At 45.4% G+C, this 115,254-nt stretch overlaps 18 protein-coding genes across 18 annotated transcripts; 9 read left to right on the forward strand and 9 right to left on the reverse strand.

Annotated features, from left to right (window-relative positions):
• Window positions 1-2,647: 2,647 nt before the first annotated feature.
• M406DRAFT_68919 (uncharacterized protein) lies at window positions 2,648-3,765 on the forward strand (the record flags this gene model as incomplete). Its single annotated transcript, XM_040925212.1, has 2 exons — window positions 2,648-3,348; window positions 3,510-3,765. The coding sequence occupies 2 exons, from the start codon at window positions 2,648-2,650 to the stop codon at window positions 3,763-3,765; spliced, it is 957 nt and encodes a 318-aa protein (XP_040777565.1).
• A 2,201-nt stretch (window positions 3,766-5,966) lies between these two features.
• M406DRAFT_291095 (NAD(P)-binding protein) lies at window positions 5,967-7,077 on the reverse strand (the record flags this gene model as incomplete). Its single annotated transcript, XM_040918941.1, has 2 exons — window positions 5,967-6,125; window positions 6,204-7,077. 2 exons carry the CDS (start codon window positions 7,075-7,077, stop codon window positions 5,992-5,994), a joined length of 1,008 nt encoding a protein of 335 aa, XP_040777566.1. The 3' UTR covers window positions 5,967-5,991.
• A 1,190-nt stretch (window positions 7,078-8,267) lies between these two features.
• Window positions 8,268-9,344, reverse strand: M406DRAFT_68921 (uncharacterized protein; the record flags this gene model as incomplete). The annotated part of the gene is made up of 3 exons (XM_040925213.1): window positions 8,268-8,530; window positions 8,614-8,890; window positions 8,922-9,344. The coding sequence occupies 3 exons, from the start codon at window positions 9,342-9,344 to the stop codon at window positions 8,268-8,270; spliced, it is 963 nt and encodes a 320-aa protein (XP_040777567.1).
• A 4,909-nt stretch (window positions 9,345-14,253) lies between these two features.
• M406DRAFT_54987 (uncharacterized protein) lies at window positions 14,254-15,825 on the reverse strand (the record flags this gene model as incomplete). The annotated part of the gene is made up of 2 exons (XM_040924547.1): window positions 15,198-15,825; window positions 14,254-14,789 (listed from the first exon to the last, which is right to left on the reverse strand). A coding segment is annotated over exon 1 (292 nt), but the record flags the coding sequence as incomplete, so codon positions are not given.
• Window positions 15,826-18,572: 2,747 nt separating this feature from the next.
• Window positions 18,573-24,107, reverse strand: M406DRAFT_339766 (uncharacterized protein; the record flags this gene model as incomplete). Its single annotated transcript, XM_040921482.1, has 3 exons — window positions 18,573-19,052; window positions 19,958-19,961; window positions 23,938-24,107. 3 exons carry the CDS (start codon window positions 24,105-24,107, stop codon window positions 18,573-18,575), a joined length of 654 nt encoding a protein of 217 aa, XP_040777569.1.
• A 2,450-nt stretch (window positions 24,108-26,557) lies between these two features.
• M406DRAFT_255199 (uncharacterized protein) lies at window positions 26,558-35,772 on the reverse strand (the record flags this gene model as incomplete). The annotated part of the gene is made up of 15 exons (XM_040917017.1): window positions 26,558-27,406; window positions 27,486-27,809; window positions 27,922-29,655; window positions 29,722-29,882; window positions 29,975-31,520; window positions 31,551-31,804; window positions 31,897-33,200; window positions 33,237-33,847; window positions 33,957-34,491; window positions 34,653-34,668; window positions 34,750-35,067; window positions 35,147-35,204; window positions 35,339-35,425; window positions 35,503-35,574; window positions 35,671-35,772. The coding sequence occupies 15 exons, from the start codon at window positions 35,770-35,772 to the stop codon at window positions 26,558-26,560; spliced, it is 7,971 nt and encodes a 2,656-aa protein (XP_040777570.1).
• Window positions 35,773-36,714: 942 nt separating this feature from the next.
• M406DRAFT_38109 (uncharacterized protein) lies at window positions 36,715-44,741 on the forward strand (the record flags this gene model as incomplete). The annotated part of the gene is made up of 4 exons (XM_040924050.1): window positions 36,715-37,338; window positions 37,424-42,157; window positions 42,215-42,880; window positions 42,930-44,741. 4 exons carry the CDS (start codon window positions 36,715-36,717, stop codon window positions 44,739-44,741), a joined length of 7,836 nt encoding a protein of 2,611 aa, XP_040777586.1.
• Window positions 44,742-44,904: 163 nt separating this feature from the next.
• M406DRAFT_339769 (NAD(P)-binding protein) lies at window positions 44,905-46,199 on the reverse strand (the record flags this gene model as incomplete). The annotated part of the gene is made up of 5 exons (XM_040921483.1): window positions 44,905-45,438; window positions 45,498-45,785; window positions 45,980-45,998; window positions 46,057-46,108; window positions 46,172-46,199. 5 exons carry the CDS (start codon window positions 46,197-46,199, stop codon window positions 44,905-44,907), a joined length of 921 nt encoding a protein of 306 aa, XP_040777571.1.
• Window positions 46,200-46,766: 567 nt separating this feature from the next.
• M406DRAFT_37368 (uncharacterized protein) lies at window positions 46,767-48,149 on the reverse strand (the record flags this gene model as incomplete). The annotated part of the gene is made up of 1 exon (XM_040924025.1): window positions 46,767-48,149. The coding sequence occupies one exon, from the start codon at window positions 48,147-48,149 to the stop codon at window positions 46,767-46,769; it is 1,383 nt and encodes a 460-aa protein (XP_040777572.1).
• Window positions 48,150-48,870: 721 nt separating this feature from the next.
• M406DRAFT_339771 (putative salicylate hydroxylase) lies at window positions 48,871-50,270 on the forward strand (the record flags this gene model as incomplete). The annotated part of the gene is made up of 2 exons (XM_040921484.1): window positions 48,871-49,387; window positions 49,498-50,270. 2 exons carry the CDS (start codon window positions 48,871-48,873, stop codon window positions 50,268-50,270), a joined length of 1,290 nt encoding a protein of 429 aa, XP_040777573.1.
• Window positions 50,271-50,817: 547 nt separating this feature from the next.
• On the forward strand, window positions 50,818-52,662 carry M406DRAFT_60905 (uncharacterized protein; the record flags this gene model as incomplete). The annotated part of the gene is made up of 5 exons (XM_040924706.1): window positions 50,818-50,854; window positions 50,897-51,012; window positions 51,087-51,987; window positions 52,052-52,212; window positions 52,279-52,662. 5 exons carry the CDS (start codon window positions 50,818-50,820, stop codon window positions 52,660-52,662), a joined length of 1,599 nt encoding a protein of 532 aa, XP_040777574.1.
• A 727-nt stretch (window positions 52,663-53,389) lies between these two features.
• M406DRAFT_38016 (uncharacterized protein) lies at window positions 53,390-54,536 on the forward strand (the record flags this gene model as incomplete). The annotated part of the gene is made up of 3 exons (XM_040924044.1): window positions 53,390-53,741; window positions 53,851-54,182; window positions 54,240-54,536. The coding sequence occupies 3 exons, from the start codon at window positions 53,390-53,392 to the stop codon at window positions 54,534-54,536; spliced, it is 981 nt and encodes a 326-aa protein (XP_040777575.1).
• A 1,091-nt stretch (window positions 54,537-55,627) lies between these two features.
• M406DRAFT_37614 (uncharacterized protein) lies at window positions 55,628-57,654 on the forward strand (the record flags this gene model as incomplete). The annotated part of the gene is made up of 5 exons (XM_040924032.1): window positions 55,628-55,676; window positions 55,750-56,017; window positions 56,212-56,283; window positions 56,340-56,850; window positions 56,920-57,654. The coding sequence occupies 5 exons, from the start codon at window positions 55,628-55,630 to the stop codon at window positions 57,652-57,654; spliced, it is 1,635 nt and encodes a 544-aa protein (XP_040777576.1).
• A 628-nt stretch (window positions 57,655-58,282) lies between these two features.
• Window positions 58,283-59,503, forward strand: M406DRAFT_68933 (uncharacterized protein; the record flags this gene model as incomplete). Its single annotated transcript, XM_040925214.1, has 4 exons — window positions 58,283-58,570; window positions 58,623-58,966; window positions 59,029-59,093; window positions 59,181-59,503. The coding sequence occupies 4 exons, from the start codon at window positions 58,283-58,285 to the stop codon at window positions 59,501-59,503; spliced, it is 1,020 nt and encodes a 339-aa protein (XP_040777577.1).
• A 1,021-nt stretch (window positions 59,504-60,524) lies between these two features.
• On the reverse strand, window positions 60,525-61,116 carry M406DRAFT_339775 (uncharacterized protein; the record flags this gene model as incomplete). Its single annotated transcript, XM_040921485.1, has 3 exons — window positions 60,525-60,628; window positions 60,724-60,853; window positions 60,907-61,116. The coding sequence occupies 3 exons, from the start codon at window positions 61,114-61,116 to the stop codon at window positions 60,525-60,527; spliced, it is 444 nt and encodes a 147-aa protein (XP_040777578.1).
• Window positions 61,117-63,216: 2,100 nt separating this feature from the next.
• Window positions 63,217-64,507, forward strand: M406DRAFT_330414 (uncharacterized protein; the record flags this gene model as incomplete). Its single annotated transcript, XM_040920516.1, has 4 exons — window positions 63,217-63,270; window positions 63,791-63,821; window positions 63,950-64,132; window positions 64,263-64,507. The coding sequence occupies 4 exons, from the start codon at window positions 63,217-63,219 to the stop codon at window positions 64,505-64,507; spliced, it is 513 nt and encodes a 170-aa protein (XP_040777579.1).
• A 23,734-nt stretch (window positions 64,508-88,241) lies between these two features.
• M406DRAFT_256505 (uncharacterized protein) lies at window positions 88,242-88,433 on the reverse strand (the record flags this gene model as incomplete). The annotated part of the gene is made up of 1 exon (XM_040917106.1): window positions 88,242-88,433. One exon carries the CDS (start codon window positions 88,431-88,433, stop codon window positions 88,242-88,244), a length of 192 nt encoding a protein of 63 aa, XP_040777580.1.
• Window positions 88,434-97,365: 8,932 nt separating this feature from the next.
• M406DRAFT_256727 (uncharacterized protein) lies at window positions 97,366-97,767 on the forward strand (the record flags this gene model as incomplete). The annotated part of the gene is made up of 1 exon (XM_040917118.1): window positions 97,366-97,767. One exon carries the CDS (start codon window positions 97,366-97,368, stop codon window positions 97,765-97,767), a length of 402 nt encoding a protein of 133 aa, XP_040777581.1.
• Window positions 97,768-115,254: the final 17,487 nt, after the last annotated feature.

Genomic DNA, 115,254 nt, shown 5'->3' on the forward strand with positions numbered 1-115,254 from the left:
CGAATTGGAAGAACCGTTATTGACAAAGTATTAGTATTATTCATATTGTGAGATCTCGATAATGAAAATCAGTTGGTATGTTATTGTTTTAGTAGCGAGTTGGCTGAGTGATGGCATTACTCTGCGGACAATTTGTAGGCACGCAGAGAAGATGCGCATCAATGCGAGCAGATAGCCCTAACTCAAGCGGGTGCGGTTTATTATACTGTTGTTGCCGGGTGTTAACCTGTTCCTGGCCCCCTTCTGTTGGGTTTCGTCCGCCGTCTGGACAGCTGCTAGGCTATAGTCGCGTTCAGGCTGAAAAGGGTCCCGGCTGGCCACAGCATAGAAACGCGCGCGCCCTTGTGCCGCTTCAGCGCCAATGCATACGTGGCTACTCCGAGGGGCTCTACTCCTCAGCAGCAGGTGCAGACCTGATCCTACTAGGTCTAATATTGAGGCCTGCGTCGTATCTAGTAGGCCGGCCACGGCGTCCGACGAAAGCACTGGGCGATTCAGGGTCGTCCGCCAGGACAATGCCAGTCGCTCACCTCGTCCATGCTCTCACCACGCGTGACGGATGAGATCAAAGGGTGAACTTGGGGGTTAGCATTGAAGCTGGTCTTCCCGTGGTTGAGTAGCTTGTGGTGCTGCGCTGTGAGCGTGATATCAAACATGTCACAGAATCTAAGCAACTACATGCAAGAGCACAATTATGCCAGTCGGAATCTGCGCGGGGGTCTCTGGTGGCCGTGGCTCTGACGTGAATTTTGTTGCTGAATGAGGCAACCCGGCAACTATGCCTGCTTCTCTACATGTGCTAAGTTATTGATTGGAAATGCTAAGGGCTGTCGGAGAGCCAATACATGTGGTTGTAAAGAACAAGGCTATAGAGTATTGCTGCCCGATTGGTGCCCTTATTTTCTTTTCCTAGCTGATCACTTGTAGTGCTATAAAAGCCATTCATGACCGGTGCTCAGGTAGTAACGTGAATGCCTAGTGTTGCTAAAGCTTATGTAGGCCGAGAGAAGTTCACTAAATATGGCTTTTAATCTAATAGCTGACCAACATTGTACTCATTCTACGTGAAGCAAGGCTTTTCGGCAAAACATTCCTCAGATGTCGAGATTCGGGCCCGGGGACGGGTCCGGCTCGATACTAATAAGGGGTAGCTCTCCAAGGGAAATGTTAACAGGAGCGACTGGATCGAAATAGAAAGCACCTGGATAGATTTAGAGCCGAGCATCTTGATCCAGAGTAGTATCGCCTACTGTACACGCAAGCTTTATGCTCACTTCGGCAAAGCGCAAATTCTCTTTACGATGTCGTGGTTACCCCAGTGGTGTTTTTCTTCGCTAGGGGCTATCCAAAGCCCTGCACCAACCCATGGATAGATATAAATAGAGCTGGCAGTGCACCATATGCCCTGTTGTATAAAGTCAATGTGAGCCAATCTAAGACAATTGATTAAGCGAAAACCATGCTAAGAAATAAATATATCTACACATAGACCTTTATATAAAACATGCGTGTTCAAGTATATTGATACAATAACCAAGAATCTCGCGGCAAGTTTGCCGGCGCGACACTCGGTTCGGTCGGGTAGTTTTTTCAAACCATTTTCAGATGCGTCCAAACTGCCGTCGGTCCATCCCTTAGCGACTATAGAGACGCCAATTAAGCGAGACCAGGGCGTGTAGGCTCTATGGCCAATCAGGTTGAATTTTGAGTGGAGAAAATGGCCGGTGATGGTGGTACTAGTAGATACTAGTACATAACGGTAACTTTGTAAAATATTGTAGCTATATCGTGTCCCTGTTTCTGATGATAGTTGCGTTGGTGTTGTTGACTTCGCCAGGAGGCCGGTTCCCTTCACTGGCATTGCTGTGAAAGTCCCTTCTTTGCAAGCAATGCGGATAGAGTTTCTTACAGTGTAGCCCTCTCGAGGACTGTTGACGCGTCTAGATATTCCGTGTCGCAAGCACCTTTGCGTACCCCGACACAGCATGGGTTGGGTGGAGAAATAGCCTGCAAGGGCCTTGTCACCAGAAGGATGCGGAGGTTGGAGGCATATTCTCCCGTTCATGACGGCGTGCGGAGTTCCGAATACCAGCCGAGGATAACGTAGTATCGTCACTTCGCCTACTCGGCCATGCAGCAGTGTGCCTGCAGAATTGCAGCACACGATCGTGCAGCATTGCAGCGTATTCGGAGCTCTACCTGAGTGAAGGCTGCAGTCCGGTGTAGCATTCGTCATTAATATCTCTAGCTTGCCGCGCAACCCATGCTTAGACATCAGCACCCTGGTCAATCGGCACGAACCCGGCATAGGAGGCATTGTCTCGTTCTGTAATGACCATGTAAGTACTATGCAAATGCTGAATAGTACGGACCCGTATAGCCTTTTTAGCTTTCGTGTTCTTGAGCCCACTGTCACCAAGTCAAGCACAATGTCCAATATATAAGAGCCCGCATACCCTACTCATCAACAAGACAATGATCATAGCCTCATCCCAACACACAGTCTTTTCCTAGCATATTCACTCATTCTTCGAAACTGGCACGTTCTTGAGACGAACACATTCATTCCCCAATACATTTTTCAAATAGCCTCTCGCTTCAAATCTTTCACGGCCTTTTCAGCGCAGCTCGTTTCCAGCAAGAAGTCATGGCTTTCCGCTCCGCCCTTCTCGCCGCTATCTACATGGCCACCAGCGCGTGTGCCGAGACTGTAGACCAGGGGACACTCCTCTACAGTTTTGGCAGCACAACCGACATTGAAAACGCCGTCCTGCGTCCTAACGGCCAAATCCTTATGGTTCCCTTGTCCACTAACACTGTGTACAACCTGGACCCTTCCGCAGCTACTCCATCCCCTGTGGTCGTGGCCACGCTGCCGGGCGTCGACTCTGTGCAGGGGATTGCTTCGATCGGAGACGACAAGTATGCTGTGACCGCCGGTGTCCGTGGTGACATCTACGTCAACGAGACAGTCTTTACGATTGATCTGGCTAACGGCAACGGCACTGTCACGCCCGAGACGATCCTGGTTGTGCCGGAGGCCGAGAACTTCAACGGCTTGGTGTCGCTGCCATCTGACCCCAACGTCTTGCTCGTCGCCGACTCGGTCCTCGGCCTCATTTGGCGTATCGACCTGGAGGCTAAGACAGCTGTGCAGGTCATTTCCGACGAGTTGATGGCGCTATCAACCGACAGCCCCACCGGTGTCGACCTCGGCATCGACGGCCTTAAGCTCTATATCGACGAGGCTACAGGCGAGCTCTATGTCTACTTTACCAATGTGTCGAAGCTTTTTCTTGCGCGCATGCCCATCCTTGCCAATGGTACCGCCGCCACGGGTGCTGCAGAGTACGTATCAACCTATTATCTACTCTATCTTCTCGATCGATTCTAGCAGGCTTTGTGAAATGAGGCTCACCTGTTGGGCCTCCATTTTGCAAACCCACATATTTTGAAACTCTTCTATTTCTAGTTATTCCGAGCAGCTGTTGACATGATACACGTTCTAGGATTGTGGCCAACCAGACTGGTACCGACAACTGGGATGATATGGCTATCGCTCAAAACTCTAGCCTCATCTTCGGAGCTATGAATCCTACATATATCCAGATGGTTAACATCACCAGCGGTGAAGTGGCTATTGTTGCTAACTTCACAACCACTGAGGGACCCACGAGTGTGGTCCTGGCAGACGACGGAGTTCACGGCTACTCTTTCACTCGTGATGGCGATGTTTACGAGGTCACTCTTCCGAACTATGCTTAGACGCCTGGGACGAGGCATTGCAGGTGGTACTGGAACTAGCTTGTGTTATAGATAGGAGGGAATTAGAAAATCCCATATGGTGGTGTACATATAGTGTGGTATCAAAAATAGAGGAGATTAGTTTGGTCTGTTCCCATATTATTTCTCAAAGCTCCATCCGTCTCATTGCTAGTGTGCCTGCAAATATCATAAATAAAATAAAAAAGACGTTCAAGCCTTCAGAAGCAAGAATTAATGCAAGCACCAAAAGTGACAACATCACTCATCATATGTTTCTAATGAAGTGCTTCCCAAAAGATGCAAGGTACTAACTTGCTTGAACTTAAGCGATGTAGGAAAGATCGCAAGATATAATGTTCTCCATATCATTTGTCAAACTAGTCTGCTAAAAGAATTGTATTATTTATTATGTATATATTTAGCAAGATTGAAATGCGCGAGCCAAGCCAGAATAGGGAATAACTTACAATAATTCGTTAAGCAGTTGTATATGTATGAGCTGCTAGGTCTAAGTTATGTGGTATTGATATGCGCCAAGACTATATACTATTCTATTATAAGATATGCGAACTAAGTACGGCAGTGCTTATCACAGCCGGTCTGCATATAGTACAGCATTTCAAGTGATAATCAAAGCCGAGTGCGCTTTCTGCATATTGACTTACTCATCTTCAGGAGGGTATCCGTAGTCAAATTCGTCCCAGTCAAGTTCCTAATGATTAGGTAGTCTTTAAAGAACGCTCAATAAGATGCGTGGCTTTAAGATAAGGCTTCTTATAGTAAGAGGTAAGTACTACATGTGATCTCCTAAGCTGCTGCCATTGCTCTTGAATTTATGAGATTGGCCTCAAGATTGTATGTGAGCTTAGCTGACTGATCGCCGTCAGTTTCTTCAGAACCTGTGCCAGGTGCTTCAAGCAATACGCACCTCCCTAGGTCTTCGTAACTTGTTACCTCCTTGACACGGACAGCGTTCCGAGTCCGGAAGGCAGAAGGCATAAACTACACATAGGCATACCGCCCGTCTGTGCGCGTCAAGGCCGCCTGACACTTGGTTACTGAGTCTGTGCTGGTGAGAAAGTTAAGGACGTAGCGAATAGGGCGTTCCGGTCGTGTGAGCCATGTTCGACTATCTTCGACGCAGCTGGAAGGTGTGTAATTCGCCGTTGCTGCAGCACAGTATCTGACAGCCGGTCAGGGCTAGGGCTACTGAGGCGACATGACGGCCAAAACACAGTCACTGTATCTGACAGGGGGATAAGATTTAGTATTATGGAAGATTGAATAACTCAGTGGCAGCAGGTAATCCTGTGCCGACAATGCTAGACCAATGGAGCCCTAGCCCATACCACCCGATGCCTTGCCCTCGAGGTCATTCCACGTGTCATGCACTCGCAACAGCACATGCGAGCCGGCCATCAGCCACTGGGCCAAGGAGCCGCTCCTCAATTCTCCATCCGCACTGTCTCCTTGTTGTGGGGACAAATTGCTCCGTAGATGCGAGTTACTGGCTACAAGAGACTAATAGTGCTATCCCGGAACCGACCTCAACGACGCCGCCGCAGAAGTTGCAGCCGGTGAGATCTCCTAATGGCAGCAATACGAGACAATCTTGTAATCTGTCGGGCTGAGAGCTCTATGGTACTATCAGAATAAAATGTTTACTTGCACAGAAAAAAAAAAGGGCTCATGTGTGTATTACAGTAAAGTTCTCACCCCAGAATGATATAGCCTAGATAAGGAAGAGAGGGCTTTGGGGGGGGGGGGGGGGGGCAGCCTTAGATTGACTATGAGAGAAGTACACGGCGTGCACGCGGACGAGCACGTGGTCTGGCAATGGCACGATGAGCACGGATATTGTATGCGAGACAGATAGGGTCAGTTCTTCGGAGCGTGTTATGTTGTCGATTCTGGGCAGCAATGCCATCACTCGCTCTTGAGTGATCTTGCCTTGAGGAGGCCGTACGCTGGCTTGGGCGAGGAATGGGTGGTCTGCTGCAAGTGTAATACTTTGATTTAGTTAACATGATTCTGGAAGGTGAACCCTCGCCCCCCCCGCCCCCCCCCCCCCAAAAAAAAAAAACCACCCACTACTAAGCATTAATGCAACTTCTCGGTCTGGGAAGTCGACTCCGGTTGTGCACAAAGGAATATACATAAATACAACATCCACTGTGCATTGTGAAATCCTTATTACATAGTAAATAAAGGGAACATTTATCACCTCTATAGATACTCCTTGACCTGGTCTTCACACCACTCCCAGAACTTGCTGACCCCACCTGTGCCACCTTCAGCCTCAGTCTTGGTTGCCTTGGGAAGATCAGGCCGCAGGGGGTAGAACCGGCCAAATGGGATTACTGGATGAATGACTGTCAGCATTCATGAACAGAATGTTGAAAACAAACAGAGATAAAAGCATTGAGGGGAGAGCGTACTCCACTCTTTGGACCAGTCGGACTCGACGGTCACCTCTGGCGAGAAGGCGGCGAACAGCTCTGTATAAGCCCCATTGATCACAGGATAACAAAGCAGCTCAACAAGAATCTTTATCGCGATGCCCTGGTCCCGAGCCAATTCGGATCGGAGATTACCAGGATTGAGAGGGACGCTGACGATGCCGTCAGAGCGGGAGTGGCGCCGAGCGTACTCGACTCCCAGCGCCCAGGCGCCTGTCTTGCTCAGTCCGTACCGCCGGGTATGGCTCTCAGGCTTTTCGTAGTGAATATTATCCAGGACAACGCCCACGCCTTCGAGCTCCAGGCCAAAGGACGACAGCCAGATAACCCGTACCGTGTTCGGCTGTTGTTCGGCCTGAGCTGTGGCAGCGAGCGTGGGTGTCAGCAGCCGGGTGAACAGGAACGTGGCTACGCAGTTGACGCCCAGGGCGATGTCGTAACCCTGCTTCGTCTTCCGCCATGGGTCACCGGGGCTGCTCAGAACACCTGCATTGTTGAACAAGACGTGAATCTTATCCTCTTTTTTGACGAGGCTCTGTGCCGCGTTTCGAGTCTTGGACAAGTCGCACAGGTCGAGAGGCAGGAATATCAGCTCTCCGCGGGAGTGGGCGGCTTCTTTGTCAGTCCTGATAGCGTCAATAGCTCGGAGGGCCTTTTGCTCAGAGCGACACGCCATGTAGACTCTGGCGTTCTTGAGGTACAAGATGCGGGCCACATCTTTGCCGATGCCCGTGTTGGAACCAGTCACCACGCAGACCTTGCCAGTCAGGTCTGGCACATCCTTATCAGTGAATTTGGGTCTTGGAGGGAAGAAGTGCGTCCAGAAGGTCGAGAAAGAGGTTGCTGGAGTCATCTCGGCGAGTCTCTACCTGATGACCTGGAGCACGGTCCGTATATTGCCTGTGAGAATTAGTTACTCAGGGAAAGAAATATTGAATGGCTCAATTCTCATGTTGGTGTTGTGTATAACGTTGGTGTCCTTTGTGAGGATCAGAATCGTGGCCCGCTCCACCCCAGCGCGGGCCTACCGCCCCAACCCCGCCCCCTCCTCCTTTATCCGAGGTGCTGCAGCCACCATGTATCTGTGTCAGCCGCACTATCATACGGGCCGTTGTAAAGTGCGAGTCACTCGGAGAGAGGTGAGACGGACTGCTGCGTCGTCCTTCCGCGTACTATGTAACTGAGGGCAGGTGGCCAAATCCTAAGAAAAGAGATCAATACTCCGAGAATGTACCAGTACAAATCTCAGTACATGCACTCCATACGGGCTGTCTGTGCACTGAAGTAGCAATCTCACGCCAGTGTTTGGTGCCGAGATAGGCCACCAGGTCGGCAAAGTATTTCCCACCCCAGAGACACTTGGGACTTGCGGACACAAGAAGCGACCTGCGACAGAGACACCAACGGAGACAAGGAGCTCTCACAGGAGGCGTGGGCAGCGTGCAGAAGGCTGCTCCGGGCAACGGTCGGCCATGCCATCGCCAATGCGTTGCCTATGAAATTGTTGGGGATCTGCGGGTCGAGGCGTCGGCGCATGTCCACGCTCAGGCCCATGGACACCGTGGCTCATCACCGCCAAGAGGCTGTACTGATCCAAGATTGGTCATGGCGTGAGTAATGGCGCTCCACGTCGTGACGCAACTCACATCGTTGGACGAAAGTCTGGCTCACATTGGGAGGTGCTTCTGAAGTCGAGCCTTGAATTCCCGGATCACCAGCAAGGCTCGGAAGCTGCGAAACGGTGCCTGACCATCAGACCCCAAGTGTGTGAAAGCGTATGAAGGTACAACCTACACTACAGTACAACGCCAGGAATTATCTAAATTGGAAGAAGACACAACTAATCCGTCCACAAATATGTGTTGCTCAGGTGGCAAAGTCTGAAAATTAATCACTAGAGCTTGTACTGAATACAATATAATAACCACGCGTCGATGATATTGTTGCATTATCTGCTTGAACGATCTTGTGCCATCTCCGACCTAATGAGCCACTAACCGAACCAAGTACGAAGTAAGTAGATAATATGGGCCCCAGGCTGGTCTAATACTGCTGAATGATTTTCGCCTCATCACTCCACAGCTCGAACCTGAGCGAGAAAGCAGGGCTGCCGTCGAAGCCGTGTGGCACGCCAGGGTAGACCTTAGATTGCACCTTGACGTTGTGCGACGACAACCTGGCTGCGAAGGCCACGGATTCGTCGCGGAAGAGGTCTAGGCCCCCAACGCCTAGGTGAGTTGGAGGTAGGCCGTGCAGAGCATCGGCACGAGTGGGGGTGGCCGTGTAGGGGGCCGGAGCTGCGCACCCTAACGGTAGGGTGAGAGAAAGAGAGATCAGTAATAGTTTGTCCGAACAATGTAGGCTGAAGTATGCAAAAGCCTTTGTTTACCTAAGCTCTGCTTCGTTTCGTTGATCTTCCCCAAATACGCCTTCCATACGATCGTGTTACTACTGGGAGACCAAGTCAAGAATGGAAACCGGGGGTTCTGAGGATCCATTGTGGTCCGGTCGTCTAGCATAGGGTAGCGCAGGACCTGGGCGACGAGGGGAGGGTTCAGACCCTCGTCTCTGGCCTTGAGCGCCGCGGCAGCAGTGAGCGCGCCACCCGCGCTCTGGCCGAAGGTGATGATGCGAGCGGGATTGACATTGAAGTCGACCGAATGCGCCTGTAGCCAGGTGATGCAGGTGTAGACGTACGTCGTCCAGAGCCGCCGGGTAGGGGTGCTCTGGCGCCAGGCGGTAGTCGGGCGCGAAGACTTGGGTCGCGATCTGCTCAGCAAAGTTTGCAATTATGCTGTAAGAAACAGCGACGCTGCCCGCAATCAAGCCGCCGCCAAATGCATAGACGACGGCCCTTTGCGGCGGGGCCGTGTGCTGGCTCTGCTGCACGGCGAGCGGTACGAAGCGTGTGATGTTGAACCTGCTACCATCAGACGCTGTGGCGGTGCTCACTGTCGTGGTCATGCCGATCGGGAAAGATAGCGCGTCGGATGCTGCCTTGGTCGCGGCCGTGGTCGTGTTTCTGATGGCGTATAGGTCCGTCTGTGGAGGCGGCGGTGCTGGCGTTTGGCCGCCGAGCAGGTGCCAGTAGTCGGGGTCGACGAAAGCTGGACGAGTCATTGTAAAGAGCGTTACCAGCAGTACATCGTAGCCAGCCCTGGGATATATCTTGGGCTTGTTATATATGCTGTTCTATTTTCTTTTCTGCAGCATGTGAGCAGCCGCTGCTCTATAACAGGCATCCTGATTACATACTCATCTGTGTGGATACTTGCACTAGAGTGTGAAACTCGGGTCACAGCGGTGGCTGGGCTGTGTGTGATTGTGTGACCTCTCGGAGGTTGTCTTGCATTAGGTACTTGACTACTCAAGTAGGGTGTAATGGAATAGAAAAGCAGAGGGACTTTAAGTACTGATAGCAACTTGCCCTTGCGGATCGAGGATATAATTCACCTCGGCTCATCTGTGGGACAAAGAGAACACGAGATGCGTCATCTCATCCTTTTGCTCTTTTCGTTGTGTATATCCATGTCAAATGGCGCCTCTCTCTCTCACTGCGCTGAGTGTTGCTAACTCGTTCCCAGGATCTGAAATAGTCAGAGTGTTAACAACATAGCACGTGGCTTATAAGCATGCACGCAACAGATAGCATCGAGTGAATAGGCAAGTGAGTTCATTCGTCTTGTCTACAACGTGAATGTAAGTGCTCACACCGGACATAGCCGCCCCTGTCTATCTGTAGAAGTTCTCCTTCTATCGATCCTGCAAGCTTCGTGAGTTTTCTTGGATCCGTCTTCCATGCGCTTGAGATCTGAAAGGGAGAAACGATTTTCTTTTTCTAGAGTTTGTGATAGGCCGAAAAACGAAACAAATATTCACACAATTTCGCCGTGGAATTTTTAGAATCTGTCGGAATAAAGGCATTGGTCTCATGTGGGTGAAAGGGCCTTTCAGGCCCCTGACACCAGGGCCCTTTCACTAGATTTCAGGCTAGCCAGCCCTTTGTTGTACTTTTCCTATAGAAACGGGTGCACCAGTACCTCTGGCCCCAGGATAGTTAGAAGGATTAGTACAAGAAATCGATAACCTAGCTTTTCACCCATCCTTCATCCCGATGAGTTCACTGCTCCACATTTGACAGGTTATGAGCCCGGCTTAGCTCAAGCTACACACACGTTTCCTTACACACTATCGCAAGCCTCGCCAGCGCAGCGCCGGGTCCCTGGACAGCATGGATCCAGAGCAGGCTGAGGGTGTAATTACGAGGTCTGCTGCAGCGAAAGCTAAGGCCAGAGCTGAGGCTATGATAAGCTCAGCTATTAAGAATGAAGATGTTAACTGGACTGAGATTCAGCTGAATAAGATTCAGATGTTGATAGCAACGAATTATTGCATCTGGAAGGTTATAGTAGCTAGCATGATGAATCTAGCTAGCATTCTATAAGCTGAGAATGCAGTTCTTATGCTTAAGGCTAATTAGTATCTGGATGTAAGGCTCAGAAAGATAATCTTAACGGATATTCTGAAGCGATTCGCTAATATTACCTCTAGTATAAAGCTTTAGCAGGCCTTGCTGAATATATACAGTATTACAGGCTCTGCTAGCTAGATATTCTGGTTCTACAAGCTGATAAACCTGAAGCTCAAAAACAATCCTATTAAGTATTGCTCAAAGTTTAGAAGCCTCGTTGCTAATATCCATAGAGCAAATATACTGTTTGCAAGCACTCTTGCATGCTTAATATTTGTACAAGGCGTTTCCCAAGCTCGCTCTGAGTGAGCAGCACGCGCCAGAACGACCCTCAGAACAACCCCCTCTACCCCCCTATCAGATCTAATTAGCAATCTTACCAACGAGTTCATAGTATAAGAAGCTGGAAAGGGCGGAGGCAAGGAGGGGAAGAAGGCAATGAACTCTATCTCAAGCTTGAAAATACGAGATAGTTGGAAGAAGAATGTAGAATGCCATAACTGTGGCAAAAAGGGCTATATCAAGAGAGAATGCTGGAAAAAGAATGGAAACGCTTACAATCCAGATAATAGCAATGGTAAGGAAGAGAAGAGAAGGAAAAGCAACTAAAACAAGGAAGAAGAAGCATTCCAGATATTATCTGAACAGAGTGCCCAAACTAGCAACCAGGCTGCATCTCCTTATTCGTTCAATCACTCTATTGAAGGCCTAACAAGCTGTGCTGTAAGTGCATTAATTTCTAAGAGCTCCTAGCAGCGCATCTGCGAAGCTCTGAACTGCTATCTCGAAGCTATCAATAGATCTGCTGAAGGAGATGATATGCCTAGCTCTGAGATAGCAATAGTAGCTCAAATATACAGCAGCAACAGCCTAATGCTTGCTCTGAGGAACTGCTAGCTGTATAATACAGGCTCTAATATCTATATTGTTAATACTAAGCTCTGATACTTTCCAAGCTAATAGACTAAGATTGATAGAAAGGAAGCTATTATGATGAGCAGCAGATCAGTATACTCAATAGCTATAAGCATAGCTTAGCTGCTTCTGAAAACAAGCTACTCAAAGATCAATAAATGAATTATTGAACTAATATACTATATGCTAATCAATAGCTTCCCTATTAATATCTTCAGCAGAGAATGATTATATTTCAGTAAAGAGTATAGCTTGAGAACTAATAGCAAGAATATTCTCTTCAATGGAAAAAGCGGATGAATTACAATGCTTAATATATTAAAATAGAAGTTCTTCATAAATATAATTGGAAATTCGCTACAAGAGCAATGCTTGCACCAAAAACAGATTCAAGCTACAATAGCTATACTAAGCAACGAGAAAAAGAAGCATCTCAAGCTCTAGCACTGCTATCTAGGGCATCTAAGCTCAGAACAGCTTGCAAAGATTATCAAAGCGAATACTGAAATGCAGATTAATCTCAAGAAGATCGAATATCTGCTATATAATATATATAATAAAGCAATAGCTTTACAATACCAGTCCTATAATTCTATAGCTTGAAAAGAAGAAGCTGCTATAAGCATTTATATCAACATTATCATAATAACTTCTATTTCAATCCGAGAATATCAATATGCATATCTAATAATTGATAATGCTATACAATACAAGATTATTGGATTTAGAACCAAGAAGAATAAGATTCTGAATAGCATTAAAGCAACTATCAGAATTCTCAGTATACAAATACAGAGAACAATAAAGTAGATTAAGCTTAATAAAGAGAAGAAATTTATTCCAGCTGCTTTGAGAAAGTTTTATAAAGAAGAAGATATCTAGTACAAGAATACAGCTCCATATAATTCATATCAGAATCCCGTTATAGAACAGGAAATCCTTTTCTTGATAAGCATTGTAACAAAATTCGCTATTCTTACTCAGATTCCACAGATATTTTGATGCTATTTAATGAAATAATCAGTTCTAATCCTAAATGTAATAAGCACCAAAACCCTCGAAAGCAAAATACTATACCAGGCTTTTTGGAACAGCATTAATAAGAAGAGGAATAACAAGCTAAACTTTTCAGCCTTTTATATATCAGGATATAAGATAACAATTCACGTATCTGAGCAGAGAAGAGTGCGCTTAGCAAAGCTGTTAGCCAAAGACATGCTAAGCATTGTCAGGGCTGATTGTGCCAGCAAGGCTCAGGGCTAGCTAAGCCAGCTGGATTACGGATGACTAAGCAATATGCGGCTATAAAGCGGCTTTCTAGCCACGTCAGCACTGCTGAGCAGAACTTAGCTCCTTAGGCCTCAATGTTATTCTGGTTGTATACCCCTGAAAGAGAGAAAGACTTCGCCACATTGCCTTTGCAACCTTTCCACCTGACAGTTTGAGGCCTGGCCCTTTTAAAGGAGGCAATCCGGCGAGGCTTTCTATCTTTTTTTTTCCTAGGAGCAGCGCTAACACTGAGCAGGAGCAGAGCAAACGATCAGACCACTATCCTTTTCGAATCTTTGAGCCTTTGACCTTCGAGCCTTTGACCTTCGAGCCTTTGACCTTCGAGCCTTTAACCTTCGAGCTTTCGATTTTCGAGCTTTCGAGCCTTGAATACAGCGAGCAAGCAGTGTTGAGCAAGCAGTATGCAAGCAGCGTACGAGAAGCGTTCAGAAGAGATTCAGAGCATTCAAGTCGCTAAGCTAGAGCAAACAGCAAGCAAGCAGTATGCAAGCAGCGTGCGAGAAGCGTTCAGAAGAGATTCAGAGCATTCGAGTCGCTAAGCTAGAGCAAACAGCGAGCAAGCAGTATACAAGCAGCATGCGAGAAGCATTCAGAAGAGATTCAGAGCATTCGAGTCGCTAAGCTAGAGCAAACAGCAAGCAAGCAGTATGCAAGCAGCATGCGAGAAGCGTTCAGAAGAGATTCAGAGCATTCGAGTTGCTAAGCTAGAGCATACAGCAAGCAAGCAGTGTTGAGCAAGCAGTATGCAAGCAGCGTGCGAGAAGCATTCAGAAGAGATTCAGAGCATTCAAGTCGCTAAGCTAGAGCAAACAGCAAGCAAGCAGTATGCAAGCAGCATGCAAGAAGCATTCAGAAGAGATTTAGAGCATTCGAGTTGCTAAGCTAGAGCAAATAGCGAGCAAGCAGTATGCAAGCAGCGTGCAAGAAGCGTTCAGAAGAGATTCAGAGCATTCGAGTTGCTAAGCTAGAGCAAATAGCAAGCAAGCAGTATGCAAGCAGCATGCGAGAAGCATTCAGAAGAGATTTAGAGCATTCGAGTTGCTAAGCTAGAATAAAGTATATTCTTCGCTATTCGAGCGAGAGAGCAGAGTGAGCAAGCAGTAGATCTGAGTATCTTCTGTTTTCGAGAGTGTATTCTTCGCTATTCGAGCGAGAGAGCAGAATGAGCAAGCAGTAGATCTGAGTATCTTCTGTTTTCGAGAGTGTATTCTTCGCTATTCGAGCGAGAGAGCAGAGTAAGCAAGCAGTAGATCTGAGTATCTTCTGTTTTCGAGAGTGTGTTCTTTGCTATTCGAGCGAGAGAGCAGAGTAAGCAAGCAGTAGATCTGAGTATCTTCTGTTTTCGAGAGTATGCTCTTCGCTATTTGAGCAAGAGCGCAGAGTTGAAGCGGAGTATCCGCTTGGCAACTGAAGTTGCTTGGGTATTAGATTGCAAACCAATTATCCTTCTATGCCTAGCAGTGGAGCAAAGCATGGCAACAGCTTCAGAGTTGCTAGAGAGCAACTCTCAAGATGGAAAGCTGTAATTATCCGTTATAGCTACAGGGATGCTATCCTGGATGCTGGGCTCCTTGGCTGCAAACCAAGTCCCTGGTAGAAGGCTTGCAACCTACATCAAACAGCTTTAAGTTCTGAAGAGTGCCTGGATAAAGCGCTGAGGGAGCAGCGACTGAGCAGCGTATATAGCGCGGGTATTGCACTCGGAAGACTTACGTCTGGAATGTGATTAAAAAGAGATTTTTTTTTCACAGGCTTCGGGGACGAAGCCAGAAGAGAAGGAGGGAGATGGTTGAGAAGCCTTGAGAGGCCTGAGGCACTGAGAGATCTTGAGAAGCTTTGAGAAGCCTGAGACTCTGAGAGGCTTTGAGAAGCCTGAGGCACTGAGAGACCTTGAGAGACCTTGAGTGGCTTAGAAGCCTGAGGCACTGAGAGATCTTGAGAAGCCTTGAGAGGCTTGAGGCACTGAGAGATCTTGAGAGGCCTTGAGAGGCCTGAGGCACTGAGAGACCTTGAGAGATCTTGAGAAGCCTTGAGAGGCTTGAGGCACTGAGAGACCTTGAGAGATCTTGAGAAGCCTTGAGAGGCTTGAGGCACTGAGAGATCTTGAGAGGCCTTGAGAGGCCTGAGGCACTGAGAGATCTTGAGAGGCCTTGAGAGGCCTGAGGCACTGAGAGATCTTGAGAGACCTTGAGTGGCCTAGAAGCCTGAGGCACTGAGAGATCTTGAGAGGCCTTGAGAGGCCTGAGGCACTGAGAGACCTTGAGAGGCCTTGAGAGGCCTGAGGCACTGAGAGATCTTGAGAGACCTTGAGTGGCCTAGAAGCCTGAGGCACTGAGAGATCTTGAGAGGCCTTGAGAGGCCTGAGGCACTGAGAGACCTTGAGAGGCCTTGAGAGGCCTGAGGCACTGAGAGACCTTGAGAGGCCTTGAGAGGCCTGAAGCACTGAGAGATCTTGAGAGGCTTTGAGAAACCTGAAGCACTGAGAGATCTTGAGAGGCCTGAGGCACTGAGAGATCTTGAGAGGCTTTGAGAAACCTGAGGCACTGAGAGATCTTGAGAAGCTTTGAGAAGCCTGAAGCACTGAGAGATCTTAAGAGCCTGAAGCATTGAGAAAGCGTAGGAGCAGCTAGGAAGCAGCGAAAGCCTGGAAGCAACGGAAGCCTGGGAGCAACGGAAGCCTGGGAGCAACGGAAGCCTGAAAGCAACGAAAGCTCGGAAGCCTCAAAGGCCTTGAGGACAAGGCCTGATAAGGGGGGACAATCTGTCAGGGCTGATTGTGCCAGCAAGGCTCAGGGCTAGCTAAGCCAGCTGGATTACGGATGACTAAGCAATATGCGGCTATAAAGCGGCTTTCTAGCCACGTCAGCACTGCTGAGCAGAACTTAGCTCCTTAGGCCTCAATGTTATTCTGGTTGTATACCCCTGAAAGAGAGAAAGACTTCGCCACATTGCCTTTGCAACCTTTCCACCTGACAAGCATCTTCCTTGCAATAGCTAACGCTCAGAAACAGCTCTCAAGCTTCCACAACTTTCACATTTACTCGTTTATCGAATAACAAGTTCTTCGAACCCCTTATATAACCTTTTACAAGAACTTTAGCAATATTACTGCATAGCAATGCAACTCTAACAAAGAAAACCTCGAGATTCTTCGCTTCTTGCCCCTTTACGCAAAAAGACAGCTAGCGCATCGCTATCCTAAGAAGAAGGGAGTAAAAGAGTAATAGCGGAGAATCCCAAACTTCAATAATATTCCTAATGAAAACGAGAATGCTATAATAACAGTTCAAAACAATAGCGCCCTAGCCTGGTATAAGAACGAGATAATTAATGAGGTATAAGAGTTGCTTGCAGAGGGAGAGTATACTAAAAATTTTGCATTTAGCTACTTACAAGTATTCAATATCCTCGCTTTCAATCCAACTAACTAAACATTCAATAAATTATTCAATTTTGCAATAAAGTTCAAGCTAAATCCAGAAAGCATTAAAGAAGCTATAAGCTACTCTTAGAAGAGAATAGCTTAAAGAAAGGCTGCTTATAAGAAGATCAAGAATCTCATTAGAATAAGCATTATCAAGTTCAGAGAATGCAAGGAAGTATATACTAGCTGCCTGGTTAAAGCGAAGATTATTCCATACTGCAAATGCAATCTGGAAGGAAATATTGCAAAGCTCAAGATAAGAGTTGTAGCGAAGGGATATACTCAGATTAAAAGCATTAATTATAACAAGATCTTTGCATTAATAGCATGCTTAAGTTCGTAGCGGATTCTTATAGTATTAGTAGCAGCAAGAGAATGGAAGATTCTTCAGATCAACTTTGTAGCAGCATATCTATATAGCAATCTCGAATACTGCATTTTCCTCGAATAGTTCAATCTTCTTACTAATTATATATTCGAATATTCTAAAATAGCGAAACAAATAAGATATATAAGAGCTAAAGTGATTAAGCTAATAGCATCTCTATATGGTTTCAAGCAGGCAGGATATAACTGGCAGACCAAAGCAAAGAAGGAACTGAAGATTGAAGGCTTCAAGCTGCTGGTAAGCAATTCAGCTATTTATTTCAATAAGAATACAAAGATGATTGTAGCTTCATTTATTAATAACTTCCTGATTGCTCTACAGCTAAACCAGCAAGTATTGAGCGAATAGCTTATCGAGAAGCTATCCGAAAGGCTCGAAGTTACTAATCTAAGCCTAGCTGAATAGTTTGTAAGCATAAAGATCAATCAACAGCTCAACAGCAATATAATCATCTGCCAGAACGCATATATTGCTAGAATGCTTGCTGAATGAAGCTAGGGCGAATGCAAGCTAGCAATCATCCCTATAGCTATAAGCGCTATAGCTGAGGCTATATGCAACACTAAGAAAGCCTCAACTGAGAACTGTAAACACTATCAACAGATCATTGAATCAGTTATCTACCCATTATGCATCATAAGAATTAATACTGCTTTTGCAGCAAGTATATAGATTAGATTTATATCAAATCCCTTACAAGCTTATAAGAAAGCTATAAAAAGAATTCTGCATTATTATTAAGGAATTAAGAACTGTAATATCTAATACAAAGCTAGCTGCTTAACCCTTAAAAGCTATTGCAACGCCTCATACAACAACAATCAAGATACTAGCAAGTCCACAATCACATTCATCTTTACCCTAGCAGAAGAATCTATCTTGTAAGCCTCCAAGCTAACAATCTTAATCTCTCAATTAACAGCTAAATCTGAATACTATGCTGCGAACGCTGCTATACAGGAAGCAGCATAGCTCTAAGAATTCCTTATCGAAATAGATCAAAGCAATCTAGTAAACCAAGCAATCCCAATCTATACAGATAACCAGGCCACTCTCAAGATCATCGAGAAGTTGGAAACTACAAATAGAACCAAGCATATCAGAGCATGCTACTACTACGTTCGTGAAGAAGTAGCACAAGAGAACGTGAAGTTCCACTATGTGCTCTCTGAGGAGAACATCGCGGATGCCCTTACCAAGCTGCTAAAGCCCGGCCAATACCAGAGGCTCCTCAAAATGGCTGGGATGGAGGACCTTAAAGAGAACAGCAGCCAGCATCACAATAATGCTGGCTGGGAGGGAGTATCGGAATAAAGGCATTGGTCTCATGTGGGTGAAAGGGCCTTTCAGGCTTCTAACACCAGGGCCCTTTCACTAGGTTTCAGGCTAGCCGGCCCTTTGTTATACTTTTCCTATAGAAACGGGTGCACCAGTACCTCTGGCCCCAGGATAGTTAGAAGGATTAGTACAAGAAATCGATGACCTAGCTTTTCACCCATCCTTCACCCCGATGAGTTCACTGCCCCACATTTGACAGAATCATTGTTGGGACCACTCTATCTTCTCTAATCACAAAAGTCTAGGTACCTATGATCCACCAGTGACCGCCCTGTTCCATTGCTCCAGCGCTGTCCGCAACATTGCCCGTATCGGTGACTTTATTCCAGGAAGCAAAAAAGGAGACGAATAAATTGGAGGAAGAAGAAGAAGAAGGAAAAGAGGGCACGAATAAGACAAAGATAGAAGAAGAAGAAACCCCAGAAATCTAGCCATGCTAAGACACGTTGAGAATGACGCCGGCAACAATTATATCGTCCGTCTATGCGACCCCGTCTAACAGAAACCACATCCATCTTATGGTCAGGCGACAACGCCGGTCTTGAGCTCCCCTGTCACAACATTGCTCGCGGCCGCGTTATCCACATCTACGGCCACCTCGCCGTCCTTCTTCTTCCTTTCCTCCTGCTCCAGCTCGTAGTCTGTCTCGAGCTCGGTCCTCAGGGGCACGCGCTGCTCAAATAGGACGATGAGGCAGTTGACGCCCGCGAACCCGATGGAGATCTGCCACAGCAGCTTGAGCGCATCCTGGTAGACGCTGATGACCTGGTCCCGCGTCGCCTCAGAGAACGACCAGACAAAGGAAGCGTACGCATTCTCGTACGCCCGGTTGCCGCCGTGGAAGAGCTCACGCACGGCCGGGTCCTCGATGCGCCCGGCTAGCTGAGCGAAGCGGTTGTTGAAGATGGCGGCGGGGATAGCGACGCCCCAGATGCTGACAAAGGAGCGCACAAAGGCCCAGACCGAGGTCGTTGAGGCCTGGTGGCGCTCTGGCAGCTGGGCCTGGACGGCGGGCAGGAGGGTGTTGAGTGAAGAAGGTGCATTTCCATTAGTACGCACGTTGGTCCGTGCGCGTTTGTTTGTTATTTCGGCCGCCAGGCCTACCAGTCTTTTAGTTTCCTCTTCTCCTCATCTTTCAATCCATCATCTTTACCATCATCAACTTCAACAGGTTATAGGCCCGGTTCATCAAAATTTTGGACTTGGATCATCAATAACACCCCTATTGGTACCAATCGCAAAATTACTCCCCATCAATATCACGAGGAAGAGCGCGCGCGACGCCTGAACGACGCCCCCAGGTAAAGTCGAAGCACCGGGATACAAGTCTGGCATGTATATCAATGCAAACTACTCAACATAGCTGACAACCAAGCTCTTAATCCCTCTAATTCTCCTTCTTTTAATTTCAAGCTGGATCCTTCATCTCTGCTAAAGCTGGATTCCAAGGGCGATAACTTTCTGGACTGGAGAGCTGCTTGGATTAGGGCCTTCCGGTTTGCAGGCCTGGCAGATGTTCTGTTCGGTGAGAAAGTACGCCCAAATGTTGTGAATCAGGCTGGACGAGCTGCCTGGGATCATCAGGATGATCAGGCCTTTGTGATGCTACTCAGCTCTATCCACTCCGATCTGATAATCTTTATTGCTAATTGCAACAGTGCAGCGGATGCATGAATAATACTGGCTAACTGTTTTGATTGTAATATTGGAAACTCTACGATCTACTTATTCCGCTTGTTGACAAACATGAGGTTTGAGAATGGCGATGATCTGCAGTTCCATCTCAACAACTTCAGATAGTTATGAACCAAACTGTATACCAGGACTACTACATCGAACCAGTCTGTGAGCAAGGCTATGATGAGAATCTTCGAATCTGATGATGTTAAGGGATCATTTTTCCTTACTATACTGCCGGACAGTATGAACTATGTTGTTGACAACTTGAGCAGTTAAAATCTTACCAAATTCTCTCAGATTGAATCCAAAATGCTCGATATTGCCAGCTGCAACAAACTCGAAGATGAGGCCGCTTACTATACATCTACGGCTAAAAAGAAGAATACCAAGCGCAGGACACAGAACAAGGATAAGGGCAAGGACAAGGATAAGGCTGGAAAAGAATGTACTTGGTGTTGTGCTCGCAACTACACCTTTGTGAGCTATCTATACACTGATTGTACCAAGCTAGCAGACTATAAGAAGAATAAGGGCAAGAAATGAGATCGTGATACTGCTTGTTATGCAGAAGATGAGGACAACAACGATGATATTGTTGCCTTCTATGCGTTTCACGAGATTATAGCCTTTGCTGTAAACCTGCCACCATAACTGGATGATGCAAGTATCATTCCCTTATTGTGGATTTTCGATTCTAGCGCATCAAAACATATGACAGGATGCATCGAGGATTTCTCCAGTCTCCAGCCTCGGACTAGCACCATCACTGTAGCCAGCAGCATACGGCTTTCCGTTGAGGGCGTTGGCACAGTGGAAATCCTTCTGCGGATATCTGATAGTTCTACTTATAAGTGCTGTTTGTCTAATGTTCTTTATAGTTGCTAACTTAAATCCACTCGATTCTTCAGCTGGATAACTATTCGAAAGAAGTTCAGAATGATCGCTCAAGGCAACAATATCTTCCTTATTCCAAACGGAGACGAATCACAGCTAATAGTGCTATGAGCGAGGTTCTAACATGGGAATTTTGAGATTCAGACTGCTGGCAATGAGTCTGCATTGTTTGCTACATATACACATTTCCATGAGGCTTTTGAGCATAGCAATATCTCGCTAAATCTGGCGTGATGGCTGTACTCTGATAGCGATTCTGTGCCCGTCAAGCTATCAGAATTTGACTGCAAAGCATGCTAATTGTTCAAATCAACGCGCTATAGATCCAAATCTCTTCCAGCACAATACAATTCTATTACTATATTCGACCTTATACACTCCGATTTGTTTGGGAAATTCTTGATCTCATTACTCAGCGGTTCCCTCTACTTCATGATCTTCATCAATGATCATACCCATTACAGCTGGGTATACTTCCTTAAGTTCAAAGCGCAGGCTGTTAGGACTACTGAGGACTTTCTTGCGATGGTGGATATACATTTTCATGCAAAAGTGAAGGCTATTGCATCTGATAATGGGGGTGAATATGTTAACGAGCGGATGACTGAGGTCCTCTGCAAACGAGGCGTAGCCTACCAGCGATCCTCTCCTTACCATTATGAGTTCAATGGCTTAGCTGAGCATTTTAACTGAACTGTTATTACGGATGCGAGGGCTATGCTTTGTAATGATGATTGTTTGTTTTTGTAGCCGGAAGCTGTTGCGTATGCGGTCTACTTATGCAATCGAAAGCCATACCAAAGTCTCCCGTGTCAAATCACGCCTTTCGAGCGCCTTCACGGATACAAACCATTCATCGATCACATCCAGCCTTTCCTTCAGCCCTGTTACCTTCATATTCCTGTGGAGGCCAGAAAGCTAGGGACAAAATTGCTGGATAGGGCTGAAAAAGCTCAGTTCGTGGGATTTGACAATCCTGCTGGCAAGGGAAATTCAGTCTGTCGACTCTACGTTCCCCTGCGCAAAGTTGTCACGACAGCCACCAAGACGCACATTCAATAGGGCTATCACCTATCGCCACCTGTCAAGTGGGCGATGGAGTCTGAGGATGTGGAATCTCCGGTGCCTGTGAAGCTCCCAAGATCATTGTCGTCGGGCTCTCCTCCAGCTCCCTCTTCTTCACTTTCCTCTGAGGACTCTTCTGACTCGTCAAAACGGACAACGCTTAAACAACCCAGCTCATCCAAAATACCAACACTCAGAGCCTTCTCCATGATAACTCGTTCTGGGCAGCAGGTGAAACCCACAGAACAGGCACAGGGACTCACTGCTTACGGATTTGACGAGAGATACGAGTCCAACGATGATATCCACGCAACAGCGCTAGCTGCTGTCGAGAATGACGATATTCCCACAACCTACAACCAAGTAATAGCCAATTCGGAGCGCAATCAGTGGATATCCGCGATCGAGAGCGAATTGTCTGCTCACTCCGCCAACAGCATATGGACAGAGGTGCTACTGCGATGGGACATCCATGTGGTCAACCCTCGTTGAGTATTTGCAAAGAAATACGATGCTGAGAGAGTTTTGCTGCGATATAAGGCGCGTCTGATCACGCATAGCTTCATGCAAATATACAGTATCGACTATGATGATACATACAGCCCCGTTGCGCAGTACGATAGTCTACAGTTGATTATCAGGCTGGCTGCTTTGCGGGAATGGATAGTTTATCAGATGGATGTTGAGACTGCATATCTTCAGAGCGATCTTACCCACGATGTTTACATGCAGCCACCCCCAGGATACAACGCATCCCTTTATACAGTTCTCAAGCTCAAGAAAGCTCTTTACAGCCTGAAGCAGTTGGGCTGCGAATGGTTTGGAATCCTGCGAGACGCCCTCCTTAAGTTTAGCACCTCTACACACTTTGATCCATGCGTATTCACTAGCGAGGATTTTATTATTGCTGTCTACATGGACGACATTCTCATAGCGGGTACCCCCACTGCTGTGGACAACTGCAAAACTCTCCTGAAGGACTATTTCAAATGCAAGGATTTGGGCCTCTGTTGCTACCTTCTCAGCCTCGAGATTTATCAGAACAGTGATGGGATCACGATCTCTTAGCATGGTTATGCTGAGCGCATTCTCAGGCGTTTTGGCATAGCTAACTGCAAACTCCATCAGACTCCAGTTGATCCGGGTTGTTTTTCTCGATGCATTGAGAATGACGATATGTTCACTGATATCAAAACCTACCAGAGCATCACCGGATCCCTCAACTTTCTCGTAACCGGTATATGCGTGGATTTGGCGTTTCTATGCGGGATGCTCGCGACTTTCAACGCGAATCCTACAGAACAACACGCTCACTGTGCCAAACAGGTGCTCAGATATCTTCAAGGCATGCTCGACTACAGGATTACCTTCAGGAAGACAACTGGTAGTCCTCTCACTGCCTACATCTATTCGGATGCTTCATACAATATGGATCCGGACAATTCGAAGTTATTCGCAGGATATATTATGAAGATTGATAATGCTGTTGTTGCCTGGAGCTCAAAACGATAATCTACAGTGGCGAAATCCATCTGTGAGGCCGAATATATGGCATGTTTCAGCGCTGCATCTCACCTCCGGTGGACTATCCAGGCGCTCAAAGATCTGAAATTCAGGATTGCAGAGCTTTCTATTCTGTATTATGATAATGAACCCGCATTATCTCTCATTACTGATTAGAAAATCACTTTGCGGACGAAATACATCGATGTTCACTATTATTTCGTGCAGGAAAGGATTAGCATGGATTACAACGTTGCATATACCAGATCAGAGGATAATTTGGCGGACATTTGCACCAAATCTCTCCCAAGGCCGGTGCTGACGAGGTTGGTCGAGATGCTGGGGCTCATCGGTTGATTTTGGGGTGCGATTCTGCGAGAATTGACCCAGGAGTTTCGCATGCGGTTCAGAATGGGACGGAGTCGAGGACGATTCTGGAGGTATCGTTTTGGCTACATTTTACTACTGAAAATGGGGGGTGTGAAGAAGGTGCATTTCCATTAGTACGCACGTTGGTCCGTGCGCGTTTGTTTGTTATTTCGGCCGCCAGGCCTACCAGTCTTTTAGTTTCCTCTTCTCCTCATCTTTCAATCCATCGTCTTTACCATCATCAACTTCAACATTGAGCACGAAACCGGTGCCGATAGCCTGGATCATCTGGAACATGACCCACTGCGCCGTCGTGGTGTTGCAGTCCAGGAGGGTGAAGCGGCCGTTGCCGATGATGGTGACGGCGAAGCCTCACATGTGCAGAGGCTTGTACTCACCCCAGCGCGCCAGCATCAGGACTGCAACGATGGAGCCGGGCAGGCCAAAGAGGATGGTGGGCAGGATGTGGACGCCCGATTGGGACGCTGACGCGCTGAGCACGGCGTGAAAGTAGACGGGCAGGAAGAAGAGAGTCCAGTACACCATTGTCGAGTTGAGGAAGGTGGCGAGGAAGATGACGACGGTGGTGCGGCTGCTGAACAGATTGGGGGGCACCACTGTCTCCTGAGCCGATGCCCTGAACGGCGCGACCGGCGATAAGCATGCCGCTGTTGGTGGCGCCGCCGCTGATGCCACTGCCGAGTGTGAAGAAGGCAACGATGGCCATGGTGACCCATCTACGGCCGTAGATGTTGGCCAGCTGGCCGAAGAGCTGGAAGGCGGCCCTGTTTGGAACAGGTGGGGAAAGGTCAGCGAGGTTTATCATTCCTGTAAAAAAGGTAGTCTCGGGTGGTTGACACGACACAGCTTGCCAGATACATACCCTGTGAGCAAGAAGACATTGCTGATCCAGACGTAGTTTTCGCCCATCTCAAAGTCGGCGACGATATAAGGCAGGGCTGTGATGACAACGGTGTTTTCCAGAGCGCTAAGGAGGGCGATGACGGCGCAGGTGATGAGGATGGCCCAGAAGCGGGGCGAGGGCTTGAAGTTGGTGACGCCATTGTACTTGTCGTCAGCCTTCTTACTGCTGTTGTTGTTGCTGTTGCTGCTATTGCTATTCTCACTATTATCCCCTGAGGCGATGTTATTATCAGCCTTCTCCTTATCGTCAGCCTCGTCCTTATCATCAGCCTCGTCCTTGGCATCAGCCTTGTCCTTATCGCCAGCCTTCTTGCTGCTGTTGCTATTGCTGTTGCTGCCGTCCACGTCTGGGTTGCGAGCGGGTGCCTGGATTGCCATGGCTGCTAGCCCTGGTCTGAGTGGTGGGAGAGAGTGTCTGGCGATGCCTCAGGCCCTTGGGCTGGCTGAGCTACAACAAGCCAAACCTGTAGGCGGCGGGGAAGCTCGTCGGCAGCAGTTCTCAGTCTGCCGCTAGACGCCTTTTCCTCTACTTCCCGTATGCTTTGCCTTGGTGCGTGACGCGGTCACAGCTGTCTTAACTGAAGTAACCACCTGCACCTACCGTAGTGCCTAGGTAAGCTAGGAAAGATGGAAGCTGGAGCAGGCTAGTAAGAATCAGTAATTTCTAGCTGGGAGCGAGGTTGGTTGGATGCTCCGAACATGCAGCAGCTGACTTGAATCTTTCGAGAAGAAAAACATGCGAGCAGCGCGCAAACAGTTTGTTGTTAATCTTGAGAATTGGAGCCGGAGCAATACGGGCCAATATCGTGCCGCGAGCATTAATTTCACATCGTTTGCATATATCTGCGTGCTTGCCGTCGCTAGCTGAGCGACCAATCAGACACTTTGACTCCTCGCATGCTACCTAGCTGTGGAGTAAAGCCGTCGCCCGTCAGGATATCTTTGGGCGTCAACCTGTAGAAAACCAAGCGCTGCGAACGAACCAACAGGGACGTAAAAAAGGACGTTGCATGGCATGGTACGAGTCCTGCCCTGCAGAAGACTGAGCGCTGCGAACAAACTGCCATAATCCAAACCAACATGCAGGTCACGAAACAGGCCACAGGAACAGTAGACTCAAGAAAGCCAGTTATTAGATCCAAAATCTAACACAGCGCCTATATAACTCAGAGCTAGGATTATAAAAGAAGAATAATCGATAGAGTCAACTAGCGACTCTAGCAACTCATATATCATTAATCAACTAAATCAACTTGTTGCAGCTTAGAAACTCGACTGGTCTTCCCACAATGCCGTACACATACACAGAGCTCGACACGCAGACAACTACCCGGCTGATCCAGGTGATGCCTGAGAAGGTCAACGATTTCATCGCATACACCATTCACACTTTTGACACGCAGCAGCTACAGCAGACTAGCCATAACATCACCTACTTTGCCTATCGTATCGCTGGGGAAATTCAGAATACATAGGGGATATCTAAAGGATATCAGCAAGAGCGAGTGGTATCGACATTCGGTGCATGAGAATTTGTGGCAGTTAATCCAATACTCTTCAGACCTGGATAGCAAGAGAGTGAGAATCAGTAAACATGGGCTGTTCATAACGCAAAGTGTGCGAAGGCCAGTGAGTCACTGGCCCAGGGCCGTGCACGGCCCCTCCAGCCAGCCAACAGCCAGACCTGTTGATAGCCTCAGATAGCTGGCCTCGTGGCGTTTCTCTTCCTTTTCTCTTTTCTCTTCAGCGCTCAGCAATGCAATCTTTTTGCCCACACACACAAAGTGTGTGAGTCCGACCGTTACGCAGCTATATAGGCCACAGCCGTTTCCAGTCAGCTGGGAGTGGTCACTCCTTTTAGCTGTCACATACAAAGTCCTTGGCTCTCAACAACAGCTAATCCTCCCATAAAGACCAGATATTCCCAATTTCAAGGATAATGATCTTCTCATATCCAATAAAATAGCTTGTTGTCCCAGCTGCACCGTGAGAATAGTCATCAATAATGCGTCAGATCCGATGGACTCCGAGTCTTACCTTTCCTGCTCATAGTAGTTCTGTTCATCACGTGCTCAACCATCCCTGGGCCGCAGGGATGCATTCAGATGACGGCTTTTTGACGCAACCAGGCGGCCGAGGACATCGAGTGACGGGTTGTGTAGGATATCAAAGATGGAGATCTCGGCGCCTGCGCGGACAGCCAGGATATTTCTCAGCTCAACGGCCACCAGGGAGTCAACGCCATAGTATGCGAGGCTCTTGCTGGCGTCCACCTCGGCCTCGGGCATCGTGAATATCTCGACAAGCTTCTCGCGAATCCCTCGGACGACGACCTGGGCCGCAGCGTCCAAGCTCGCTGCTTGGGCAATCTTGCTACCCATGTCTCGATCCTCCAGCGCCCTGTCCCCAGAGGAGGCCAGCGTCTGCGCCGAGACGGCCTCGCGGTACCGAAGCGGTGCAAAACGCATGTCCCACCCCATGCTGGTCTTGGTCCACTGCGGACCTGGGCCGGTGTTCAGCCCCAGAATAACCTGTCCACAGTGGGGGTTTACCACGGCAAGCTCCACGACCCGGAGCACGTCGGCCTCTGAGAGGAAGCTGTAGCCCAGACCGCGCAGGAAGTCGATTGTTGTTTTGCTCTCGGAGACAAAGCCGACGGAGCGGACAGGGCCGACGTCGATCGAGGCGCCCACGAGCTCGCGTGCGTTTCGATGCGCGGCCAGGGCATCCTGGAACGTCCCGCCGGCGGTGTAGTGTGCTTGGCCGAGGTTTCCCACGACGGCGGCGCCTGAGGAGAGCAGGATAAAGAAGTCAAGACTTCCAGGAGTCTCGAATGCACGGTGCAGGTTCAGACTGCCTCGCACCTTGGGTGCCGTCACCACCTGGTAGTCTTCCAGGGTCATCCGGTCCAAGAGGGTGTCCTTTTTTTTTTTCCCCGTCCTCTTTCAGCCTCGGGGTTATACATTGGAAGTGAGACGTAGACAAAGGCAAAGAACTTACCCGGAGTACCATGGCACCATGCACAAGCCCACGAATCGGGGGCATATCCTCTCGCCTGCAGCGCAGCACCTCGTCCAGCTCCCGCGCGTCAGCAACATCGCAGCTGCACGCCCTCACCTTGGCCCCTAGGGCAGCTATCTCGTCCTCGAGAGCTGCCACTCTCGCATGAACTGTGCCGGCATTTCGAGACAGGATGAGAATGTTCCTGGCGCCGTGCTGGGCCATCCACCTGCAGACGGACCGCCCAATCCCTCCCAGGCCGCCGACGACCAGATAGGTGGCATCCGGGCGAAGCCTGACAGCGGCCGGCGCACGAGGCTGAACCTGTTTGGTTTTTTATACAGTTATTTTCTCAGTCAGCCTGTCTGGTCTGGACTGTGCAGGTCTGTACCTCGAGAGCCCGCTGGGGATAACAACAAGATTGAGCAACCCTTACCATGACATGTTCGTCGTTCCTCACTGAGGCAACGATCTTTCCGGTGTGCTTACCGGCCTGCATGAGGCGAAACGCCTTGTCGAGGTCAGCTAGAGCGTAGACGATCGGAGGAGCCAGTGCCGACATGTGGCCGTCACAGAAGAGCTGCATGACGGTCTGCATGGTGCGGCGCACGGTGGCGCCCTGGAATAGGCAGAGCTGGAGTACGTCGATGTGGAGGAAGGTGATGCAGCGATCAAAGGCAGCCAGCTCGATGCTGCTGTTGCGCACCAGATCACGCTTGCCGATCTCAATAAAACGGCCAAAGCGGCTCAGACAGCCGAGGCTCTCGTGAAGGAGCAGGCCCGAGAGCGAGTTCAGGACCACATCCACGCCCTGGCCTTGGGTAGCAGTCTGGATGCCAGGCCCAAACGAGGTGTCACGACTGGAGAAGATATGGTCGTCGGGGATCCCATATCGCTCGACTAGCAGAGCTCTCTTCTCAGACGTGCCAACTGTGGCAAAGATGTCAGCGCCGAGAGACCTGGCCAGAATGATGGCAGCCTGGCCAACGCCGCCTGCTGCAGCATGAATAAGAACACGCTCGCCCCTCTGCAGGCCCGCCTTGTCGACCAGGGCGATGATAGCAGTGCAGAAGACGACGGGGAATGAGGCGGCCGTAGTGAAGCTGAGGTGGTCGGGAATGTGCGCGGCGTTGGTGTAAGAGGTGCGCACGCGGCTGGCGTAGCTGCACCCCACCAGGAGCGTCGCGACGCGGTCCCCAGGCGCAAAGCCGCCCTCTGAGGCAGCACGGACGCCAACCCTGGTGACCACACCGGCGCACTCGAAGCCCATGGCGGTGTAAGCGCCTAGCTGGCCCATGGCCACCATGACGTCGCGGAAGTTGACCCCAAAGGCGTGCGGCTCGACCTCAAGGTGGTCGGGATCCATGCTGCCGCCACCGTCGTCCTGGCCAGAGTTGAAGTCGAAGTCGACATCGTCCCTGAACGACATGGTGTCTAGGAGGCCAGGCACACCGACATGAAGGCGCAGCACGCGACCTCGCTGACGAAAGGGCTCCCCGTTCGGCCTTTGTATTAATGATGATGATGAGGAGGAGGAGGAGGAGGAGGAGGAGGAGGAGGAGGAGGAGGAGGAGGAGAGAAAGTGGTTCTTATCGATGTCCTTGAGATAGCGCAAGACATGAATCACGCCATGTCGTTCGCAAAACTCAAAATCTCGGCCTTGCCCCTCGCCCGTCGTCGTCGTCGTCGTCGTCGTCGTCATCGTGGCTGTTGGTTCCGTCGCGACCAGCGTAGCCGTAAGGAACTGGCAGAGGAGCTGGGCCGTGCTCTGCAGCCACGTCTCGGCGGTGCTTGGGTCCAGGTCCAGGCTGAAGAGACCCTTGGCGCCGTATTCCATCCTCGCAGACCGCAGCAGCCCCGTTACCATGGAGGCGCCGCCCAGCAGCTCAGACCCCATGCACGCTCCCCTGGTCACCCAGACCAGACCCCTGGAGAGGGCACAGAGGCGCCTGATGGCATCCAGCTCCGGACCGGTGGGCGCCTCGAGCACGGACCGGCCGGCCAGGTCGCCAACATACACACACAGCTTGTCCTGCGGGTCGGCCGTAGTCAGACCCGCGGTGGTAGGCGCCCTGCGTGTGCTGCAGGCCACCTCGGCGACGAGAGCGTGCATCCAGCTCTCAGGAGGGTTCAGCTCTGCGTCATCAGCCGTCACTATTAGCATGGCTGGCTCTCTTTCAACGTCGCGGCCATTAACCACGTCGTCGCCATCATAGCCGTTCTGCCGAGCCGAGACGGCCGTGACAGTTGTCACTATGGTGCTATATGCGCAAAACTCCTCCTCCACGCAGTCACGGACTTCCAGGTCGGCTCCGCTGAAGCCGGCGTCCTGAAGGATGTGGTCCCACGCGGACCTTGTGAGCAAAGAGACGTCGGGATGGGCGTCTGTGGTATCGACTGTGTAATCTGGATGCGGAATTGATTAATCATGGAGTTTATAAAGCTGAAAGGAGGAGGGAAGTGAGCAAGGAAGTGGGGTAGAAACTCACCTCGCCACCACTCGTCCTGCGACAGCCCCCACACAAAGGACGTGTCAACCTGGTCCCGCGCGGCCTCAAGAAAGAAAACCATACCTCTCGGCCTCAGCAGCCGCCGAACCGTCCTCAGGACGGCTCCAAGGTTTCTAGAGCCTCGCAGAACGTGAGATGCCACCACCAGGTCGTAGGACGCCGCCTCGGGGTGGTCCTCGTGCTCTGTTGTATCCCGCCCCAGGTCGAGCTGTCTGTACTGAACCAGGCTACTCCATGGCCCTAGCTGGCTCCTGAGCGCGTCCAGCTGGGAAGACGACTCCATGTCCTCACTCGAGAGCCCCACGTCATAGCACGCGGCAAGAGGGCCCCATCCAGAGCTGTCAGACCCGATCACGCCGAGCACCTGACGGCTGAGAGCGCCTCGGTCCTGTTGCAGCAGCCCTTGGCTCCCGATATCTAGTATCCTCGCCCTCGGGAACCTGCGCACCGTATGGCTCACCAGGGCGGCGAGCGCCTCACGGGAGCGGTGGGCCTTGACGGCGTCGGCGCGGTAGCGGCTGAGAAGGGCATCTGCCAGCATGAGCTGCTCTGGGGTCTTGTGGCGCCGCAAGATGGAGGCAATCGAAGGCCCCAGCCGGCACACCATCTCGCCGTTGACACTCGAAGCCTTAACCCGGGCCAGGAGCCGTCTGACAGACCTGGGATCATGATCATCCTGGGCCCATGCTGAGCTGTCTGGAGCGAGCTTGTCATCCCGAGCAAGCCCGTCCAGGGTCCTCATCCAGCTGTGGTACCGCTGGAAACGCCGCTCGAGACTAGCCACCTCTGCGTCGGCCAGGGAGCGCAGGGCTTGGCGGACAAAGTATACGCAGACACGACGCAGGCTCACCATGGCCTCTGCCTCCCCCTCGGGCATGGTGTGCTCGAGCTCGTGCTCCAGGCCGCTGCAGAGCGGTGCAGAGGTGATATCTGGCACCCACAAGGCCAGCGACACCTTGTCGTCCCTGTATGCGCCCAGCCCGGTCAAGTCATGCGCAAACGTGCCCCCAAGCGACTGCATGGTGAGCCCCTCGATGCCTACCACGGGTTCTCTGGTGGCCTGGTCGAGGACAGCGACTGAGAACTGGACGTGGTCCGCCGTCCTGTGCGAGACGGAAGCATAGGAATCAAAGGCGTGTCCTGGGCGGCTTGCGAGGCCGCACCTGACCCACAGGGACCTGACCGATGTGGGCACGAGGGCCTGCTCGAGGCCGCCGGCCTGGGACTCGGGAAGCGCACAGTAGGTGCTCTGGATCACCGTGTCCAGGGTCGCCGGGTGGATGACGTGCCTGTGCTGGTGGCCTTGGGGCATGACGGATGCCATGTCAGGGATGGTCAGGGTGGACACAGACGCGAGGGACCGCGCCCGGATGGACCTGAGGTTCTGGAAGCTGGGCCCGTGGAAGATGCCCAGAGTCCGCAGGTTGTTGTACACGTCCTCTGGAAAGATCCTGACGTGGTACGCCTCGTGGTTCTCGGGTTGGCCCCTAAGGACATCACCAGCAGCTGCCCAGGGCGGTTGTTGCTGTTGCTGCTTGTCGCTGGCAGGGTCAACAATCACCCTGACGAGGCCGTGGCAGACTTCTGTCCAGACGTTGTCAGCCGTGACCGACTGGATAACGAATTCGGCCCAGCCGCTGGAATAGATGGCCTTGTCGCTGCACAGACGGAACTCCACCGTCACCTCGATGCCCGTCGGTGTGTCGGGAATGAAGAGCGCCTGTGGGATCTCGACATCACGGAGGTGTATGCCCTCGATGGCATCTTGCCTTGTGCCGCCGTATGCCTGTACGGCTGCCTCGATCACCACTGGAAGAGACAACCAGAGTAATCAGTTATCTCATTCAAATCTCGCTGTGAACCGAAGAGTACGAAAAAGGAAAAAAAGGGGCCTGCCTTACTGCACAGCATGCCGGCACCAGGATACACCATGTTGGACTGGATCGTGTGGTCTCTCACCCATGGTACGTCTGCCTCCCTTATTATGTTGCGCCAGACAGGCCTGCTTGGGTTGCACGCCGGGTCGAGAGAGCCCACAAGGTCATGAGGGGCCTCCCTCCGCCGCTTGTAGGCTCTGCTCTGGCGGGGTTCGTACCAGTAGCGCACCTGGTGGTTCCAGGGATAATGAGGCAGGTCTGTGAGGACCCGTGCTGCACCGCGGCCCATGCTGTGAGGAAAGTTGATGGCGGCCAAGTCGACGTCGCAGCCGTGCCTGAGCAGCTGGCACACAAGGTCGTGCATGGTGGCCGTCGCATCCACGCCACGGACAAGACACGAGCCGTATCCAGGTCTATGTTGTTGTCCTGCTGTATTTTGATTGTTCTTGTTGTCAAGAGCAGAGCCGGCGAGGAGCCATGATGTGATCTCCCGGATCGGCCCTCCCAGGGACGAGTGAGGGCCGATCTCGATAATAAAGTCAACAGCCAGCGGAGACGATGATGATGATGATGATGATGATGATGATGATGGCGACGAAGAAGAGGGCTGCACGTCATCAGGCCTGCACAGGGCAGACAGCGCACCCACGAACTGAACGGGATCTGACAGGCTCCTGGACCAGTGGCCGGCATCCAGCAGCTCCCCGGCCGATGTGATGCGCCGGCCAACCGTGGGCGAGGCAAAGATTAGGGGCAGAGTGGTTGTCTCTCCACCGAGATGCGCTGGCACGCTGAGATCGACGTTGTCGCTGATCCACCTCTGGTACGCTGCCGAGGTGAGGGGCGAGATGTGGTGGGAGTGGTAGGCTGTGCGCACCCGCAGCCGCCTGGAAAACACCCCGTCAGCCTCGAGCAGACGCTGGACCTCGACGACGGCCGGTACGTCACCAGAGAGGGTCGTGCTCGTCGGGCTGTTGATGCACGCCACGACCAGCTTTCCCCTCGACGACACCCTGGCGATGTAATCGCTGCATGCCTCGTGACCGAGCCCGACCGCAATCATACCTCCTTCGGACTCTGGCACGAGCTGGCCCCGCGCATACGCGATCCCGATAGCACTCCTCTTGCTCAGGACGCCTGCTGAAAACGCCGAGGCGATCTCGCCGCTGCTGTGGCTGGTGATGGCCGAGGGCTCGATGCCCCAGGCCGAGAGCAGCTCCACCAGCGCGATCTGGAGCGCCACGCACGCCGGCATGCTCACATCCGGGCTGTCCAGCCTGGACGCCTCGGCAGTGCTCGTCAGCTCGTCTGTAGGACATGTCAGCTCGCTCACCAGGTCACTCGAGAATCAGGAGAAGAGAGACTTGCCCATGAGGGACCAGCTCCACCCAAAGCGTTGCAACATGCCTTCAGACTCGGCCAGGGAGTCCCTGAAGACCGGGTAGATGCCAATCAGCTCTCTGCCCATGGCCCACCACTGGGCACCCTGACCCGTGAAGACGAAGCCCAGCCTCGGCCTCTCAGCTTGCGGCCTGGTCGCCTTCATCCCTGCCGAACCGAGTGCCGCCGTGAGACCTGCGATATCGTGGGCCGGCGTGGCAGAGACGCAGGGGAATCTGCTCCGGCACTGGCCAAGGGTCAGGGCGAGGTCATCTAGCAGCTGCTGTTCTCGGTCCTCCCCGCAGCATCCCTCAGCCGCGTCGGTGAGGTACCTCTTCAGGTTGGCGACCGCCGCCTCGGTGGCCTCTTCGTCCCTGGCGCTGAGCACAAAGACGCGTGGTCTTCTCGTTCTTGTTGCTTTTATTGATGTTGTTGTCACAGGCTGCTCAACCAAGGGCCCAACACCCGTCGAGGCCGAGAAGGAAGAGTAGCTCTCCAGGATGGCATGTGCGTTGGCGCCGCCGTACCCAAAACTATTGATCGAGGCCCGGCGGACACCGTCGACCTCAGGCCAGGGCTCCAGCGCTGTTAGAACCTGTCATGATGGACCTTGTCAGCTGTCTCCTGGCCCATTCACGAAGATCCTCCCTCCCGGCTCGTCCACGCGGCTGTTCTTCCTGCATATGATTAATGATAACACGCACCTTGAGATGCCACGCCTCGAGGTTGATGGCCGGGTTCACGCTGTCATAGTTGATACTAGGGGGAATCATCCCCTTCTCCAGGGCCAGGGAGACCTTGATGACGCTCGCCAGGCCGCTGCACGTCTCTGTATGGCCGATGTTGGTCTTGACCGAGCCGATGCGCAGGGGCACACCACCGCCTGCCCGACGGCCGGTCTCCTGGAACACGGCAGCGATGGAACTAACCTCGATGGGGTCGCCAACCGGCGTCCCGGTCCCGTGGGCCTCGAAATAGGTGGTTCCCAAGGGGTCGAGCCCTGCCCGGCGGTAGCACTCTCGGACCAGCGCCTCCTGCGCCTCGCCGCTGGGTGTCGTGATGGTTCCTGTCCGCCCGTCGCAGTTGGCCGCCGTCCCACGGATGACGCCGCGCACTGGATCACCATCACGCAGAGCGTCGCTTAGCCTCTTCAGCAGCACCGTCGCCGAGCCCTCGCCGCGGCCGTATCCGTTAGCCCGGCTATCAAAAGCGTGAGACTTGCCATCAGGTGACAGGAGGCTGAAAAGTGTTGTCGTTAGCGACAAAAAACAGAAGGACACCCCCCCCCCCCCAGACAAAAAGGAGGGGGGGAAGACAAGGGAAAAAAAGATTGCTCATCAAGTAGAAGTAATAATCAGGCTTGGAAGGAGCGGGATGGGTTATCTATTTGTGCCACGTACGTCAAAGAAGAGAGGACTATCATCGTTGTGGTAATCAGTCAGGATCAGGTTAAGCATAGCAAAGCAGCACAGAGGTTGCCCCGAGGACAAGACATACCAATGAATGCGCCAGGATCCAGGATCAGGTTCGACCCCCCCACCACGGCCATGTCAGATTCTCCCGTCCGCAGGCTCTGGCATGCCTGGTGCAGTGCTATGAGGGTGGTCGAGCACGCCGTGTCTATGGTCATGCTCGGACCCCGGAGGTCAAAGAAGTGGGAGACGCGGTTTGCTGCCAGAGCAGAGCTCGAGCCGAGGGCAGAGTACCGAGGGAGGCTCTCTGGGTCGCGCAGGTGGCTCTCGGCGTAGTCGTGGAAGAATACACCGGCAAACACCGATGTGTTGGACCCGGCAACGTCTCCAAGCCTGAGACCAGCTTTGATGGAGGGTGTCCGGTCAGTCTTCTTCATCCTCTAGTCTGGTTCCAGGCTCTGCTTCTCTGGGTGTCCACTCACCGCTCTCGAGTGCCTCGAATACGGACTCAAGCTGCAGTCGGATCTGAGGATCAATGGCCTGAAGACAACAAGCCAGGTGTCAGCCATATATATATGTACATATACATCTTCCTGCCTTTTAACCCACTTGAACCTCTTGTATCTTCGGCCTGGAGAGAGGGGGGGGGGGGGGCGGGGAGTGAGAGATCTTACCACTGCCATCTCAGACGTCAGGTTGAAGAAGTTGGCATCGAAAAGAGCAGGATCCTCAGACAGGAAATGAGCCCCACGAGCATTGTGCTGATGATAGCTCGGTCATTTATTAGTTGAGCCGCTTGTCATCTTTACAATTGTATGTTTCATCTTGGAACACGTACCGTGTTAACCTTCTGGGGATTTGGGTGGTACGCCGCCGCAGCGTTGAACCTGGACGGCGGAATTTCGCTCCACTGGAGGAAGTCATCACAGCGACTGACATATCAGCGCAAGCCATACTAATCTCACTATCTGCCTTCTTTTTGGATAACATTCAGAGATTTACTTACCGCGCTCCGCCCTTCAGCACACATCCTCCATAATGCTTCTGGCGTATCCACGCCGCCGGCGAACCGGCAAGCCATGCCAATAATAGCAATGGGTTCTGACATGTTTCGTGTGAAGAAAGAGAGAAGAAATAAAATCGAAAACAAACACCCCAGGTCGTTTCTATGTGTGGGTATCGGGATACTATGTTCCTGGGCGTATCTGCGTTGCTTTCCGTGCGAACACACACAAGACCGAAGCTGATGTTGCGCGGAGACTCAGGTGCAAAAGCCTCTGGAGCACCACTGTCGTCAAAGAGCAAGCAAACATGGATGGTAGCGCGAGACGCTACCATAGCTCAACTATCGTAGAGTAACCAGTCCAGAGGGAGGTAACCACTAGATGATGCCGAGGTCACATGAACAAACTTATACTTGCTTGTTCCTGTGGTGTCACCGGTAAGGGGAGTGGTTATTAGCAACTATGGTAAGAATTTACAAAGTTCAATCAAGTAAAGCCCAGAAGGAATTTCTGCGGTACCCAACAGACGTGATCAGCATTTCGTAATGTACTTCTACAATCGGGCATCTCAGCACGTCTGTTATGCATTCGTGCTGCGCTCAAGGGAGGAATGCGACCTTGGCTAGGCCGGCCCCCAACAACTTCATTACGGAATATAAACGGCGTGGTCGCAAGTCCGATATCAACTCCACCCGCAACTCCGGTGAAGAGGAAAAAAAGGGGGGAGGGGGGGGTTGGGGGCGGTATTAACCTGGTCAAGTTCTTCTGCCAGGCTCCTTTGCCGATGTAACGGTCCTCGAGATAACGACCAGCTTCGACCTCTCCTCTGACAGAGTGTGAGGAACAGCCGTGGTAAAGATGTCGAGAAAATATGGTTCTCAAGCCCTGGCTGAAGTATTTTTGGATCCTACGCTCTTCCCCCCAGTTACTCTGATGTTGAACAAGAGTTGCCAAGAAACCGGGAAAACGCCACCAGCACAATCTACTGGCCCACGACAAGACGGCTGTCTCTTGCATTGAGTAGTATTTTGCCAAGACTCATCGCGATGGAGAGGAACGCAACTCCAGCTGGTTCAGAAGGAACTTTATATGTGTTTGGTCCGCAGGCACTGTCGCTCCACAGAGGCTACTTCAGCAGGGTGCGGTCCCACGTCAAGACCGACCCAGAGGCACGATGGGTGCTCGACGCTGTGCAGGACTGTCTCGACAGCTGGGATGCCCTCGAAGATGCCATTCCCGACCTGCGGCAGATCCAGGGAAGAGCACAGCTGGAAACATTGTTGGGCTGGCTCCAGAACGAGATCCCAGACCTGGCAGGCCCGTCAACGCCTCATCTCTCCAACACTATACTGGGCCCTCTGGTCATCATATCGCATCTCTGGGAATATGAGCAATTTCAACAAGGACGGCTGGACGGGCCCAGGGGAGAAAATGAAGTAGCGCTGGGCTTCTGCCTTGGGATTCTTAGCTCGGTTGTAGTTACCTACAGCCTCAGCCGACCTGAGTTTCAAAGGAATGGCGCAGCAGCACTCCGCCTGGCCATGGCTGTCGGGGCGATTGTCGACGCCCAGAATGTTGGTCCGGGCACCTCGTCCTCTCTTGCGGCAGCATGGAACTCAATCGGTAGAGGGGACCTAGAGATGGCAAAGATCTTGGTGGAATTCCCAGATGTGAGTCCCTCTCATTCTGGTGAAGAAAATGAAAAGTAAAAGAAGAACGAGTTTGGCATGGCTAACAAGCTTGATAACCTACCAGGCGTACCTGGCAGTGTCCTACGACCGCAACCGAGCAACCTTGACGGCCTCTAGAGCCTCGATCATGAGCTTGAGGGGGAGGCTTGACACAGCTAGAATCACCACGTCGGAGTTAGGCCTTCACGGCCGATTCCATAACCCAGTCCATCAAGAGAACCTAAAGTCCCTGCTCCGATTCTGCAGCCAACAACAGGGGTTTCGATTTCCAAACGCCTCGAGCCCAGCTATGCCGCTGCAGATGACTTCGACAGACCGGACGACAGTGCATGCGTTCTCCATGTCAGCAGCCCCTCATGAGGAGGCACTGCGGGCAATACTGCTAGACCATTCGAACTGGATCGGGACATTCTCCAGGGCGCTAGAGACTACACGGCGCTCGTCATCAAGTACGACTGTGCGGGTCGTGTCATTTGGACCTGAGCGGTGCGTTCCCCCGTCCATCTTTCAGGAGCACCACACCCATGTCACGCACTTTGGCGAACTTGATGGCCAACATGAAGATGCCGAGATACGCGACGACGACATTGCCGTCACCGGGATGGCATGCAACGTAGCCGGCGCAGAGGACCTCGAGAGCTTCTGGGAGATCCTCCTGGCGGGCAAGTCCCAGCACAGAAAAGTCGCAACAGACCGATTCGTCTTCAACACCGTCTTCCGACCCGACCATGATCCAGGACGAGACTGGTTCGGAAACTTCATCGAGGATGCTCAGGCCTTTGACCACCACTTCTTCGGCATCAGTCCCCGCGAGGCCGTCTCTATGGATCCCCAGCAGAGACTGCTCCTACAGAATGCGTACCAGACGGTCTCGCAGTCGGGCTATCTCCAGGACCCTCCTCACCAGCGGGACCAGAGCGTGGGCTGTTATATCGGTGTCTGCGCCACGGACTACGAGGGAAACGTCGCGCACCACGCCCCTACCTCCTTCTCAGCCACGGGCAACCTACGAAGCTTCATCTCCGGAAAGGTTAGCCATTATTTCGGCTGGACCGGGCCTGGGCTTACTATTGATACAGCCTGCTCATCATCTGCCGTTGCTATTCACCAGGCCTGTCGGGCCATACTAAACGACGAGTGCAGGGCGGCTTTGGCCGGGGGAACAAACTTCATCAGCTCTCCGCTGTGGTACCAAAACCTAGCCGCAGCTTCTTTTCTCAGCCCGTCTGGGCAGTGCCGGCCCTTCGACGCCAGGGCTGATGGATATTGCAGGGGGGAGGCCATCGCCACTGTGTTCCTCAAGAGGTTGTCACGGGCGGTTGCCGATGGTGACCCGATCTTGGGCGTCATCTCTGCTACTGCCGTGATCCAGAACGACAACAGCACGCCCATCTTTGTGCCCAACAGGAGCTCGCTCTCCGCGCTGTTTAGGGACGTCTCTCTCAAGTCACAGACACCCGCGAGCCAGATATCGTACGTTGAGGCCCACGGCACAGGAACGCCGGTCGGTGATCCCATAGAGTTCGACAGCATCCAGTCCTTCCTGGGCTCGGGGTCTCGGGGCCTGGACAGCCCACCTGGCCCGGCACAACTGGGCTCTGTGAAAGGGCTCGTTGGGCACACGGAAGGGAGCTCCGGTGTCGTGTCTCTCATCAAGGTCCTGCTGATGATGCACCATGGCCTGATTGTCCCGCAGGCCAGTTTCGACAGCACGAACCCGTCCATCAAGATCTCGCCAGGGGTGTTGGAAATCTCCAGACAAGCCGCACTGTGGCGCACAGGGCCGCAGATTGCCCTGATCAATAACTACGGAGCATCTGGATCAAACGCGTCCATGATTGTGAAGCAGGTGCCCGGGCTGTGGCGCCGAGATCGTCATCGTCTACGCCATGTCCCTGTACACCGCGACGAGGTGCCGTTTTGCATCAGTGGGCGCCACGATGGGAGCGTGCGAGCTTATGCAAAAAGGCTGTGCCGCTTCATTCTCCGGAGCAGGGACATCAATGCGAAAGACATGAGCCTGGCAGACTTTTCTTTCAACCTGGCCCGGCAGTCCGACTGGTCACTACAGACAGCCGCCATCTTCACCAGCAGCACGCTCGAGGAGCTGGGCCAGACCCTGGCCGGCATAGAAGAGGGCAGGATCTTGCCTGTTCGACTGCCGGAGCCGCAACCCGTTATTTTTTGTTTTGGTGGTCAGATCTCGACCTTTGTAGGGCTGGACCGGGCGGTCTACGAGTCCTGCAAGATATTGAGGGTTCACCTCGACCGCTGCGATCGGGTCTGTCAGAACCTCGGAGCAACCAGCATCTTTCCTGGCATCTTCCAGCTCGAACCAATCTCGGACCCTTCTGAGCTACAGCCCATCTTGTTCTCGATGCAGTACGCATGTGCTATGGCCTGGATAGAGAGCGGCCTCCAGCCGGCTGCCCTCGTCGGGCAGTCCTTTGGCGAACTTGGCGCCCTCTGTGTGTCGGGCAGCCTGAGCCTATACGACGCGCTCCGGATGGTCCTCGGGCGATCAAGAATCATCAGAGACTCGTGGGGCCCTGAGAAGGGGGCCATGATAGCCATCCAGGGCGAGCTGCAGGATGTGGAGGCCCTGCTGGCTGCTGTAGGCGGGGGGGCCTCTATCGCATGCTTCAACGGCCCTCGCAGCTTCACGGTCGCCTCGACGACACGCATTGCTGATGCCCTCGAGTCGGTACTACGCAGCCGCAAGGACGGACTTGCTGTTATCCGGTACAAACGGCTCAACGTTACTCATGCCTTCCACTCGGGCCTGGTTGACCCTCTCAAGGACAAGCTACAGGAATTGGGTCGAGGTCTCAGCTTTGCAGAGCCGACGATCCCACTGCAGCGGGCAACCGAGCTCCCATGTAACGAGCTACCCATGGCAGGCTACGTCTGGGAGCATATGCGACAACCCGTACACTTCTCTCACGCAGTCCAGCGACTACAGCAGAGATATCCTTCAGCCGTGTGGGTCGAGGCTGGGTCGAACTCGAGCATCACAAACATGGCTGGCAGGGCCCTGTCCGACCTCAAGAGCCATGTTTTGCTGCCGGTGAACATCACCAGTGGGCACCCACTGCAGCAGCTCACAGAGGCCACCATGAGCCTTTGGGAGGCGGGAATACGAGCCAAGCACTGGGCGCATCACAAGTCACAATCCAGGGAATACAACTTCATCTGCCTGCCTCCTTACCAGTTCGACAAGCAGCATCACTGGCTTACCTTCAAGGAGCCACCCCGAGATTCACCGCGCCCAGAGGGCGACACACAGATCGAGGAGACCCAGGACCTGCACACGTTTTTGGCCTACAGAGACAGCAACGAAAAATGCGCCAGATTCCGAGTGAACACGAAAACACAAAGATATAGAGATATCGTGTCTGGACACATCATTGCGAGGACGGCACCCATCTGCCCGGCAACCCTCGAGGTCGAAATTGCCGTCCAGGCCATACTCAGCATTCGTGGCGTGTCTTCTCAGACAAGGTCTAGACCGCAGATCCGAGACGTGCACAACCTGGCGCCCGTCTGCGATGGACCCGGTAGGACTGTCTACTTAGAAGCTCAGCCAATCAGCACAGCACCTGATGCGTGGGCGTTCAAGATCTTTAGTAGCGAGCCAGACACGGCCAACAAGACGGTCTTGACGTACGTCACCGGAGAGGTCCAGTTCCTCGAGACGGAAGATCCAAAGTTGCGCGCGGGACTCGGCCGTCTGGAACGGCTGGTCAGCCACCAGCGGTGTTTGGAACTCCTACAAAGGCAAAATGCGGACAATATACTCCAGGGGCAGGCCATCTATAGGCTCTTTTCGGATGTGGTCGATTATGGTCCAGCATTTCGCGGCCTGCAAAAGCTCGTGGGCCACGGACATGAGGTGGCCGGCCGAGTCGTGCGCCAGCAGAGCTCCGAGCCCTGGGCCCTTGACCCGTTCCAGGCAGACTGCTTCAGCCAGGTCGGGGGAATCTGGATCAACTGCTTCGCCAATGACAATCCTGATGACATGTTCATCGCTTGTGGGTTCGAAGAATGGACCAAGAATCCGGTGGCCGCTCTTGACCCCGAGCCGAAACACTCGGATGGCCACAAGGCGTGGAACATCTTTGCCGTAAACAGCCCGGACCAAGCTGGCAGGAACTTTTTGACAGACATTTTCGTCTTTGAGGAGAGATCTGGGCTGCTCGCCGAGGTAATCCTGGGCATCAGATATTCCAGGGTGACCAAGGCCTCCATGTCGAGATTGCTGACCCGCCTCAGCTCTGGACCACCACCGCCGGCCACAGGCGGCGAACTTACCCTGCCCAAAGCAGAGTACCTAGGCAAGGAGCCAGAATCCAGAAAGGGGCCGCCCATTGCACCCATGGATGTGTCTCTGGGGCCAGGATGCGCGACTCGTCAGGAGAACGGCGGGACGAGTCTCTCGTGGAAACTCAAGACTGTCCTTGCCGATCTGAGCGGGATAGATGCCAGTGAGATCAAGGACGCCGTCCAGCTGGCAGACATGGGGATCGATTCGCTCATGAGCATAGAGCTGGGTCGAGACATCCAGTCAAGCTTTGGTTGCAGCCTACCAGCCCACGAGCTGATGCACATCGCTGACTTCCCAGGCCTCCTGGCCTGTCTCGAGAAAGCAATGGGCATATATCAACAACCCGTCGCCGACGCCCAGAACCTGGAGACTACCAGCAGCAGCAGTAGAAGAAGCCCTACTCAAGATGAATCGACCGAGAGTTCAGTAAGCAGCGGCGTCAGTGTTGCCTCAGCATCCATGCATACGCCAGCTGTGCTGGGCAGCGACGACGCCGAAACCACAGCCTTACAATGCTCTGAGTGGGTGGAGACTCACACTATTCTTCAAATATTCAAAGACTGCAGGATACTGACGGAGAAAGCTGTCCAGAAACATCGGTGTTTGGGATATGTGAAGGACGTCCTGCCGAGGCAGGACAACCTCTGCGCTGTTCTTACCGTGGAGGCTTTCAGAACCCTAGGATGTAACCTGGTCACGGCTGAGCCTGGAGAAGAGCTGGTCCGGATCCCCCACGCGCCACAGCATGGGCGCCTATCGGATTACCTCTACAGGCTTTTGGAGGACGCAGAGCTCGTCAAGATCGTCGACGGCCACATCACCCGTACGGATACCGCAGTGCCATCGTCAGGCAGCAGAGAAATGCTGCAGGATCTGATGCGAGACTGTCCTGACCACCACTTCGCAAACCAGCTGGCATACTGGACAGGCTCCAGGCTCGCAGACGTTGTTCGTGGTAAGGTTGACGGCCTACAGCTGATCTTTGGCAGTGAGAGGGGGCGCCAGCTGGTCGCAGGCTTATACGGAGACTCGTTCCTGAACAGGCTATCTTATAGCCTGATGTCAGACTTTCTCAGCAGGCTTTTGAGACAGGTCTATGGGCTACATCGGAGTGGCGGCCCCATCAATATTCTCGAGCTGGGGGGAGGGACTGGCGGCACCACCAAGGCGAGTAATCTGACCATGGGATTAATAATAGTCATTACTCCACATCATCTTGGTTGATTATACTAATTGATCTGCACAGTGGCTACTCCCGATGCTGGCCCAGCTGGGGCTCCCAATTCGGTATACATTCACAGACATCTCACCCTCCCTGGTCTCGGCAGCACGCAAGGCACTCAAAGGGTACCCCTTTGTGAAGTTCTGCGTGCAGGATATCGAGAAGCCGCCGTCCCATCCGGAGCTCCTAGGATCCCAGCACATCATCATAGCAACTAATGTCATACACGCAACGCACTCGCTGGTAGGCTCGGCCAGGAATATACGCCGCCTCTTGCGGGCAGACGGGTTCCTCCTGATGCTCGAGATGACTAACAGGCTGCACTGGGTAGACATGATCTTTGGCGTCCTGGAGGGCTGGTGGCTTTTTGACGACGGGAGAGAACATGCCATCGTGGACCAAGACTCCTGGAAGAGAGCCCTACAGGACGGGGGCTTCGCCCATGTGGATTGGACAGATGGCGCGACCCCGGAGGCCAGCATCCAGAGAATCTTTCTTGCCACAGCCTCGAGCCCAGCACGCGAGGCGCCACCTCACCTCTCGTCCTCCGAACAAGAACCGGTACGTGGCCCAGGTAGAAGGAGGTCCTGCTCCCGGGAAGATGAAGTCAACGGTTACGTGTCAGCCTTTTCGGAGGGATTCAGCATACCCATACCCAGCGCCACGCGATTCGACAAGACCGAGGCCCCTTCAAGCAGAACAAGATCAGTACTCGTGACGGGCGCGACCGGGAGTTTGGGCTGTCACTTGGTCGCATACCTTGCCAATCTCGACGAGGTTCAAACCGTGTACTGTTTGAACAGGCGCGGCGGTGGCGATCCGCTGGCACGACAGACCGCGTCGCTGCAGTCAAAGCAGCTCGCCCTCGACGCCACGGCGCAGTCCAAGGTGAAGGTGTTCGAGGGCGATGCAGCGCAACCTCTGCTGGGCCTGCCTCCTGACGTGCACGATGAGCTGGTGGACAATGTCACCCATATCATTCATAATGCATGGCCCATGAGCGGCAGGAGACCTGTGCAAGGGTTCGAACCACAGTTCAGGGCGATGCGCCACCTCGTTGACCTCGCCTCATCGATCGTGGTGCGTCGTAATATAACCCTGCAGCACAAGATCACGTTCCAGTTTATCTCGTCCATCGCCACAGTCGCTTATCATCCGTTGGTCAGTGGATGCGCCGACGTGCCTGAAGAGCGCATGGACTATGCCTCGGTCCTGGCAAACGGCTATGGGGAGGCCAAGTTTATCTGCGAGCGGATACTCGACGAGACGCTTCACAGATATCCCGAGCGCTTTCGCCCAATGGTCGTGCGGCTTGGGCAGGTGGCTGGGTCGAATGTGACCGGGTACTGGAACTCGCTCGAACATTTCCCATTTATCGTCAGATCAGCGCAGACGCTTGGCACTTTCCCCGATCTCCAGGGGCCTGTGTCCTGGACTCCGGTCAACGAGGTGGCTGCTGTGTGCACAGATCTCTTGTTGAATCATGAGGAGCCGTGTTATCCGGTCTACCACATCGACAGGCGGCTGCAGATGGGCTGGAGAGAGATGATCCCCATCTTTGTCAAGACGTTACTCATGCAAAAAGAGGACATCATCCCTTTTGGAGACTGGCTGCGGCGCGTGAGGAACTTCCAGGGGCAGGAACGAGATAATCCCGCAGTCAGGTTGATGGACTTCCTTGAGCAGGACTTTGAGCGCATGTCCTGCGGTGGCGTCCTCCTTGGCACGAGGCACACCCACGAGCACTCGGAAACCTTCAGGCAGGCCAAGAGTCTCGACAGCAATGCCGTGGTGAGGTATATACGCGCATGGAGGGACACTGGATTTTTAAACTAACGAGAAGTATGATTTCATTGAGACCTAGTCAGAAAGACCTGAATGCAATCACGCTGTTGTTGCTGATGAATGAAACATACGGGCTCTGATCAGGTCTACCTGCGGTGTTGGCCTCGGGACAATCTGGATTGGATTATCTAAACTATTTTGTGAACTTTCAACCTCAAGAATTTCTCCCGGCACTGGTCCTTTGTCCTACTTCGAGAAAAGAGCGGACAGAATCTCCCACGCATGTCTCCAGATCCCTATACTCCATCCCAAGGATCTTATAGGACTTTGTATTATCAAACCCGTAGACGTCGTGAGGCATGTCGTCTGCCACATCGATCGGCGGCATTTGTGATGCCATTCCAGGATATAGCCTTCGTATAAGATCTGCAATACGCTTGTTGGAGAAATAACCACTGACCACAAGAAAGCGCTGCCCACCTGCTCCAGGCGTACTCAGCGCCCGCACATGCGCCGCGGCAACGTCTCGCACATCGCAGAACAGATACACCGGGCCTGTCGGGGCAAGCATGTCTCGGAACTTGCCCTGAAGCATATCTCTTATTCTTTGATTAGAGGTGTTCAGGTTCTGAAGGGAATCAAGGTGTGGTGCGGCAGGCCCGAATACCAAAGGCGGATTGAGGACCACGAGATCGAAGGCAGGCTTGTGTTTTTCAACAAAGTCGAACGCCGCGCGCTCCGCATAGATCTGACTAATTCAGTCTTTGCACATCCCGTCGGACGATGGCCAGAGGAGGAGATGCGTACCTTCGCTGCACGATAACATAGCTTGGGAGAGACTGCTTCCTCGGGCGTTGTGGTTCCGAAGACTGTTTCGTCGTAGACTTTGGAGTGCCGGGAAGGGTTCAAGATAGTCGCAGACGATGAGAGAAGTACAAACCTCCTGACACTCGGGCAAACATCGATGACGGACTGAAGAATGCCCAGCGTTCCCTTCACAGCTGGGTCAATGAAATCGGCCACCGGATCGACTATATCGAAGTGGTAGGGGGTAGCTGCGTGGATAACGTATCGAAAGGGTCTCGAGCGAAGAACCTAAAAGATTTTTTTCCTGCCCTTTCAGCACGTTGTTCTTACATGGCCATTCGGTCGTTACATTCTGAGACAAGCCTTACGTCTTCAAATGCATGTTCTTCGGTGATACACGGCACAGTTACATAATGCAAGGTCCCAGGCTCGATATTCGGATAGCTTGACAGAACACAACGACCTTTTTCTTCAGATCTCACCGTCACCGTCACCAAGAATCTATGTTCACGTGTTAGTACTCTTGACAGCCAGCTGCAGCAATTACAGCCTCACTTACTTGCTCTCTAAAAGTGCCTTCCCAATATAGAACGCTATAAAGCCGTTGCCTCCTGTCTAAAAATCAACAGCTCGATCGCTTCTCACGCTGAGAGCCTGGCAATCCTTAGTCTTACCTGTCAAGAGAACATGGCACCTCGCCATTCTTCCTGGAGATCTCAAGTTCTCCTCAAAGACTTTAGGCCGTCATTGAATTTTCATACGATAAATTGCGAAACTGAAATAGTTTTGAGAGGCAGATGATTGAAAATGTCTCCAATTTTTGTATCTCCTCTCCGGGTCTTGCAACCTCCCAATCCCGGAGTTTCCGAGCGACAAGTCCGGTGCTGTTGCTGGGGGCCTCCGGGAGTGCCCCCGAGACTTTGCTAACAAATACATTTTCTGCCGGGCCCTTGTGAGCATGGCCTTTGTTAGTCTAGACGGTATCTGGGCATGGACGACGAGTTGTGTCGTCCGAGGGCGCCCTGTTTGGCCCCTATTTGGCCCTCATCGCTCGTGCAAGAAGTGTACTACTACCCAGCAACAGCACACAATTCCATAACGCCCGCACAGATGAACTCTTTTAGCCTGTAATATTCTTCTCGGAAAACGCTATCTCGTTGAATAGAAGAAAATGGAAAGGGTGGACGAAATACGGACTGCAGGGATTGGCGCAAGTTATTATAGGTAGTCCTTTGAGGGCTGCTGAGACGCTTCTGTTACCTTACTCCTTCACCCGATGAACTCAGCGTAGTGATTCCACTCTGGGTCCGCCCTTAAGCCCGTCAGATCTGGTTCATTCAGGCATACCAGCACAGGCAATTGGGCTGACTCTGTATCAGGCGGGAAGAAATACAGCATGCTTGGGACGGGTGTCAGGTCGGGTCGCCGTACCAATGCTGGTTTCCCCAAGATGCCAAAGTGACCAGATGCCGTGGATCGATGTGTCATAGCTGAGCTGCCCACGTCCAGGTTCAGATCCAGCCCCCCGCCATAGAGCAATTGCGACTTATCGGGAACACCCGCCAAAAAAGTGGCGTAGCTTCGTACCGCCCACTCGTTGTTGGACTCATTTAGGTCCACCCGCATGCGTGATGCCAGTGCTGACAGCGAAAGGTCTTCATCATCAACAAGCTCTCCAAACGTGAAAGACGTTGCCGCGTGGTAAATCATCTGACCCATGTAGCCTTGTGGCTGACCGACTGCTGACCGGGCGTCTATTGCCCGTAAGAATTTTGACGTCGAGTGTCGGCTCGCGCTCCCGTTCGAGAGGCGGATGGCAGCCAATCGTTTCCAATAAAAGGCACAGAGTGCGTCGTTGGTTGAGATATGCGAGATAGCAGGATCAAAATCCAGTGGGTCTGAAGCGGCTGCTTCGATCTCGGCAGCCGAGCGCTGGGATATACGGAATAAGCACCATTTTGCTGAAGATGATAAGGGTTGGTTTTGCTGTGAAGAAGCGATCTTTTTGAAATAGTGGCTGTGATCTCGGACAGGCTGCCCAGGATCCAGCAGTGGAATTACCCTAGATCGATCTATCATTGCCTGGCTGATAAGGTGTTCGGGGATGCCATCAGGCGACATGGCAGTAGCCAGTAGTGTGGCGAACGCAAACACGCCCGTAGCATCCATCAGATTGTGCTGGTTGGAAAGACACAAGATCAAGCCTCCCTTGATAAGGCTTGCCTGGACAGCAACAACCGGAGCAGGGCCGATTTTTTCTTCATCATAACTCAGTGGGAAGCCTGGAAATGGACACAAGATGTTGCCGTCGAGTAGTGATACTGGCCCACCCGCTCGAGATATGGTTTCGAACGACGCACAAGCGTCTTTGAGGTCCTTCACGTATAGCTGTTTGGCGCCCCGAACATTTTCTGCCCATGGAACTGTGTTGAATGTTGCAGAAGATATGGTATCAAGAACGTGCCCGACGACTCTCTCTGAAAGCCAGGGAACAGCTGCAACGACCCTCGCCAGGGCCGTTCTCAACTCATCCACTACGGACTCCTCTGAAATGCCGTCATTCAGTGGGAATATCATCAGACCATGATTGTATGTCTTCAGCTGTGGAAACTGACCAACAACGTCCTGCCAACGATTCGAGGTGAGGTCCATTGGCGTAATTAACAGATTCTCGAGATCAGCTTAAGATGAGGGGGCATTGCTCTGATGAGGTGAGGTGAGGCAATATGATAGCATACAATTCGACTTATAATATCGAAAGAAATTTCTTTTGATGTGCTAGGGTGAGGCAAGGAGTTTATTGCTGGACTCCGAGCTACGAAATTGCTCCACACTTCCGGACCTACTGCTATGCTGCTCATGACGGCGTTTTGTATAAGGGAGTTTTTATTAAGATGGGCTTCATATAAGAAATGGTCGTCAACACCGATAAAACAGTGTTGCCTGGGGCATAATTTCGGTACAAGATTTTTAATCCATAGCAATATCTGCCAAGCAATCATACGTTTTTTTATGAAATAATTCCATGTCTTTTTCTGCGTAAGAAAAGCTGCGTGTGTATTTAGTTGAATGGGCAGCAGAATGCCAGTATTGGTAACATGAAAAGCATAGATCGTGTTAGAGTATTGTATTCATGTTCAGTAAGCGAGACGAAGCCCGAACCCGTCTCAGTACTCCGAACTCCGTAGACAGGCACCTTTCAGTAGCGCCGGAGTGTTTTGAGTACCGCCCCCAAAAGTTTCAATCGACAAGGCAAAAGATGCTGATACTCGCATTGACTTCAGATATCCGCCCTCAAGCAATAAGCTCTGCAACAACGTATGCCGCGTCTCAAGTGTAACTTTTCATTTGAGACCATACAATCCAAGGCACAATGACGAGCGATGCTACGTCGAGAAACAAAACACAGCTCACGGTAGCTATAGTCGGGGGTGGCATTACCGGCCTTAGCCTCGCTGTTGGCTTACTATACCGTAATGTCAACGTCACCATCTATGAACGAGCTTCTGGGATTAGAGAGATAGGCGCAGGCATCGGATTCACACCCAATGCTGAGCGTGCCATGAAGATACTTGAGCCGAGGGTACTCCAACACTTTCGGCAAATAGCAGTTCAGAATGGCGATGACTGGTTTCGTTATGTTAACGGGCTGTCATCAGGTAATGGAGAAGGAAGCAGACAGCATCAAGATGTCATGTTCAAAATACACCTCGGGGAGAGAGGGTTCGAGGGGTGTCGGAGATCTGACTTCGTCAAAGGCCTTGTCGACATGCTCCCGCCTGAAATGATCAAGTTCGGGAGAGATTTAGCGTCCCTGAAGGATGAACCTGTCGGTGCTGGCAAAGTCAGACTGTGTTTCCGGGACGGATCAGTTGCAGATGCAGACGTCGGTGAGTGCTGAAGCCTTTACCAAGCGCGCACCCACAGTCCTGTCACTAACGCGACAAAGTTGTTGGCTGTGACGGCATCAGGTCATGTGTACGAAAGTGCATGTTCGGAGGCCAATATGAGGCCTCATATACTCACAAGTTTGCCTTCCGTGGCCTAGTACCGATGGATATTGCACGAGCCACACTGGGAGAAGACAAGACGACAACACGCATCATGTATCTTGGGCCAGATGCGCATACACTCACGTTTCCGGTGGCCGATGGCAAAATCTTGAATGTGGTCAGCTTCGTCACAGATCCTGAGCCGTGGGATTCTGGAGCCGATGGAGAAAGATTCGTCAAGCCGGCGCACAGAGATGAGGCCATCCAAGCATTTTCCGGGTTTACTTCAGACGTAAGGAATCTTATGTCTCTGCTGCCCAAGGACTTGGAGAAGTGGGCCATATTTGATATGTACGAGAATCCTGTGCCGACGTACTCAACAGGTCATGTTTGCCTCGCCGGGGACGCGGCCCACGCCTCCTCACCTCACCATGGAGCAGGTGCTGGTTGCGGTATCGAGGATGCCCTTTTGCTAGCAGAGATCTTGGCAATGAGCGCCAGCCGATCCGTGGGGAGGGATTCCACATCTGGAGGCATCGTTGGGGCGCTTGCCGTGTACAATGATGCACGATACCAGCGTTCCCAGTGGATAGTACAGACTAGCCGCCAGGTCGGCGAGATGTATGAGTGGCAACACCCAGAAATCGGGAGAGACAAGGAAAAGTTTGGCAAGGATTTCGAGTGGCGCTGTCGTACAATCTGGAACTTCGACATCGATAGAATGGTAGCCAGCGCGCTGGAGATGCTTGACAACAAGCTTGAGAGACTCTCCATCTCATGAACATATACATCTGTAAAGCACACTCGCTTCGACTCCTTGTGGTTGTGACCGAGCCCGATATGACTACTTTGCTCTTGAATATGCACACGAGTCTCATGTTAGGTATTTTTGGTTGTCTACAAGTATACAGGAGCATCAATGATGGACAATGTGAGCCCTGAAGGCAGTTCCAACACAGCAAGAGAAATGTTGTTTCAAAAAACGTGGACAATAACTGATACCGGGTGTCTGGGTCAGGCAGGAGGGAAGTCAATGGAAAAAGAATACATGTCATTTAGTGCTGATTATTACATACTAGCGAGGTAACTCTTAGTTTTCTGCCACACCAAGCGGAATGCAATAATCGAATATTTCACTTCTGCATATAATGGTGTATTGAGTTTTCAGCTTCAATGCTCGCATCCGCTCACCTACTTATTTGGCCCCTACCCGGCTCCTTGATATTTAATTCCTAAACTTTTAAGAAAAGATTCAGTCTCCAACTCCGCACCTGAGTCTTCTTCCTTCCTTGAGAGTATTCACCAAGAACGGCCCGCGTTATATTAAAATGGACGCAGAAAATACAATTCTTGAAAAAGATGACAGTACACAAGAGACCGTGGAGAAGACCGAAACTCTTCAAGCAGATGGTCCAGAGCCCGACGAACAAGAATATATCAATGGCCTCAACCTGGTGTTGATCCTCGGCGCCTTGACACTGGTTTTTTTCCTTGTTATGCTTGATAATACGATCTTAGCAACTGTTCGTACCCTCAAGGCTCCCCGAAACGCAAATCACATTTTGAAACGAGCTGACAGGCCTCTGCTTAACGTCAGGCTATTCCATATATCACGGACGAGTTTAACTCCCTGCTAGATATAGGCTGGTATGGCAGCGCCTATCAACTCGCCTGCGCAGCTCTGTTACCGACCACAGGAAAGGTCTATGCTCGCCTGAACTCAAAATGGTTCTTCCTTGGGTGTCTGGTCTTGTTTGAAGTCGGTTCAGCCATATGCGGTGCAGCGCAATCGTCGAAAATGTTCATTGTGGGGCGTGCAGTCGCCGGTATGGGAGGATCGGGGCTTCTCAACGGGGCATTGATCATAGCCAACTCGTGCGTTCCTCCTCACAAACAGCCTGTCCTGCTTGGCATCCTCATGAGCCTCGGGCAGTTGGGCATTGCGGCTGGTCCACTTCTTGGCGGTGCATTCACGCAATACGTGACCTGGCGCTGGTGCTTCTATATGAATCTGCCTCTCGGAGCTGTTGTCCTCGGACTGGCCTTCATACGTGTCCCGGACCATCTATCGAAACCAAGCTTCCGAGACGCGTTCCAGAACGCGGTCGAGGAATTCGACCTCCTTGGTGTCGCTCTCTTTGCCCCAGCCGCGATCATGTTCTTCCTTGCACTCGAGTACAGTGGCAGCCAGTACTCGTGGGGAAGCCCTCATATGGTCGGACTCTTTGTCGGGGCGGGAGTGACCTTCCTCCTGTGGCTCGGTTGGAACTGGCGTGCTGGCGACAAAGGGATGGCGCCTTTCTCGATACTAACACAACGTATTGTCTGGACCTCCACAATCTGCGCCACGTTCCTGTCCGGCACCATTTTTGTGACGGGATACTACCTGCCGATATACTTCCAAGCAATCCTCGCGCGGACTCCCTTTACCAGCGGCGTTGACGTTCTGGCCAACATCCTTGCACAAATGGCGCTTGGGGTGATTGGTGGCGCCGGAAGTAAGTCCTAGATGAAGCAAAAAGGGTTTAGGATGCCTACTGACTCTGTGTCCGCCGACATCAGTCCAAGTTCTGGGCTATTATACCCCATTTATGGTATCTGGCGCCATGCTCAACAGTCTCGGGTGCGGGCTGCTTGGACTGCTTGCCGTGCACACCCCAACCGCCAGATGGGTCGGGTATCAAATCATCTTCGGGGCCGGCCGTGGCCTTGCCAGTGCAGTGGTGAGTTGCTAGTGAAATGAATCTCTATATGTGATACGGTCAAGACGCTGACCATCTGACGACTAGCCAATCATCGCAATCCAGAGCAGCCTGCCAAAAGATCAAATCCCAGAAGCAATGTCCATCTTGACGTTTTTGCAAAACCTGAGTGCCGCAATCATGATTACGGTGTCACAAACCATCTTCACAAATGGCCTTGTGCGGCTGATCCCTCGGTATACTCCCGCTGTCAGCGCCTCAACGGTGATAGACATCGGATCGACGAGATTCAGGTCCGTGGTACCTGCAGAATCACTCGGCGGTGTTCTTCAGGCTTATGCGGAGAGCCTGCAACGGGTCTGGTACTTCTCTGGGGCCATCGCCGTTCCATCCTTTGTGTTTGCATTGTTCATGGGCTGGCAGGACATCAGGAAAAAGCCAAAGGAAATCTCTCAAAGGGCCAGCTCATGACGGACCGTACTATTACTGGGTACGCTCCTTGCACTTTTCATCAATATGCGAGCACTATAAATGTAGCCATTCCCAATTCAGACTCGAATCATTCTCATCATCTATGCCTCAAGTCGCTGGGTGTCTCCCACCCTTTGCTCTTTCGTGTCTCTTCGTCCATTGATATTCTCCTATTTAATTACATGAGTAGCCACGAGCGTCACATACAAACGGATCAAAGGCAAGCTGCCTGCCTAGTGAAAGCTGTAGCTGAACAGGCTGTGGCAGGACAGGTGGCCAGTGGCTTGCGAGACGACAGTCAACGCAGCAGTTCCATTAATCATGAATTACTCGAAACTTGCTGTAGCCTGCCGCTCTTCCTTGTTTGGAGCGCCTATCCTGACAATATCACGAGCAAGAAACAGACCTCGCTTCCAGCTGCAGTTTCGGACTAGCCTGGGAATGTGCATGACATTACTTTGCGCCCCCTCTGCCTCACATGGCGGCCGGACTTCATCTACCGCAACTCCTATTGGACGCCGGAGTGTGTACGGAGTTTTGGTCTCAGCCCCCAAAAAGCCTACCTCTCCGGTGCTTACGTCACAGACGGCCCAACATTCTCATCCGCTCTGGAGATAACACCACTCCTGCATCTCGCATCTTCCTTCATCTCATCTACCCTCTGCGCATGCTATCTCATCCCGACCCTTTGCCACGGTCGCCCAAACTTTTGTTCATAAGCGCTATCATGGTGGGCCTGGAGCAGATCAAAGCCTCCAACGCCGGCATCTCGACGACATATCCCGAGGGTCTCGTGGCTGTGTTTGCTGGTGCGACCTCGGGAATCGGGGAAACGTCGCTTCGCGAGTTCACTCGCCACACCGTCAAGCCTCGCATATATGTCATTGGGCGATCCAAGGAGGCGTGTGACCGACTTGATGCTGAACTGAAGGAGCTTAATCCAAGTGGGACGTACAGCTTCCTCCGGACCGATACAAGTCTGCTACGCAATGTCGATGATGTCTGCGCCCAGATAAAAGAGAGAGAGACGGCTGTCAACGTCTTGTTCATGAGCCAGGGCACGGCCAACTGGTACAAGGGTAACCAAAGCCTCGTTCCTTGTCTCCCTTTCCCCGCCCTCGCCCCCACCCCTCTGCAAGACCGAGGCGACCAAGCCTGGCAAGCTGCTAATCATTTACCATCATCCAGTCACCGATGAGGGTTTGAACTACCTTGCCGGTGTGTGCTACTTTGGCCGCATCCGCATGATCGCCAACCTGCTTCCATTGATGCAGCAGGCAGCAGGCTTGCGCCGCGTCGTGTCCTCCTGGACGGCTGGTAATGAAGGGCCTGTATACGACGACAATTGGGTAGTAGGCAATACGAAAATCAAGGTCCCCTTGACGGCTGCTCGCGGCCACGGAACGTCAATGATGACCATGGCCCTCCAGCATCTCGCCAAGACAGCACCTACAGTCTCGTTTATACACAACTTTCCAGGTGCAGTGAGGACCAACCTAATCCGATCCGATGACGGTCTCGTGCTGCAATTTTCCAAGTATTTCTTCAGGGTGATCAATTATTTCAGATTTCTCAAGGAAACCCCCGTCCTAGAGTGCGGCGAGAGACATGCCTTCTATTGCACTAGTGCCAAATATCCCCCTGGCCGAGGGGAAGGCGCCTTAGGGGTCGCGCTGCCGGAAGGCGTAGGCGTTGCGAGGGGTATTGATGGCCAGGACGGCACCGGCGTTTACTCGCTTACAGAAGAAGGAGAGAGTGCCGACCTCAAAGTGGACGAGCTGCTGGCCAAGTATGCACGGGATGGTACGGCAGAGAAGCTTTGGACCTACACGCAAGGCGAGTTCACGAGGGTCAGGGGTAATTCATCCATCTGAGCTGCTGGAAGTCATGCGTTCATGACGGCCGAGAGTCCGCAGTGTCAGCTACACCACGTTGTATAAACCACCCTAGGGGTCCCTATAGTGTACCTTTGTACTGATTAGGGCCGTATCAATTATGATTAATCTCCAGCTTCAGTCTATCAGACATGTCCATTTGTAAAATGCATGCATGCGAGGAGCCTAGGACTAACGTCCAGATCTCTCTTACGAAGGCTGTGCACAATCATCCGCGATGTTTTCCTCCGCAGCTGCCAGTGGAGCAACCACTGGCGCCTTAGATGTCGCTGATGACAAGGTGGCGTGATGAGTTGATAGACTGCTGCTGCTGGCTACTACCTGCCTCAACGGGTGCTATTTATTTTCACATTGCTGACGCACAATCCTCATTCATGGCCGGGTCGAGGACGCCACAGTGTGCCGGATTTCCGGGAGAAAGAGCGTCAAGCGAGCTTCGCCATCGCCATCGCCCCCAGACCTAACAGGGCTGCATGTGAGGGTCCGGTCCAGGCAACCGGACTGCGTTACCCAAGCAGAACTTGAGTTGCCTTCAGCCAATGAGAAATTCATCACGCCTCCACACCTGGTGCTAGAAAATCGTTGGTTCAGGCAGATGAGCCGGGGCGATCCCTAATCCAGCTCCATGCCCGAGACCGCAGGCCAACAAAAAGCATTTATCAACCATCATTTGCTCGATTCATTGTTGTCCGAAATTCCTATACATCACAGCGCAGTGCGCGTATGAGAAGGTGGTATGTAAGAACCGAGGCACTGAAATTTGCCTGCATGGCCCCCAACAATAACTAAATCCTTCTCTGCCACCAAGTCCTGGAAATCGGCGCTGACTGCGTTCGAGCACAAGGGACGGCATGCAGCACCCTGAGATGGAGGCATATTGTCTGTCTGGTGTGCATGAGGAAACAGCCCGGCCCCCACTTCCAGATAGGCAGTCATGCTGTTAATCAAGACAGAGAGCTCTCGATGTTAGCGTAGATTGGGTCGATAAGGAGAATTTGAGCGTCTCGTCTGTACTGAAAGACAACAGCGCCCATGATCTGGTGAGAGCCCCGTTCCGTGCCAGCGACATCATGTCTGCCCGTACTGAGTCCCGCCAACAACCCGGTTTTGCTTGCGAAGGTGACGTGAACCCCTCTTCGTATCCCCTTCACGTCTTGGGCACTGTGAGTCCTGATATGAGATCTACTATCAGAATGCCGCAAGAAAAAGCTGCGATGTGACAGGCAGAGGCCACAGTGCGGGGCATGCACCAACGCCGGTGTCATTTGCCAGGTGAACGATCGCCGTCTGCCTCGGCCTCGAAAGACAGGGACAGTCGAAGCCCTCAGAGGGCGTATTAAGGAGCTCGAGTCTCATCTTGCGACTCTACAATCTTCTCCCAGCACCGCTGTTGCAGGCCATGATCCATTGCTTGACCTTGAGGATCTTGAATGTATAGCCCCGATAATCATTTCGAACTCGTGATGGCCTCGCGCAATCTGGGAGCAATCAGATACTGATTTGGTATAGTTCTGGACTGGGATCCTCCGGATCAAGTTCTCTCTGGTACTGCGTACAGCTCAGGCACAGGCGGAAGTACAACAAGAGAGACAGAGAGCTGCGTTGGATCTCCAAAATCCACAGACTATACCACAGGAATGAGTTCCGTGCTAAGCCAAAAGTCGCCAGCAGACAATTATGCAGGGACCGCTGATGTGGAGATCACTGACCTTATGAAGGCTGACTTGTAAGGGAATCAAAATTAAGATTAAGACGAACTTGTCATGCTAATAGAAGATACAGGACACAAATATATTTCGAGCGAGCGCACCCGGTAGCACCTATGCTCAACCAGAGCCGTTTTATGAAGCTGGCCCAGAAACCTCAGAGCCATGAGCGTCAATGTCTCCAATACGCCATGTGGACGCTATCAATCACGTTTTCCAGTCAATTCGGAAACATCAGGGACAGTATGTACTCTAAAACACGTGCAATGCTCGAGGATCTCAACTGCAATGGCTCGAATATGACAACCTGTCACGTCGAGGAAATCCAAGCGCGCATTCTCCTGACGCTTTACGAGCTGTCCAAATGCACCTATCGACAGGCATGGTTGAGCAGTGGACATGTCTTTCGCCTAGTCCAGCTAGCACGGTTTTACGAATTAGACAAGGAGCAATCAAAAAAGGGAAAGAGAAGCTCTGCTGAAGCTATGCAACACGAAGAGAAGCGGCGCACATTTTGGGTTGCCTTTTGTCTGGACCGCTTCCTCAGTATTGGCAATAACACGCCCGTGACGTTTACCGAACAAAGGGTAAGCATCCTCATGAGGGTCAGTCGGTGGTACCTGTGCGGGACCTGTTCTGATCAGGAGATACTTTAGATCCTTACCCGCCTCCCCTGCTCCGATTACGAGTTCAGTAATGGGTCTTTGACCGAGTGGCCTTTCCTCTTCGAGGTGATGGCCACTGGAAACGCGCGGGGGTTTGCTCCGCTGGCCGATTGCAGCATCCTAATGACTATTTGTGAGCGGGCCCTTGACTGCAAAAACGATGCATCCAGTGAAGCCTCTTATGACGACTTGCCTATGGAGTTGAAGTTTCAAAACGACTGGCTCAACTCGTTGCTCACCACACGTCTCAATAGCATTGAGCTTCACTACCGCGCAGCACCCCGAGCAGGCGATCCCATGACCATATTCATACACTTGATGGCGCGCACAGCAAATATGCATGTATCTCAAGCCATGGGTGATTCACTATCTCTTGAGACTACGGACTCTTCTATGTCTTCTTTTCCATCCTGGAACATGCAGGACAGAAGCGTGTGGGCTGCACAGGAGATCCCCCGCCTCGCACAGGAGCTTGAGCATCTTGGACACTTTCGGGCTCATACTTTCACAGCTCTCCCAATCTATCTGAGCGCAATCAGGCTTGGCCGCTATGTAGGACGACAGAAGGTTTTGGAGCTTTCTCCATTGCAGACAGCGACTTTACACGAGGTAGAGTCCTCTTTGCGAGCCTGCTTAGAAGCGTTGAGAAAGCTGCAGGCAATGAATATGTTGGCAGCCTACTACCTGCAGCTCTTTCAAATGGAGAACTCGGGACTTTGTGATTAATGAAATTCTCAGAACATGGAATCCAAGAGTGTTCACAAGCGTTCCCAGTTCATTTTTCTTTGAAAATATATCTGCTTGGCCTGACCCAGCGTGTTCCATACCTCTTGGGAAACTTTCGGAACGACTGGCTACGGTTTTCGCGCACGCAATATCAGATAATACTGACAGACATGAATACAGCTTGACTCTCTAACGAAACGACTGCTGTCAGAAGAAAGCTATGCCTGACTAACATTCAAACCGCTACTGAGCGCACAGGGGTGGGGAGCCAGGCAATATTTACAGAACGGGAGTAAATAGTCTAGGCTGTGCATCATCCAACACACCATCTTACATTAGTCGAGAATCAAGTTGCATTGTGGTAAGGCGTGTACACGTGCTGGGCTGACGTTTCAGCCGAGATTCTTTCTGTTTCTGACCCCCTTTAGCCCCTTGAGGTGTCACGTACAATACCCCAGCCAAGGCGATTTTCTGCCCCCATTTTCGCAGGAGATCCTTTTCCCACAGTGTTACTTGATGGTTCCTAGCTTATATATGCTTTAAGCTACCCACTCGAAACTATTACTTCTCCAGCTGCTCGCTGATACCCGTTCAGGCTCATATCATCTCATCTACACGCACCACGAGTATGGCTCAGGCACGGCATCCAGACCGAATCAATTCTATTTATGTCATCACCGATGTCGTCTCATCGGTATTTACGTTTCTCGCAACCATCTGCGTCTTGCTCCGCTTCATTCAACGCCGTTTGCAGCGGGATATAACATTGGGTTGGGATGATTGGACTATCCTAGCTGCTTTCTTTTTTGCATTCTGTGTTTTCATATGTGACATTCTACTCGCCTTGCCCAATGTGGGTGCTGGGGGCTACAACACAGCAGAGTTCACGCCATCACAACTTCGTACTTACCGAATAGTAAGTAGAGATTGACTTTCTTAACACACAAGGACTTGAACTGACTGGACAGCTTTCGGACCTTGGCGATAGCTTCTATACTACCAGCGTTGCGCTTTCCAAAACATCAGTCTTGCTATTTTACCGCAGAATATTTTCTGTTGACAAAGTATTCCTGATTCTGATGCGGGTCATACTATTCATTATCTTTGTTGCCTGGTTTGTCGTCGTCTTTTTCATCGCCTACTACCCTTCTGCGGGTGTCCGCGGGCTTTCTGGGGGCATATTAGCTGCTATTATTGGCTCCATCTTGGTGGATTTGGCCATTTTTACGATGCTACAATTCAAGGTCTGGCTGCTACAGCTCAGCATGCGACGCAAGGTCCTGTTATCTCTACTTATTGTATTGGGTCTTTTGTATGTATTGTTCGTCCCTATCTTCGTCTTGCTTCTATTAACTCAACTTGCTATGCACAAAGTTCCATCGTCGCCAGTCTTCTTCGGCTCCTTACTCTGGCACGTCTTAAGGCGGATAACTACGACTGTAAGTCCCTATCGTGGCTCTCAAGTACCGCCTGAACTTACTCGAAACAAGATACTCGTGGAGAGTTCACTAATCTTTTGTGTCTAGATGGCCTTGGGGAGGTTTACCTGTGGGCCAACGTGGAAATGTTTCTATACATTATATGCGCCTGCCTGCCCGTTCTCTACAACCTCGTACGAGTACAAGTCAAAAAGCGAACGCGAAGATTTTCAAAGCCAAGGTTAACAGAAGAGGAGGGCCTTGTAACAATCGGTCGCATATCTACAAAGGCTGGCTGGACCAAATACAGCGACCAAAGTTCACGGCAGGTTTTGAACAGCAGTTTTCCGGGGACAAAATACAAGCTGCCAAATGACAGCGAAACCTTGGAGTTGAACGCCTTGGAGCTGGCGCATCTTCGCGGCGAGTAGGACAGACCGGACTTCCTAAATAGGGCAGGAGAATTCTCATCTGAGTAGTGGGAACGGAGTAGACAAAGATTATACTATACTGTCATAGTAGTAGATCGTATAAAGACTCTATTGCTGAAGACTTGGCGGCCAACTGATGGAATTTGCTTCCTTAGTGGACGGTTGACTGGGACAACACGGCTAGCGATAATATGAACGACCGTCTGAGCATCGGTACGGCCAACGGGGTGACCAAAGCAGTTGCTATGCTGCAGTAGGGCATCGCGTCGAGCTGCTACTGTTCATTGTGCGGCGGATCCATAAGACTGGATACTTCGACACTACTGAGGCCCATCGCCAGGCGCAGGCATCTAGCAGAGTTCAATCTGTCAAATCGATCTCAAACTATAGAACAACAACTCTCCGCATACCGATGCTCACCTCAACTATAACAGGCTCCTTTTTGTCGACGTGGACGGCAACCTCGTTGGCAGACGAACATGCAGTGTCATATAAAAGGTAGAAAACCTTGAGTCCCAGGTGCGCATTGTGATTGATGAGGACGGCAACGTGGTAGATATGTACATGGACAGTGGTGACGCCGGCTTGTAGTCCGCCGAGAAAGGCGCTTGAGAGCCCAGTGACGTCCATCTCTGAGCTCAGCACCACTACAGCCAAAGTCAAGGATCAAGAAATCACTTCCAAAGATTGGTGAAAATTGAAAAGTTCTTCATCACAGGCATGAATCCCAGCTATTCTAAACTTATATCCTTCTCCTTATTTTGGGCGGACGGAAAGCCAAACGAATTAACAAACCGGCAAGGTAATATATTGTTTCCCGTCCGACTTCTTTCCAACCGTCCAGCGACTACCGCAGAAATATCCTCAAAGTGTCTGGATCGAGGCTGGATCAAGCTCCAGTATCAACAAGCATACTCTATCCGACCCCAAGAACCACATATCGCTGCCGGTCGACATCACCTGTAGGCCTTAAGAAGTACCCTGGCTGTCCTGGCCGTCTTTTATCTTCATACCCTTCCGCTTATGCTCTTCCCCAGATCATGCCTAGGCGCTGAAGGAACGAGAACAGGGAACCCGCCGGGATATAGCCAGCGTACGTGCTCTCCCACCATGCGGCAAACGATCCTATCAAGTTAGCAGGTTTATATCACTGACTGAGACTGGCTAATGCTCAAGACAGCTAGGTAGCATATTTCCAACAGGAGCAAGCTCTGCAAAACCCAAGGCTACGACAATCGTCGGAGCAAGCAGGACTAGAACGCCAACCGCTATGATAGTCAGGAGTCCTGCGGTTGCTAACGGATGGTCCTTGGCGAACTGGAACAGCTCATTCGCGTCGTGGGAAGCCTCCTCATAAGCCATAGCCATCGCGGCCCCATCTTCTCCCGACCTTCCTTCAAGACTGTCTCGATGCCAGCAAGCACCTTCTCTGCTACCCATTCTGTCCAACCCTCCGTATCCAGAGTTTCATCGAGCTGTTGGATCAATACGACGCCGCGCTCTTCCACAGAGCGCAAGATGAAGACGACTTTGGCCGCAATGGCGTCTGGCGAGCGTTTGGACGTGGCAGCGAATGGACGAGGGATCGGCCTTGATCTCTCTTCATTGATCATTGACTTCTGAAGGAGGGGCTCGCCGAGGGTATTGTCGTCCTCGGTGCTGCTAAGGCAGGACATAATCCACGTTGGCGCAGCGATTTCGGTAGTATGTAAAGTACGGCGATAAGAAGAACATTCTTGTTAATAGAGAAATGGGCGTCGTAAAAACGGGTTCAGAGCTATCTTACTTGCTATAAAGTTGATGACAGCTCGAGGATGTGGTAGTGCGTGTGGCAGACTGACGCTACAAGGGCTGGGGTTTAATCTGGCCACTCTTCTTGAAGTTGAGACACACCGTGTGTGTGTGTATCATACCATTTGTGTATCCCCCCGATTTACTCATTCGAGTCCTAAAGGTCAGCGTCTTTGCTTGCCGCAGCAACAGCAGTTTTGTGAATCAAGGCAGAGATTAGTGTAAGGCCAGAGCTCTCTTGGCTTAAGATGTCTCACTTAAAAATCGAGACATTGCAGTATGAATTGGCGTACTCCGCCCCATGTCACTCGCGGCTGGAACAGCCTTAAGTATTATGACTGAGACTTAGTCCGATGCGACCCAGAGTTTATCAGACATGGAACTTGGCGATCGCAATGTCGACTTGTGCCCACACGGAAAGAGCTGGAATGCTGACTATCTCGTACCAGGCAAGGCAATCTTCAATAATACTCCAGAAGAAAGTCGAATTACAGGAGACGCGCCTCTTATATGAGCTCGGGACGTGCTCGAGGTGGCGAGTGGCTGATTGCTATTTGATAGTATGCTAAATTACCCAGGCTTGATCCTGGGGTTGACTCACTATCCGGGCCTTGTCTCTGGAACCCATGTTCTATAGCTAAGAGTAAATCTGAGATACGTCATTGGATACTATTGAGTCCTTCGATGCTCCCCTTTTGCTTAAAGAACTTCTTCAGAGAGCGTATCCCTCTGTCGTTGTTATACATATTGTATGCCTGCGTCGAGCTAGTTAGAGAGCGACTATGGTAGAAGGCGATATAACTAATATTACTACTGACGACTCTTGACGAGGATCTAGCTTATAGCCTCGCGGACGCTGGTTTAGAGTGTATAAAATAGCAATTTAAACCCTACCGAGGTCGTCGCTATTTCGCGCCCGGTCCACTGTGTTTGTAGAAGAGGTCGAGCTTGCTGTCATGCCAACTCCTGTCGACCAGTTTCATCAAAGTCATATAAGTCATCTGATCATCAACGCGTCAAGGTCTTTTCTTGCCCGGTATTCATCATACATTGCGCCGCTCGTTCCTAGGGACAATGTTCACCATCGGTCTCGTAATTAAGTGAAAGAGATAATCTATTGGTTCGGCTCGGATATCGGAACGACTTCCAGGAAATCAGAGTCTACTTGCACCCAATCCTCGTACCCCACGTCTCATACCCCATACAGAAAATATTCGGCAGATGCTTTCGGATGCCATTTCTTCAGCCGGTACCTCGGAGACATCCAAGCAAGGGAAAGGCTCTGTAGCCAATCAGGTCATATTTCAAGCCCACAAATCTCGTAGCACTTCTGTTGAGCCGGAGTTTAGAGCGTAATAGAAGTACCAACGGGATATCAGAGTTAATGTAATAGTTGCGTCAGAGGACAGACACCTTACCCAGGGGCTTCCTTATAAAAAAGTTTTTAAAATGTAAGCCTAGTCATATTATTCATGTTCGTTCCTAGGAGATAGATTTTGTACATAGCTCTTCAGTCGTCAATCTAAGTATTGTTCTACTCCTAGCACGATAGCCCCAAAGGCTGTGACATTGCAACGAACTCTTTTAACGTTCGGTATATAGGGGATTACACTTCGACACCGCTTTTGTTATCATAAACCTCTTGTGTACTTAGTTATCTTTAGATTACTGCAGTGCTCATTACACAGCATGAATTCCGGCAATCACGCGCTTGTGGGTCTGAAGTCGAGTGTATAGAACTGTTCCCACAGCTGCGCGGTTCAGGGCTTATATTTCGGATATAGAACTGATCGAACTCGCTTTTAGCCACTCAGGCCATTTATGTCATAGGAGGCACTTTCGGGTACAATCTGTAGCTATATAGCACTATGATATAATAATGGACTGGCTTGTTAATACTGTTGTGAAAAGCTAGCGTATCCATGCAGCTGGGAACTTTCGGCCTGAGAGCGTACATGGGATATATATGGTGGGGTGTAAGTGAGAAAGAAAAGAAAGATGTTCACAAGACCGTCTGGGAAGCACCCTTTTGTAGAAACGGGTGCCGGACACGGTCCAGCGGCTTCCGGCTGACCGCCTTCAGCATTCACAGTACCGGAGATAGTACCACCCCTCTCTATAACGAGGAAAATTGCTGTAATACGGAACAAACAGATTTAGATCCATAATAGCCAGGTTGAATGCACATTGATTGGGAATTATATGAGTATCAGTAACAAATATCGTGTTTGCTATTGATCATTTTATCCGCCGCTGCTTTCGGACTCCTTCCCTTGAAGCTATCAAGGGCTGAGAGACATCTACTAGTAACCGCTTCCTTTTTCAAGGCAGGGCTACTAGATCATCTTCCTCAGACCTTAGTTTCCGAGGGGGTTGGGGCGCCTTGGAAAAGGGGATGCTTTCTAACCGGTTGGCGATCCGCGCACTACGACGGAGAGGCGCTTGGGTTTCGGCTGCCCGGTGCAGTCGTTGCTGCGTACTACTATGCAATAGTAGGAGCTGTTGCAAGACCCAGGGCAGCTCCTTGGTATGCGTGTCGGCGAGCATTTCCCAGTAGGATCCGTGCGCCCTACTTTCCACAGTCTCTTCCAGAAACTCGTCAACCGCGCTCAGCCTGGCTCTGACCCACTCAAGCTTTACCTTGACCTCTTCTAGCTGCAGACAGGCTGCAAGGGAACCAGCTGCTTCGGCAGACCTCATATCACCCTCCAAACCCGATTCGATCTTCCTATACGCAGTCTGCAGAACATCATCCCCGATCTGCCGCGTCTCCCTCTCTGAAGGCGTCAATACTTCGAATCCGGACAGTTTGGCTCATGCCTTGTCGTACTGCTCCTGGTACGTCGTAACTCTCAACTTGCAATAACGGGATAACCAGTATTTATATATAAGATATTCCAACCATGTTGATAGCTCGTTCTGTTGCAAAGGATTTGCTATGGGATGGAATGTATATTCCAAGTGATAGTAGTTGAGAACAGTGCGCTGTTCAGCCTCAGCGTAAGAGGCAAGAGTGTTATCCGCTCGGATCTGATTGAAGGCTTTGAGAGCCTGCAAGCACTCCTGCGAGAGAAGAGCGCGATCCTGAGCGCGACTCTGAGCATAACTGCAGCTGTAGCCACGACGTATCCTTCTCACAGCATCCTGCTATCCGCGGAAGATATCCCATCTGCCAACCTGCTTTGTAAAAACGATTGGGCAATCCCAGTCTGATGGTATTGTGAGGAAGGGCAGCAGAAGGTTGCAATGCTTTGTCGGATTGCGAAACACATCATCCACCAGGTCAACAGGATAACCTGGCTAGCCACCTAGGCGAACAAGCTCCTCGTACTGCTCCCGTTCTCTGTTTTCGATGGGGGATAGGGAACGAGTGCGGGAGCAGGAGATGGGTTGCTCCTCTGAGGGGGTAGGCTCTTGTATCGTTGCGAGGAGTCGAGTGTTTACTTTATCAAGGTTGATAGCGGGAGCTTCTTTCAGCCGTCGTACGCGATCTCTTCTCCCATGTCAGAAGGCTTCAGCTTGAGCTTGGGAAGCCGAGTAATGCAGCTTACCTCAGTCGCTCGATGAAGGTTTCCGGTAGCTGATCGGGGTCTTCAACTGTACTGTCTGACCCCCCCTCGCCGGACACCCGTACCCGCCGGACACTAAAATGCGAAATGCCCCACACAAAAGCTATATACTCAAACACACAGAAGTAATTCAATTCAAATTGTATAATAATAATAAATATATCATCGAAATGATCTAAACTTCCTCATTCCAAATATCTATTTGGCATACGGCTAGCCCGTCCAGAAGATGTGCGAATTGGTGGTGAATCCTCACGTAGAATGTCTGCATTATCGTCCTCAGAGTCCTCCTCGTCAACCTCGTCTTGAACCTCCACAACATCCTCAACAGGCAAATCCTCCTCTTCCTGGGCTAGATTGGCCTCTTCTCCAGCCGCAAGTGCCTCTGAGATAGTCATAAAGCGCTTGTTGGGATTGGGGATCTTCTTGCGCTTCCGGGTCTTCGAGATGGCCTCGTTCTGGGCCTTGAGGGAAGCATTTTGCTGTCGGAGCAAGATAACCTCAGCCTGAAGGTCTTCAAGGTGATTTGCAACCCTCCTCAGCTTGCTGCGTTCGTTATAGCTTCGATCTCGGCCTATAGCAGTGATAAACCCATGGGAAATAGGCTCATACTCCTCATCCTCCTCTAACTCGTCTGCTCCTCGTTTCTGCTTGTCCTCCTGGATTTCCTCATGAGATAAGGCTTTATGGCGATTAATTGGATAGTTGCCACTATGTCTCCATCCTTCTTTTACTACTCTAGGAGTAATTGCTGCTCTGGCTGTAATGAGATACTGTAGAAAGTTGATCTTGTTAACAGGGGCTGAGTCTGTAAGATCTTGCAACTTTTGAAGTTCTTTCCGATAGGCTGCTTTCAATACAGCAAATATGCCGTTATCTAGTGGCTGGAGGCTGTGGGAGGTATGTGCAGGGAGAAAGCAAAGGAAAACGTTATTCAAGTAGCAAGAAGCTATAAACTCTGGCTGTTTTATATCAGCACGTTATCCTCGAGGTTCACTACCTTGAGCTTCACAAGGCTTAACTTACTGAAGTATGGCTATTATGGCCATCTAGGATGAGGAGAATAGCTCGAGATATATCATTCTCACGGAGGATGTTCATCTGAGGAAGAAAAACATCCTCAAGCCACGCCACCGCGATTTCATTGCTTGTCCAGCCGTTTTGACTTGTGATCACACGCCAGGTTGGCACAGACTGCTCCATATCTTCAGAAAACCACTGTTTTTGAAGATCTTTGCCCTTGAAGATGATTCCTGGGTCCAGAAGCTGGCCTGTAGCTGTACAGCTTTCAATGAGGGTAACCCAGCTTCTGTCCTGGCTACTTTTGAGGAATGCCTTCTTTTTTTCAGAAGAACCAAGGACCAGCGAGTTCAGGCCTAGCAAAAGCATCAGTTTAGAGGCTCTGAGATGAGGATTCCATAGAAATTCACCATATCCAGTCATAATGCCATCCTCATTCACATTCACTGTAAGCTGTGGCTCGATCCACCCATATTCCTTCTCGCGAATGTCGAAATACTAGTTGACGGCTTTCGGGGTGAAGGCATCGTATCTGGTAGCTTCCTGGCGAGTGCCTATTTTATGGCGAATTTGAGGATTTCTCTTCTTGAAGCCCTCTATCCATTTGCGGCCGAGAGCCTTCAGATCTCCCTTCTGCTTGAGGAGGGCTGCTACAACGCCACGAACAGCAGAAGCTGATGGAGCATATCCTAGGCTTTCCTGCTTGATGATCCATCTCGATATATTCTCTTCCTCGGTCGTAGAAAGGCGTTGTTGAGGTTGTTTTACCTCTTGGACTGAAGACCCTCCACGCAGCCGATCTGACAGCGTTTGGGGGGGGATTCCGTGTTTCTTGGCTGATTTCCGCAAAGATAAATGGTTATCTATGATATCGAAGAGGGCATCAGCCATATTCTCCTCATTCCAGGCGTGAGAAGGCATCGTGGCTGGCTTGAGGTAGAAGAGTGTTGAAGGAAAAAGATCACAGTTATCAAGACAGGAAGGAACAGACCTTAGCTTCCGATATCACTACAATTGCGTCATAAGGCGTCTGACTACAAATATAATTATATCAATAGATTCGTCATCTAGAGGACTATCTATCTATCAAAATACTATTTAAATAGCTTCAATATTGAGGGAAGTGTATGTGTGTGAGGATATTGATATTTGTATGGCGCTGTCGAAAATTAGGTGTCCGGCGGGTACGGGTGTCCGGCGAGGGGGGGTCAGACAGTAATCACACAGTTGTTCTCCTCGAGATATCGATCCAGCTCCGCATCATTGAGAGCAGCGACTTCACGAGCGGAGGGTTTCCGTGCAGATGTCGCCTTGAACCTGTCCATGCTGTAATCTGACGATTCTCATGATCGGTTTGGCTGTTATGATGGGGAGGATTGTGACTTGGTGGGGAGGATTATGTCTCCCTGAAGTGTCCCGGCAGGCTCTAGATTACCCGTGGGCGTTATGTAAGCCTCTTTCTCCGCCCATGGCTATAGCGATTAGGAGAAATCAACCCCTCCCCCCCGCCCCCATAGCACTATGCTGGATTTAGCAGGATTTTGCGTACAGAGCGCACACTGTAATCAATAACAGAGATATTATAAACTATGCATACAGCCTAATCACAAGCATACTGCATATGCTCACATATATTTGGTAAGAACGTGTAGTATAAGTCGAGGGGGGGGGGGGGGGGGGGTTTGGGCCGGGGTAGTTTTGAGCCACCCTGGCCACCCTCATCAAATACACACACCCATATATATATATACTGTTTATCTATTCTATTCACTCACCACGATGCAATCCTCCTCATCAGTAGTAATTCGATATTGATCTCTTCATTCAGACTATTCTCATGGCGATTGACTGCGTTTTGAGCTCTCTGTATATCCTCAATCCCTGCAAACTTCGAATTCGGGTTCATATCAACCTTTCTTCTTTTGCTAGGCCTCAGAGCTTCAATCTGCTTTTTCAATGCTTTATTTTCCTCCAATGCTTTAGCAAACTCGAGATCCCTCTCCTTCTGAGCCTTTTTTATCTTCCTGAATAGCATACAGCGGCTTGGTTCTGTTCGAAGTTGTTGCTGATTCTCTAGCAGCTAATAGTACAGCTTTTTAGCTTTTCAAGGAATTAAAAAGAGGACTATCTAGCTTGAGGAAGCTTTTGGGGAAATATGAGGTGCTGTTGACTGTGCTGAGCTTGAATTGGATTGGATCTGACAGCTTGGTTGACTGTTCTCGAGGAGAAGAGAGCTTAGAAGGGATTTTAAGAGTCTGAAAGGCTACAGACCAGTTGCTTTTCATCCAGATCTGATATTCTGGCTTGAAAAGCCTTCCAGTCGAGCCAGATGATAGTTCCTAAGGAATGACCGCTTGCCTGCAATAGTGAATCCCCTCATTAGCTCATATTGCTAACTTCCTTTACTTCCTTTCTGTATGCCTGTTTGAGAGATGAAAAGACTCCTAGATCGAGGGGTTGAAGTATGTAAGAAGTATGAGGAAGCAAGTAGATTAACAGGATGTTTGTCAGGGCTTGTATGCGCACAAACGAAATAGGTGGCCCTTGCGACCCCTGGTGGCGGTCCAGAGCTGCTGCGAGGGCTCCGCTCCGAAGCAGCGCTCTCGTACGATGCCGCGTAGCCATCAGGCCACTATTATTTTAGCCAGCCCAGGCCGATTATGTACATAAGGAGAAGGGAAACAAGAGGTTGAGGAAAAAAGGAGGAAGGAAGTAGGTTCAGTAGTTCTCTCGAATAGAAGAGCCGACAGAGCGGCTTGGGAGCAGCTCACACCCCTTCACCTCACTTGTGTGCCCTTTTTACCCTGACAATGTTGTTTTGATAAACATTCCACATAAACTCGTCAGTTTTATAGCTGTTGTAGCCATTCAGAACTAATAGTTTGGTTTCTGAGGGATCCGCTGGTAGGCTGCTTGGGATGAAGATCTTTTCTAGCTATTCAAGTGCTATTTTATCATTAGTCCATCCGTTTGAGTAGCTGTGAACTGCCAGCCCTCAAAAGGCTTCAAATCAAGAAGAAACCATTGTTGTTATACCGTTTGAACCTTGAAAATCACCAGAGGGAAGAGGTAAGCACCTGTAGCAGAGATACACTCGAGAAAAGAGATTCAAGCTTTTCAACCAGAGTCTTTTTTTGAATTGAATGTGAAGAGGAACCTCCGAGAACTAATCCATTCGTTCCCTAGCTCTTCATAAGGCTAGCTTCGTTCATATTTCATCTATTAGCTAGCTTGATAGCTTGGATGTGAGAAAGATTGAAAAGATGAAACCAAAGCTGTATGTGCAAGAGCCATGCACAGCCTCTCCAGCGAGCCAACAGCCAAACCTGTTAATAGCCTTAACATATGAAAGTCTTGGGGGAGCCCGTACTCATACAACCATAGCGTCCGTAGTCAGCAAAAGCGGGCTGCTGACTCTTATACCGGCTCATACGACTCACTTAGCTAACTTATACAACCCATTTAGCCGACTCACACGCAGTGGCCTGTGCGCTTCTTAAACTAGCTGGATTAAGAGCGCCTAAAGGAATGAGTATAGCTGTTAAATATTCCAGCTTTACTATATTCTTCCAGCTTAACTGTACCCGTGGGCCCTAGCCTAGCCACCTGGCCCACTACCTCCGTTCCTCCCGTAGTGGGTGCTGTAATTGGTTGCCGGCCAAAAAGGTATCCATTTTGGAAGAATTTTTTTACTATGGGAATGCCACCAAAATCCGGTGCTTAAGCCATGACTGATAGTTGAATTGAACACTTGCAACACCACGATGTCGCAAGTCAACAAAAACTTAGTATTTCTATTCACAAACCTCGAGGAATAGGTGGTGAGGAACTTATATCCTCATCACTGTACCAGGCCTCAGCATTGTGCAACGCCATATGAAGGTCTCTTGTAGCTTGCAACGAGGCTATATCTATATCTTGAAGAGGGTGCTCGAGGCCTTGCTTTAGACCAGATATCTCTGCATCGCTTGAAACGGGTATAAAGTTCTTATTATCGATCTCAACCTCGTCAAGAATCTTGACATCGTCAAGGATCTCGACATCATCAAGGATCTCGATATCGTCAAGCTGTTGTATATCCGCAGGTAATAGTTGCTGTGATGGCGTTCGATATTCCTCTTGAGTTGCCAGCTGAGCTTCAGAGCAATGAATCGTTAGCTAATCTCTGAAGAGGATTGGCTGGCCTTGATATCTCTGATGAGCTTCCTTTCATGCTGTTTGCTGCTCTTTTCGTATTATTGCTTTTCTCTTTGCCTCATTCTTTCTCGCCTTAGCTTCTTCACGCTTTCTGATATGAGCAATCCTTTGTATTTCAGCTTGACAATCTTTCTCCTCGATCTGAATATTCCGACGCCGTACATCGCGAACAGTAAAGCTATTCCCTACCTCGCTATCTAGCCTAATCTGAGTCTTTGTAAGCTTGCTCTGGTATTCTCTCAGCCTGCTCTGGTACTCTCTTCCATCATCTTCTAGCCTGCTTTTGAGGAGAACTGATTCTGTAGCTATTAAGCTTAATATGCTTAAGCCTCTGCGAATGCCTGAGGATAATAGCTCAGCGTAATAATTCAGAAGCCTAGCAGCGGTGCGTAAGCCTTGTGCATCAGTCTCAGCTAAGAGAGAAGGAAGGAGATTAGAATGCTTAGAGCGCTTCGTCTTCTTTTGCTTATTAGTTAGATCTGAAAGGATGAGATAATGATCGATAAGCCAGAAGCTTATTCTCTCGAAGCCGCTTATTATATGCATTGCTGTAAATGCATAGTTAATCATTAGCTAAATAAGATTAGCAGTAAAAGAGAAAACAGAATAAGAATTATACTTATAAGGCTTGTAATACAAAATCGTTTCTTGTAAAGCTGAGATTGCTACAACGAACATTTTCCAAGAGAATTTGATAATATCTTGTTTTTAGCTACTGAAAAACATCTACATCCATTAGCTATAACAAATGTATAAAATAAGAAGATAAAAAGATTATGATAATATCAAAGCGAAAGCAGTAATTCAGAATTTCAATGCTGTAATGCTCTAAAAAGCTATCGAGAATTAGATAGCAATATATCTAATAATATTGAGCACATTAGTCTAAAGCTATTGCCTCAGGATTTTGTTCCTAGTGCTAGTTGAACTTTATAGTACTATCAATACCAAACTACTCCTTAAGCATATATCCAAGCCTTTTCAGATCTGCATAATGAATATAGGAATGTTTGTTGAAGTGCTGAACCCAGTTAAGCATAATACGAGCATTTGAAAAGCTTGTATCAAACTTAGCAAAGCATATATCTTCATCAAGATCATCTAATGCTCAGCTTGAATGAAATCACTGCTTGAAAATACAGTACGCAGGAATAGCATCGCCAGCAGCGCTGCTATAGCTGATGAGGGTTATCGATTCTCTGTTGTTGAAGTTGTAAACCTTCCTCTTCGTCTTCTGTTGTATAGCAACAACGATGCATTGAATGCAATCAGATAGCATGCTGATACAGTTGCCACACTCATCAGCATTCCAGATAGCTGAGGGTATCAGCCTGTACGAGGCTATAGCGGCTTTATATTTGTCGAAAAAGCTCTTCAAATTGGCTGTTGCAAGCTCGAAGCCTTGATAATCTGCTTCAACGAACTTCATATGATTTGGATTAAGCTCAGAATGCTTATTCAGCTATCGCTGTACGAAATAAGAACTAACTGGCTCTTTCTAACGCGTTGCATGCATAGAATTAGCAGCAGCAACAAGCATTGGCCTGAGCGAGGGAAAGTTGCTTGAATCAAGCTGCATCACATATCTGACGAGGGCTTCATCTTCCCAGAGCTCGAGGTGTGAGTGGCCTGAAGGCTTCGATGTGAGGGCAGGCAAGCCGTTTCGCTGTATCTTGAGGATATGCTTTGTAATGCCAGTTCTGCTGTATGGCGTACGATCAGCAAAAGAGCGAAGAGAGGTTCTTGAGGGCCTGGAGGATTCTCAGGGCCAGGGATAGACGCCATCGCAATAGTTGTTGAGGAAAGGGAGGGTGTGTTGGTGAGGAAAAAATACGTTGAAAATGAACACCTTTTTGGCCGGCAACCAATTACGGCACCCACTACGGGAGGAACGGAGGTAGTGGGCCAGGTGGCTAGGCTAGGGCTCACGGGTATTCACATCTTCAGATCTTTTTTTCAATTCTACAGAATTCTTAGTCAGCAACTAGCAGCTGTAACCCACTTAGTCAACTCATACAACTCACTTAGCCAACTCACATGCGATAAAAACCCCAACCCCAGATTCAGCCCCAGATTCAGCCCAAACCCCAACCTCACATTCAGCCTCAATGTTATGACTCATCTAACATGCAGGTCACGAAACAGGTCACGAGTAACAAGGACCAGGTGTTAAGAACTCAACGTTTTAACTAAGCATTGATTATATAGCTCAGGGTTAGGAATACAACAGAGATGGATCACTGAATCATTAGATGATTCAGTAAGCTCGGATTACCTGAATCAGTAGTAAGCCAAGATAAGCTATACTGAAGAGCTGAATATATAATCATATGCTCATTATTATTAGATAAATTAAGTATATAGCTCTTCAGTTATTAATCTAAGTATCAGATTACTCTTTTATTCTAATAGCTTTAAAAGCAGTAAATACTTATATAGTTACTCAGTTGTATTTCCGTATTTAAGACTTATACTTAGTACTGCTCTTATTAGCATAAATCTCTTATATACTTTGGAATCTTCGGATTGCTGTAATACTTATTATATTTTGATAACTCTTATTCAAGAATAGTTCAGTATTATTGTAATAAGCACTGCAGCAATCCGAAGATTCCAAAGTACACAAGGAGTTTATGCTAACAAGAGCAGTGCTGTAATGAGCACTGCAGCAATCCGAAGATTCCTAAGTACACGAAGGAGTTTATGCTGACAAGAGCGGTATCAAAGTGTCAAGTCCTTGAATACGGAACCGTACAAGTCCTAATAAGCGATGCAAGTGTTCACTGCCTTTGAGGCTACTCAGTGTATAAAACTGAATACTTAGATTGACAACTGAAGAACTATCTGAAGGAAATCTATCTAACAGTAGGAAATGTAAACCTTTATATACTTGGTTCTTCAGTCCGGATAGATAGGATCGATGTTGACTCCATTGATTTCTTCATTAACAGGATAAACGTTGACTGTATCTATCCGCTAATAATCCTAACTCTGGGTTATGTAATTGATGCTTTGTTAGAACGTTGAATCCTTGATACCTGGTTCCTATTATTTGTGATCTATTCTGTGATCTGCATGTTGGATAAATCATAACATCATCTCCCTCCTATCAATCATTATTCTCAACGATCTTTTGTAAGTATTCTAGCAAATCTTTCATCCGTAATTTTGCCTTCCTAATCGAGATATCGAATAGAGTCAGTTCTCGTTGTATTGCTAGGCTTTATTCTCGTTCTTCGCAGAAATCGTTCCTTCTTTCTGCTATAGCTATCTTCAGTTCTCTTTTGTTCATGCTTTGCTCATACTGCGAAGATTATAATCTTTCGGCTGAGTGCAAGGTTGCTGAGTCTGAATCTTCCTGCTGTTAGATCTGTGTGCGTCTGAGTTTGTTGAATTGCGATGTTCGTGGCCTGATGCCTGTACAATTGAATTGTGTAACTGCTTAATACTATTGCCTGGAAGTAGAGATGGAGGCAATCGAAGAGGAGGCTGCTGAGCTGAATGCTAAACTCCTTAGGCTGCGTAAGCAGAAAAGGATATGGTATGAAAAGATGATGCGCGCTGTTCGTTGGGAAATTGATAATGTGAAGGAGTTGGAAAGAATGGAGGCGGAGAAGCGAGCTTGCATTGCTGCTGAAGTTCATTCTGTGGTTGCAAAGGAATCTGCTGTAATTGCTGGAGATTCTTCTTTTGAGAGTTTTAACTGGAATTCCGTAGATATAGGGAATGCAGTAGTGGATTAGTTGGATTTCTTGGAGAGCAAGATTTCTGAGATTTCTGAGCCTTGGTTTGGGGCGGAGCGATTATCTTAGGTGCTGGCTTTCCTTTTCCAATATTCAGCTATCTTTTCCTGAGCGTTTTCAACATTTCCCCATAGTTCCCATGAGTTTTCGCTTGCTGAGTAGCCTTTTCATTTGATAAGATATTCTCTTGTATTGTCTATGCTTCTATGCTTGAGAATCTTCTCTATCTTATACTCTGATTCATTGTTTTCCACTTCTGCTATATTGTTTATTAGTATTTCCTATACTGCTGATTCCAGCAGTAAGATATAAAAAACTGAATGTATTCTTATCTTATAAGATAATGCTAATTCGTAATTAACTAGGGAAATCTATTGCAAGATTTTGAATAGTTCTAACTTCTTATAATCAAGTTTATTGCTGGATCTGGTTGTTTTAATATTTTTTCGAAGTAGATAAGCTTTATTTTCCTTCTGTAGGATTGATTCTTCAATCCTTTTGGAGTTTGCATACTGCATTATTCATTCTTGAACAAATTATAATTCTGATTAGAGTTCTTTCTAAACTTTCTTAATCTTCTTAATCCTTTTATCTGCAGCTTCTGCATCTGCTCCTAGCAGTGCTTTGTAGTAAGCTGTTGGGTTGTATCTATAGAGTATGAAGAATAGTAACTTCTTTGTTATGCTTATATCTGCGCTATTATAAGCGAATTGTGCAAGAAGCAATAGATCAATTCAGTTATTCTGTTTCTGATTAATATAGTATTGAAGGTATTATTCAATAATTTGATTCATTCTTTCTATTTATTTATCTATTTGCGGATGAAATGCTGTAGATATTCTGTAGTGTGTTCTGAGCTGTTTTATAAGCAAAGTTCAAAACTTTGAGTTGAACTTTCTATTTCTATTAGAGATTACTTCTTTCAGCATGCTGTAGTTAGCGATAATTGTTCTGAGAAATGTGTATGCAAGTTCTTCTGCTGTACTGCTTTTCTTGTAGGAAAGAAAGTAAGCATACTTGCTCAGTTTGCAAACTATTACTAGAATGCTATTGTATTGCATCTTAATTAAGAGTTCTCATAAGAGAGATAGCTTGATAATGAAGTTTAGACTGATGGATTGCTAAATAGTTGTAAGTACTGATAAGAGATGTAGTAATCTGTAAGGCTTGTATTTTTCTGCTTTATTCTTCTTGCAGTTATTGTATTATTATAGGATATTCCTAATTCTTTTCCTAAGGCTTAGTAGATTCCAGTATCTTTTGATGTATTCATAGATTGCTCTGATTTTCTGATATTCATATGCTGATATATTATATATATCTTTAATGTAGTTGTTTTGTTCGTTTGGAGTTATTAATTCTGAATCTTTTTCCGAAAGTTTAATTCTGAAGGCAGCATTTAGTTCTCTGTACGCATTAACAAGGTTTTCTGATTCGTTTTGAGCAAAGATGTTCTGTATATCCGAGGAATCTGCATCTCGATAGTCTGATTTCCTGCTGAAAGTATCTGCTTGTTTATTTTCTGAGCTTTTGCAGTATACAATCTTGAAATTAAACTATAAGAGGAATTCTGCTTATCTAACTTATTGCTTATTCAAAATCTTAGTTGTTATGAATGTAGTTAGATTTTTGTAATCTGAGTGAACTATGATCGGATGTTGTGCGCTAATGAGGTAGTATTGCTACTTTTCGAAAGCTTTCATTATTGCTATAAGTTTCTGATTAGGGATTCTGTAGTTAATTTCCGGGCTATTCAATTTCTTTGAGAAGTTGCTTACAATTCTTAGATGCTCTTAGTTATCTTGTTAATCAAGCTATCTCCTGAGTGCATATCTCGATATATTGGTTTTAATTTTAAAGAGTTTGTAGGAGTTTGCTTTATACAGAATCGGTTCTAAGGTAATATATCTGATGATTTCATCAAAGGCCTCTTGTGCTTTGAAGATCTACTCGAAGAGTTAATCCCTTTTGGTAAGATTTGTAAAAGGATATGCAATTCAGCTATAATTCTTAATAAACTATCTGTAGAAGTTAACATATTCGAGAAAAGATCTAATATTCCTAATATTCTTAGGAATTAGCTAGTTTCTAATAGCTTTTATCTTATTCTTCTATAGCTTGATACATTCTAGCTTGATTGTGAATTCGAGATAGTTAACTTTTTATATATGAAAGTAACTCTTCGCTGGTTCCATAAGGAGTTTTGCATCCTAAAGCATCTGCAATACTATTTCTATATGTTTCTTGTATTCTTCAAGTATTTGAAAGTAAATAAGGATATTGTTGAGATAAGCAATAATGAACTGATCTAGATGCTTGCATAGAATGTAATTAATCATTTTCTGAAATAAAGCTGGAGCATTTATTAAACTAAAGAGCATAACCAAATATTCGTAGTATTTATAGCGTATTCTGAAAGCAGTTTTCCATTCTTCTTCTTTCTTTACTCTAATCAGATTATAAGCTTCTTTCAGATTTAGAATTGTAAACTATTGTGCTTCTTGCAATCTATTTCGTAGTTCCTTGATGAGTAGCAATAGGTATCGGTTCTTGATTGTAATATTGTTAAGTTGCTTATAGTTAATATATAGCCTGAGCTTGCTGTTTTTCTTAGATATAAATAGAATGGGGTATTCTGCTGATAATTGCAATGATTATATGTATTTCTTCTTAAGATTCTTGTTGAGATACTTCTTAAGCATCTCTAGCTGTGCCTTGTCTAGTCTGTAAATGAGGAAGAATTTGAGCTGTTTTCCTTCTTGTAGCAGGATTTTGTGGTTGTATGAGCTGTATTCTGGTAATCCTGTATTCAATTCTTTCTGGAATAGTTTTTTAAACTTGTAATATTCTCGTAGTATATTTGCAAGTATTAGTTCTGATTCTTGTGCTGTTTCTGCTATCTGGAGGAATAGTAGGTATTGTTGAGTATGCTTCTTTTCGTTTGTTGTTTTTAGCAACGTTTTTAAGAGCTTTGAGCGTTCATTCCGGGCTGGATCGAGCGCTCGAGGGCCTGGTTTCGAGGTTTTTCCTGTATGAGTTCATAATTCATATTCTGAAGCTTTTCCTTATTGCTCCGGAGCGAACCGACTTGCTGAGGATCTTGCTTCCGTTGTTTTGCTAACCTGTTGATGCTCTAGCACTATTTAGATTCGCTTGTTACTAGATTCTTCTCCTTGAACTGCTAGCTCTGCTAGCTTAAAAGTATGTGTGAAGTTGTATGAAGCTTCTTTTCCTAAGTATTCTTCAACCACTAGCTTTAATTCTGCACTATTAATTATAACTATCTCTCTGGATATAGCTTGTTCTTATAAGATCTAGCTAGTAGTTTAATCGATTCAAGGATTATACTTCTTAAGCTATAGAAGCCCCATAATCAGCTCATGTTATACTGTATCTGTAATATCAAAGGAAGCTCTAGTTACATATTCTTGAATTAAAACAGATAGATAATCAGTCTCTTTATTGATTACTTCTTGGTTGTATGCAACAGATTGTTTTTCCATAGTGCTGAGAGTATATGAGCATTTTTTTCATCTTCATTGTAATTATGCCTGATTGATAATATATGGGAATATGAAGTTTCTCTGAGTGCTACTATTCAATAGTGCGCTGTATTTGTATTCTTGAATATATATATCGAACTTGATGTAAGCATAATTTGTTTTAAAAGCTTTATATAGGGATTGTTTCAGTCTAATCATCTGCAGTCTCTTTATAAGCGATTCTGTTCTTTTGAATTTGTTAAGAACTGCTTATTCTTCTAAGCTTGCTTCGCTGCTTCTTGAGCAAGCTTCTTAGCTTGCTTTTGCTTGTATTATTATTATTTCTAATCTTTCTTCTATTAATGCTAGTTGCAAACTTTGTTATTAATATAAATCATGCAGAGTATTATTTTGCACTGCTATTATTTTATTTTCTTGTTTATATATTGTATAAAGCAGTTATTTAGTAGTCTGATGTATGCATTGTAATGCTATCTATTAAAAATCTCTCTGAAGCGGAATTTCTATTCTTCAATAGTTTGAAGGATTTGTTCTAGTTCTCTAACAGAAAACTATTTGTATTATATCTTATCTGAGAAATGCATTCTGCAGCTATGATAAGTGCAGAAGATTCATGCTAATTCATAATATAGATTATAAAGTAAGCTGATTCAAGGATTCTTATTTCCTTATGCTTCAATATCCTGCAAGGGAATACAGGTAAAGAGCTCTTTCAGCCTTATTCCGTAGATGAGATATTCGATCTATATTGTTTCCTTGTTTCATTCAATACTGAAGGGAAACCTTTTTTTAAGCTTGTTGAGCATGTTATTCGCAGGAAGCTTCTGCGAGCTGCTAGGTTGTTTGCTCTAGCTTGATTCTTCTATTGCTTGAGAAGCATTCTCTGTATTGCTTAGATGCTCATACTAATAGCTAAGAGGATATCATTTCTTATTCATATTCCTGATTATAGTGCTTAGTATAAGCAATAAAGAATGTTGAAGAGTATCATTGCTAAGCTCTTCTTCCAACGCTTGAATGCTCTGTTTTATAATATCCGAGCAATTCGAGTTGCTACTCATAGAGATGCTAGGCGTGCATTCTTGTTCTGCTATTGCTATTTGTCTGCAGTGCTTAGGTTTCTAAGGAAACCATTCTAAATCTTTCTTATTCGAGAGATATATTAAGCAGTTGTTGTTATAGCAGAATATTCAGCTGAGACTTCTGTAATTAACAGAATCCGATACTTGCTCCGAGGAGGTATTGCTCAGTTGATTGGATTCCTGTTGTTAAGCAACATTCATCTAGCATTCTTTCTGAACTGATTGCTATTTATTCTTTTAGAATTGATAGCAGTTGCATGCAATGTATTCTTGTTTGTTGCAGTTGTAGCAAGTAATACTGTTCCTCTTGTTATACTGCTTATTAGTAGCATTGAGTTCCATGGAGCCAGCATGTATAGTGCTGCTCTAAGCTGTGCTGCTCTGTTATCTGCTGTTCTTATATTGAAGTTTCTTGCTTGTATTAGCTGAAAATCTCCAAGTCTAGCTTTCTTCTTTCTTGAATTTCTCTATCCATTATTTGTATAAACAGTTATTGATGCGGATTGCTTGATTGAAGAATGTTGCAAAGTTCTCCAGCTAATCCTGCTTGGAGATTTCATCTTTAATGTTGTTCTTGAATCTCTTGTAATAGTGCTTCATGAGATTCTTATCTTTCTATAAGAGTCTTGCTAAGAGCTACTTGAATCTGATTATATAAGCAGAAGCTAACTTGGTTTATCTGAGATTTATAAGCTGCTGAGCTATAATGCATTCTTCATTAGGATTACTAAAGGTTTTTTTGAAAGCTTTCTTAAAGCTTTTAAAGGAATCGAATATATTCTTAGTACTCTAAATATATATGCTGAGGCTATTCTGATGCTCTAAATAGTTGTATAGAGAAGGCTTGTATTAAATAAGAGCATTCTTTTCGAAATGAGTTCCTGCAAGGATAATCTTCTTAAATTCCTTAGTAAACTGAGTCTTATAATACAGGAAATATGCTCTGCAGTGGATAAGAAATTCATGTAGCGTCTTTTAATTGCTGTTATATATAGCAAGCTTATTCATCTTGTATACTTTTCCAGCGCTACTAGTAATTGCAGAGATAGACTGCGCCTGCTAAGCTTGTTGAGCTAGCTAAGCTTATTAATTAGCAATAGTAGCGCTCTAAGCCTGCTGTTATTTGTACAGATTCTGAATACACTGAATAAGCTGATATATCTAATTGATTAGTTTCTTCTGAGTAGGAGCGCACGAGAATGAAGGGATTCCTGAAGAAGCTATCATGTTCCATATTGCTCAAGAGGGTAATACTGAACCGTTCTTGAACAAGAGTTGTCAAAATGTAATGAGCACTGCAGCAATCTGAAGATTTCTAAGTATACGAAGAGGTTTATGCTGATAAGAGCAGTATTAAAGTATTAAGTTCTTGAATACGGAACTGTACAAGTTCTAATAAGCGATGCAAGTGTTCACTGCCTTTGGGGCTACTCAGTGTATAAAACTGAATACTTAGATTGATAATTGAAGAACTATCTGAAGGAAATCTATCTAATAGTAGGAAATGTAAACCTTTATATACTTGGTTCTTCAGTTCGGATAGATAGGATCGATGTTGATTCCATCGATTTCTTCATCGATGGGATAGATGTTGACTGTATCTATCCGCTAATAACCCTAACCCTGGGTTATGTAATCGATGCCTTGTCAGGACGTTGAATCCTTGATACCTGGTCCCTGTTACTCGTGACCTGTTCTGTGACCTGCATGTTGGATGGGTTATAACAAGTGCCAAGTATAAGCCTTGAATACGGAAACACAACCGGGGTAATCATGCTGAACCAGAACTAGGGCGCTGTTGCCCTCGAAAGAAAAAAGGAACAAACAGCTGCTGAAGCAATGAGCAAGGGCTCATGCAACCCAAGCATGCCTGTACAGATGAGGACAGCAAACTAAGGCCATACGGGCGCAAGAACAGGGTGAAAAATCTGTCTTAGATCTGTCTAAAGGGTTCAAAATTGAAAGGAAGAGAAAGGATGCTTTTTTTTTTTTTTTTTTTTTCTATAGCTAAAGAATTTGAAAAGTAAGTGGTATCCTTTATATGTATTGAACCAGAACTAGGGCGCCATCGCCCTCGAAAGAAAAAGGGATAAACAGCTGCTGAAGCAATGAGCAAGAGCTCGTGCAACCCAAGCATGCCTGTACAGATGAGAACAGCAAACTAAGGCCACACGGATGCAAGAACAGAGTGAAAAACCTGTCTTAGATCTGTCCAAAGGGTTCAAAATTGAAAGGAAGAGAAAGAATGCTTTTTTTTTTTTTTTTCTATAGCTAAAGAATTTGAAAAGTAGGTAGTATTCTTTATATGTATGAGAACCCTTAACCTACTGTACTCCATATTCCACAGACTATCACTCTAGCTACTATAACAGTTCTCTTCCAGCAACTTTCTTCCAAAGTTGCAACAAATTCAATAGTATGCTAGATCTAATTAGAGGGAGATAAAGTAAAGAAATAAAGAATTCATTGCAAACTGCCAAAGGAAACACTATAAACCAAACCATTCTCCCAATTCAACCCTCATATCTCTCTCTATCGCTTGAGCTATTATTCAAATCAATGCAGAAGTATTAATATCTATCTTCAGTTCATTCGTAATACAAGCATAATCTAGCTAGATCCTAATACTAATCTCTTCTCTATTTTCATCTGCTCTCAAACTCTGCTTAAGTAGCAGCAGCAGCAGCAGTTTTCTTCTGATTCTGCATTCTTACTCAACAAATTCTTTCGCAATTCGCTTTATACATTGAATCAGAACTAGGGCGCCGTCGCCCTCGAAAGAAAAAGGGACAAACAGCTGCCGAAGCAATAAGCAAGAGCTCATGCAACCCAAGCATGCTTGTGCAGATGAGGATAGCAAACTAAGGCTACATGAGCATAAGAACAGGATGAAAAACCTGTCTTAGATCTGTCCAAAGGGTTCAAAATTGAAAGGAAGAGAAAGAATGCTTCATTGTTGCTTATAGCTTAAAGAATTTGAAAAGTGAGTAGTATCCTTTATATATATGAAAACCCTTGACCCACTGTACTCCACATCCCACAAACTACTACCCTGGCTACTACAACAGTTCTTTCCCAGCAACTTTCTTCCAAAGTTGCAACAAGTCCAATAGTATGCTAGATCTGATTAGAGGGAGATGAAGTAAAGAAATAAAGAATTTATTGCAAACTGCTAAAGGAAATACTGCAAACCAAACCATTCTTCCCAATTCAACTCTCATGCTTCTTCCTATTGCTTGAGCTATTATTCAAATCAATGCAGGAGTATTAGTATTCATCTTCAGTTCATTCGTAATACGAGCACAATCTGGATAGATTCTAATGCTGATCTCTTCTCTGTTCCTGTTTGCTCTTAAACTCTGCTCAAGTAGCAGTAGCAGCAGCAGTTCTCTCCTAATTCTGCATTCTTACTCGACAGATCCTTTCGCAGTCTGCTTTATATATATCCATCTTAATAGTATAATCGAACTCTATTCAGTTCAGAGAACCTATTGAAAGCCTAATAGGATTAAAGCTATAAAGCTTACTTTATAGAAGCATATAAAGCTTCTAAGATTTATCAGAAAAACTGGGAAGCATGATGTTGCTGCTTCTTAGTCTCTGATGCAATGGGGCTTCAGTAGTATATTCAAGCTTAGCTGTTTGCTGTATTAATAGATTGATTATTAGTTCTGAATTAATAAGCATTCTTCGAGGTGAAGAGAAGTAAGGATTGGTAGGAGTTCCGGATGGAAATCAACTTAACTCTAAGCTGATACTACATTCTCTTGATGAATGCAAGATTGGATTAGCTGAAGCTGTACTCTCTCGAGACTGTTGTCTTGACGGAACTAGGCTGGATGCTCTACTCGCTCTGAAATCCTTTAGAGCAAAGGCTGATATATCTCTTCTCATTCTGTTAAGATCGCTTTTAATAGATAGTTCAAGCAAGTCTGCAACTCTTTTTATAAAAAAGATAATATTCAGCTTGTAGATTATATTCAGTATCCTACTAACTTCTACTTGTACAGCCTTGTATTCTTGAAGTAAGGCATTCCTTCTTAATGGCTAATCAGGATATTGCATATAGTTGCTGTATTTCAGCTTATAGGAGAAGGCTTGGTAGTGTAGGCTTGTTATAGCTATCTCCGCATTCCATTCTTTCACATTTTGTATAGTCTCTCTATAGTTAAGATAGAAAGCTTGCTTTCAGTCTGAATAGCTACTAGGTGATTAGTAGAAATCAGTAGATTCCAGAATTCGAAAGCAGAATAGTTCGATTGTATAAAGCAGAATTGTATTCGATTCGTTATTTAGCAGCATAGTTGGAATATTTTCGAAATCCCAATTCTGATTAGCTCTAGCACTTCTGAGCTGATTGTTCAGATAGTGCTTGCTTGTATAAGCTAATAGAATATCGCTGGATTTGTGCACAGCAATATAAAATCCTTTTTCAGTCTTCATATTGAGCTAAGATAAAGCACAAGCTGAAGTTGCTATATTAACTGAGAGGAGAATTCATAAGCGCTTCTATCTAGCTTTATATCTAAGCAGATCCTGCTTATTAAGAATATTAGAAGAGCTAGGTAAATAAGCTATTAATGGAATACAAAGGCATTCTATTAAGAATACGTTTTATTGATTATACTGAGCGTAATAACGAAAGGCAGCTATAGCATGCTGCAGACTAATATCTTGAGAAATTCCTGCATCTAAGAATCCAACCAGATTATAGATATCGAGAAGATATTTGGAAGAATTAGCGCTGAAGATTATAAGCAAGTACAACTTGCAAGAGGGTAATTCTGGGAAGTACTTCTCAACAAGTTCTGCTGCTAGATGATTTTCTTCATTCCTTAGACTGAAGTAGAGCGAATAACTCTTGATCACTTTAGTTGGATATAGCGCTTTGGAAAAGATAGTTCGAAAGCAGTAAGCTTTGGTTATTCAGTTTCTTCAGCTATGCTGAATAGATGGGAACAGAGAGTACTTGAATTCAGCTATTGCTGCTAAGTTGAAAGAAAAGTGAAAAGGGAAGAACAGCTTTGTTGGAAGGTAAGCAATTGCGAGAGGGGTTTGCAAAGATGTAAAGTTAAGGGATCGAGAGAGTATTGACTGAGGAAGAAAAGTAGAGAAGAATGCAGCTTCAGCTAGAGGATCTATTAAGAAAGGTAATGTTATATAAGCAGAGCAGTTAATAATTTGTTCTGATGTTGATGTATAGATCTAGAGCAGCGTTGATAAGGAAGAAAAAAGGGTGTGTATATGCTTGAGAAAGATGGTTGTAAAGAGGTTGAAGGAAAAGGAAGAATAGCTAGCTGCAAGTATGAATGAAATAGCTAATTTATCTTGCTTAGCAACTACTCAAGTGATTTACTGCTTTCTGTTTATTACAAAGCAAACAGCTTTACTCTTAGCTAAGTAGAAGCTATTTAGCAACAGACTAGATAGAAGGCGTAGTAACTCAGTTGAGTGTATTTGTTACTTATTACTATTTTATCAATCTTTAGCAAACTTATTCAACAATCTCTCCTTTAGTTTATCTTGCTTTTCAATTCATTCTTTATATAACAACTTTTTCTTCTATTAATCTTCTCTTGCTCAGCTCTGCAATATACTCAAGATGTTTCGAATCGTTACTAATGCTGTTTTCTCTTTGCAGATAAATATTGCTTCTCAAGAGATTGATAAGATTTGGATCTGATTTTCTTCTTCGATTTCTCTTCCTCAGAACAGTAACTATTACTAGCTCAAGAATATTCATATCGATTTTCTTGATATTATAAACTTTAATACTATTAAGAGAGATCTTAGCTTAATATATGCTTCTTGGGATATTCAAGGCGATATTATATTTTGAAATAACTTACTGCTAAGCTCTAGCTTTGCTGCTTATTTTGCAAAGCTGAATAATAAGGATTCTATTAAACTGAATCCTATTGTAGTATATAAAGCTGGTTGGAAGCTCTTTAGCAAGTATCTTATCCGCATCTTCTCCCGCTCTAAGCAAGTAAATTCCCTTCTCATTCAGTTCTATAGTTAGCATAATCTAGTTCCTTGCAATTGCTGCTCTCATTAGTACGCTACTGCTTGCATGCTTGTATAGGAACAGCAGATTAATATTAACTAGCTTTTCCTAGAATGCATTTCAATAGAAAGCTTCTTTAATAGGAAGTGCAGCAATTGCATTTATTATATAGAATCTGGATATAACTATACTAAAAACTTCTCTTGTATTAAAGAGCGCAGTATATAAGTAAGATTTCTATTCTAATATTTTTAATCAGATTTGAGTATATACTAATTATTATTCTTCTTGTAGTATTAGTACTTGTTTTATCAACTCAGCTCTTAATGTATAATCGAGATAGATTCTCAAGTTAATTCCAATGCTGATATTAAGCGTATTATTAAAGCTTAATATAAGCTTATACGGGATAAAAGTATTGTATATAATTAGATTAAATGAGTTTCTCTTATACTAAGAAAATAGTATTTATAAGATATTGTAAGTCTTATAATTGATTATAGTTGCAATGCTTAAGGAGATTATTGCTAACTTTATCTGCATAGATTAGCAAGAAGAGTACTGCTTCTTCTGCTTCTAAGAAGGGAGTATCTGAGTTTGGGCAAGCAGCTTTACAATCTGTATCTCGCAGCAAGAATAAAAGCAAGAGCAAGGCTGTAGTAGGATTTTGCATTGAGAAACGAGCTAAGTTTATTCAGTTTTAAGATTCTTTCTCTGTTTTTAATAATAATTCTTTAGCGGATGATATGGATAATATAAATCTGGATAGAATAAGAAGAGAGCTATTGAATAATATTTATGGATATTCCAGTAATAAGGATAATGTATAAAAGTAAGAGGTTTCTATAGGTTGCAGTATTTCTTCAGCGCTCTGCATTTTTCATGCATTGTATTCCAATATACTGCAATTTTTGAAGAACGAAAATAGCTTTAGAGCTGGTTAACATGCTTTGTACTGAATGCTTTGAAATTTTTTAGATGGGTTTACGGTATTCTGTGGCAAGTGGTAGCAGATGATATTTCGTTCTTTCTTTTCTAGCAAAATATATGAGATGGAATAGGAAAGATGAAAAGAAAACATGTTTTGCAAATAAAAGGAAATATGAATAGAAAGAAATCAACTTCTCTTATAAGCTAGGAATGCTGATTTAGTTGGAATTGATATAAATATTTTACTTCTATCTGCTTTCTTCTGTTCTTGCTTCTTCTTCTCTGCTGCTTATATGAAATGTTTACTATTACTAATTCTATTTCCATTTTTAGCATTATTATCCGCTTCAGTTGCTAGATTAATAATCTCTGAATCAGAATTGATTTAGCTAAGCATAGGATTGTACTTAATAATATTTGAAACTCAGAATGTAGCATTATTGCTTGAATCTGCTTTCTAAACTTCGAGAATATTATTATCTGGTTCTTCTTGCTAGAGAGCTCTTATCGAATTCAGCTTTTCTGCTAATAATTAGCTAGATTGAAGCTCAATATCTTCTTCTCAGAGCATAAATATCTCGGATTTCCAAATGCTATTTATATTCCATATAAACTTTTTGAGATTAGTAGCTGAATATGTGCTTTTTAGCAGAATTCCGTCTGTAATCTTGAGCTTATAAATATATTTATCTAGAATCTAAGCAATTAGATATGAACTCTTCTACTTATAAGAGATCTTAGCATTGCATAAGTAGCTTATTTTCTGGATATGATTATAGACAAGCATAAGATCTCTAATATTCAGTCGAGATTTTCGTATCAGACTCTGCATTTAACTTTTAGCTGCAATCTTTTAATAATATGCCTGAATAGCTTCAATTGCCTTCTGCACATTATCTTCCTTAGCTGCAATTATTCTCAACTGCATTTCAAATGCTTCCTGAGAGAATTGGTTTTCGGTTTATGTAAGAACTCTCCATATTGGGATTTCAGTTTCAATTGGGATAAGCAGTTTTCAATCGAAAATCAAATAAAAGGAGCTGTATTTATATAACTAGCAGATTGTAATTCTTTTAGTAAAGAGTACAAGTTTCAAGTACTGCTTCTATCTTCAGAGTTAAGCATTAGCTAGCTTAGCAAGAATACTTGCTAAGAAAAGATAATCAGCTTCTATTTATTCTTAAGCATAGGGATTGTAACTGAAGACTTGGATAAGCAGGATTCCAAGAGCTCTAATGATTTTAGCTATTTTAGCTTTGTTTTCTAGTTTTCTATTAATAGTAATTTTGAGAGAGCACCCGAATACAAGAATGATTTTTTTTAAAATAAACTTTCTTATTTCTGCAGCTATAGCTTTCTTAAGAAGTCTTGCAAGCATATAGCTAGTCAGATCACAGCAAGCCTCTGCAAGATATCTATAACTGCTATTCTTAGCTATGTATTGAATATTAATGCTGATTCTTATAAAGAGTTGACTTGAAAGGATTGGAATTACTTCTTTCTTTCATATCTTTGGATCGAACTTTATATACTTCTTGCAACTTGAGATAGTATTAGCTATATCTATTCAGAGATCTCTTCAGTAGTAGAGTTGCTTGATACAAGCTACTATAGAATCTCGATCTCGATATTCAAACTTGATATAATATTCTCTAATGATTTAGCAATAAAGATCAGAATTATCTACTACTCATTAGCATAAGAGTTTCGTATCAGTGCAGCGCTACAGAGCTTGATTAAGTACTTAATGCTTTAATGCTTCTATTATGAAGTTCTTGCAATTCCTCTTAGAGAGTTTTGATAGAATGATTCCGTAGTATAAGAACTTTGTATACTGTTTCAACTATTCTGTTTACTGAAGAGTTAGATTTAGTAATAATACTAGATTAGCTCTATCTGAGTTCATGCTGTTAAGCTAAGCATTATATTAGTTCTTAATATTGCTATCTTCGTTTTCCTTAGATAGCATTGAATATAAAGATTGAGAAAGAGCATTAGCTATAGAATTCTTTAACTCGGGAATGTATTTGATAGTGAAGTTAAACATCTTAATTACTACTATTTATCTGTTTAGAAGAGCATTGAATATATTATTTATTTCTTTATTAAGTTGATTTATCAGAATATAAGTATTAGTTTCTAGAATGAAATAGCAATTATAGAGATATTGCTGAAGAAATTATAGAGCATAGAGAATAGTGCAATACTCTCTCTTAATAGCATTATACTTCTATGCTATAATTATTCAGATTTCGCTAATAAAATGTGCTAGCTTTCATTTATTCTCTACTATCTGCATTAGTATAGCGCTTCAGCTTAATAAGCTTGCATTTACTATAAGAACAATCTTTCCAGCATCAGTGCTATAATTAATTGAAATAATAACTAAACGAGATATAAGTATTCAGATAAGTATAGCAACAGCTTCTTTCTATTCCTTCTTCCATCTTTATGCAATATCTTTCTTAAGAAGATTGTAGAATAGTTGAGCAATAATTACAAAGTTCCAAATCCAAGCTGCATAATAGATAATCAGTTCAATAAAAGAGCGAATATCTTTAATATTCTTGCATTCTGTTCAAGCTAGAAGCTTTTCCATCTTTCTGTTCTGAAGTTATTATTCGCTGGAACTAATAATATAACTAACTATATTGACTTTCACTCAGCATTATTCTAACTTAAATGCTGAGATCATAACTCCAGCTAGCTCTACATTTATAAGAATCTTGTTAAGATTTCCAATATGCTCAGCAATATATCTATATACTCCGGAAAGGCTTGGAATCTTTTTATTTTCATAAGTTGTTATAGGACTACAAACAGAAATGTTATTAAGAAAAGGCTAGCATATATAAGGAATAAAATCATATAGAAGTCTGATTATTATTCTCATAAACTAAACAATAGAGTTGATAGCATCCTGAGATAGAGTATACATTCTGAATAAGCTTAAGAGCATTAAGAAGATTATTATATCCCTGCTATTAGAATGCAGTTGCACTTGGTTGTATCCGGAAAAGAAGTTAAGCAGTAAAAGAATCTTGTATATAGCGAACTTCTCTGAGAATTCATCTGAAGCAAGTAGCATGAAAGCATTCTTGAAGCTATACTTATTATACTTTTGAGCATTATTAATCAGATATAAGCTACTATTCTTTTTAATAATCAGAAATTAATTGTTTCTATATAATATATAGCTTTTCTTAATAATTTCTTGCTTAATATATTGTTTCAGAAGCTTTATTAACTTTAGCTTAAGAGCATTAGGAATTGGAATATGCTTTGCTTAAAAGATTTTATAGAATACAGTTCTAATTTCTTGCAAAGAAGCTACTTTCTTAATAATCTTTCCAATCTTAGTAAAGTTCCATGCAAGAGCTTTGATTCTATTTCTCAATATGTATTTGAACATTTTCTTCTCAGCTTCAGAAAATCCTTTACAGTTTTTCTCTTGCATAGCAGCTTACCAATCAGATTTCAGATGCTAATCAGAATTCAGATTGCTGAACTTAGGTTCAATCTACTCATCATACTTGATAGGCTTTGTGAATTGCTAAGCTCGTTTCATCTTCTCAATCTTAGCAGGCTTCTATCTGATTATTCCTTTCGATACTGAACTATCAGGCTAGGAATTATTAATTAGCTTGATCTTCTTATCTTTAAGCTTGTAAAGAGTGTTGATTAAGCTTAAGATATCTTTTCTTTCCTTTTCTATACAATGTAGCTAGTATGAATAGCGCTGGCTGCTGTATATTTTATACAAGCAAAACTCTCGGATCGCTCCTTCCTTATTTACTATAGAGCAATTCTCCTTCAACTTTCTTTCCATCAGTTTCACTATTAACTCATTTACAACAGCTGCAATATTTCGTTCAGATATGAATATCATAGCTGTATCTTCTTCCTTCAACAACACTTACTCTGGAACGATTTCTCTGCTAATAGCCCTACATCCCTCAGAATAGCTGCTAGCACTTAGTTTTTTGGTATAGTTCTGTATAAACCCTTCTCTTTAAGGAGTTTCTGATTGCTGATTATAATGATCAGTTATACTTCTCCAAAGGCGAAGCTTGCACGGAGAAATCCGGGAATGGAGTAATCAAAGGAAAGCTTGGTTTGCATTACAAATAGCATTCCTAATAGTATAGAATGATTTGGTAATATTAATCTGTTATTGATAATATAGAATATTATTTATTCAGAGAAGCTGCTACAGAAAATATCGATTTTAAGAACTCCAATAAGCGCTATATCTGATTTATTGTATATATATAAGATAATATTCGATGTTAGTATATAAGATAAGTATATGCTCGAATACAGAGAAAGAGCTATTAAGCTTATTTCGGTACTTATATTTAGTATTGCTTGTACAGGTTTATTCTCTTTATCTCCTAGCTGCAAAGGAATATATGCTATTGGAGCAATGCTTCTATCTCGAATGCTGCTGAGAGTAGTTATAGAAGCTATTATAGGAGGAAATGAGGATTTGTTGAAAGCTCGAATTATATTAATAGTAAGCTTAATATAGCTAGATTCAGCAATAAGAAATAAAGCTTGAACTGCGAATAGTTGAGCTAATCTCGAAAGATACTCAGTAATATTCCGAATATTGATAATCTAACTATTAATAAGCTCTTCAGATTGGGAAAGTATCGAGATTTCGGATTTATGCTGCAATGAATTAGCTGATTCAGCAGTATCTGCCTTGTGCAGGTTCGAGCTGGTTTGATTATTAAGATCAATAACTTTTCGAGCTTTAGAACTAACTTCTTAAAGACTATGAATCAGATAAGCTTTCTATTCTGGTAATATAACTGTTATCTCTCAGCCTGAAATCTTCAATGAGTAGTTTAGGAACTGATTTAGGAGCTTGTTATTAATAGCTTGAACTATTAGCTTTCTGTTCAAACTATTGAATTGCTTGTTAGATTCCTTCAGTTCAATATTCTCAAAATGTATAAGAATCTTAATAGTTCTTATATTTGCATCTTCTTCAATCTTACTATTATCATACTCAGCCTTTTCAATATAGTGCTTCTTTGCTTTACTTGCGTTTATCTGAGCTTAAACAGGCTTAATATTTATAGTATTAATGCTGGGAAGCTTTGATAAGTATAGTTCAGCTTGAGCTGAAGTAAGATATAACTTCTCTACTTAAATCTTGCTAGCATTGCTAAGAATCTCAATATTATTAGTCTTATACTAATTGTTATATCTGGAAATAAGATTAGTTTCTTTCTATAGTATTTTATTCTTAGCCATTTCAGAATCTCCATGCTATTTCTTATTTTCTTAAATCAGATTAATATATCAAGAGATTCAAGAATTCTCAATACTCTTCAGCTGCTGATTCTTATAGAAACTAAGAATTAAACGGATTATATTATCTTTGGAGTTATCTCGAGCGAATATAATCTAGCTATATAATACTAGTTTTAATCTAGAGTTTAGAAACTCCGAGTAATTACCAAGATGCTACTCTAGCTTCGCTAATGCTGAAGTATAGCAAATGCTACAGTTCATAATAGTACGGAGTTCTATATACTCATAAGCTCTATGGAACTTTGATTTATAGCTATAGCATTTATGCAGAGTTCTATTCTTCTTCAGGATTTCATTGATCTTTGCTTGCTATGCTTTAGAGTACTGCTTACTCTCGTTCTCCGAACTTGTATAGATAACATTCATCTGCAAGGAATTTGCATTTCTCTAGAAAGGATTTCTTGCAGAAACAGTTTAGGAATGCTTAATTAGTTGTAAGATCTTCTGTAGAGCTTTAGTTTAGTTATACAAAATATTCTGTATCTGTTTAAAAGCATTAGTTTGCAGCTTTAAGAATTTTGCTATTGCAATTTGGTTAATGCAGAGTTGCTCTATTATTAAAGCTAACTAATTATATTCTTGGTTGCTCTTCTGAGCAGATTTAGCTTTCAAGATCTGCTTGGTTAGTTCAGGCTGAGCTTGCTAATTACAAGTTGACTATTAAAGCAGTTAATAGTATAATAGCTCTACTGCTTGTTCTAACGGATTTATCAGTTAACTGAGAGCACTATACATCGGATGTAGAACAGGAATAGGCTATATCTGATTAAGAACTAGCTGAGATGAAAGCATAGAAGGATTTTGGAATTAAGCCTGTTGATGAAGTTGAAGATTGGTAGCATTGGAAGCAAGTTGGTTTTGAATCTTCTTCTGAAGTGCTTTATAATGAACTTTCAATAGCTTTTTCATAAGGTAAGGCTACTTCTTGTTGCTAATGCTTTCAGCAGTAATATTATAGTTAGCTTGAAAGCGCTTGATTCAGATTGAAAAGAGCTTTATTTATGCTTCTGCTACAGATTAACTGTTTCTAATCTTAAAATAAATAAGAGTATTATTATAATTCATAATGAATAACTAGAAGCTAGTAGTATCGATAATGAAATAGTTGTTAATAATATTCAGGCGTTTCTGCTTGGGGATATATGCTTGGAAATGATTTCAAGAGCAATAAGCAACTAATAGTTGCTTCTTCTGTTTATTCCAAGTTTTAACGCTTGTAGTAAATCTCTTCACTTCTTTAGCAACAATTGTATCTGCATAAAAGCCTTTCATAAAATTAAATGCTTGAGTATTATTAATTCCTTTAATCTAATGCTACTAGTTGAATCGCTTTAGCTACAAGGAAACTTTTATACAAGCAAACAACATTAACCTATTACTAGCAAGCTTACTGTGAAAGAGGAATCTGAAGTTCTGATTATAGTGATTATTAGCCAGATAGTCAGCCGAACTGAGTATCTGATTGGAAGAGCTCTCAGATGTGAAAACCATCTTCCCTCTTGATTGTTGCTTCCTCCGATATTTCTTTACCTTCCTGGTTCGAGGTTCTTGAGTTGAGAGCGCTATAGCCGGAATATCTTTCGTATTCTGCAGAAAACAATACTGTAAAGATCGAGAGAATTCAGATGCTTGAAAGAGATTCAGTCTGTAAGTAGAGCATACATGAAGTTTGTTTTGTAATAAATAATAAGAGATTGAATTAGCTGTTCTATGCTATACTGAGATTTTCTTTATTAATAATCCTGCTAATCAATAGAGATATTTCTAACTAGATGTAAGGCATTGATTAAAGTTTAATATTGGATGATATTATTATAATTCTCAATCTCTATTCCTTATATGTACTAATAGTTTCTTATTTTTATCTTTCTATATTCTTTGCTTTTAGAATAATGTAACTAGCAAGCTTTTGATTCAAAGGATTAATATAGCTAGATATATCCAGATAGAGCGTACTAATCGGATCATTGCAAGGAGTACAGATCTTATTAATCATACTACTTTTCTTCGCAGAGTATTATCTACTAAAAGCATTTCACTCTGTAATTTAATCATGAACCTACATCCAATATAGTTAAACTTTCCGCTGCAGCCTGTACAGATCTAAGCTGTATCAGCTTCTGTATAGGATTATTGATTGATGTAGGAAATGTTGGAAAAAGGAATTCGTTTCTTCGTAATATTAGCTTGCAGACTCAATGCATCGTTCACTAGCTCACAATCAGAACTCATACTACTCCTCCTCTATCTACCCATCTTCTCTCTACGAGAGGTCTCAGGTATAATCCAGAATTCAGACATAATATACAGCCTGTTATATAAGCGTGATAGATAAAGGAAATAAAAGAGCTTAGCAGGGAAAAAGAGTGCGCTTGTTTATAGGGTAAACTTGCTGCTCTTATTGATCCTTACGAACTGTAATGCAAACAGCCTTGAGCTACTAGCTTGAATAGCTAAGTTCACACTTACCGCACCATTGAACCAGAACTAGGGCGCCGTCGCCCTCGAAAGAAAAAGGAACAAACAGCTGCTGAAGCAATAAGCAAGAGCTCATACAATCCAAGCGTACCTGTGCAGATGAGAACAGCAAACTAAGGCTATACGGGTATAAGAACAGGGTGAAAAACCTGTCTTAGATCTGTTCAAAGGGTTTAAAATTGAAAGAAAGAGAAAGGATGCTTCATTGTTGCTTATAGCTTAAAGAATTTGAAAAGTGAGTGGTATCCTTTATATGTATGAGAACCCTTGACTCACTGTACTCCACATCTCACGGACTACCACCCTGGCCACCACAACAACATATCTATCTTGATAGCATAATCAAACTCTATTCAGTTCGGAAAATCTACTAAGAGCTTAATAGAATTAAAGCTATAAAGCTTATTTTATAGAAGCATACGAAGCTTCTAAGATCTATTAGGAAAACTGAGAAGCTTAATATTACTACTTCTTAGTTTCTAATGCAATGAAGCTTCAGTAGCACATTCAGGCCTAGCTATTTGCTGTATTAATAAATTGATTATTAGTTCTGAACTAACAGATATTTCTTGAGATAAAGAGAAGTAAGGATTGATAGGAATTTCGGATAAGAGTTGATTTAATTCTAAGCTGATATTATATTCTCTTGATAAATGCAAGATTGAGCTAGCTGAAGCTGTGCTCTCTTGAAATTGTTATTTTAATGAAATTAGGCTGAGTGCTCTACTTGCTCTGAAATCCTTCAAAGCAAAAGCTAATATGTTCCTTCTCATCCTATCGAGATCGCTTTCAATAAACAGTTCAAGCAAGTTTGCAATTCCTTTTATAAAGAAAATAATATTCAGCTTGTAGATTATATTTAGTACTCTACTAGCTTTTATTTGTACAGCTTTGTATTCTTAAAGTAAGATACTTCTTTTTAATAGCTGATCAGGATATTACATATAGTTGCTATATTCCAGCTTATAGGAGAAGGTCTGTGTCAGGGTAAAAAGAGCACACAAGTGAGGTAAAGGGATGTGAGCTGCTCCCAAGCCGCTCTGTTAATGCTTTCATTCAAAGGAACTACTGAACCTATCTCCCTCCTCCTCTTTTTCGCTGCTGAACTTATTATTCCCCTTTCCCTTATGTATACAATTGGCCTGGACTAGATAAGATAATAATGGCCTGATAGCTATGCAGCATCGTACGAGAGCGCTGCTTCGGAGCAAAGCTCTTGCAGCAGCTCTGGACTGCTACCAGAGGTTGCAAGAGCTACCTATTTCCTTTGTATGCATACAAGCTCTAACAGAATCCTCTCTCTTCCAGGTTTCTATTCCCAGGAACTACGTACCCAAGCTGCTCTTACGCAAACCTATAGATCCCTTCATACTTATCAATAATTCTCTCATCAGTTAGTCCTTGTTATCAGAATATCTTATCCTAGAAGGCTAAGTTTCCTTCTGCTAGTAAATTATATAATATCGTAAAGGTTGCTCTAGCGCTGGCGCAGCGCAGATGCAGCGTAGTTACAAAGACTGCACAGCTTAGCGCAGTCATTCATGCTACTGCAATCTCGGAATAGCTTCTAGAGCTAGATAACAGGGTTGCTTGGGATATATGCGCTAGTAGAGCACTGTTATCCCTTATTTCGCCCTCGCGCCTGAACCCCCCTCTCTTTTCTCTGAAGCATCGCGTGGAAGCTGATTCATCGCAGATGTTTTCTTTTACTGCTGTCAACGCATCTAAGGAGGCTGCGCTAGCCCCTGAGATCTCTGAGGATCAGACTGCTCCTGAAGCTTCGAAGGCTAGCAATACCTTCTTCAGCGCTGTTGATGCAGTGCCCCCCCCTCGCCACCCTCTGCCCTCGGATGCCCCCGCTGCTCCCGCATTCTCTCCCTCTCGTAGCCGCTGCAGCAATCAGCATAATGACTGCAAGGCCCCCGCCAGCAAGAAGCGCAAGAGAGCCTCTCCCTCGCCCTCGCCCTCTCTCTCGCCCCCCCTCGAGTCTCCTGAGACTCCTGCCCCGAAAGCCCCGCTTCCCATCACTCCCACAGCTTCTGTAAGTACTCATATATATCGTGTATACAGCGCTGCACTGATATTGCTAAGCTATCAAGAGGAAGAAGATTCTCAAGAAACCGGGTGCAATGCATCCTTCTGCTAGCTAATGCCAGGAATGCATGCATTGCTGCATTCAGAAGCCTGAGGTTTAGTACTGGGATTAGTTAGATATACTAGTTTTCTTGCTTTACAAATCCTTATATTAATTCATTATAAGCTCCAATGCTCATTGTTTTCAGTATACTTGCAGCAACTACTCCTACCAGCTCATAAATAGTATTATCTCTACTTCCTCTTATTTTTCGCGCTGCTTACAAGCTACTATAGCTTCCTTACAAAGCGGATTTAGCTCTGAACAATGCCTGCTCCTTTGATCGGGAGCTGACTAACAAGAATTTGTAGAATATTCTCTAGCTAGTACGCTCTGTAAGCGCTGCTTCTGCACCAGTAATCAGCGCATCTCCTGCCTCTGTTATGAGCAGGGAGTTGATATTGCTGCTTTAGCGCAGTATTAGCGCTCTGAAGATGCTAGCTAAAGCAGCTTGCAAGCTTTCTAAAGCAGCTTCTGAAGAGAGAAGATAACTTCTTTAAAAACTCTGGATAGATAAGCGCACTTTTATAGCATAGGAAATAACTAGCACTAATTGCTACAATACAGAAGCATTGCTAACTCTCTGAATGAATAAGCTATATAAGAGTTTTTAGTTTTCCAATCAAAGATTAAGCAGCTTCTGCACTGCATTATTACTGCTTCAATTGTACCTCATATTCTTTAATTAATAATTCATTATTAATAAATGCTTGTAATTTCCATAAATTCTCATTGCTGCTATATCTCTTTTAATATATAAGGAATTAGCAGTTTCTAAGTAGCTCTTGATATGCTAGAATAGCTTCTATCTTCTAATACATCTCTTTCTTGAGATTAATATCAGAATGCATCTCAAGCTCTTCTCCATCTTATTTATTGAAATTCTTTAAAGCTATAATTAGAAAGATATTATAAATCTTGTATTTTGCTAGCAATTCAAGCTTATACGCTAATTCATGCACTCCTATAATCTCTAGCACTCAAAAAGAGCTAAGATATTTGTTTGCTAATTTATTATTAATGCTTTTTTAGCATAAATGCTTAGCTAAAACGAGAATACAATTGCTAAGAGAGAATCTTTTATTAGTATAGCATTTATTATACTACCTAGTATATACTTGTCTTGCATAATTAAAGCTTTCCTGAGCTTCCTTATAAGCCTTAGTAAAATCTTTAAGCTGCTCTGAGATCTTGGAAATATAGCTTGAGCGCTGCATGTTAATATCTATTAGTTTTGTTAGTTGGAATCCATAGAGCAATATAGCAGATAATAATTCTATTCTGCTATAGTCTATGCTATTATATGCTGCCTATACAAGGAGTAAGCGCTGCGCTCAATCCGCTTGAGAAAGGCTATAATAAGTACAGAGATATTATTCGAAGTTCTAATTCTGCTGCTCGATCTATTCATCTATTTGAGGATGAAATGCAGTACTTAGATGCTGCTTAGTCTTCAGATAGAAGCAGAAATCAGTTCAGAAGTAGCTTATAAAGAAGCTTCTTCTATCTGATATAATGCTTTTAGAAATGCTATAAAACTGATATATATGCTACAGCATAATTGTAATGAGCACTGCAGCAATCCGAAGATTCCAAAGTATACAAAGGGGGTTTATGCTAACAAGAGCGGTGTCAAAGTGCCAAGTCCTTGAATACGGAACCGTACAAGTCTCAATAAGCGATGCAAGTATTCACTGCCTTTGGGGCTATCAGAGTAGAGAGTAATCTGATACTTAGATTGATAACTGAAGAGCTATGTACTGAATCTATCTAATGGTAATGAATGTGTTCTTATATATCCAGCTCTTCAGTATAGATATGTTGGATAGCAATATATCCAAGTTATCCTGCTAGCTTTGGATAGCACATATCTGAAGCTATCCTCCCTGATTGGTCGTACCCATAACCCTAATTCTGGATTATATAATTAATGCTTTATCAGAACATTAAGTCCTTAACACCTAATCTCTGTTATCTGTAACCTATTCTGTAATCTGCATGTTGGATAGATCATAACATCATTTCCCTTCTATCAGTCGTTATTCCCAATGATCTTTTGTAAGTATTCTAGCAAATCCTCTATATGCATGATCTTGCCTTCCTAATTGAGATATCGAACAGAATCAACAAATCTCGTTCTCATGCCGAGAAGACTAGACAAAAGGATTCTCTTCTTTCCTTGGTTCTTCAAAACGCTATCATCATGCCTTCTTGTTCCTTCTATAAGAGTCATAGTATTCAGTCTTGTCAAGTCTCCATCAAGGATTCCTCTCGCTGCGCTGAATGTATTCGCTTAGGTCGCTCTCGGTGCGATATTCAAGGGCTGAGCGCAGCGGAAATTCGTTGGATAGGCATTCAATACCAACGCCTGGAGAACCAACTCGAGAGTGCTAAGGAGCAGCTGCGCAATGCTGCTGCAGAGATAGGATGTTTGCAGAAGCAGAAGCGTTTGTGGTTTGAGAGGATGATAAAAGCTATTTGTTGAGGCCTTTCCAGTGTAGAGGAGTTGGAATATAAGGAGGCTGAGGAGAAGCAAGCTCGCATTGCTGCCGGGATTCGTTCTATAGTTACAGAGAAATCTGCTGTAGTTGCTGGAGATCCTTCTTTTGAGGGTTTTAACTGGAATTCCGTGAACGTAGGGAATGCAGTGATGGATTGGTTAGGTTTCCTGGAGAATAAGGCTTCTGAGAGCTCTGTATCTCGGTCCGGGGCGGAGCGATCATCTTAGGTGCTGGTTTTTCTTTTTCAATATTCAGCTACCTTTTCCTAAGCATTTTTAACGTTTTTCCGCAGTTTTCATGAGTTTTCACTCGCTGAGTAGCCTTTTCATTTGATAAGGTATTCCCTTGTATTATCTGTGCTTCTATGCTTAAGAATCTTCTCTACTTCATACTCTGATTCATTATTTTCCACTTCTGCTATATTGTTTATTAGTATTCCCTGTACTGCTAATTCCAGCAGTAAGATATGGAAAACTGAGTATATCCTCATTCCATAAGATAATGCTAACTCGTAATTAATCAGGAAGATTTGTTATAAGATTTTGAATAGTTTCAACTTTTTGTAATCGAGTTTATTGCTAAGTCTAGTTGTTTTAATGTTTTTTCGAAGTAAGTAAGCTTTATCTCCCTTCTGTAGGATTAGTTTCTCAATTCTCTTGGAGTTTGCATATTATATCATTCATTCTTGAACAAATTGTAATTCTGATTGGAATTCCTTCTGAACTTTCTTAATCTTCTTAATCCTATCCTAAAGTCAAAGTATCCTCAAGATAGAGAACAGTTTTTTTGGGTAGGAGAATTTTCGGCGCTAGCAAATGCAGGGAGTAGCAGATCGTTTTCTTTTCTGCAAACTATCCTCAACTCAAATTTTAAGCTTTCTATCTCATTTCAATTTGAAGTCTGATCGCCTCCCTTAAAACTCTATCATTTCTGAATTTCAAGTTCTCATCATCTCTTTTTCTATTTCAATTGCAGAATTTGCATTTCTAAGGTAAAGATTAAGAAAGTTAGACCCGCATTTCTATCCGTATTGAAAACAACCAATTATCTAGCATTATTTTTAGAGCTTATTCCAACCTGTATTCCTAATCTGCTATTCTAATCAGAATTCAGCTATAGCTAATTCTATTTATTCTTTGTTTTTCTACTCTCTATTGCATATTGTAATATATAGAGAATGCTAGTTTAGTATTGTAGCTGATGAGGTAGCAGCGCATCTAGCTTTAGCATGCTATAGAATGCTTAGGAAAGAGCAACAGGCTATTGCAAGCTGCATTCAGAATCTGCCTAGCATCTATCATACTTAACAAGATCTGCAGCATTTCCAGTTTCCTAATCCAGCAAGCATTGCTATTCCGCTGCTTAGCAATATTCAGACTAATAGCCTTATCTATCAAGAATACTCTTTCATTACCAGACAGGCTTATAAGATGCGAAACTACTACTGCCTCTTGCATGGATGAATAAACTCCTGCACAGGTAGCTGCTCATCTGCTCAGAAGATAGCTTTCCCCGTTCCATAGCGAACGCAGATATGCTGCCAAAGGCTCTTTCCGAGCCAGCAGGCCAGCAGATGGTTCGAGATTCAACGCTAGAGCAGGCCTGAGGATAGCTAGCCTGGCATTCTAGAGGATCCGAAGCAGCTGATTACAGCATCCTTCCGCCAGATACAGCAGCAGCTAGCTAACCCAACAGATCGAATCATTCAGGAAGGAAACAATCAGCTGAAGTTCAACCTCTGGCTCCGAAGGATAGACTGAGCAACTCATCTGCAGGAGCTAGATCTGATCAGAACTAAGAAGCTGATCTCGCTGATCCGGGATAATAAGCTGATCCTGCAGGCTCTCTAGCAGAGCTTTCAGCGCAATGCTCAGCAGGCTTACCATACCGCAGTTGCATTTGTTATCAGCTATTCTATCCTCTTCGAGATCAATCAGAAGAATAAGCATATCAAGCTTAGACAGCTGTTCAATAGCCAACTCGAGAGCAGTTCATAGCAGCGATATACGGAGATCTAGCGCTGCATTCTAAGCTATATTGTACGGATATAAGCTCTCAGCTCTAATCAGAAACCTCTCTATCGCTTTACTACCGAACAGAGCGCTCTTTATATCTGCCTCCTGCACCAGCTTGAAAATACAGCTGGGATTCCTTCTGCTACAGCTGCAGCGCGCTAGAATAAAGCATGCTTGAACTTTGTAGTTCAGCTTCTCGATCATCCTCTTCCAGATGCTGAATATAAGAATGCTCTCCTTAGCATTCTTGCTATTCTCAGTATCCGGGCAGATAGTGGATAGGAAATATCGCTTAATTATACTTTTATCTACTCTGCTATTATTAAGCTAGCCTGCATGCTTGTAATCCTTCAGGCTTATCTCGAGCGGAAGGAGAAGATGAACAAGAAGCTAGCTGTGCTATTCCAGGGAACTTTGCGGGAAGAAGTACTGGAGCATTGCTGCAGGCTCTTCAAACTCCTGCAGCTAAGAATCTTCCGATTTATAATAACCACCAGCTCTGAGACCAAGCTTACTTCTCTCAACTGGATCTTCGAAGCTAGATCCTACAGCCTCAAGATCCGCTATACTACTGCTGTTCAGAGCAGGGTAGACTGGCGAGGGAATCTTATTTCCTATTGTAACATTCAGCTGCGTACTGATCAGATCTCTGATATGATTCACAATCTCCTCAGCTTAGCACAGCAGAGCCTTGCTGAGATGCTCGAATCGCTAAATCTGGAAGCTCTGTTCCAGATTAACTAGCCTTCGCTTCAGGATAATTATTATAAAGACTAGGTTAGCTATTCCTTTCTCGCTGATCGCTGCAACTAATGGCCTGTAGACAGCTAGCAGTGGCTTCTGGAGCGTATCCTGGGCAGCACAGAGCTGTATGCTACATAGTTTGATAAGCACAGCTAATAGCTCCAGGCTTCTGCTATTAGCCAGTTTCGCTCCCGAGCGGAGAGATTTCGTAAGCAGATCCTCCTTCTTCTGCATTTCTCTGGAGGCTAGCCAGCCTGCACTACTGAGATTCTCAAGCTCTGATTAGAGAATTCAGCATATGGAGGCTTTCGAAATATCTTTCTTTATAATGAGCTGGTTTGTTTTGTTATTTTTTATTATAAGAGCTACCGAGCATCTGATCAGCTTAAGATTATCTACCGATACCTGCTGTGCGAGGTAGGCGCTCTTCTTGTCTGGTATCTCTGGCTGGCTCTTCCCTTCTAGCAGCAGATTGAAGAGCTTCTTGGAGCTGGCTAGATAAGAAGCTCTCTGCTCTGGGCTGATCAGATCCTCCTGCTAGCAAACTCAGAAGAAGAGAGGGAATACAGCTTCTCAGCTTCTAGCTCTCAGCTATAGCTTGCAGACCGGATGAGACGTCTTCTTCAGCAGTACAGCCTGCAGCTAACAGGTATAAAGCTTACAATCAGTGCTTGGCAGCATATTGCGATTATTATTGCTCGTTGATATCTTGAGGAAAGCTATTAAAGCAATATGCAAGGCTAGCCTGAGAGCAGCGGAGATGATCTGATTAGTAATGATGAAGAAGCTGATAATATTCTTAATCTGCAAGCTGAGTACAGTATAGCTGTAGCGCATATAGTATACGGAAGAGAGCTGCAGCTGAGCCTGTTTGAAACAGCTGTTCAGAGAGACTAGTTTTGAAGAGCTAGCATTCAGTAGCATCGCTTTCTCGGATTTCAAAGCTATTCTATCTCTATAATGCTTTCCAAGCGAAAGAGAGAGATTTTTGAGAAGGAATAAGAGCAGAGCTAGCTATAGCGCTTTCGTTAGCTATATGAAACTGATCTTCTTAGCTAATTATAACAGATGATTAGAGCAGAAGCTTAGTTTCAAGGCAACTAGAAGCTTGTTTTCCGTGCAATTGCTCGAGAAGAGATCTCTATTCTGCAGATTGCTAGCATAAGCAGTAGAAAAGCTTTTTCCTTTTTGCTTCCAGCATACTATTCATTCCAGGGCATAATAATTGTTATTACTCTGCTTATTGCTCTTCAGGAAGATCTATTTCAGAGATGCTAAATCTATTAGATTAATATATTTATATGAATCTCATTCAAGCTTAATTATACTACTGCTATTATCTTTATTTCATCTGAATCTGCTATCTCTAAGCAGTTCTTCAGCTTTATTAATTGCTTATATGCTTGAGAGCAGCTTGACTGCATTGTAATAGATGAGTACTATATTGCTCTTGATGCAAATAATATCTTTCGATTAAAACTTCAAGAGCTTGGGTCTGCTATTGTAGCGTTTGGTATACAGCGGATCTTCCTTATAGCTATACTATCGCCAAAGGATGAGGCATCTCTCTTTCAGGCCCTATGTATCTCTGAACTATTAGTTTTTCGAATATCTATTATTTGTAAGAATATTCGCTATATTATTCAACAGATCTCTTCTGATTAGAAAGAAGCTTCTGTCTGCAGAGAGGTAGAGAGAATCCTTGCTAAGATGAAGAAGGGAAGAGTGATTATCTATAGCAGCACAGTTTGCTAAATAGAAAGCCTTGAATCTGCTCTGAGATATGAAGTTTATTACAGCAGAGTTGCTAATACTTCAAGCAAGATTGTAATTCTATAATAATGAATTAATAATTACAATTGCATAATTGTTGCAATTAGTGCATTAGAGATGAGTCTGAATATTCCTGATATATATGTGGTTATTCATATAAAGCCTTCAAGAAATATGCGAGACTATGCTTAAGAAAGCGAGCGAGCAGGCTGAGATAGCAAGTTCTTTCAAGCAACTCTTTTCTGAAGTAAATATCCGCCTTGAAATGCTAGCTCTGAGATAAGCCAATATCTGTATATAAAGAGATATTAATATATCCTTCTCGATTAGATTCTTGATAAGCAGTTCGATCGAATGCAATGCATGCTAGATAAGGTTTCCTGCAATTACTACAAGCTAGCTAGCTAGAAGCATAGGCTGAATTCTGATTAGAGGCTTAGCAGCAAGCATTTTGAACAGATAAAGCGAAGAAGCAGCTAAGTGCAGAGAGAAGTTCTTAAGAACTACTAAGAGAGAAGCGAGATGATTATAGCATTAGTTCAGCAGCTTGAAATATGAGCTAGCATCTGTATTCTCTGCAAAGGCTGAGAGAGAGAGCTTAGCTTGCTAGCCTAGCATATCAGGACGAGCTGCCTATTCAGGCATAATTCAGTTTAGCACGAGATTGAGAGCAGGCAGGCTTAGCTGTAGAAAGAAATCTTTGTACAAAAGCATCTAGCAGCATATGCTGAATGCTCCAAATGTGGTATATTCCAAGCATACTACGCCTCTTAGAACAAGCTGGCGTCTGATTAAAGGTTCTTCTTATGGAAGCTGAGCGATATCTGCTAATACTTAAAGCTTCTTATATCAGTTATAGGAGAGCTCTAGGCTTTTGGCTTTAGAATGGAAGTGCTGATTTATAATCTTATAAGGAAAGATCAAGAAGAGCTTTTTAAGAAGAGCTTCTTATATAAGTAAATAAGCTAGCGCTGCAAGTAGCATAATATAGAGATGAATAATTTGTGCTGAGTTTTTCTTAAGATAATAGAAGCTGTAGATCAGCAGATAAGAGAAGAGTAGAAATTAGTTAATAAACTAGTAATTAGAGCTTAGCGCATAGAGATAGTAATTTCCGTTTGCTGTAAATATAAATCAAGAAGTTAAAAGCTTAAAAAAATCAGTGCAATATCTATGTCTGCTATCTTTAGTCTTCTCTGATTATTACTCTTATGCTCCTGTTCTCTTACTCGCCTTACGCTTCTCTATTCTTAGCGCTCTTGCATCCTGCTCTGAATTTTGTTCTAATTTCTGAGAAAGCTTGTTTAGCATAGCTTGCCAGCCTTTGAAATCAGCTTCATAAGCTGGTATTAGCTATTGAAATAAAGTTATTGCTGATATAGGGAAGAGAGAGCGTATGCCTTGCTTTCCTGCTAAGCCCTGTAAAAACTAGCTAGCTATTGAGATATTGCTTCCTATGCTGAGAAATCTCAATAGCAGCCTTTCCTGAATACTTATCTGCGATATAGATTTCGAAATAGCTTGTTAAACAACATTCTTGCTATTGAAAGATTGCAGCTAACTACCTTGTAGTAGATTAGCTACTATATCAATGCAGGAATATATCTGCATAAGCGATTCTAATTCTAATTCTAATCATAATTTCGATTGCAAGAAGAAAACTGATTTCTAGCGCTCTGCAATACTGAAGGAGAAGCTCTAATTAGAGCTAGGAGAAGCAGAGATAATAATAGCAGTATTGCTCCAGCTTGCAATCTCAATCTATATTGTACTCTATATAAAGCTAAGCTTCTATAGCCTGCTGAAAGATGAAGAGAGGGAAGCTGCCTTAGGGACTGGCGAAAGAGGATAGAGGATTTAGCTCTTTGCTCTTGTAGAAGAAGCTGGCAGAGGTGGAAGCGAGCGCTGCATCCAGCCTATCTCGCTGAAAGCAAACTCAATAGCTTTTGTATTCTCTTGGAGCTGTATATTCGCAGGATGAATCCAGGCTTCCCTAGCTCTGTCTAAGATCTGTATACTTTCAAAGCTCTTAATATCCCTCTCTGCTTTCCACTGATCTAAGCTTCTTCTGGGAAACTCAGCCTGTTGTAAGACCCCATTTGCCCTGCTTAGCTCTAATCGGATAGCAACGAGAAAGGCCTTCTTAATATGTTGCTGAAGCGAGATATCAGTATTAGCATTTTGAAATAATGCTGAGTTTCGCTAGTTTATGAACTGGCTATTATTCTGCTGCTTATTAAGCTTTCGGAAGAAAAAGCGCAGATTGTTAGCTATATGCAAGCTATAGCTTCATTCATTCTTCTGTATACAGATCTGCACATACTGATAAGCTAGAATCTTGTTTGCTAGCTGCTGCTTTATAATAATTAGATGCTGCTCTACTATCTGAATAATCCTCTTTTGCATAGTAGAGTTCTTACAATAGTAGAAATCAAGCACTTGAATAGCATATTAATAGTAGTTGTAGATTGCAACAAACTAGTAATTGTTGCAAAAACAGAAGAAGACTGCTTAGCATACTTCTAGTTTGTATTTCCCTCGGAAGTAAGGAATCTTTTAGCTTGCAAAGTTAAAGAATTAATTTGTTATTTATATCTGCAAAATCAGGTTTATCAGCTGCTATCTAATCAGGCTTATTAGCGCTGAGTCTGTAAGCTGCTTGCGCTGCAGGATAAAACTCTCAATATCGTATAGTATTAAAGCTATATAAACTCAGTAGATTCTACCAAGCCTTTCAGTCTTCAGATTCGAGCTTTTCTAATCAGAATTATGCAGTATAGGATGAAAGTGAATACCAGGAAAGTAGTGCTTAAAGAGCTCGATTGCTCTTGCTTCTGGTAGGTAAGCTAGCTCAGCATCGAAGTAGTCAGGGCAGTCAGCCAGCAGAGTATTCTCAACAGGTGAGTGATTAATATTCACAGAGTTCATAATTACTCAGCTGAGATTTACTATGATCTCCTGGTGTTGTTGGGGAAGAGCTTTGAAAGCGGATGGAGCAGATATCTGCAGAACTGATTGGGCCTCTTCTGCTGGCATGGTATAGCGCTATTCGCCTTGCTCATCAATATCCTTCATAATATTATCAGCTGCAGCTTGAAAGAAATCAGTTCGCTGAGAAGGAACTGAGGCAAAGCAAGAGGAGCTAGCAGAACGGGCCTGCACCTGCCCACTGCCTGAGAGCAGTCGGGCCTGCGCCTCTTCGAGAGAGGGAACTGGAAAGTCAGCGCTTGTAGCAGGCTTCTTTCCTTTATTTCCAAACATCGTGAGTACTGATTGGTAAGCTGCTGTATTGTCTATTGAGATCTGAAAGAGTGAAAGAGAATAGAAGAAAAATATAAGTTTTAAAGAATAGTAGCAGAAGAGCTGATAAAGAATATGCAGGAGTGCAGTATGGAGGAAATAGAAAGATAGCTTGATATGTAGCAGGAAGATATTGATTAAGCTGTAATCAGCAAGAAGATAGAAAGGCTGAGCTTAATAAAGGCAGTAAGGAAAGAAAGAAGATGAGATAGAAGCAGAGCTACAGCTTGATATATTAGTTTTATCTAGCTCCATTGCTTAGTATAAGAAAGGAAGAGAAGAGAAGAGAATCAAAGCTGATATTTAGTAGCTGAATAGCAGATATTTATATTCCAATATCTCAGTAGGAGTGATTTACAGATATAAAGTAATTTGCAAGCATTAAGTAATTCACAAGCAGAGAGTGAGATTTGAATATGCACCTTCCCTCTTCCAGATCTTAAGCAAGCTCTGCTATCAAGTGAATCACTGATTCTTGTTATTCAGCCCTCTGAATATTAGCTCCTGCTCTTGTTCAGATTAAAAAGGCCTTCTGCTTTGCTGATTAGAGTGCCTAGCTGATCTCTCCTCTTCCCTTTCTATCTTATCAGGCCTCCATCCAACTAGCTTCTGTTGCTAGGTTGCTCAGCTGCCTCCAGCCTTCTCTCTGCCTGTCCACAGCCCTTCTTTCTCTCCATATTGGTTAGCTTCCTCTTCTATCAAAAGCCTCCATCCAACCAGCTTCTATTGCCAGATTGCTCAGCTGCCTCCAGCCTTCTCTCTGCCTATCCACCCCTTCTTCCCCTCCATATTAGTTAGCCTTCTCTTCTACTAAAAGCCAGACCTACTATCTTTTTTCTTTTTCCACTTAGCTTCTCAACTTCTGTTGCTGAACATCTGATTAACTGAACTGCTCCTCCTTTCTTCTTCAAACAGCTTATTCTCCATGCTGCTTACCTGCTGCTCTTCTCCAGCCTACTGAATAGCCTGCCTCTGATCAGAAGCTTGGTTAACTGCCCTTGTTTTTCTCTGCTTATCCTACTGAGCTTTATTGCTGAAAATCTTATCAGCTGCTCCTTCTCTACTCTCCGAACTGCTTATCAGCTACTATCCTACCCTCAATCTCCCACCAGCTGCTATAGCTAGCTCTAGCAAGCCCATCTTTATCTCTGCTCATTTAATCGCTCTGAAGAATGCATAGAATCGGATTATGCTCTTCAAAGCTATACCCCAGCCTGAATATGCCTACTACTGCCAGAAGCATCGAGAGCTACATAATATTCTGCAGTTCTGTAAGCTGCAGATGCTTATTAAAGAGCTATATAGTGTATAAGTTCTGAATACTCAGGAAAAATCAATGCAAGCAATTGGGAATGCAATCAATTAGCTGCTGCTCTTGCAAGAGCAAGCATTGTAGATATTTTATGCTGAGAAGTTCAAAAAGATTATATCTAATGCTATCTTTGTAGAAGCTAGCGAATTCAGACTCTTTGGAAAGTATATTGCTCTTCTAAGCTACTCTATTAATGTGCAATGCATGCTAGCTCTGATTATCGCTCTCTTCAGCTTTTGCAACTGCAATTCATATGATTGCTGTTCTCAGAAAGCTGCAGGCTATTTATGCTAGCTTGCAGATGAAATAGTTGCATATGCTATAGTTTTCTTTTTTGAATGCTGCTCTATCTCTAGCATTCAAGATAGTATATATACAAACTATATCTAACATATTAAGGCTCATTTGTATACTTTCAAGATGTAGAGCAAATATTCAGCTATACAAGCTTTCAAAGCTTTTGTAAGTACAGAAAGCAAGCTGAAACTCTAATCAGATTCAAAGGCTAACTTAGGCTGGAACTCGGATCAGTTTAGCAAGAAGCTGCTGAATATGCTCCTCTCTGAGCTTTAGCTTAGCTGAATAGCATTCTGAGAGCAGCGGATTGATATTAAGAAGGAGAAGGATTTGGTAGCAGCAAAGGAATGGGAAGAGATTAGTTTGATTGAACTGCCTGATAGCATAGCATAATAGAAGTGATATATGAGCAGGTATAATACAGAGAAAGAGAGAAGCGATTGCAGATTGATATTAAGAAGAGCTGGGATATAATAGCAGCAAAGAAATAGAGAAGAGATTAGTATGATTAATCAGCTAATAAGATAGCTATTAGAGAGAGAGTGCAGTATATATAGATGATTGAGAGGGATAGATATTCTAATCAGAAGAGATTAATAGAGTAAGTTTCTAAGAAGCTTTTCTAATCTTTTAGTTATTTATTAAATTAGTAGAGATTCTTCTTTTACTATTTAAGATATATTAGATAGTTGCAGTTTGATTAGTTCAAAGTGCTGTGCATATAGTTAGAGTATTTTCTAGTTCTGCAGCTTAGTAATATAGAGTATTAGCTTCTCTGCTAGAGATCTTAAGCTTGAAATCTATCTAGTTCTATATTTAGCTCTATGTATAGAATAGTTTTTTATTTTAATTCTTTTTTATATTTTCTTTCTTTTGTTTTCTTGAGCAAAGTATATATATATAATCAAGATAAATAGATACTCTAATTAGAAGAAAATAAAACCTTTATATATATTAAATAGAGCTAGATACTCTGATTAGAGGAGAAGAAATAATTCAGAAATAAACTTATATTAATAAAATAAATTCTAAAATAATTACTTTTTAAATATAATTAATCTAATTATAATATTAAGAAAATATTAATAAGATTAGCAATCTTAGAATTATAATAATTATAGATATAAAGCAGTATTATATACAATTTTTCCCTATCAAAAGCAGCAATAGTAATTATAATAGTAATTCTTTTCCTAGTACAGCAGTTAAGTATGAATGTAATAAGCACTGCAGTAATCCAAAGATTCCGAAGTTTACAAAGAGTTTATGCTAACAAGAGCAGTGCTAAGTACAAGCCTTGAATACGGAAACACAACTGAGTAACTGTACAAGTATTCACTGCCTTTGGATATCTCTTTTTAAGATTCTTGTTAAGGTACTCCTTGAGCGCTTCTAGTCATGCCTTGTCTAGTCCGTAGATAAGGAAGAACTTGGGCTGTTTTCCTTCTTGTAGCAGAATCTTATGATTGTATGAGCTGTATTTTAGCAATTCTGTATTCAATTCCTTCTGGAATAATTTCTTGAATTTGTAATATTTCTATAGTATGCTTGCAAGTATTGATTCTGATTCATGTACTATTTCTGCTATCTGGAGAAATAGTAGATATTGTTGAGCATGCTTCTTTTTATCTGTTGTTTTTAGTAGCGTTTTTGAAAGCCTTGAGCATTCGCTCTGAGCTGAACTGATTGCTCGAGAGCCTGATTTCGAGGTTTTTCTTGTATAGATTTACAATTTACATTCTGAAGCTGGAGTATTCGTTAAACTGAAGAGCATAATCAAATATTCGTAGTATTCGTAGCGTATTCTGAAAGCAGTTTTCTATTCTTCTTCTTCCTTTATTCTGATCAGATTATAAGCTTCTTTCAGATCTAGAGCTGTAAACTACTATGCTTCTTGCAATCTATCTCGCAGTTTCTTGATAAATAGTAACGGATATCAGTTCTTAATTGTAATATTGTTAAGTTGCCTATAATTAACATATAGCCTAAGCTTGCTGTTCTTCTTGAGTACAAATAGGATGGGGTATTCTGCTGGTGATTGCAATAGTCATATATATTCCTTTTTGAGATTTTCATCAAGATACTTCTTGAGCGCTTCTAGTTATATCTTATCTAGTCCATAGATGAGGAAGAACTTGGACTGTTTTCCTTTTTGTAGCAGGATCTCGTGATTGTATGAGCTGTATTTTAGCAATCCTATATCCAATTCCTTCTGGAATAATTTCTTGAATTTGTAGTATTCCTGTAGTATGCTTGCAAGTATTAATTCTGATTTATATACTGTTTCTGCTATCTGGAGGAATAGTAGATATTATTAAGCATGCTTCTTTTCATTTATTGTTTTTGGTAGCGTTTTTGAGAGCTTTAAGCATTCGCTCCGAGCTGAACTAACTGCTCGAGGGCTTAGTTTTAAGGTTTTTCTTGTATAGACTTACAATCTACATTCTAAAGCTGGAGTATTTGTTAAACTGAAGAGCATAATCAAATATTTGTAGTATCTGTAGCGTATTCTAAAAGCAGTCTTCTATTCTTCTCCTTTCTTTATTCTAATCAGATTATAAGCTTCTTTCAAGTTTAGAGCTGTAAATCACTATACTTCTTGCAATCTATCTCGCAGTTCCTTAATAAGTAGTAATGAGTATCAGTTCTTGATTATGATATTATTAAGTTGCTTATAATCAATATATAGCCTAAGCTTGCTATTCTTTTTGGATATAAATAGAATGGGGGTATTCTGCTAATAATTGCAATAGTTGTATATATTCCTTTTTAAGATTCTCATCAAGATACTTCTTAAGCGCCTCTAGTTATATCTTATCTAATCTATAGATAAGAAAGAACTTGGGCTGTTTTTCTTTTTGTAGCAGAATCTCGTAATTGTATGAGCTGTATTTTAGCAATCCTATATCCAATTCCTTCTGGAATAATTTCTTGAATTTGTAGTATTTCTGTAATATGCTTGCAAGTATTGATTCTAGTTCATATACTGTTTCTGCTATCTGGAGGAATAGTAGGTACTGTTAAGCATGCTTCTTTTCATCTGTTGTTTTTAGTAGCGTTTTTGAGAGCCTTGAGCGTTCGCTCCAAGCTGAACCGACTGCTCGAGAGCTTGGTTTCAAGGTTTTTCTTGTATAAATCTATAATTCACATTCTGAAGCTTTTCCTTATTGCTCCAGAGCAAACCGACTTGCTGAGAGTTTCACTTTCATTATTTTGCTAATCTATTAATGCTCTAGCATTATTTGGATCCGCTTATTACTAGATTCTTCTTCTTGAACTGCTAGCTCTGCTGATTTGGAAGTATATATGAAGTTGTTTGAAGCTTCTTTTCCTGAATGTTCTTTAATAACTAATTTTCATTCTGCGCTATTGATTGCAACTATCTCTCTGGATATAGCTTGTTCTTATAAAATCTAGCTAGTAGTTCAATCAATTCGAGAATTATGCTTCTTGAGCTATAAAAGCTCTATAATCAGCTTATGCTATGCTGTATTCGTAATATCAAAAGAAACTCTGATTACATGTTTTTGAATCAAAATAAGTAAATAATCAGTCTTTTTATCGATTACTCCTTAATTATATACAACAGATTATTCTTTTACAATGCTGAGAGTATATAGCTACTTCTTTTATTTTCATTGTAATTATATCTGATTAATAATATATAGGAATATAAAGTTTTTCTAAGCGCTACTATTTAATAGTATGCTATACTTGTATTCTTAAATATATATATTGAGTTTAGAGCAAAGAGGGAGAAGAGAGCGAGGAGAATAGCAAGGAGAATAAAGAGGTAAGCGGAGAGATAAGCGGAGAAGAAGAGTTACAGCTAATCAGAGTACTCGATCAAGCAGTATTCTTATTTGTTATTGCTTCTATTAAGCAGCGCATTAGCAGCAGAATATATGCAAATCCGCTGCTCTGCTTTTGTACAGCGCTGGGCATTAAATTGATTCCGCTGGAATATGCAGAACTGTATCTATATACTGAAATGCTTGTAGCTGTGCTATGATAGTTGCAGCTGTTTTTTCTGAAAGCTGGGTTCGAAGGCTAGCTAAGGGAGCTTGAGGAGGTTAGCGTTGAAATAGTGCTTACATTCTACGAGGAGCTTGCGAAGTGGATGTTTATGAGTATATATACAGTTATTAGCATGATTATCGAGTGGATAGCGTATAGCAAGGGCTAGCAGTAGCAGATGAGCGAGCAAGTATTTATATGATGGTCTGGAGATTAGCAAATGCTGTATTATAGCGGAGAGCAGATTGCGGTAGAGGATTTCAAGCAGATAGCATGCAAGCTGGTAGCAGATGCTGAGATGCTACTTAATAAGCTGATAGCTGGCTTATAGGTGCGAGCAAGCTAGAAGCTGGATATGAAATAAATTACTAATAGCATAATTCAGCTTAGTGCGAGCTAGTTATTTAGTACTAATGCAAAGAATAAGTAGCTGAATGCGAAGCTGAGCAAAGTAGCTGAGCTGATCAGGCTGTCTGTATGAAATACAGTATGAAGCTGGTGGAAGCAGGGCGGAGTAAAGAAGTAGTTGCGCTAGCTGCAGCTATTCCGAGAGGTGCTATTAGTGCTTGTCTATATCTGAAGCAGGCAGCTCAGGTGCGAGCTGGAGCTGATAACATTGCAGCATTGCGATACATAGCAGCTGCTCCGTAATGTATTCGTGCTGGATGAGCAGGTAATGCTAGTAAGCGACTGCAATAAGATGAAGGCGCTCCGGGATCATGAGTGCAAGGTAGTGTAGTTTCTGCTGGACTGGATCGGATGGGTGCTAGTGGCGTATATTGTATAGCTGCTGCTTGGGGAGCGGATGCTGCAGCGTAAGTGCAAGCTGGCGGAAGTGCAGAGCGAGTAGCTTGAGTATCTGTAGAGAGATAGCAGCTCCAAGGTGTGGAATACAGTATAGCTGAGCGTAGTACTGTTACAGATGATGTAGGCAGGCATAGGCGTGTGGATGGGTGTAGCTTGATACTGGCTGATTGTGATTGAGTTGGGGCGGCAGATTCGGGAGCTTGCAATGCAGCAAGCTGAAGCATGGATGAAAGAGATAGATGAGAATAATAATATGGATATGGATTTGCTGATAGGCGAGCTGGTGAATATAGAGAGCAATTGGAATATTGTATAGAATCTGCAGGCTATATATAGCATCAAGATTGCTCAGCAGCACTATGCAGTATATATTGGATTCTTGAGCAAGCTGCAGCTGGAGATAGTAGCAATATTTCGAGCGATTAGCGAGCTGTAGTATCAGTTTTTGGAAAGCAAGGGGGAGATAGAGGAGAAGAAGATGAATTGAAGGGAAGAAGAGCTGAGAAGGAGCATGAAGCGAAAAAGCATAGTATCTGAGCAGCTAGCAGCAGCAGAAGCAGCAGCAGCAGCAGCAGCAGCTGCAGCAGAGCATAAGCAGGCAAGAATAATAGCTGATGCTGAAGCAGTAAATATAGAAGCAGAGCTAGCAGCAGAGCTGCAGATACTGCTAGAGCTTGGGGCTGTATAGAAGTTGAGCAAGCAGGCTGAGAGTATGCAGATGATCATAAAGCTTCAGCTAAATGAGGCAGCTATTTGCATGCTTTCAACAGGAGCAGGCAAGAGCTTGCTGTTCATGATGCTAGCAGTGCTAGCAGATAGCGGAATGAGCATTGTAGTAGTGCTATTTGTAGTGCTGATGGAGGACTTGGTTGCTCGAGCAATGGCGATGGAGGTAGACTGTTTTCGATATAAGTTATTATTCAGTGCGGAATGAGATGAGCTGCTGAGGGCAGCAAGGATAGTAGTAATCAGTGCTAACTTGGTATTCACAGCTGAGTTTACTGCATATGCAAACGGGCTGCTGAGCGCGGGGCTGCTGTAGCGGATCTTTGTAAACGAGTATTATATAGCGATTACAGATGTTGGCTATTGAGCACAGCTGGGCGAGCTAAAGAGCTTGTAGCGGTTCGGCTGCTTAATGGTGCTGCTGATAGCTACGCTGCTGCTGGCGCTGGAGAGCTGGTTCCGGAAGGAGATGCTTGCATGGAATGCAGTGATCGTGCAGGCTCGGATAACTAAGGCAAACTGCTAGTACTGGGTTGAGCTGGTGCAGGGAGGCGAGCGAGGCGCTATGCAGGCGTGGACAGTTGAAACAGCTGAGCAGCTCGGGCAGGGGATAATAGGCTAGCAGAAGGGGGTGATCTACTGCTGGTTGAGAAAGCAGTGTATGGCGGTAGCGGAGAAGCTAGGCTGCTGCTTTCATTACAGTGGGATGAGCGAGGAGGAGCAGCGGGCAGCGTGCGAAGCGTGGGCTGCTGGGCAGGGTGCGAGCTGGTGAATCATAGCTACAACTGAGCTCGGGACAGGAGTGGATATTGAGGGCATCGTAGCGGTGGTGCATATGGAGCTTTTATATGAGCTGATGAACTTTGTACAGCAGATAGAGCGTAGCAAGCAGCGAGTAGATAAGATGATAGCATTAGTGATTATTTATAATGAGAAGCTAGAGTAGAGAAATGAATATGCAAAGCTTGTAAATAAAAGCAATTGGTAGCAGATGGAGCAGTTCGTATTGATAATAGAATGCTAGCAAGCTATACTTGCAGCATTTATGAATAGGATTGAAGGAAAGAGATATAAGGATGTAGCTGGAGCAGAGCAGTATAATCAGTATTAGGAGCAATTACAGGCTATAGAGAAGAGCAGAAATAGCGGAGAAGAGAGGGGCTAGATATGGAAAGCATATAGGCTGGAGGAAGAAGGATGGGTATGGATGCTGCTGCAGTAGCTGAATGAGGTAGCAGGTAAGTATGCAGTGTATTATGTATAGCAGCATTACTGGGGATTGGGGCTAGGATGGGTGAAAGAGAGATAGCTGAAGAAGCGGAAGAGTGCGAGATGTACAAATGAATACTATAGAGCGTTTGATGAGAGGGAGGAGAAGAAGGATGAGAATGAGGATGAGGATAATCAAGCAGTTTGCAGAAGAGTTTGGTTTGAAGAGTTTGCATGCTGCTTTAAGTATAAGCTTTCGCTGGATTGGTACAAGGAGAGGCGAGCGGGGGAGCTGGAGAGCGAGTGTGCAGATATGAATAAGGTATTAGTAGTAATGCTGGCGGGCTGCAGATGAGTATAAGTGCGAATGCTGATGCAAGCAAGGTTTGGGGTAAGGGTGCAGAACAGAGAAGCTTTTTATTAGTAGCTGGATAAGAGCTAGCAATTTCACGGAATGTAAGAAATGAATATACTAGCGTTATAAGAGGAGATTATATAGAAAGCATATAATAAGAAGCAGTATTGGATTTTATAGCAGGATGTATGGATTGTAATATATATATATAGCAATGCTAACTTATATAGCAGCGCAAGAAAGCTGTTCCGATCTGGAGCAATTATAGAAGAGCACAGAAGAAGGAAAAGTGATTCCCAGCAGAGCAAGAAGATTGTTTCAGTCCGAAGCAAGATCTAAAAAGCATAGAAAGAATAGTTGAGCGCAGTAGAGCTAGAAGGTTAGCTCAGTCCGGAGCGAGATCTGAAGAGCATAGAAAGAATAGTTGGGCGCAGCAGAGCTAGAAGATTAGCCTAATCCGAAGCGAGATAGAAAGAGAACAGAAAGGGAAGATTGGGTATAGGAAGAGCTAGAAAGCGAGCAGAGTATTGCTTTTTTTTTTTTTGTATAAAGACAGTTTTAGTAGGGATTAAGAAGAAGCTAGATAAAGAGGAGCGATCAGAAAGAATAACTATAGAAAATAATAGAAGCTATATAAAAGGGAGCTGTGAAAAAAAGGAAAAGAGAGTTATATGGAAAGAAGCAGTAGAAAAGAGAGCTGAGAAAAAAGCAGCAGTAGGAAAAAAGGGCAGTAGGAAGAGAGCTGTATAAAAGAGAGCTATAAGCTTATAAAAAAGGAGATTAATAGATAAATAGACTAGTAGAAAAAAAAGAAGCTATATAAAAGATAAGCGATATAAAAAGAAGCTGTATAAAAGGAAGCTGTATAAAAGAGAGCTGTATAAAAAGAAGCTATATAAAAAGAAGCTGGATAAAA

Source organism: Cryphonectria parasitica, assembly GCF_011745365.1.
Source record: "Cryphonectria parasitica EP155 unplaced genomic scaffold M406scaffold_4, whole genome shotgun sequence".
In the NCBI taxonomy this organism is placed as follows: domain Eukaryota; kingdom Fungi; phylum Ascomycota; class Sordariomycetes; order Diaporthales; family Cryphonectriaceae; genus Cryphonectria; species Cryphonectria parasitica.